Genomic DNA, 144,179 nt, shown 5'->3' on the forward strand with positions numbered 1-144,179 from the left:
AGTGGTAGAATGGTGCTTAGCAAATCATTTGGATGTGGTACATGAAGGGGAAAAAGGAAAAAAAAGTAGGTTTTGAAGTGGGCATGCCTGACATAAATAGAAATGGGAAAGTGATATGGAGAAACAATTGGAGAGGAAATATTACGAGACAACAAGAAAATAGAAAATGTATCTGCTACTTTTCAAATTTCAATCACAATCACTCACTGCAGATGGCTTTGCCCTTACATAAACATATAGCCCGTTACCTTTTCAAGAACTTACATTTGACTTCTCTTCTACAACTTTCAGAAGAATTGAAGAAGAAAGAGAATAGATTTTTATAAAGCTAAAAAGGAAAGCACATATTCTATGACTTAAGTAAGGCAGAATCTTGTCTATCCTGTGTTAAATATCATCAGAGATTCAATGTTCAAAGCAGCTTTTGTTGGGGGGGGTGGGGCAGAACAGACTATCTTTTTCTTAAAATCAAACTGGAACTTTCCAATAGATGCAAAGGAAGCATTGTTATTTAACTGCTTTATCTATGTTAGCCCATTCCTCCCCAACTGAAGTGCAAAATCCTGCAATGCTGCTTGGCAAAGGGCTATACTGTATTGAATTTTGCACTTGGTATTATTGTTGTTAAATCTGTCTGGCAGAGTGCATTGCTGTTAGCATAATCACATCAATATATGTGGTTGGTGAAAATGAAAATGATTAACTTTCTAATGATTAAAACCTGGTCTGGATTCACCTCAGATCTGTAGAAATGAGATTACAATCAATGCCCAGTAGTTCTCTTCCTGAGGAAGAACACCACTATGCATCTAAACACTTTTCTCTGGAAGTAACCTAATATTTCACCATTGTCCTGTGTACTATAGTTGTCTATATACTTTTACATAAATGACCTTATTTGACAATTGCAACTACTTGCATAGTAAGAAAGAAAGGATACTCTTGTTTTCATTATGTTGGGAAAACTGAACAGCCACAAGATTCCTTGTTTGTTTAATTTTGTAAAACTAGTAATGGTCCTAAAACCAGAATCCCATACTCCAGTGTTCTTTATGGTCTACCGTGTGGTCTCCATATGTTGGGGAGTAATCAAGAAGAGGCTGGCTGTTTGTTTATGTCATTAGAATTCCTCAGTAGTGATTGGGCCAATTTGATTTATGTCTCACTTTAATTCATGTGCCCAAGGGCTACTGTTACAATTAATCACAAGGAGAAAGAACGTGGTACTTTAACTTTGGTAAAATACATTATAGGCAGTTTGTAATTTGGGGGACCTAGATCACTTTTCATGTCTCAAATGCCTTCACTTTCCGTTTTAATCACTTCTGTCATAGCTTTACTTTCCTCATGACTCCTGTGTCACTAGCCTTGTATACATTTAATCTATTTTTTCTAATAAATTAATTTAGATCTGTCACAGTGGGGGTCTCCTTTCATTTTTTTCCCACAGAAAATTTAATTTCTAACTTCAATGTCACACGTCTCTCACCAACATATTTTTGTGATTACCTATAACTTCTTTTATCACCCACTAACATGCATTGATGGCATCAAAATTAAATTCCACAGGATGGGTACAGCCAACATTAGACAAGGTCAAGGAACTTAGACTTTGTGGATTTGTTGCATATGTCACATTTAGCCTCTACACTTGTTTTATTTCCAGTATTCATGAGCCTTGAGCTAGCCATAGAGGAAAACAATGGAGATTTATTGCCATGTTTATATTTTCCAAAAATATGAAGTCATACCTACTAATCCCATCTGCCTTTTGAGATGTGACATGAATGTTGTGAGCTCTGAGCTTCCTTTTGCATCATAGCATCAGCAAGACTGGTATGATGTATAGGTTTCTAGCAAATCAGGAATGCTCAGTGAAGCGGCTTGGGCAGAAACATGAAGTCCAAAAACCTCTACATGATGGTATTAGTATGTTAGATAATAAAAAAATAAATGCATTGACTTTGAAATGTAGGTAATGTATCTATTTCTCACTTCAACTCCTTAGAACTTAAGGTAAAATTTAAGGAATGTCTTTAATTTCTCATCCTCTTAAAAAACAGGAGATATTGTTTTGATACTCTCAACAAATACACCAGTGTAAAGTGGGGGAGGCAGGCATCATTGATCTATTCAGTCAAAAATTGGTGAGTTTTGTATATGAATAAGCAACATGAAAACAACAGTCAATACGGGCAGGACAAGTGTTTGGGAATGTCTAGAGAGAGTAAATGTAATGATTTTACAATTTTTAATGATAAAGATATGGATATTTTACCAGGAATGATGTCTCACTTATACAAATACCTTAATCCTGTGTTGAATCTACATTTATGACTTCCCAACCTTTCCTTATATGTAAAGGCAACAAAAGGAAAGGCTTATCAATCAAAATTGCAAGAGTTTAGAGCACACCAGTTTGAAATCACTGTTTCTGAAGTTTGGGCCTCCGCAGAGTATTTGCAGAAGCTGGATAACAGTTGTCTCAACAGCTACCAATATGTAATGACTTGAAATGAGGCAAGTTTAAGTTTCTGGCAGAGTAGATGCTTCTCTCCCATTCACTAAGATAGTTTGACTGATGAGAAATTGCTGTAAAATATCTAAAGCAAAAGCCATAGCCAAATCAAAACTACCTTGTGGCAAGTGATAATCTTCACCTTGACATGTGCAAATGGTTATATTCTGTCCAGTGATATGTTTGGGGTATTTAATTAGAATGAAAGAATGGCACATGCCTAATACATCATCTCTCTTGATCAAGAAAACATCTTCCCTGTCTCCTTCCTCACCCCTAGGATGAGTTTATCTCTTTTTTTTTTCATTTTTTTCTCCTTTCCCTCTCTCCCTTCTTTCCTGTCTCCCTTCCTCCCTTCCTTTAATAAATGAGAATAGGCTAGGTTTTGCTGCAGTAACAAATGAACCCTGAAATCCCAGTAGTATAAGGAACCACATATTTATTACTTCCTCATGTCACACACCAACATGAGCTGGGTGGCTTACCTGAGTTGTACTCAAAGTGGTGATTTAGGGATCCAAGTTCCCTCCATCATGTGGCTAAAACTTTTAAACTAAAGCACATGATTTCTAGGACTGCCATGGTGGATGGAAGAGAGAATATAGATGAATTGCACAGATATTTTTATGGCCGGGCCTGATAATGTCACTCGACCCTTACTGAGTTGTTAAGGAGGATGGGAAATATGGTCTTATCAAGAAGAAATTGAAATAAAATTTGATGAACACATAGCATTTTCTCTGACATAGTATCGGTTTACCCATGATTTGTTATACTTATCAGTATTTTTTAACCCTATCACACTAGATAATAGTATATATTCCGTCTTTTTACCAGTCTTGTGGGTATTAGTAAGAAAAGCTTCGGACTTTGTATATGTATATATGACTAGATATATGAAAGAGTAAATAATGAATATAAACATTCCAAATTCATTCTCACTCTAATTGTATATCTTAGTTTCTTGATTCAAACTCTTGCTTCTAGTTTTACTTATTACTAATACAGGAATTAATTATCAGTATTATGTAATTCTTTAGGAACAGAAAAATATTTTAGAAACTATGGCCATATGTGTTAGGAAGAAAAGATAATAATTCTTCTTGAGTTATGTTATATAAATATCCCATAAAGAAGGGAAAACCCTTGTCCATGCTCTATCTACTTCCTAGTAATCACCTATATACCCACCTATACATGTTCTTTACAAAGATTAAATTGTGCATACTCAGCTCCCGTTCACCATGACTATAGCCTGGTATATATGTTATAATGAGAAAATCTACAAGCTTATGAGGTTAAGTAAATAGGAGGAAAGCGACCAATTCTATAGTTTCCACATGGAGGGTTCTTGTGGGAGGGGGAGATGAGGAATAGATAAAGAGTGGTATAACCAGGAGATGGTTTTGGAGTTGTAAGCAAAAGGCAATGTAAGGAATTTGTATGCTTAATCTAGCTAACTTTTCTCCCTAATCTGGTAGACATCTAAATAAATTAAATGTTGTACATTTCACAAGCACTCAACATTTCTACCTAGAAGGCATTGCCCCATGGACTGTATTCATGCCAACTCTATCTTTGAGATATATTCTGAACATTTTGCCATCGTTCATCATAAGGGTCACATTAGGCTATCATCATCATCTCTCACTTACACTATTTCAGGAATTACAACTACTCCCTCTTTTCATGCTCACTGTCCCCTACATTCTTTTCTCTCTTTAGCTCCCAGAGAGCCCCTTTCAAAATTTAAATGATGACATGACACCCTTCCACTTACAAGTCTCTGATGACTTTTTTCTCATTGAGGATAAAAAAATTAAAGCTGTAGCCTTGGCTTAAAAATTTCTATGATTCAACAGCTTGTAATCTATCTGAAGTTACTCTATCTTTCCTTCTTCACAGATCCCTGTACATAAGCTACACTGACCTCTTTGAGACCTTCCTCAAGCATGTCAACCATGGGCTTACCTCAGGGCCTCTGTAGTGTCTCTTCACTTCACTTGTAATGTTCTTCCCTCAGATACTTACATGAGTCACATTCTCACTTCATTGCATTATGATCTCTGCTTAAATTACAGCTTGTCAAAGAGGCCATCCATGACCTCCAGCATGCTTCATCATATTATCCTGCTTTATTTTGCTTCTTCTTTTGAAATTACCACTACTTGTTATATTGACTATATTTTATTCTGATTTTCTTTCTTGTGTAGAATATGAGCTATAAAAGAATAGGAATTTCTGGTGATTTTTAACCATTATATTCTTATGACCCCAGAAAGACAGAGTGTGTAGAAGACATTCACTAAATATCTGTTAAGAATAAAAATATAGGGAGTGGGTGAAATACGTGAAGGGGATTAAGAAATAGAAGCCCCTAGTTATAAAATAAGTTATACAATAAATAAGCCAGGGGATGTAATATACAACATAAGAAAGATGGTCAGTAATATTGTAAAAATTTCTATGAGGACACAAGGTTAGTAAACTTACTGTGGTGATCATTTCATATATTTCAGTGTATGCAAATATTCACTCACTATGCAATATACCTAAAACTAACATAATATTGTACATCAACTGTATTTCAATTAAAATTTTTTTAAAGAATAAACTCTGAAAAATAATATATATGTGTGTGTGTGTGTGTGTGTGTGTGTGTATCAATTCAGTCGCTCAGTCGTGTCCGACTGTTTGCGACCCCATGAATAGCAGCACGCCAGGCCTCCCTGTCCATCACCAACTCCCGGAGTCCACCCAAACCCATGTCCATCGAGTAGGTGATGCTATCCAACCATCTCATCCTCTGTCATCCCCTTCTCCTCCCGCCCCCAATCCTACCCAGCATTAGGGTCTTTTCCAATGAGTCAACTCTTTGCATGAGGTGGCCAAAGTATTGGAGTTTCAGCTTCAACATCAGTCCTTCCAATGAAGACCCAGGATTGATCTCTTTTAGATGGATTGACTGGATCTCCTTGCAGTCCAAGGGACTCTTAAGAGTCCTCTTCAACACCATAGTTCAAAAGCATCAATTCTGCGGTGCTCAGCTTTCTTCACCGCCCAACTCTCACATCCATACATGACCACTGGAAAAACCATAGCCTTGACTAGATGGACTTTTGTTGGCAGAGTAATGTCTCTGCTTTTAAATATGCTGTCTAGTTTGGCCATAACCTTCCTTCCAAGGAGTAAGCATCTTTTAATTTCATGGCTGCAATCACCATCAGCAGTGATTTTGGAGCCCCAAAAAATAAAGTCTGAAACTGTTTCCACTGTTTCCTCATCTATTTCCCATGAAGTGATGGGACCAGATGCTATGATCTTAGTTTTCTGAACGTTATGATTTAAGCCGACTTTTTCACTCTCCTCTTTCACTTTCATCAAGAGGCTGTTTAGTTCTTCACTTTCTGCCATAAGGGTGGTGTCATCCGCATATCTGAGGTTGTTGATATTTCTCCCAGCAATCTTGATTCCAGCTTGTGTTTCTTCCAGCCCAGCATTTCTCATGATGTACTCTGCATATAAGTTAAATAAGCAGGGTGACAATATACAGCCTTGACGTACTCCTTTGCCTATTTGGAACCAGTCTGTTGTTGCATGTCCAGTTCTAACTGTTGCTTCCTGACCTGCATACAAGCTTCTCAAGAGACAGGTCAGATGACAGGTATTCCCATCTCTTTCGGAATTTTCCACAGTTTATTGTGATCCACACAGTCAAAGGCTTTGGCATAGTCAATAAAGCAGAAATAGATGTTTTTCTGGAACTCTCTTGCTTTTTCGCTGATCCAGCGGATATTGGCAATTTGATCTCTGGTTCCTCTGCCTTTTCTAAAACCAGCTTGAACATCTGGAAGTTCACGGTTCACGTATTGCTGAAGCCTGGCTTGGAGAATTTTGAGCATTACTTTACTAGCATGTGAGATGAGGGCAATTGTGTAGTAGTTTGAGCATTCTTTGGCATTGCCTTTCTTTGGGATTGGAATGAAAACTGACCTTTTCCAGTCCTGTGGCCACTGTTGAGTTTTCCAAATTTTCGGGCATATTGAGTGCAGCACTTTCACAGCATCACCTTTGAGGATTTGAAATAGCTCAACTGGAATTCCATCACCTCCACTAGCTTTGTTTGTAGTGATGCTTTCTAAGGCCCACTTGACTTCACATTCCAGGATGTCTGGCTCTAGGTGATTGATCACACCATCATGATTATCTGGGTCGTGAAGATCTTTTTTGTACAGTTCTTCTGTGTATTCTTGCCACCTCTTCTTAATATCTTCTGCTTCTGTTAGATCCATACCATTTCTGTCCTTTATCGAGCCTATCTTTGCATGAAATGTTCCTTCGGTATCTCTAATTTTCTTGAAGAGATCTCTAGTTTTTCCCAATCTGTTGTTTTCCTCTATTTCTTTGCATTGATCGCTGAGGAAGGCTTTCTTATCTCTCCTTGCTATTCTTTGGAACTCTGCATTCAGATAGGAATATCTTTCCTTTTCTCCTCTGCTTTTCGCTTCTCTTCTCTTCCCAGCTATCTGTAAGGCCTCCTCAGACAGCCATTTTGCTTTTTTGCATTTCTTTTCCATGGGGATTTTCTTGATCCCTGTCTGCTGTACAATGTCACGAACCTCTGTCCATAGTTCGTCAGGCAGTCTGTCTATCAGATCTAGTCCCTTAATTCTATTTGTCACTTCTACTGTATACTCATAAGGGATTTGATCTAGGTCATACCTGAATAGACTAGTGGTTTTCCTTACTTTCTTCAATTTAAGTCTGAATTTGGCAATAAGCAGTTCACGATCTGAGCCACAGTCTGCTCCCAGTCTTGTTTTTGCTGACTGTATAGAGCTTCTCCATCTTTGGCTGCAAAGAATATAATCAATCTGATTTCAGTGTTGACCATCTGGTGATGTCCACGTGTAGAGTCTTCTCTTGTGTTGTTGGAAGAGGGTGTTTGCTATCACCAGTGCATTCTCTTGGCAAAACTCTATTAGCCTTTGCCCTGCTTCATTCTGTACTCCTAGGCCAAATTTGCCTGTTACGCCAGGTGTTTCTTGACTTCCTACTTTTGCATTCCAGTCCCCTATAATGAAAAGGACATCTTTTTTGGGTGTTAGTTCTAGAAAGTCTTGTATATGTGTATGTGTGTTTATATATATACATATATATATATATATGTATATATATATGTAAAAAGAAAAAGCTTATTTTCCTGAAGTTTGGGTTTTCTAGTGCTACATAAACAACACCATAACTTGGCATGTTAAAACCACAGTTATTTCATTATAGCACAAAATTCTGTGTCAGAAATTCAAACAGGGCCAGGGGTGTTTAGTTAACAGATGGCCTGATCTACTGAGATAGCCTGACTTGGTCAGTTGTCTTGACAGAGGTGGCTAGGATGCTGGACTCAGTGGTTTCTGTCAGGGGGAATACATTGACATGGCCTATCCTGTATTCAGACCCCTTACATGGTGGCTCTGGGATCCAAATGCAAGTGCTCCAGCAAACAGGAAGGAAGCTGCATGGCCTCAGAAGTCATACAGCATCACTTCCACCATGCTATATTGGTTGAAGTTTCACAATTTAAATTCAGTGGAAGAGTACATATATGCCACCTTTCAGTGAACAGGGTGTCAAATAATCTGGTGCCATGTTTTATTATATATTGAGAGATATTTGACATATAACATTTTATTAGTTTTGGGTGTACCACATAATGATTCAGTATTTGGATATACTGGGGAATCATCACCACAATCCATCACCATACATAGTTATATTTTTTTTACTTGTGATGACAACTTTTAAGATATACTCTTTTTACAAATTTCACAACAGAGTATTATTAATTATAGTCACCAATGCTGCACATTACATCCCCATTACTTATTTATTTTATAACTGAAAATGGTACCTTTTGACCATTTCATCCATTTTTGCCCACCAACACCCCTCACCTTTGGCAACCACCAATCTGTTCTGTTCTTTGTATTTATGACTTATTTTTCTCTTTTTTTTTCATTTTAGATTCCACATATAGGTGAGATCATATAGCATTTGTCTTTATCTGTCTGACTTATTTCACTTAGTTTATATAATGGCATTAAGTTCCATCCACGTGGTCACAAATAGCAAGGTGTCAATTTTTAATGGCTGAATTATATGTAGAGAGAGACCACATTTTCTTTATCCATTCATCCACTGATGGACATGTAGGTTGCCTAAATGTCTTTACTGTTGTAAAATAAGCCTCCCCTGGTGGCTCAGAGGGTAAAGAATCCACCTGCAAAGCCAGATACCTGAGTTCAATCCCTGGGTTGGGAGGATCCCTAGAGAAGAAAAAGCCAACCCACTCCAGTATTCTTTCCTGGAGAATCCCATAGACAGAGAGGCCTGGAGGGCTACAGTCCATGGGGTCGCAAAAAGTCGGACACAACTGAAGCAACTTAGCATGCACACATGCATGGTAGTTGTATCTTTTACTTTTTTGAGGAAACTCCATACTGTTTTCCATAGTGACTGCAGCAATTTACATTCCCACTAACAGTGCATAAGATTTCCCCTTTTTTCCACAACCTTGCTATCACTTTTTGTCTTTTTTTTTTTGATAAAAAGTCATTCTAACAAGTGTGCAACAACATCTCTTTGTAGTTTGATTTGAATTTCCCTGATGATTAGTAATGTTGAGCCCTTTTTCATGTACCAGCTGTCCATCTGTATGTCTTCTTTGGCAAAATGTCTATTCAGTTCCTCTGCCCAATTTTTAAATTGGATTGTTTGGAATTTTTTTCTTTTTTAGTTGTATGAGTTCCTCATATATTTTGTATATTAGCCCATTACTGGTATATGGTTAGCAAATATTTTCTTTCATTCAGTAGGCTGCCTTTTCATTCTGTTGATGATTACCCTTTCTGTACAGAATCTTTTTTGTTTCATGTAGTCTCATTTATTTTTGCTTTTGTTGCTTTTGCTTTTGGTGTCATATCTATAAAAAGTCATTGCCAAGGCTAACATCAGGTAGATTACTGAATACGCTTTCTTCTAGGAGTTTTACGGTTTCAGGCCTTATGTCCAATTCTATAATCCATTTTGAATTGTTATAATATTTTGTGTATGGTGTAACAGTGGTCCAGTATCATTCTTTTGCATGTGGCTGTCCAGTTTTTCCAACACTAGTTTTTGTAGAGACTGTCCTTTCCCCATTGTATATTCTTGGCCCCTTTATAAAAAAGTAATTGACCATATATATGTGAGTTTATTTCTGGGACCTCTGTTATGTTCCATTGATCTATATGTCTATTTTGATGCCAATACCATACTGTTTTGATTACTATAGCTTTGAAATATAGTTTAAAAGCATGGAATATGATGCCTCCAAGTCTGTTCTTCTTTCTCAATATTGCTTTGCCTTTGGGAGTCTTTTGTAGTTTCAAAAAATTTTTATGGTTGTTTGTCCTATTTCTGTGAAAAATTCCACTGGAATTTTGATAGAGTTTATATTGAATTGTGGCCATGTTTTAAAATCCTCACAGATGGCTTTTATAAGATGGTTTGGATTATAAACTGTTTTTGTCCCTGGTGCCTCAAGAGACTGAGCTTTCCTAAGTGAATAAAATGAGTGATCAGAAATGTAGAAAAAATTATTGACCCTTGAGCTCGGATGTGTTGCCTTGCTCCTGTACTTTACATTTTCTGTGTGCCAAGCTGTCTTATATCCCTAAAGGGTAAACATCTGTCTCATAATCTTATTGAGAAAACTTACAAGAGCCAGGTCAGGTGTGTGGAGTGAGATTTGAAATGGTTGTTTGACAGGAAACCTTACTTTGGTTTTTAAACCTAAAGCATATGTTCCCATGCAGATTACCAGAGAAGTGCTGCATTAGCGATTTCAGGGCTATTACCTTGCTGTTAATAAAGTAGTTCATTTTTAAAACATAGCTATTATATTCGTCATCGCCATCATTATCATCACCACTGAAGACAAATCCGGCCTCTATTCCCCAACATTGAATTAAATCTCTGAGATAGAATTTTGAGTAAATTAGAGAAGAATAGCTTTATTGTTTTGTCAGACAAAGAGGTCACAGCAAGCTAATGCCCTCAAAACTGTGTGTCCCAACCTGGAGGGAGTAGTGAGGAGTTTTGTAGTAGTAGTTTAAAGAGGGTGTGATAGATCGTAGACATTTTTCTGTGTGGTGAGATAAGTGGGAGCCAGCATCATCAACTTTCTGGTTCCAACTGGTCTGGAGTCTGTGTCCTTAGGGGAAGAGTATAGTTAACTTCTCCCAAATGGCAGAGGTTTCAGTATCTACAAAATAGCTCAAAGATATTATGTGTATCCCTTGAGGAGGAACCAGGACTCAGCCCCAAGGCTCTACTATTGTTTTTTTTAACTGTTGCTCTCTTGTCTTCACATCCCTTCCTTCCCTAGTTAGCAAATATTTGAAACTGCATGATGCAATTCTGGAAATGTCATGGAGACTTAAGGAAGCCTATTTCCTATAATCAAGAAATGGAGGACACAGAAAAGCTTTTGTGCCAGAGTCCCACAGGGTACTGCTTGGTATCACCATTTGGTAACCTTCAGGAAGTCTTAGAGGGGAAGCCAGTATTAAGATTTGCCTATCAAAGTGCCATGAAACTTTAACAAAATGTTAGAGTACTACAAAACCCATATAATATACTATTACTTTACTCTGTATATGATAATTATTCATTAAACATTATTTAATATGAAGCCATCAAGATGTTTCCTGTTATAATATAGCTTTAGCAAATAATTATATTATGATTTACATACTCTAAATAGAAACTGAGTTTAAATACTATGATATTGTTATAATTTAAACACGGTAAATATTGAGCTTAATTTATGAAAAATCATGATGGCTTTTTTGAAATAATGTGTGATTAAAAATTATTAAAATGTGAAAACACTATTTGAATTAGATGTGTCTTCCAGTTCTAGCTTTGCTACTGAATTGGTATCCTTTGACTCATTTTACTTCTCTACAAAATATACCTTCTTTAAGTTAAAATAATCATCTCTAGTGTCAAACTCCCCAGGGCGCTCTGCCATAGATATATGGCAGCTCAATAAATACTTCACAATGTGAATTATGTTACGTTTTTTGGAACAAAATCACTAATGATGAAATTCTATTGTTGGTGTTATCTTCAGGAGGATGGTTAATATTTAATGCTTGGTATTTTTTTTTCCATATAAAAGTAAACTTATTATTCTCTATTCTTGAAAAGGAGAATAACTGAACTTAATGCTGGTACTTTGCAAATTTCAAAATACTAAATTTTTTCCAGGTCACATCATAAAAGTTAACAAGGTTTGTTGCAGAAACCAGTACTCGAGAAACTAAGCACCACACTCGGAGAGTTGGCGAACTCAGGTTTATTATGTCAGCGGGCCCAGAGGAGTCAACACTCCAAACTCTGAGCCCCGAACAAAGGGATTACAGATTTCTTACACACAGACAGGCATGATTAAGTGGGTTTGCAGGGACTGGGCGATTGCAAAGAGCAAGACAAGGGTGAGTGAGGTAAGCTCCAGTTCCTAGTATTGTGAGTCCCCACTTTCTGAGACTATGTGACCTACATGATCCAGACTTTGCAAGGAGCAAGCTGAGTTACAGAGGCAGAAGGAGCAGGAGGCTATGTAAAATTTTAACTTTTCCTCTTCAGTTGATAGGTATTTCACATGGTGTCTTTTGATTTAAATAGTTTTCATTCAACCTTTACTATCTGATTATTTGGTTAGTTCTTACTGGGAATCAATGAGCATGAATTATATTCAATATTATTGAACACTTGTATATATAGCATATCCAAGCCTCAATAGGCTGGAAGCATAAGTCAGACTTTCATTAAGTACACAAATTTATTTATTTAAGACTAATTCATGTAGAAATTTACCCCTTCTCCCCTGTAATGGGTTAAATTTTGTCCCTCAGAAAGATATGTTCAAGTTTTAATCCTCAGTATTTGTGAACATGACCTTATTCGGAAATAAAGTCTTTGCAGATGTGATTGTGTTAATATGCAATTGTACTCAATTAGGGTGACTAATGACTGGTGTTCTTACCAGAAGAGGGAAATTTAGACACAGAGAAAATGCCCTGTGGTGACAGAGGCAGACATTGGAGGGATGAGGCTGCAAGTCAACAAACACCAAGAATAGCTGGCAGTCACCAGAAACTGGAAGAGGGCAAGGAAAGACTCTTCCTGTGGGCTTCCAAGGCAGCACAACCCGGTCAAGCCTTGACTCCAACCATGTAGCCTCCAGAACTGTGAGAAGATTAGTTTCTATTGTCTGAGATGCCTAGTGTGTGGTAATTTGTTATGATAGCCCTAGCAAGCTAATATATCCCCCACCTCTGCATTATCCTCTAGTTAACTGTAGTCCACCATATTCCTGCCTCTCCTGCTGTCTTGCATTAGATGATCACTATCCGGGTACAGTCATCCTTTCTAGATGTCCACTGCTGCTAATACAATGTCAGATCATCAACAGCCTATATTGTTAATATTTACAGTTTGCTGCATGTAAGATGAGGATCCTGTCCCTACATCGTTCTAGAAATCCAATTCCTTCTCAGCTCCTTGTCTCTGGGAGATAAATAACTCGAACAAGATTATGTAGCACTTCATGAGAATAAGCACCAATTCACATACAGTGAACTTTAAATCCATGCAGAGCCAATAACCGTTTCTCAAAAGGAAACATGGCTTTCTGCCTACACAATATTGGAAAAACCACAGCATTTCAAATCTGTTTCCAAAGAGGGCGTTGAGTTTGCCTATGTGAAATTAAAAGATCCTTTCAGATGTTTATAGTTTTTTTTATTTTTTCCAAACAATAAAACAATCAACTCAGAACTCCTTGAAGCTTTGAAATGGCAGCTTTTCATCTTTTTAATCTTTTCTTCTTAAAGAAAACACTACTACTACAACCTTATAGCAGCATTTCTTATCCTGGTCAGATAGAGATATTTTTCCAGTTTGTTGTGATCTAACATAATGTTTAGGCTACACACTTAGGTCTAAAATGTGTGCCTTTTAATGCAACAGAAGCTATAGATATTACTTAACTGCCAAAGATAAAGAATTGAGTGATTTCAGTGTCTATTTGCATGAGATCTTGTGCATTTACCGGTGTAAGCTACTCATGGCCCCTTTGTCCCACCTAGACCCACTGATGGTGGGCCCAGATATTTGAAGATAATGTGCATTCGGATCTACTGGAACCCATGAGTTAGTATCCTTCTGGATTGCTGTCTGTTTGTACCAACACCTCTTATGAGACACCTTTATACGCTATTATTTTAAAACTCTTTGTCTTGAATAACCTCTACAAAGTACAGTATAAGAGGAAATTGCAGTAACCACAGATGCACAAGAGGACACATACATGACTTGCTGCTGCTAAGTCACCTGTCGTGTCCGACTCTGAGACCCCATAGACAGCAGCCCACCAGGCTCCCCCGTCCCTGGGATTCTCCAGGCAAGAACACTGGAGTGGGTTGCCATTTCCTTCTCCAATGCATGAAAGTGAAAAGTGAAAGTGAAGTCACTCAGTCATGTCCGACTCTTAGCTACCCCATGGACTGCAGCCTACCAGGCTCCTCCATCTATGAGATTTTCCAGGCAAGAGTACTGGAGTGGGGTGCCATTGCCTTCTCCGATACATGACTTAGATTCATTGTTATTCAGTCCTCTGATAGTATAAGTTCAGAACTAGTATTTGAGATTTCTCTAATTAATTACTCTTCATAAAATTAGAGATTTCTAGAAGCTGTAGATAAAGATTTAAAAGGCTTTCTGGAGTCAAGATACATATTACAGCATGAGTCATGTTGCTGGCCAAAATCTTGGCCTTCTCTGCCCACCAAAGCCGAATAAGAAATACGGGGACAGAGTTTGGAAGAAATAGAAATTCCTCCAAAGTCTCAGCCAGCAGAAAGGGTAACATAGTAGGCTCATACCTCAAGAACTGTGCCCACCCCCATGAGGAGTCTAGGGGCTTATATAAGATGAGGGCTCACAGTCAGGAGTTGGTGATGAGGAATAAAGGTCTTAGGGTCTTGATTTCTTCCCGTTGCATTGTTTCAAAGACTGTCATAAACTGATGTCAGTAACCCAGTAATTGAGTAGGGTAAATACCAGACACAGGATGTGTTTAGCATATAGTCAAAGGAAAAATAGGTATGAAGTGTAGCTCCTGCAGATTTAGGGGACAGAAAAGCAAACTTAGTTACAGAAATACAGAGTTGGGACCAGTTAACAGTTAAAAAAAAAACACAAAAACTAGAATTATTCAGGCCTGCTCACTGTTCTCTTTATCTTCTTCATTCTCAGGAAAAGGAAAGAGAAAAACTCATTCCTCTTTTTTTCCTTTTCACTGCAACAGTCACACAGTTCCAAACAAAAATTTGAAAAGAATGTCCTTCACAGTGTTCCTGTAGTGTAGCATGAGTGACTCGGAGCATGAGACTGCTAGAATAGCAGTTGTGAAGGCAATGGCAACCCACTCCAGTACTCTTGCCTGGAAAATCCCATGGACGGAGGAGCCTGGCGGGCTGCAGTCCATGGGGTCACTGAGTCGGACACGACTGAGCGACTCCACTTTCACTTTTCACTTTCATGCCCTGGAGAAGGAAATGGCAACCCACTCCAGTACTCTTGCCTGGAGAATCCCAGGGACGGGGGAGCCTGGTGGGCTGCCGTCTATGCGGTCGCACAGAGTCAGACACGATTAAAATGACTTAGCAGCAGCAGCAGCAGCAGCAGCAGCATCTATTTATAAGCTTCCCTGGTAGCTCAGTTGGTAAAGAATTCACCTGCAATGCAGGAGATTCTGGTTCAATCCCTGGGTTGGGAAGATCTGCTGGAGAAGGGGTAGGCTACCCACTCCAGTATTCTTGGGCTTCCCTGGTGGCTCAGACGGTAAAGAATCATCTGCAGTGTGGAAGACCTGGGTTCTATCCCTGGGTTGGGAAGATCCCCTCAGGAGGCAAAGGCTATCCACTCCAGTATTCTAGCCTGGAGAATTCCATGGACAGAGGAGTTTAGTAGATTACAGTCCATGCGGTTGCAAAGAGTCGGACGTGACTGTCCCTTTTCATTTATTTACATGTCAATGTAAATAATATCAGTAATATCTTCCTGAATATTTGCATATTGGTAAATAAAACAATTAGATGCTTTCTTGTTTATTTCAATATTTGTTTTCTGGAGTTTACAAAAATGTCACCAATGTCCATTTTGCAGAATCACCTATCCCTGTATCAGATGGGTTTACAAATTTATGAGTTCTAAATGCATTAGTTGATTATAATATTAATTTAGTAGTTTGTAACAACTGTTATTTAAAAACAAAATAGAATAGGGTATAACAGAATAGGAAACATTAGCATGCCTTTCAGAGAAAAAGAATAATTATTGCTTCAGGAGAATTCTAACTCAATTTTATGCATATGAGTGTATCTTTGTGTGTTCTAGTATGCATTATATAAAGTAAATTGTATTTCTTACAGAAGGTCATAGAAATATTTGAAAATAACTGCAGGTCCACAGTAGTATCTTGAGAAATCCCAAAGGATATTATTAGAATTGCTTGTTTATAAAAAAAATATATCATGCACTCATTGGACTCTACCCATTGATTTCCCTTTTAATTAAGAACAATTTTCCAAATTATATCCTCAGACTTATTTTAAATTCATTACTACATTATATAATAATGTAAAGCAGCATAGCTTAATTTTTACTTGCCCTACTTCTACTATAGTAGGCTAACTTCTGTATGTGTGTATGTGTTAAATTTAGTAAGATTTTCTATCTAAAGTATTTGTTTAGTTTTTTAATATTTTAAGCACTCAATTGTTAATAAAAATAAGTTTCATACATAATTTTGGATAGTAAAAAAACTTCTGAGTCTAAAGCCAGTGCTTCGAGAATGCTACAACCTTTCAAAAGATTGAGGGAAAACCGATGGGTCTTTCTCTTAGGTTTATAACTCATAGGCACTTAAGAAACCCCTCATATATATGCTTCCAGAAATCCTGAAAGTATAAGGATCATGGTTCTATTCCAAGAAGAGACACTTAGATTTAAACTAATGCAATATCCTTTTAAAGTTTATTTTATACACTTCATTAAATACAATAAGAGTCAGATGTTATGATTTCAGTTACAAGTTCTTCGTTCTTCCATGCCTTTCCTAAATTTAAAAGCATTCAATAGCTTTCCATTTCTTTTTGTGTATCATCGTCACTCTTTGGAATACTTTTCCTTTCATACATTCATTTATTTATTATTTCATCCATCAGTCCACCCAACCATCCAAACAGTTGATAATTTATTGATTACCTTCTATGTAATAGGGACTATCTAGACACTGGAGATTGTGCAGAGTACACAATAGACAAGAAAATCCTTACCCTAATGGAGGTCACATGTTTCATGAGTCAGGGAAGAGAAAAAATAATCAGGTAAGCAAAATGTGCAGTATGTCAGAAGCTGTAAGTTTTATGGAGAAACAGAAAATAGGCAAAGGTGATGGAGAATTTTGGACAGTGAGGATGGGTGATAGCAATTTTAAATAGGCAGGTCACAAATGGCCTCAGTGAGAAAGAGAGCAAATACCAGAAGGAGGTGAGGAAGCAAGCCATAATATAAATGGAAAAGTCTTCCAGGCAAAGAAAAGGGCAAGTGCAAAAGTCCTGAGATGAGTATGTGCTGAAAATGTTTTAACAGCCAGAATTGGGATTGGGTGAACAAGAATGATAGTAGATGGTTAGGTTAAAGGGAAATGGAGACAACAAGGGCTAAATATGTGACTCTTACAGGCTGTTGTATGGGTATACATTAAACATTTTGAATAGAGAAGTATCCTTGCCTTATTTTTAAATTAATTATTTGGATAATGACATTCCTCTGATTGATGTTTTGAAAATAGTCTGTAGTGAGGCTAAAAGTTGAAACAGGGAGACTCCACAATACCTTCAAAATTTTTTGAACTGATACACAGAAAATTCAGGATACACACACACACATGTGAATGTATACAGATAGCCGTATATGTATATGTATCTATGCTCATATATATGTATAAATAAAAATGAGTATTTACTCTTTCTATACATTAGGCAGTTCAGTATTTTCTCTTATATTATGATTTTGCTTTACTGTTGTTGTTTACAAGGCACTGAATTAATTAGTTTATGACTCACTACTGGGTCACAACTCCAAAACATAAAGGAAGGTATGAAATAATTCAGGAGTGATGGTGCTTGAATCAGGGAAGCCACTTTGGAAGTGGGGAGATGTACTTGGATTCTGGATATATATTAAAGGTGAGGTGTGAGAGAGGAAGTGACGATAAATGAATGACATTAATTCTTGTAGCCTGAGGAACTGGAATGTTGGTATTATTGTGTAAGTGCTGGAAAAGGTACTTGGAAGAGCAGAGCTGGTGGAAATAAGTAGGAGAGAATAAGAGCCATATTTCGGACATAATTGACTTTGTGATTTATGTTCGGGGGGACCATGAACAGGCCATTGGCTCTAATAGGACTTCCAAAGAAAGATCCTGTTAGCTGTTATCTACAGATCTCAAATGAATAAGGGCTTCTTCAAAGAAACTCTCCTTACCCTCCCCAAGGAAGCCAGGTACTGGTATCATAGGCCCCTTGAGAACTGTAAGTTTACATTTGTTTTTGTGATTATTTGATCACTGCTTTCCTAACTTCCTGAAGATGGGACGTTCCATTAGGTCCAGTGTGTTTACTTACCACTGTATTCTTAGCATTTAGCACAGTGCTTAGGATATATATTAGGAAATATTATATATATATATATATATATATATATATATATATAAAATATATCCTTAGGCTTCCCCAGTGACTCAGCGGTAAAGAATCTGCCTGCAATGCAGGGGAAGTGGGTTCAACCCCTGGGTCAGGAAGATCCCCAGGAGGAGGAAATAGCAACCCACTCCAGTATTCTTGCCTGAGAAATCCCATGGACAGCAGAGCTTGTTGTTGGAAAACAGTTAGGTACAACTTAGCAACTAAACAAAGACAATATATGTCCTATTGCACACATCCAGCTAAGCACACATAAAATGAGGTAAACAGGCTGAAATGAGGTATTGGAAAAATTAGCCTCAAGCCCATATGGCAAAACATTTGTGTCTTTTTCTGGTGGTTTAGTTCATTAAAAGGCAAAACTCATAAGATTTGAGGGTGGGATATTTTATGAGGCATGACTATTGCTGGAACAATGTGATTGAGGGAAGGGAGTAGTAGGAAATAAGCTCAAAGAAGTAAGACTACAGTCCAAGTGTGATGAGAAACCATTAGAAGAATTAAGACCAAAAATCATGTAAACAAACAAATGAATATAATAAAACAGAATCAGACTCACAGATACAGAGAACAAAGTACTGGTTACCAGTGGGGAGAGGGAAGGGAGAAGGAGCAATATAGGGGTAGGGGATTAAGAGGTACGAACTATTATGTATAAAAGAAATAAGATACAAGGATGTCTTGTACAGCACAGGGAATATAGCCAATATTTTATAATAACTTTAAATGGAGTATAATCTACAAAAATATTGAGTCAGTGTGTTGTACACTTGAAACTAATATAATAGTGTAAATCAACTATAATTAAAAAATAATGATAGAAAAGAATCAAAGTGATGTGATCTGATAAATATTTTTAAAAGATCCCTCTTGTTATTACCTAAAACATGTCTGTAGTGGAATATGAGGGGAAGCCCAGAGAACAGCTCTGAAGCTGATGCAGTGGTCTGGTAATAAAACCTACCAATTTAGAAAAGGATGATCTAAGTTATGAGAATTCACAGTATGAGGTATATTTTGAAGGTAAAGTTTGTAGGATTTGCTGATAGGTTGATTTGCCATATGAGAGAAGGCAGTAGATATGAGATGTCATAGAAAAAAATAGCTATCACCTAGGTATTAGGCCTAAGCAATGGGTAAATGATGGAGACATTAACTGAGATGGGTGAAGAGCATATTGATAGGCAAGGGAGAGCAATCAAGAACTTGAGACAGCATTTAAATATCTCACTGGACAAATGGAATAGGAGTTCAATGACAAGTCTAGATTTCATGGGACATGGTGAAGCTGTGAGATCACCATATTTGAAAGTATAGGACTGGATGTGTTGTCCATGAATTTACAGAGGACAATTTCCCAGTGTCTGAAAGGCTTAACTTATTGTCACACATCAAATTTGTTCAGCTTTGGATCATGCATAGATAAACAATTTGCATACAGATCCAAATGTATGTATGCAATGCAAAGAAATATTTGTTGATTGTTGCATTAGCTCTCATACTTAATTTTTGTTAAGTACAGGGTTGTCTTTCCCTCCAGTTTCTTATGGGCTTCCCAGGTGGCTCAGTGGTAATCTGCCTGCCATTGCGGGAGATGCAGAGATGCAGGTTTGATCCCTGGGTCTGGGAGATCCCCTGGAGTAGGAAATGGCAACCCACTCCAGTATTCTTGTCTGGAAAATTGCATGGATGGAGAAGCCTGGCAGGCTACAGTTCATATGGTCTGCAAAATCAGACACAACTACACACACAAATGTAGTTTCTTATAGCAACTTTTTAAACAATTCATAATGTATTTACCAAATATTTATGTGTATACCGTATATGTCCAACGTATTATAAGTTCTATAGAGGCAAGATCTAAATGAGAATTCCTCATATTCATAGCATTTCACAGCTAGCAAGTGATTCTCACAAACATTATTTCATTAATCCTCACATCTCTAGTGGGTAATATTTCCACTTTACCATTTATTTTCGGTAATATTTTGCTACATAATAAGCCACCTCAAAATTTAGTTGCTTAAAACAATTACAACATTTACTTTTCTCATGAATCTGCAAATTTGGGCAAAGTTTGACGTGAATATCTGATCTCTTCCACATGATATCATAGAAAGCAGATCAATGCTGAGAGCTGGAATCATGTAAGACATTCCTTCCTTACTCATGTCTGATGCTTGGCACTGGCTGTTAATTGGGAGTTTTACTGACCTTGTGCTTAAAACTCCTATACATGACCTTTCCAGGTGGCTGCCTGTCTTCCTTATAGCATGTGGCTGGGTTCCAAGGATGAGTATAGCAAAAGAGACAACAAGGCAGAAGCTTAATCACCTTTTATGACCTAACCTTGGAAGTCACCTGGCATACTTCCACCATGTTAAATTCATCAAAGCAATCACCAAGGCCCACCCAATTCCAAGGAAAGGGAAAGAGACCATACTCCTTGACTTGACTGGGTATTGCCAAGGTTCAGGTAGAGCATGTGGAATCCAAAATATTGCAAAAATGCAATCTGCCACACACATAAAGAAAAGACAGGACTTTGCTGGTGGTCCAATGGTTGAGAATCTGCCTGCCAATGCAGGGGACACAGATTTGATCTGGGAAGATTCCACGTGAGGTGGGGTAATTAATCCTGAGCGCCACAACTACTGAGCCTGCGTGCGGCAACAAAGACCCAGCATAGCCAAAAATAACAAATAAATAAACATGTTCTTTTAAAAAAAGAAAAGGGTCAGTGTGGTTAAGAGGAAGATTTGGGCAAGAACACAGGCATATTTTGCAAAATGAATCAATTTGCAGAAGAAACTGATGATTGTTCTTTTTGACTTCCTTCTGAAATAAAAATGTATGACCAACAGTTATTTTGTGACTACATTTATGTCAAATTTATTTCTTCTTTGTATAGACCATTTTGAAGAAACCACTATCATTTGCGACTTTAATTTTTGGAGTTTTAATTTGACCAGAAATTTTCACTGAGAAACTAGTATGCTTCCTGTATTGCCTGTTAGGATGGTCTTTTACTTGACAGTATGGACTTCTGAAAACATTTCTGCTATAACTAGAGCTCAAAAAAAGAGTTTACTCCTGCTCCTCTTCAATTATCTAATCAAGCATGGCTCTGCATTTGATAATTTTTGGCAAATTCTGGGTCTCTAGACACAATTATAATTTTAGAACTGTTTGTGACATTAATTACTAAGTAGTCGTTTCCAGTCCTTTAATAAATAAATGACATCCAGAAGTTTCTTTAGGCTACATAGAAAAATAGTGGCAAAGCTACAATTGGAAGCAGATGCTAAGACATAAATTTGAAAACAAAGGATTACATTGAGAGGCGATACCTCTAGTAGGGAAACGGGGAAGTGATAGAGGCAAAGGACAAAAACCTAATATACTGTGTGTTAATGAATAGGTTTCTTCTATGAATAACTGGGTCTCAATCTCTTTAGGGATTTTAGGAGACTGGGAAGAATATTTGCCTCAGAGTTATTCCATCTTGGGCTTCCCTAGTGGCTCAGTTGGTAAAGAATCTGCCTGCAATGCAGGAGACCCAGGTTCAATCCCTGGATCTGGAAGATCCCCTGGAGATTGGAATGGCAACCCACTCCAGTATCCTTACCTAGAGAATTCCATGGACAGAGGAGTCTGGTGGGCAAATTCCTCTGTTGTCCATGGGGTGGCAAACAGTCGGACATGACTGAGTGACTGACACCTTCCCTTTCACGTTATTTCATCTTGGGAAGGAAGGAAGTTGGAGAATCATCCACCACCTCTCATTTGTCATTGCTGCAGACTGCTTTGAGGGCATTACCTTCCCAGTGTACATGGCCTGCTCTGAGGATGGGCCTAGCAGACTCCAAAGGCCAGAGAATGCCCTCAGGCACAAAGCCCCCTATGCTTGCTCTCAGAGGCTGTGGGCACAGACAGGAGCTGTGTGTCAAGAGGATACATGAGGCATCAACAACCTCTGCTACACTTCTAATTAATTTGCATTGTTTCTTTGCTCTCTTTGTCATACAAGTATTTGCCTAATGTTCCCAATAAAATGAACTGTATCAAGACCATTCTATACATGTCAGTCATGTATAGACTGTGTTGGCATTGTAATCCAGAAGGAAATGATCTTTCAGCAGGATCACACAGGGGTAGAGTCAAATTGGAATTGAGGTGTCAGGGGATATAAGAGAATCACTTTGAGAGATAAGAGAGTGGACTTCTTATTCTTTGACCCATCATATATCGTTTTCAGTATATTTATGATGTGGAAGCTTATAGAAAACTTCAGTGCTTGTTCCATGTAGTATATGGGTGTATGTCTGTTTTCCATGAACAAAAAGTGGTGTCTGCTTATGGTAGAGCAGCTTTTAAAACCTCATGTGAGCCCCCATCTTTGAGACGCAACTTGATGGTAACAGGTAGGATGAGGAAAATTAACCTTACTACCAGATTCAACCTAGGAAACTGATCTTGAGCAGCATGGGGTATTGGAACTTTACAGATAGTGAATAGAAAAATCTTAACACCTAAGTTTTAGCGCTAATATCATTGTTGTTGTTGTTTAGTTGCTAAGTCACGCCCAACTTTTTGCAACCCCATGGACTGTAGCCCGCCTGGCTCCTCTGTCTATGGGATTTCCCAGAGAAGAATACTGGAGCAGGTTGCCATTTCCTTCTCCAGGGGATCTTCCCCACCCAGGGATTAAACCCATGTCTCCTGCATTGGCAGGCAGATTCTTTACCAGTGAACCACCAGGGAAGCCCTCTAATATCATTAGATCTTCAGTATCAAGATAACATTCCTTCTTCTCCTAAAATACTCCAAGTCTTAGGACATGCCAGAAGAGAATGCTTAAATTTAGAGCATTCTAGTAGTCAAAATTTCAAAGAGATCCCTTAAAAAAGTCTTTGGAAAGAATGGGAAAGTGTAGTGATTCTGTAGTGATTCAAATTACCCTTGATTGTGTAGAAAATGTTTCTTAGAAAAATTTGCAGATTCTACGACAGGAATCTAAAAATATCAACTCAACTTCCAGTCTCCTAGGGAAAAAAAAAATGCTTTCTCTGCATCCCTAAAATACATTTATTTCAAACTGAGTTTTCTAAAATATCTGTGTTAAGAGAAAACCAACTAATAGCCGTGTTGATTCATGAAAGTTCTCTCTTGCAATCAATGGATACTTCTATATAAAAGTGATGACACTGCATAAAACGGACATCTAAAATATGTTTCAGCATTATCTGTTAAAGGAAGCTACATGATGTGCTTATTTTTAATATAATAGGGATATGACATCTTTGGGAGCTTCTAGGATGCCATGATCTATTCATATTAAAGTGTGGACTTTCAGTTAATCATACGATGCTATTCATTTCCTAGTTGGACAGTTCATAAAATAAATGTCTTTAGGTGGTAATCTGAAACCCTTGACATGATATATATTTGAATGTCTTTTATTTCTCTGGTGCAAATACTTTCTGATGTAGAGTAACTGAAAGGTTAGCAGGGTCCATGAAATTCTTTTACTTGGGATAATATTCTGAATAACACTCTGAAATTTCTATAGGTCTTTTAAACAGTCACCCAGAAGTAACTGGCTCATCTAAAGAGAAGTATTCTAACCTCTCTAACCTTAGTTTTTGAATAAGAAAATGCCAAGAAGTCTATCTTCTTTATTTGTTGAAATACATAAATAGTATGGATTAGGGAGAAGGGAGATTTGCAATGGTTTCCTTTTCATTGCTTGATGATCTACACCAGAGGGGTTCCACACAGACTTGAAAATAACTTTTGAAGATGTTTCTAATAGAATAAAATAATGAGCAACATTTCTAGCTCTCTAGTCTCTTAGTCTGTCAAAGCTTAAGCATCTCAGAGGTTCACAAAATCTTGCTTCATTTATAAAACGTCATAGTTTCCCTTTCGGAGAAGGCAATGGCATTCCACTCCAGTACTCTTGCCTGGAAAATCCCATGGACGGAGGAGCCTGGTAGGCTTCAGTCCATGGGCTCGCAAAGAGTCAGACACGACTGAGCAACTTCACTTTCACTTTTCACTTTCATGCATTGGAGAAGGAAATGGCAACCCACTCCAGTGTTCTTGCCTGGAGAACCCCAGGGACCTAGGAGCCCGGTAGGCTGCCGTCTCTGGGGTCACACAGACTTGGACACGACTGAAGCGACTTAGCAGCAGCAGCAGTTTCCCTTTTGTATGTTAATATGTATGTTTTTCTACAGTTACTTGTACAAACGGTATATACACTGATATAGTTTGTTTTTCAATGATACTATAAATAGTAAAATAAAATTTGCTTGTTTTATATAACAATATTTCACAGATATATTTAAACATATTTGCATGTAATTTTAACCCATGATTATTGTAAAAGTGGAATTTCACATGGAAATATACATAAAGAAAAATATAAATATGCATAAGTCGTGTCCGACTCTTGCGACCCCATGGACTATAGCCTACCAGGCTCTTCTCTATGGGATTTTCCAAGAAAGAATACTGGAGTGGGTTGCCATTCCTTCTCCAGGGCATTTTCACAACTCAGGGATGGATCATGGGTCTCCTGTATTGCATGTGGTCTCCTGCATTGCAGGTGGATTCTTTACCAACTGAGTCACCAAGGAAGCCCTTATAATGCACTGCTTAACTAATTTTTACAAAATGAACAAGTATATCTATCACCCAGAACAAGAAACAGGCATTACAGGAATACCAGAAACTTCCCTGTTGCCTGACCCCAATGACTGCATCCCTCTAAAGACAGTGTTATCTTCTATCACCATAAATAGGTTTTACCAGTTTTTAATCTTTATATAAATAGACATATAGAGTATGTACCTTTAGTGTTTACTTCGCTCAAATTATGCCTGTGGAATCCATGCATGTTATTGCATGGCGCAGTAGCCCATTAGTTTCATTGCTGTAACATTCATTTTATGAATATAGCCATGTATTTTTATCAGTTTTACTGTTGATGGATATGAGGATTGTTTCTTACTTTGGCTGTTATATAAAATGCTGCAATTACTGTTCCTGTCTTTGATACAGTTATGGTTTTGTTGTTGTTGGGAATACTCCTAAAGGTGAGATTTATGTGTCATGCAGTATTCATAATTTTTGCTTTTAGTATATTCTGCGAACAGTTTTTCAGAGAAGTTGTGATTTTCAGTTCCATAAAGTGTGTAAGAATTCTAATCACACCACGTTTTCAGCAATAGTGTTTTCAGTTTTGTTTTGGTTTTGATTGTTGCCATTACAGTGGGTGTGTAGTTGTTTTGCTTTGTGGTTTAAATTTTAATATCTTGGTGCCTTTACAATGTTTAACATCTTTTCATATTTCATTGGTTATTTGGATAGCCTCTTTGGTAAAACAGCTATTCAAGGTTTCATTCGTTTTGTTAGGACTGGGTTTTGCTCTTTTTGATTTGTATGAGTGCTCTATATATTCCAGGTACCTGTAGGTTTTTTACACACACACACATACACACACACACACATACACACACACACATTTCCACTCCGTGATGTTCATTTTCAGTCTCTTACTGAGGCCCTCTGACAAATAGAAGTTCTCATTTTAATGAAGTCAATGTGCCAATCTTTTTCCTTTAATCTTAGTACTTTTATGTCCTATTTTAAAAAAATGTCCATCCCAAGGTCATGAAGCTATTCTCTTATGTTACCTTTTCCACTTTTATTGTTTTTCATTTAACAATTTTCACATTTGAGTCTAAAATCGAGTCTCTAATTGACTCCACACTATTTATTGAGAATTTTCATTCCCTATGAATTGCAGCGCCATCTTTGTCATAAATCAAGTGACCATATATGTGACTTTGTACTTTCAGTTCTGTTCTATTGGAGTATTTGTCCTCACACCAAAGCACACAGTTTGAGTTACAATAATTAACTCCATAATATCATTATTGTAAGATTTATTACTGGGAAGTTCTTCAATTTTGTTCTTTAGATTATCTTGGCTATTTTGCCCCTTTACATATCCACATGCATTTTAGAATGTACACACACACACACACACACACACACACACACTTGATGGGATTAATTGGGGTTTCACTGACAACAGATCAACTTTGGGGGAATTTACATCTTTACAACATCCATCCTACCAATCCATGAGCAGGGTATAGTTCTCCATTTATTTAGGTTTTCTTTAATTCCTCTCGTTTATATAATTTGTATTTAGAGTTCTTGCAAATATGTTTATTGATAGAATTATTTTTTAAAATATCATTTAAAATAGTTTCTAGAAACACAATTTTTGGACATTAATGACATCCAGAAACCTTTTTATATCCACTTAATTGTAATATTTTATCTGATGCTTGAGTTTTTTATGTATATATCATCTTAAAACAGTAACAACTTCATTCTCCTTGCCAAACTTTGTAACTTTGTTTTCTTGTTACACTGACTAGTATATTAAAGTAGTGTTTGCTATTATTTATAGATACATTTTAGCAGTTTAAGGAAGATTCTTTCTATTCTTAGTTTGCTAGGAGGTTTTTTTGTATTTTTACAACATTTTTTGTGAATGTAAATTTACCCTTTGTGTTTTTAATGTGATGAATCATGATAATTTGGGTTTCATATGTTAAAATGAACATTTGCTTGTCCGAATAAAATGAAGTTAATTGTGATACATATATTGTTATTTTAATATAGTACTGGGTTTGTTTTATTTTGATAATGATTATGTAGGGTACAAATCATACCCTTTTTTTTCAAAGTAGCTGCATAATAGTCCATTTTTTTTTTTAGTTTATTTTCTATTCTTTAACTTTACAACATTGTATTTGTTTTGCCATACATTGACATGAATCCACCATGGGTGTACATGTGTTCCCCTTCCAGAACCCCCCTTCCACCTCCCTCCCCATCCCATCCCTCCAGGTCATCCTGGTGCACCAGCCCTGAGCACCCTGTATCATGCATTGAACCTGGACTGGCGATTCGTTTCACATATGATAATTTACATGCTTCCATGCCATTCTCCCATATGATCCCAACTTTGTTTGATATGATATAATTGCTTCAATGGTTTCCCAATTAAAAGACATTTAGGGGGTTTTCAGTGAATGTCTTCTTAGAAATAAGGCTTTAATAAAGAACCTTATATATATCCTCATATACTAGTGATTTTATTTCTGTCAGATAGATTCATAAAGAGACACTGTCGGGCAACAGATTATGTACAACTTAATAGCTAATTTTACATTATTTTCTTAAAATTTATCAATACTTCACCAATGTGGTATATGAATTGCTTTTTCTTCTTACCCTACTTCCAAAATTGACTTGGTATTCTGTTCATTTGTTTTATCCTCTGTCTGAAGGGTGGGGAATACTCCTTTTGCCTTTTTCTGACTATGAGAGGGTAGATAACATTTCATAGTTTCATTGCATATTTGCATATTTTTTTGTGGATTTTCTGTTCAGGTTACATATTCATTTTTTCCCTTACTGGATTGTTTGCTTTTTATAATCAATTTGTACAATTTTTGTAAAGTAGAGATATTAAACCTCTGTTCGGATGTTTTAAATATTTTTATCTCAGTTTATTGTCTTCTTGCCTTATTATAAAGTCTTTGGCTTTATGGAAAATTTTATTTCTTATGTATTTAAAAGTGACAACTTTCTCCTTAAAGTCACCTCAGATTAGTGTTTGCTTTAAGAATGCCCCCATAACTTAAACTGTTACAGATTCCTCATTTCTTTGCTTTTATTTTGTATATTTGGATCTTTAGTCTATCTGGAGCTTATTTTTATATAGTTTAAATTACAAGAGCCTAACTTTATGGAAACACATTTTTCTATATTCCATTTTTAATGACTGAACTGAAATGTCATAGTGAATTTCCTTTGCCTGGATATGTTTTGGGATTCTATTCTGTTCCATCATTTTGTCTGTCTCTGTACCAATTCCTTACTGTTCTGATTAGAGTAGTAAAATAATATAAAAAGTAGCATGCCACAATCTTTGTGATTAAAAACATTCTTAATAATTGTTATACTTTTTTTCTTTTCTGATATAGGAACTGTGCTGTGTATTTCCCATCTGGTGAACTTATTAGAAAGAGAACAGATATGTCTGAAAAGAATAGGCATTTGGGAAACCTAAGACGTCTGCCTGTACAGAGCAGTAAAGAGAGATTTTCAATAGGCATAACATCTCAGGCTGATGCCAACTGAGAAATACCTAGTAGAGACTTCATCCTGAGCATTGCTCTGTGTTTAATTTAAGGAAATTCTGGAGCTAAGCCTAACAACTATATTTTTGTCAACCTAAATTACCCACTGTCATGCAAAAGGCCAATTTGGCAATGGAATACAGGACAGCAAATATGTTTTTAATCTAAGGCATTATAATGGGAATGGAAGAAGGTTACAGATAAAATTGTCTTGATGAAGGCACCCAATTGGATGTTCATAAGTTCTTTCATCATGATGTTTTTCATATTTAATTGCTCATTGGAATCACCTGCAAGACTTTTACACTCCTGATGGGCAGGTAAGAGTCTAGAACAATTAATCATCATCTTAATGAAAATCAGGGGTGGAAACCAGGCCTTGCAGCTGCTGCTGCTAAGTCGCTTCAGTCGTGTCCGACTCTGTGCGACCCCATAGACGGCAGCCCACCAGGCTCTTCCATCCATGGGATTTGCCATTGCCTTCTCTGAACCAGGCCTTAGTGGTTTGTAAAAATTCCAGATGATTCCACTGTCTAGCGATGGTAGAGAGCCAGTGCTTTAGAAGAAGCTAAGAATCTACTCTGGAAAATAAAGGCAGAAGAAAACAAGAAAAGAAAATCTTTAGCTGATGCTAGGCCCCTTGCCAAGCTCTTCTTGTAAAGTTAATTTGTCTATGGTAGGTGATGGGCAGAATTTGGGGTGACTGAGCTTCTGCAGGAAGACGTGCACGATGAATTATATGTGTGTTGGGGTGGGGTAGAGGGAGGAGTAAGGATACTAACCAAATGAAAGTCACTTCTGAAATTTTTAGAAAATAAAGTCATATGAGCTGTTTATAGTCCAATCTAATTCTAGCTTCAGTGGTGGGAGGAAGGGATGGAGGAGGCAGTCGGAGTGAATATTACACACTGAAAGAAGGGTGGGTAGCTTTGGTGAAATCGCCTAAGAAATATGATTATGCTCAGCCTATATTTCCTATTTCTGGTCAGTGCATTTGAGTCAGGATACCACTGTAGGGTACACACGTGTGAGTGACCCAGATAGCAAAAGCCAAAGACCCTTCTCCTCAGTGTACTCATCTTATAAGTGGCGATACTAAATCATTCATGACCTCATGTGCTGCTTTTGGCAAGCGGCTCCCTAATTGCTCCTGTTTTTGCAGCGATTCTGCGCAGCGTGGAAAAGCGAGTCTCCAACTTGCCTGTGGATTTATTGACCACCGGGTCCCTCCTCAGTTTTCACCTTCCAGGCCTCGCCCACTCTATTTGGGGGGTAGGAGCTGGGAACACCTGTTCCCTCCTCTCCAAGCATGGGCTGGGCCATTTGACGGCTTCCCCTTTCCACCAAGGCAGGTGTCGATGTTTCTGTATTTTCCAGCGCACCATCCCTCCCCGCCCCCGACGCATCCCTGTTTCCGTGGCTGAGGGCCTGGGGAGGAGAGAAATCCGCCCTCACACACACCAGATCCCCAGCTCGCTACCTGCTTTGGAGAGCATCAGGCGGACTGCGCGGACCCACCTGCCTCCAAAGTTTGGGGCGTGGGGGAGCCGGGGCACGTGGCGTGTGGCTATGGCTCAGCCTGGGGGTCCGAAGCAGCCCCGGGAACCTGCCGCGGGAGACGGATTCACCGACGTCATCAGGAGCCGCGCTGGTAGGACCTTGGAGCTTTTGCTTTTTGGGGGGGGGGTGGTGGGGGGGGAGTGCAGTGCGGGGGTATTGAGAGCGTTCCGGCTCCTCTCCGTAGAGGCTGTGCCCTGGAAGTTAGTGCAGGGTTTCGGAAAGTTGCTGTGGCGCAGAGCTGAGGAGCAGCCGGGGACTGTCACTGCGCCCCCGCGCGCGTGGGGAGGGCGGGGAACCACGCGGGGCGCGTCCAGGGGAGGAGGGGGAAGGGGTGTCGTTCTCCGGGGAAAGCAGACACTCAAGTTTTTCTGTCAGGTCAAGTTGATACTGGTGTAGTGGTGGGCGATTTTTTTTTTTTTTTTAAGAAAGCCGCCGACAATCGGTTTTATGATAGGAAGGAACTTGTTTTAAAAATATAAAGGAATGAGCAGGCCGATTTAAAAGAAATACTGTCCTACGTTGTGTTTCAGAAGGGAGGGTTGGGGAGGTGTGAGAAGGCATGCCTGGTCAGGGTGTGGCCAAGGGCAGAGTTAAGAAACCTGAGAAGTTTCACCAGTGCTGAAGGAAAATGTCAGAGGGGGTGACAGGAAGGTTTGCATGCCTGGAGCGTAACTAGAGGAGTTGAAAGCCAGTGAAGCAGCAGGAATGAAAAGTCTAAGGGTTGTTTTTTTTTTTTTTTTTTTTTTTTTGCGACGTTGCCACAGTGAACTTTCTCCCATGTGTAAATTTCATTTGTAAGGAATCGTCTAGTATTTGGTGGTCTGGCCTACATGTGCAAACACTTGTAAACCAGGATAGGTCATTAAAGCTGTAAATGGAAGCAGCTGTTAAGCTTTACCAAAGGATGAAGTTTCAGCTGCCTGAATCTGCCCACTCCTTGGAAATGCACCAAATCGTGGACGGCAACGTAAGGGGACCCTTCCAGGTTTCTTGACATAGATTTCTGGATGCTGAAGAGGATGAAAGTAGAAAGTCACTGTGCAAGTCTATTTCTCACATGAGGTTAAAGAAAATATCACCGTTGAAAACAAAAAAATGAGTAAGAGACACAGGAATTTGGTAAAACTACACATCAGCCGAATTCAGAAGATGGTAGAACAGGATTTCTCTTCACTAGTAGTATAAATTGGTAGTGATACCTATAAGTCAAGAAAGAATGGTCTCTGACACTGTCTCTGACAGTACCTGGGACAAATAGTTCTCAATTTAAAAATTACACTTAGCTTCTTCTGGTCTCATTAATAACCTAACATCCTTCTCTGATTTTAAAGGGAAGAATAGTAAACTGTCTTAAATGGAATGACCTCATTCAACATGTAGGATAATAGAATGACTTTAGGTACTCACCCTAAAATAACAATTTGAAAAAAAAAAATACATTGAATACTTTCATACGTTGCTTTAAAATGGCTATTGTTTATGCAGTTTATTAGACAGTAACTTGTAGCAATAATTATCTGAAATATGCAGAATGATATCTACTATAAATCTGTTAGAGTATTATTTTTGGAAAAGTGTGTTAAGAATTAATTCTATGAAGAATTATCAGTGCATGAGAGAAGCAGAAAAAGACCTCCAAGTTAATTCTCAAAACTAGGTTTGTGTGAGCTTGTATACATGGAGGTGGACAGTTTAAATCCATCTCTAAAGGAACTTCAGCCTTTCTATAACTTTGGATTCCATATCAGATGCTACTTTGAGTCACTTTTTCTTAAATCCAGTTATTTACATTTTTTTTCTTTTACATTTGTGAAATTAAGCTTTTAGAACTAGGAGACCTTCAAGTGGAGTGAGGGAGAGGTCCAACAAGTTGTCTAATTTTCATTGCCAACCTTTCTCTTTTTGATAGGTCTGTCTCAGGGTTTAGAGACCATCCCATAAAATAGAATTTGTGCTTTGAATATTTTGGTTTCTGTACCTTTAGGAAACCAGTGGTTTTGTTTTGTATTATTTTTTAGGTATTGATTTTTTTTAAAAAACGCTGAAGCATAAGGGGCAGTTGCTATTAATAAATGCTTTCTGTAGCCAATTGCTATGCACAGCAAAACATGTGGTGGTTAACAGTGATGCCAAAGAAAAGCAAACCGAAGAAGTTGTTACACTGGCAATACCTATGTCTCTCTGCTGTCTCTTTTCCCCCAATTTCTTTCGTATATGTTTGTTTCTAGACCTAGTTAAATGGCAAGGGAAATTTTACAGTGCCTCAAAGGATGTAAAAATAAGCTTTACATAAGATGTTTATATTTTTAGTGGCACTATTGGAGATTGTTTCTCACACAGTTAATAAGTAGAACTTTTAAAAATTGAAGACATTTATATTTATAATACATGTTTGTACTTTGATCTTATACAATGGTCTTGGTTCATGATTTGAGAAGTCACAACAGTGTGGAACTTTATCTCTTATTTTTTCCTATCACAACTGCATATTCTTAACTCATTTCCACCAAGAACTTTGATGTGGTTATGGTTTACATATGTTACCTCGGTAATCATGAGAAATCCCATGCCTTGGGTGAAAACTGTTAAAAAATGAATGGCTAACCCAAACCAGGACTGCCCCTCTGTATAAAATGCAGGTATCCTAAAGGTAAAATGTCACCATTTGTAAGTATTTCAATACAATCTATTTACAGCTGTTTTTTTTTTTTATTTGTTTGTTTGGATACTTAAATACAGGCACTTGATCTCCTATTGATTGGGTATGCTTTCCTGTAATTAGAAATAGCTCAGTGTAACATAAACAGCTCCGTGCTGTTAATCTTTTTAAGCCAGATGTGAATTTAACTAACTCTGATTTCTTTTAGGGTGTTTTTTGTGTATGTGTGGTTTGTTTCATTTGGCGTCTCCTGGCAGATCTTTAGATGTTTTACTGGCATAGAATAATACATGAATAATTGAGTAAAGTCTACCTATGGATTTGTGTCACAAAAGATTTTGTTAACCTCTTGAATGCTGAAATAAATTCAGGCATTTTCTTCAGAATAAAATTAGCAGAGCAGGTTTTGTCTAAAAATATAAATATTATTTTTGGTTTGATCTTGCAGTCCACTATAACAAGATCTTTCTGGTGATAGTTTTACATTGATAGACTCCTTCTTTATTCCAAATACAGAAGATTGTTACACCAAAATTTTGGTAATTTGTTTTTGCTTATTTATGGTGATTATAAAGAGCCTATTGTGAAGAATAATACATAAAAGTTAGGCCAAATGACTATTTTAAAACACACGTGGCATATTTCTTTAGTATTTTAGCAATCCTTATTAAAAACAAGAATGCAATGTAAGTGAACTTACTTTTTTTCAGTTTGAGCTAATGCTCTTAAATTATACCCTTTGCCACTGACAATTAGATATTCTTAGAACAAACCAAGAATCAAATTAGATGGAGATATTAGGGATTTTACAAGGGAGAAGGTAAGAAATCAGAAGACATTTTGAATAACCACTCTTTCAGAACTGCCAATTATTTCAATTGGAAATGTTTTCTTACAATGCCATTTAATATCTAAAGAATCACTTTGGTAATGAAGCCTGTACTTATCCATTCCAAGAAAATTATATGCTCATGTCATATTGAAGGAGTGGGGTAATTCATTGTGCCTGTTTATACAAGAACCACTTTGGTGCTTAGAAAAAAAAGAAAACAAAATCTTGAGTGCTAAGATTTTGCTTTCCTTTAATTTATAAGGATTCCTGTCCACAGAGACCTTGGTAAGGAAATTGTAGGGAATGCTTTTCATAGATAACAGCTACTAAAGTATGTTGTACTATAGTGTAAGTTTTATTCTGTTTTAGGTAATTGAGTATGACAGCAACCCTGGTGCAGAAATAGATCGACCCAAAGACTACAAGACTGGAAAAACTTCCCTTTCTGGATTATTGATAGAGCCATGCAAATTTATGGGAGATAGAATATGTTTTCATGCAACTTTTTTAACATTATACCAATGTTTTCAAATGTGTCCTAAATTTTCTCTGCTATGATAGTGAATTCAATTCTGTTCTTTCCTCCAAGGAGGAAAATTGGAAATTTTCATATTGAGTTAGTAAGTACATTTGGCTTGAGACCGAAAACAACTTCTAAGTTTCCACTTAAAGTTTTTCATAAAGTTGATAGCTCCTTCCGATTTAATAAATTTAGCCAATTTATCTTGACATTCAGTAATTCTGAGCTCTCTGTTTCTCTCTGTAGAAATTCTGTTCTATATTATAGCAAAATTAAAAATAACATTAATTAACTGTAGTTTTGTGAACGTGCAGTTAGCTAATGAGGAAATATCCAGTGATGTAGTGGAGGTGGTTTGCACTGGCTCATGAGATCGGATTGTGTGAATCCCTTCTTATCTGCACTTTGTGACATCGTTGCTGGTCTCTTAATTTCTATGAGAAATGAGCAAATGCTAGTAATCAGGACTTTCTCTTTTTTCCTCTTGTGGGAGCTAGTTTTTAAATATTCATGAGTACAACACTAGAAATATGAATGATGAGAGAAATTTCAACTGGCAAAAAAGTGACTATGTTGAGGTTGTGTATCAGGTATGCATTCCGTTGAATTTAACAGCCTACCCAGCTAACCATGGTCTTAGCAGTTGAAGGTCATCGTACGGCATGGACTTAGATTTGATAGCTATGAATCTGTCTCTAGTTTAGAGACATTAAGTCACCCTTTCATTTCTGTTATCCAGTGAAACCTGACCTGTCTGATCCCAGGAAACTGGCATGCTATTTTGAGAATGGGTATAATTTTACTCTGACAGATGATAGCAACTGCAGGCATGCCCAAAGACAAGCATAGTATGTACATTGTGATGGCATATGGTTATATTTGAGTCTAAGAAGGCTGGCTGGAATGACTACTTTTGAACACCTTCTGTACTTGTTCTGTCATTGTAGTAACTGAAAACTGGTCCATTTGAAAAACAATTTTTACTCTAAAATGCCCCCATCTGCTGTGTCCTCCTCCACACTACCGTACTCCCATTGCCCTTTCTTATAACATCATTTGAGGTAGTACTGGCGATGAGCTATCAATTCTGAATTTGTAATATTGAGGGTTGGAGAGTTCTATTACCATCATGTGTCTGTACTGAGGAATTGTCTTTCACATGTCAAACCATCACAAAATAGGAGTGGAAAATGGGAAAGGAAACATATTTTGTGGTTCGAATGTGTATGTCAAATACATTTTACATAAATGTATTTGGCATATATATGTAAAATTGTGTAATTTTACACAAATGTATTTAAAGAAGTTCTGACTCAAAAACAAATTGTAACAAGGATTACATCCATGGTACAAGTTGGCCAAAGATTAAAGGGTAACTGAATTTTAATCAAGATGTGAAAAGATAAGTGGTAGGTTTCATCTGGTGGGGAAGCCCCTGAGTATCTGTGGTTATATGTTCTAAGTTAAAGAATATTGGTCAGGCTCTTTAGAAAACTCGTAAGCAGGAATTAACACTCATGCATGAGATTTAGAAGTTGGAGTAATTCTACTCCTGACAATAATTTTCTATATTGAGCAATGTAACTACTTGGGAAAGTTTAAAAAAAAAAAATGAATGCCTAGTTGTTTGGGGTGTATGGGTCTCCGTCCTCAGTCTCCCCCTGAAGTTCTTTTGAGCCCCCAGCTTTGAGGAGCTCTGGCTTTTTTTTTTTTTTCCCAACTTGATTTTGGCTTTTAATCATTGCAGGAGTCTTTTTAGATGGTTTGTAGTGACTGTTGAAGTTAGTTTCCTCTTTTTCCCATTATGAAAGTAGAGAAAAGATCAGTGGTGGTCCTCCATTTCCAAGCTTTCAGTGATTGACACTTACAAAAGTTGTGTATATCCCTTCTCTAGATGCTCTGAAAATGCCATGCAATATCTATTGTATCTATTGTGATAGAAATCAGAGAGGACTCATGAGTTAGAAGAAAAGTGGAAAATAACCTAAAAATCAGGAATAGCTGCCTGAATTTACCAGTTAATACCCGGTAAATAATTTTCAGTTGCATTCTTTCTAACTTTGCCCAAATTGTTTGGATTTTGGAGTAGGGGAGATAGAAAGGGTTTTTTCTTTTTTTTTTTAATGTAGTGGTCACAAACTGGCACACAGAGAAGGAGATGTGTTCTGTTTGAGATGTAGTGTCAAAAATGGAAGAAGGATTCCTTAGAGCATGCACTTCTTGAGAACTCCAATGCTCCTTATTATATTGGAGCAATATATAATGTTACTCCTTATTATATTTCTTAACTCCTATTTCTTGCTCAATCCTAAGAGGTACTTTTTTGTTTCACCAGTTTCAGAGCTTAAAACAAAACATGCACACTCAACCTTATTACTATGATGTAGAAGATTTGAGGAGAAAATAAAGCTCTATTATAAAGAGGACTTGATAAAAATTAAGATTTTGATATATGTAGCAAGTTTTAATGCAAAGAAAAAAATTTTTTTTTTGCATTGTACCTGTAGTTATCACTACATCAAAAAATAGGAGTAACTATTTCGCCTCTTTACCTATTTCTTTTTATTTTTTCTCCTTAACCTTCTCATTTCCTTCTTAAACTTCATTGTCACTTCTCTTGGAACTGAAGTTAATGCTATCAATACTGGACTACAATTAAATTGATACAAATAGACTTCTTTGGAATGGCTTTTTTCCTTTGCCACTATCTTGCAGCATTAGGTCTATGGGGAAATCTGTTCCAAGTTTCATTATGCCAACTTTGAATTCAATTTTCAGTTAAATATTGTACAAATTTTTACTCCCTGCATGTTATTTTTACAACATAACTGCTATGTTTAAAATTGTTGGCTCATTTAAAATTAGGTTTGTGAATTATAAAGGACTATCTGATATGGTTATTAGAAACATCCAGGGCAGACAACAATCATACTTCTTTAGTGAAGTGGTTCTCTAACTCGAGTGTGTATCAAAAGTCACTGAAGGGGTTAGAACACAGATCAAGGTGCTTTACCTTCAGAGTTTCTGATTCAGTAGTTGTAGAATAGGGTTTGACAATTTGCACTCTCCCAGGTCTCCAAGTGCTGCTGATCTGTTGCTCTAAGGACAACACTTTGAGAAACACTCTCTATTGGAAAAGTTAGGAAGGAATTAGTGAACCATCACTGGTTGGTAAAAAAACAAACGAACAAAAGAAAACCTGAAGGAGTAGATATTTCTTAGTTCCAGGAAACAAAGGACAATACAACACGGTTCAAAGCTATTGAAGGTGGACTTCTACTACCCTAAGTCCCAGTAATGAATATGAATGTGAGTGGTCCCTTAACCCTTTCTGGCTTAAAAATCCTTTCTGGCTTTATCTGTAGATTGAAATAAGAAGGCCAAAGCAATTGCCATGACCAAGGACGTAAATATTTAATAGACATGAGTACTTGTTAAAAAATTAATCATAAATTCTACATATTCTTTATGTCTTTTACTTTTAAATTACTGTTAAATCTGATACAACTAATTTTATATGTTGTGTGGGCATCATTGATGTCACCAATAAATGTGTGATATACAGATGGCCCAAATTCTTGGTTAAGACTTTTGCCCACACCAAGTGCTCTCCCTTGCTCTTTTACTTTGCCAGGAGTGCAGCAGAGCCTCCCATCCATCCCCAAATTCCCCAGGCATACTCTTAACCATTAAAGGTAGATAGCTTTAGAATGTGTCTTCCAGACGGTAATGATGACTCTATATGTGAGACAGCAAAAGAGACACAGATGTAAAGAACAGACTTTTGGACTCTGTGGCAGAAGATGAGGGTGGGATGATTTGAGAGAATAGTATTGAAACATGTATATTATCATCTGTGAAATAGATCACCAGTCCAGGTTCGATGCATGAGACGGTGCTCAGGGCTGGTGCACTGGGATGACCTTGAGGGATGCGATGGGGAGGGAGGTGGGAGGGGGGTTCAGGATGGGGAACACATGTACACCCATGGCTGATTCATGTCAATGTATGGCAGAAACCACTACAATACTGTCAAGTAATTAGCCTCCAATTAAAATAAATAAATTAATTTAAAAAAATGAATGTCTTTCAATAAAATCCAAAAGTCTTCCAAAGAAATATCGCCCGCCAAAAGTATTTTAGTTAGTATTTTACTATGTATCACAACGTCAGTTTTTTCCCTTAAATTCTTTATTAAATTATCCTCTCCTTTCAAATTTTAACAGTTTACCGGCTTGTACTTGATGGAATTCCATGTCCTATTAATAGTATTTGATGATCCAATGAGTTTGGGACACATAGGGTAAACAAAGTAAGTTTCTTAATGTCTGGTTTCTGAGAAATTTTATTGTGCCTAAGTGTATGACAAAACTTGAAGAGAAGATTGGAGTTTTCTGAACATATTTTGTCATGGACTTTTTAAGAAGCATTGTGTGGATTGTTGCTTCATGTAGCTCAATTTGGGAAATAGAAAGTGTAGCTGTGAATGAATTAGAATATATGAACCCACTGATCCGTTGGCTTATTCGGCTGACTTGTCTGATTTGAAATACCCTTTCCTTCCACATGGCTCTTGGTTTTCTCTAAAGGCTCTGAGGTCTCAGTCCTTGAGTAGGGGAGAAAAAAAGTCTTCCAGTTATAAGGATTGTTCTAATTGTTTTTTAATAGCATATCATTTTTGTAATGATAATTGACAATGTTCTGTAAAAAAAAAAAAATCAACAGAATATAAAATAAAAATCACAGAAATAACCCTCATCAAAACTATTAACATTTGTGACTTGCGTGTGCATGTATGTACATATTTACACATATATACACACTCATGGACTTCCCTGGTGGCTCAGAGGTTAAAGCGTCTGCCTCCACTGTGGGAGACCTGGGTTCGATCCCTGGGTCGGGAAGATCCCCTGGAGAAGGAAATCGCAACCCACTCCAGTATTCTTGCCTGGAGAATCCCATGGACGGAGGAGCCTGGTGGGCTACAGTCCATGGTGTCACAAAGAGTCGGACACGACTGAGCGACTTCCCTTTCCTTTCCTTACACACTCATATGTTTGCAGCCACAATGTATGATTAATATTATAGAGTGGATTTTATCTAAATGCAGTAAGTTGTCTTTATAGATGACATATAATTAGGTGGTAGTACAGATGTCAGTATAAACATACTGTGCTGCTAGTTTATAATTCTGTAATATTTACAGTTATTTTGTATGTCAATGTAATACAAACCTATTACCACATTGCATTTTCTTTGACAACACTCATTCTAATCAGTTATGAGTGGCATATTAGAATCACAAAGGTGGGATTAAAAAAAAAAGTGGGATATATGTATACCTATGGCTGATTCATGTTGAGGTCTGACAGAAAACAACAAAATTCTATAAAGCAATTATCCTTCAATTAAAAAAAAAAAAAGAGCTACGCATATCCCCAGAGTCTTTGAAACTACTGTGCAATATATTGTGGGGAGAGTTGGAGGTGAGATCTCACATCCACTCATGAAAAGATGTTTTTCACAAAATATGTCTTAAAATTCTGTTTCTACCCTGAATTGGTTAATAATTATGTGAATCATTTAAATCTTGTTAAATGTTTCTATTTCTAAATGGCAGGGACTGAATTGATTCCTGGCCAGTCAGAGATCCATACAGAGGGAGATAATTAAATAGATCTAAAAGACTGAGCACAATGAAACTTAGTGAATAAGAATGAATATATATACCAGCCCTGGCATGTGGCTCAGAGAGACATCAAATGAAGTTAGAAGAGTCGAAACTGCAGAACTTTGAACAAAGGTGTTTAACTGGAACAAGCATTGACTGAAGCCGTAGATGCAGTCGTGCGTGTAGAGAACTGATGGAGAGAAGCGCTCCATGGAGACGTGGTCTTATAGTTTGTCAGGTGATTTGAGCTGCAGAGTATTTTGATCATTACACATATTTTAATAAGTTAACAATCTGAATTTGACAACTGACCTGCAAAAGTTAAAACAATTATATAGCTAATTGATATCTTAATAGAATGGATTTAGTAAAATTATTCTTTTGCGACATGAGCAATTTATTTTAAAATTAAAAGCAGACTTGGCTATATTTGCCTGGGCCTAAGTCATATATGCCATAAAATACATTAAATTACCAGTTAACATATATTAATCACCTTAAATTCTCTAAGTGCATTTTCTCTAAAATTTATGCATGGTGAGTTACTGAGGTCATGTAACTAGTATAGGTTTGGAAACAGGCTGGTTTTGAATAGCAAATGGAAATCTCTTATGAAGAAAGTTTCCAAAATGAACCCCATGAGAAATTATATTATTAATTATAGCTAGTCAAATGTGAGAAATGCTTACTGTTTCATTTCATAGAAATACATGTTTCATAATTGAATAGCTATTATATTCTCTAATATATTAAATCAATTGCAGTTTGGTTCAGAATAATGGTCATATTACAGATATTTCTGAAAGATTTGCATTGGAATTCTGGATACAGAACTCACTTTAATTTACTCACTGAATTAAAACAATGTCTATATCTTTAAAAATACTGAAGGACATTTGAACAAATCAGGTTAAAAAGCTATTAAAAATGTGTATCTTGGATGTACTTTAATTCGATATAGAAATATAAGGCAGGATATAGTAACACACAGCGAAAATCATGCTTTTGTGTTTTCTTCCTATCCCTAAGAACAAAAGCTTAAATGGAACTGGCACTCAGTAACAACTATTTTTCAGACAAAATAATGCAATATCTCCAATTCCCTCTTACCATTTCCCCATTTTGTTCATCCCTTCTAATACTAAGCCAATGTTTACATTAAAACCAATGAGGAAATTGTGTTCAAGATGTCCATGAAACTTGTTAAAAAAAAAAAAAAGGAACAGAAATTGTCATTTTTAATTAAACCAGATTAGTTTGTGAAAACGTAATTACAGATAGCTATAATTTTCCCTGTGTTTATGTCATATGTAACTATTAATAACACGTAAGAGTCCTCTGAAATATTCCCCTAAATGGCAATAATCTACTTAATAAATTTTATTCTTGGAAACATATTAAGATTGTTTGATTTCTTTTTCTCTCAAGGCTATGTTCTTTTTTAAAAGAATAAAGATTTTCATTCATTTTCATTTGAACCTGTAGGGTGAACAATAAGTTGTGGGCTTACATCACGTGCTCATACTCCTACATGCTTATATTTAAAAGTGAGTGTTGATATGTGGAGGAAGCTGATTAAACCACAGTGATGTAAATGAACTAGGGAACTTCAGTCTCCCTCCTTATTCTCACCAAATAGCCACAAAGAAATGTTTCCTCCCTTAGTTCTCTAGAAGGAAAAAATGCATATCATCTCTTGTCTTTTGCTATGGAATCTTATTCCCACATTCCTTCTTTCCTGTGTTTGTTCTAATTTTATTCTACTGTTCAACTAAGTAACTTGTTTAAAATCAAACATCAGAACCATGCCATTCTCAATTCTAAATGAGTTTACGGTGTACATAAAAGTGAAACATAATCTTTGGGGGCCTGGGTGCGGTGGATCTGGGCAAAGGGAATGGAAAGAGATAGAATAAGGAGTCATGTGAGGCTTCTTGAAAAGGGAATGAGCAGTGCCAGAATGGTAAAGGCACAGCCTACAGCATCAAGTAATAGTGAAAAAGTATACAGATCAAGTTCAAAAGTTCTATTTTTTTTTAATTTTAAAAGGAATTCAGGAAAAGATGAAATATTATGTTTCAAGGTAGTTGAAAAGACTCACGTTTTTGAAAGCAAGTCAGGCGTCCAGATTAGTATTTCTGAAAGTGAGATTTCTGTTGTGTGGAGAAAGAAACTGTTGGCCATTTTAATTGTTTCAGTTTAAATATTGTTTTTATCTCCTTAATAAGGTTTGTGATATATAACTATACTTAAGCACATATGTAAATTCCTATTATATATGTATATATATATAAATTTTTTGACAGATTACTCGTCTTTTTCTACAAAGAGTACATATTTAAAGAACACAAACTACTTTTCATTTCTTTAAAATTCTTTCATGCAGTATGATTTAAAGAAAGGTCAATTATCAAAACTTTTGGTTACTCTACACAGTGGGGCCAGAAAAGTATGAAAAAAATAGTATCATTTTTTTATATTCTCATCCTGAGGGAAAATGCTAACTATGAAGAGATTTAGGAATTACCATCTGTTTGTGCCAAGTAAACTCTCTGTGGTCGATGCGGCAATGTTGCCCAGGTTCCCTTTCAGAGCATAGGCTTTCCCCAACCTGACGGAAGTGCTATTGCAGACTTCCTTCAGTCATGAGCCCTTGTGGAGGTTGCCTCAGCTGCAGAAGTACCTTGAGTCAGGTCACTTTCTTATGCTGACCTCATTCAGAGACTGATGTATGAGGGAATATAAAGGCCCTTTCATTTCGTACAAAGTTCAGACTACGTTCAGTAGGAGGAATTCTAGCTACAGAATTTCCTTTAGGGTTGGCAGGAGTTGCTCTCTGGCTTGATAGTGTAGTTGATCTCTCTCTCCTCTGGATTCTCTGCTCTTTCACTCTATAGGTGTTTAACCCATTTATAATGGGCACACTGTCATAAACACCTGAAATTCTCTTTCAGACTTGGATTCCCAGTGAACCCAACCTGCAATAACATAACAATAATAATAATAAAATTAGCCATGTATTCCAAAATTTATTAGTTTTAGGTCTGAGACAAAGCATATTTTGTCTCTTTGTATGCTTTGCTATCTAATGCATCGTTACTATAACACAGATAAAACGGTAGACTTGGATGGTTTAATACTATACTGCACACAATCATTACCATTTATTGTCCTCATTGACCTAGGATTGACCCTTGCCTTCAAAAAGTATTTTCTTAATGAAATGTTTCCCAGATTGGGAGATTTCTTGTCATCAAGAGGCCCTGTATACAAGATCCCATCACTCTCTATAGGGGCTTATTAAACTACCTCCTTTTCAATTCTTTCCCATCCTACCTCTCAAAGAATTTATTTGTTTTCTTATGCACCACTATCTTTAATTTTTTTAAACAGTAGAAGATCTGCATTTTAATTAGATATAATCTACTTTTAAAGTCAGTTGAAAATTTTTCTCAGATGAAACATCTGTAATATCCAAAGGTGTCTGGCCTAGGGCAGAAAAAGTGGGAGTGCACATCTGTATTATTGCCATCATCAGAAAATGAAGTCCTATTAAAAACATGTTCATAATGTGCTCTACTCTCTAGGAAGCAAAAGTTTATACCCTGGAAAACTACTAGCATTTCTTATAGGCAATAAAAGTTTCATGACAGCCTAGACCTGCGATATTAAGCATATGCTCAGACAACTTAAAAATGTTATTACTGATTAATCTATAGTTATAAATAACTTTCATTGGCCCTGCTCACCTAAATAAATATGGTAATTTACGGTTTGTGTTGTTCCATACAAATATAGCCCTCTGCCTTTTATCTAAAAGTGAAGTTACTCTTGTATGCCATGTAGTTTCACAGTAATAAATATTTAGACAGGCTGAAGGAAGTTCCCAGAAGTAGAAATATCACTGTAAGAAATAGCCTCATCTTTAAATGTTAATCCTAATTGCTAAATATAGTATGATGTAAAACATTAGCATATTTCTTAAATCATAGGAAGTGACATTAAAAGGTACATAATCCAACTCTTTAACAAATGATATTTTTTTCATTATTTAGACATAAATTGTCAAAGTTAAAAGAAAATAATGCTGCTGGAAAATGAATTTGACATGAGAAACAATAAACAACTATAACTAGAGCAAGAAAAAGAATCAAGAAAATATAAAGAATTGCCATATTTTGCTTCATTAAAGATATTTAAGATAAATTATATCTTGATTACAGATAACTTTTTAAGATTTATTGACCATGCGAGGTACAAAAGTATAGATGCAAAAAGGTATTCTGAAGTTGTTTTTCATAATAATAAATTAGAAAACAGGTGAATGAATGTCATATTTCATTTTTTGTTGTCCATGCAATTAAATATAATGCAATCATAAGAGCAATTGATGTATCTTCTAAATTCATTGGCAGAGTTAGTGATTGATCAACATGTGTAATAGTTCTCTGTGTGTAGAGTGTAACGTCAAGTATGGATGTGGAAAGAAGAGAGTGGAAATGTGAATAGTCTGTAGGTAATGAGGTTATAAGTGCTGCATTAATATTTTCTCATCTAGTCTGTGTATAGTTTCAGTGTTCAGAGAAATAGATTATTTTTCTACTATTAAGAAATTTTATGCTTCACATGTAACCTTTCTTCTAAAATCATGTGTTTTGTAATGGAGGTAAAGTCACCTTTAGAACTGGCCTTGAATTCTAATGAGGTAAAGACAGTACCCATACATTCTCCAGCAGGTCACAAAGGATTCTCAGTTTTGTTTCCATGTGGAAATTTTTTCCCAGTGTTCCTTCAGAAATTTGTGTTTTTCAGTATCAAATTATGAGAAAACATCAGTCAGGAGATTTAGAACACATGGAAAATGTGTTATAATCCACCTAAGGGAATTAAAGCTGAAAAATGGATATTAAAAATGTTATAGAGGTGAAAGATGTGTAACCAAGTGGAAATCAAACCAGAAGAGGAAACACATACTCTCTGAGGCAGAAGATATGGTTGACATTTCCAGTAACCAAGCACTGATGGAAGCATGGTATAGATCTAAATGCTGTAAGGGTGGGTGGGTATGTGTGGGTGTGGGTGTGGGTGTGGGTGTGGGTGTGTGTGTCTGCTGCTAGCAAAACATTCTTATAAATAAAACATCAGTAGTTTATATGGATAGTATACTTCATAGAAATGCTATGAGTTATCTTCCAAGAAATAATGTGTTTGAGAAAAAATAAGTTTTCAAATTGAAGATTCCAACACATGATTCTGTGTACTGATGATGAAGTTAACCTCGCCAGGAAGTCTGAATATTAGTTCTTAAAATACTACTCAGTACTGTTCACTGGAATTTTCCAATAGTTTAATATTCACTCAGTTCAGTCACTCAGTCATGTCTGCCTCTTTGCGACCCCATGAATCGCAGCACACCAGGCCTCCCTGTCCATCACCAACTCCCAGAGTCTACCCAAACCCATGTCCATCGAGTCGGTGATGCCATCCAACCATCTCATCCTCTGTTGTCTCCTTCTTCTCCTGCCCCCAATCCTTCCCATCATTAGGGTCTTTTCCAATGAGTCAACTCTTCGCATGAGGTGGCCAAAGTATTGGAGTTTCAGCTTCAACATCAGCCCTTCCAATGAACACTCAGGACTGATCTCCTTTAGGATGGATTGATTGGATCTCCTTGCAGTCCAAGGGACTCTCAAGAGTCTTCTCCAACACCACAGTTCAAAAGCATCAATTCTTCGGTGCTCAACTTTCTTCACTGTCCAATTCTCACATCTATACATGACCACTGGAAAAACCATAGCCTTGACTATACGGACCTTTGTTGGCAAAGTAATGTCTCTGCTTTTAAATATGCTATCTAGGTTGGTCATAACCTTCCTTCCAAGAGTAAGCATCTTTTAATTTCATGGCTTCAATCACCATCAGCAGTGATTTTGGAGCCCCAAAACATAAAGTCTGACACTGTTCCCACTGTTTCCCCATCTATTTCCCATGAAGTGATGAAACCAGATGCCATGATCTTAGTTTTCTAAACGTTGAGCTTTAAGCCAACTTTTTCACTATCTTCTTTCACTTTCATCAAGAGGCTCTTTAGTTCTTCTTCACTTTCTGCCATAAGGGTGGTGTCATCCGCATATCTGAGGTTGTTGATATTTCTCCCGGCAATCTTGATTCCAGCTTGTGCTTCTTCAAGCCCAGCATTTCTCATGATGTACTCTGCATATAAGTTAAATAAGCAGGGTGACAATATACAGCCATGACATACTCCTTTTCCTATTTGGAACCAGTCTGTTGTTCCATGTCCAGTTCTAACTGTTGCTTCCTGACCTGCATACAGGTTTCTCAAGAGACAGGTCAGATGGTCTGGTATTACCATCTCTTTCAGAATGTTCCACAGTTTATTGTGATCCACACAGTCAAAGGCTTTGGCATAGTCAATAAAACAGAAATAGATGTTTTTCTGGAACTCTCTTGCTTTTTTGCTGATCCAGCGGATATTGGCAATCTGATCCCTGGTTCCTCTGCCTTTTCTAAAACCAGCTTGAACTTCTGGAAGTTCACGGTTCACATATTGCTGAAGCCTGGCTTGGAGAATTTTAAGCATTTCTTTACTAGCATGTGAGATGAGTGCAATTGTGTGGTAGTTTGAGCATTCTTTGGCATTGCCTTTCTTTGGGATTGGAATGAAAACTGACCTTTTCCAGTCCTGTGGCCACTGCTGAGTTTTCCAGATTTGCTGGCATATCGAGTGCAGCACTTTCACAGCATCATCTTTCAGGATTTGAAATAGCTCAACTGGAATTCCATCACCTCCACTAGCTTTGTTTGTAGTGATGCTTTCTAAGGCCCACTTGACTTCACATTCCAGGATGTCTGACTCTAGGTGAGTGATCACACCATCGTGATTATCTGGGTCTTGAAGATCTTTTTTGTACAGTTCTTCTGTGTATTCTTGCCACCTCTTCTTAATATCTTCTGCTTCTGTTAAGTCCATACCATTTCTGTCCTTTATCGAGCCCATCTTTGCATGAAATGTTCCCTTGGTATCTCTAATTTTCTTGAAGAGATCTCTAGTCTTTCCCATTCTGTTGTTTTCCTCTATTTCTTTGCATTGATCGCTGAGGAAGGCTTTCTTATCTCTCCTTGCTATTCTTTCACTACTAGTAATATTACTACTAGTAATATTCACTCCTGAATGTATTTCTTTGTAAAGTTAATATTTTTATTGATAATGCTTTATAGAGGAATCAGAGATCAAATTGCCAACATCCATTGAATCATGGAAAAAGCAAGAGATTTCCAGAAAAAGCATCTACTTCTGCTTCACTGACTATGTTAAAGCCTTTGACTGTGTGGATCACAACAAACTGTGAAAAATTTTTAAAGAGATGGGAATACCAGATCACCTATCTGCCTCCTGAGAAACCTGTATGCAGGTCAAGAAGCAACAGAGCTGGACATGGAAAATTGGCCTGGATCCAACTGGGAAAGGAGTACAACAGTGCTGTATGCTGTCACTCTGCTTCTCTAACTTATATGCAGAGTACATCATGAGAAACGATGGGCTGGAGGAAGCACAAACTGGAATCAAGATTGCCAGGAGAAATATCAATAACTTCAGATATGCAGATGATACCATTCTTATGGCAGAAAACGAAGAGGAACTAAAGAGCCTCTTGATGAAGGTAAAAGAGGAGAGTGAAAATGTTGACTTAAAAAACACAACATTCAAAAATCTAAGATTGTGGCATTTGGTCCCATCACTTCGTGGCAAATAGATGGAAAAACGATGGAAACAGTGGCAGAATTTATTTTCTTGTGCTCCAAAATCACTGCAGATGGTGACTGCAGCCATGAAAGTAAAAGATGCTTGCTCCTTGGAAGAAAAGTTTTGACCAACCTAGACAGCATATTAAAAAGCAGAGACATTGCTCTCCTGAAAAAGGTCCATCTAGTCAAAGCTATAGTGTTTCCAGTAGTCATATGTGGATGTGAGAGTTGGACTGTAAAGAAAGCTGAGCGCCGAAGTACTGATGCTTTTGAACTGTGGTGTTGGAGAAGACTCTTGAGAGTCCCTTGGACTGCAAGGAGATCAAACTAATCAATCTTAAAGGAAATCAGTCCTGAATATTAATTGGAAGGACTAATGCTGAAGCTGAAGTTCCAATACTTTGCCCACCTGATGCGAAGAACTGACTCATTAGAAAATACCCTGTTGCTAGGAAAGATTGAAGGCAAGAGGAGAAGGGGACAACATAGGATGAGATGGTTGGATGGCATCACCGACTCAGTGGACATGAATTGAGCAAGCTCCGGGAGATGATGTAGGACAGGGAGGCCTGTCGTGCTACAGTCCATGGCGTCGTGAGGAGTCAGATACAACTGAGACACTGAACAACAGCATATATCCCTACTGAGTAAAAAGAAAGCATTAGAAATAACTTTTAGGAATAATTTAGCATTTTAAGAGTTGATGAACATTCCAGGGAACTCTTGAGTTCCTGTTCTCAGATCCCAAATATTAAAACATTTTGGAAATTTTTAAACTCTCAGCTAACTCTCAGCAGAAATGATTTGGTAGATAGAGTAAGGTGGTAATTGCCAAACCCTGTGATATCTTTTCACACACACACCCTCTAGGCTATAACACCTGCATTTAGTTAATACTGTTCAGTCTTTGGTATGTAAAATTGTTACATCAAACACGAAATCATTAATTTTAAAAGATTGAGCTTGATGCACAAGTTCTGATATTCAGTTTTCTCAGGTTTTTAAACTTCTTGAGTTAGATATCTTTTTGGAGTTTGCTGTATTAGGGTAGAGTAGTGATTGTCTATAAGGTGTTTTGATTCAATAACCTCTATGTGCTGTACACTAATGCCTGCTGTTAGGTTTTATTAACATAACATAAGAGGTTAAAATTAGTACTACAGGTTTAGGTTGAGTTCTGGAGAGAGCAGATAATGAGTTGCAATTTTCAGGAGCAAAGAAGATGTTTCCACAACTACCTAAAATTGTTCAGTAAAGCTGGCAAAAGGCTAGCCTTTGGACTTTGTGACTCTCTAGCAGTAAAATGGAAAAATTTCTAACTTAGAGTGTAGACTTAGCCTTAAAAATAGTTGGAAAATAAAGTTTGCATGTCTACCATCTTTGATTTCCTTGTAAGATTCAAAAACTTTGTATGAGAAATGTGTTTTGACAGTTTATAAAGGATGTCAAAACAGCATATGTATAGCTGCAAATGTCAACTCCTAGTTCTGTTCTATTTCAGTCTGTGGCCCATGTTGTCAAGAGAAAGATAATGTAATTAATCACAAAGTAAAATTTAAGGTTTATAATGAGGACAAAATTGTCCCATCTCCACCTTAAAATACCCTGAAATTTTCCCTTTCTTCCTCCTCTCTTGCTAGCGTATGTTTTAGGTTTCAATGTTGTGTATGTGTTTTGGGAATCCACACAGTGTTGCAGTTAACTTGGACTCACTTTCCCTCATTCATTTAATTTCATCCTTTCACAGGGAGTAAAAACCTTCATTTAATTGCATCTCTTATCCTGCTGCTAGTATATTTCCATTTAGGGTTCTCAGTATATTTATGGTGATCACAAGTACTGTATCTGCCTGTTAACAAAAATGGGGTGATTTTAAGGTACATCATATAGATGGCTGCTAACTTTGAACATGAACCTACTTCTCTTTAGGAAATGAATTGCATTAAACATTCATTTAAATATTATTCATGTTCATAGCAACCTTATATGTAATAGCTAAACCATGGCAGCAACCCAATTGACCACTGAATGAATGGATAAGCAAAATTTAGTAAGTACATATAATAGAATATTATTCAGCCTTAAAAAGGAAATTCTGACTCATGCTATTAGCGTGGATGAACCTTGAGGACATCATCCAAAGTGAGATAAGCCCATCACAAAAATATATGTACTATATTGTTCCAATTGTATGATGTACCTAGAGTGATCAAATCATGGAGACAGGAAGTAGAATGGTGAATTTCCAGGGACTGAGGGGAAGGAGGGGATGGAGAGTTACTTAATGGGTATAGAATTTCACTTTTGCAAGATGAAAAGAATTATGGACATGGATGGTGATGATGGTTTTGCAGTATGAATGTACTTAATACAGCTGAATTGTACACTTAAAAATGTTAGTAAATTTAATATGTATTTTAATGCAATAGTCAAAGAATTGTGAATATATCACAATAAAACATTTTTTCACCTGTCTAAAACTTTGGCTTTTAAGTACAAAAATGATTGAACTCAAGATGGTTTTTCAAGTAACTATTTTCTCTTGCTAACCGTCAGTACTAAAAGTTGGAAAAACCTGTAATTATTAATCCGGTGATGAAGCAATTTTAAAGTTTTTTGTAGCACCATAAAGATTCAGTTGAATGCTTTTAGAATAAGAAATATCTATTCTGTATGTCAGACCAAGTGTGCACTTCTCATTTTTGTGATAATGTGAATGTTTGGGAAATCACAGTAGTACTTCTCTCCTCTGATTTGGAGCTGTGTTGTGGGGTAGCTTCATTTGATTTGTTAAACTCAGATTTACCCTTCGAGGCAGCACAGCAGCTTTTGCAGGTACAGAAATGGTCTTTGTGTTTAAATGTGCTGCCTGGAACACACTTCCATCTGTTTTCTGTAGTTTACACAAAGCATTAGTTCATTTCCAGGGGTTCAAAAATTCTAATTCTAAAGGTTAAATTCACACACACAGAAGCCCAGTGGGATTAGAATTCCTATTTTAGAAAACGCGTGTCCTTTTGCTCTGTGAACATGACTTGCTATCTCTGCATTATCTGGCTGCAGAGCCATTACACTGGCACTTCTTTTCTCTATAAACTTGTTCCCGTCTTCATCCTGATGTGATAGTACAGAAAGATGAGCAAGTCCCAGGACTAAGAATGAAGACATCTGGAGCTTATGATAAGGGAACCACTTGAACCTAGGAGTTCTGTGTATGTTTTTTTTTTTTTTTTTAACCAAGGTCCCTTTACACTTTCTAGACTTGCTGAAATCTTCACTATTAAAAATGACTTGTTATTTGGGAAACTGTCTGTGAGCCTGCTTTATAGCTACAGATAGGGTAATTACACTTCCCAAATGTTCAGGGATAAATTCAATTTTAAATGTTCATTCCTACTGTCAGACCATGCATCTAGATGTGGGGTTTGGAAAATAGGTTTTCTGTAGCTGAATAGTTCTATTTAAACTTTATTTTGATAAATTCAGATCTTTCATGTATCTGAAATCCTGCCACTTGTGATTCCGTACAACTAAATATCAGTATAAATAAGAGTTTCATTTAAATTTTTGTATGCTTGTTACTTTAAAGAGAAAACTTTAGAGGAGGAGCTTTCTATCTTTCTATGTCCTCTTAGGAGGAAATTTCCTGAGATGTCTTTGTCAGAGAATAGTGGCTTAAGAAGTACTCAATAAATGCAGTTTACTATAGACAATTATTTTGATGCCACCTCAGCTAAGTCTAAGTAAATTTTTGTCTGCAGAGTAAAGCTCCATGGGCAAATGGTGGCTCATTGCTTCTCACATTGATCATGTTGATAGCATGGTCATGTATATGCTGGGAAAAGAGCAAATAGTTTTGAATCTCTTGAGAAAAAATGCAAATGGAATTTCCTTAAACTTATAAAAGCAAAATTAAACATATGAACTCATAAGAATTGAGAAATGAGAATTTTATACTCAGTTGTTTGGAGAAAATGTGTACATATCTATGTTACCAAGTCTAAGCTCAGTCTGTTTGCCTCAGGACAGGCCAATGAATCTGAGACAAGGTCTTGAGGCAAGTAATACAGCTTTATTTGGAAAGCCAACAGACTGAGAAGATGGCAGACTAAGGTCTCAAAACAACCATCTTATCAGGGTCTGGATGCCAGGTTCTTTTATAAAACAGAGTTTGGGGTAGGTAAGGAAAGTAAGTAAAAATGCCATTAATCTTGCAAGTATCTTCTAGAATGGCCAGCCTTGGAAGGGGAAGTGTTAATTTCTTCCTTCCTGTAGCCATCTACAGGTGGACAGGGTCCTAAACAAAAGCACTTTGGTTTAACATTCAGGCAAAAGGGCAAGATTTGCCAAGGAAGGCCATTATGTATAAACTGTATCCTTTTAGTGAACAAAAGCAATGGGAAGCAAAGGCTAAAAGTAAAGGAATAGATCCAGCATGGAGTCAGTTCTTCCCTGTAACATCTAGACTTCAAAAATAGTCAAGTAAAAATGTAAAACAGTTAAAATAGCCCAGATATTCTCACTAGAGAAAATAGTTGGTATAATTTATATGCATTTGATATCAATTTTGTCACCAAGTAAGAAGTGAAGGAAAAGGATTGAGGTAAAAATACTGCCTTGGTCATAGGCCATTAAGAGTTATTTTGTTTTAGGGAGGATTGACTACAAAATTCTGAATTATATTGTAGCAGTTCTATGGAATCATAAAGTTAGAAATGTTAAATTTATCTTAATCTTCAGATAGTATTTTAGGAGGACTACTTTTTTTAAAAAGTTGATGCTTGTTCTTTTATTTTGTAAGGTAGCATAGAAGTTAGATAGTGGCCATAACTTTAAAAAGGAAAAGAAAGGGTTTGGATTTATGATTCTCTCTCTATGGTTGTAACTTTTATTCCTAGTGTCCTGAAATGTCATGATTTTCTGCCTTGGAGTGGCACTTTCTATTCACATACTGGACCCTTTAAGCCTCTTTCATTCTACAAACTTAAGCTCTTGGTAAACTTGAGTTAATTTCTTATATTAATTCTTAGTATCTTCCCTATCCTGTGTTTTCCCCTTTCATTCTGAAATTGCATTATTGGGTATTTATGCCTGCATATAGTTAGAAATTTTTTTCTCTACTTTTTTCCATGTCTTTTTATGAGCAGCATCCTCATAATAACCTCCAAACATTTATAGTGACTTTGTTTTTATTTTTGCTATCATATATATCATATCCAAAAAGTATTTTAGATTTCTCAACATTGTTTTTTATGGTCTCATGTTCTTTTTCTGTTATGCAACATCTTCTATCTCTCTACTTGTATTATAAGTTTAAAGCATTCTTCAAGTTTTACATTGTCTTCTTTGCTACAAGTGTGTTTTTTACTGTCTTTGTTTTTAAGATTTGATTATTCTTTCACATTGGGGTTCTCAAACACCTGGTTTTCTTTGGCTGCCAATTTAGGCTTAAGACACAGAGACTAAAATGTTAGTTCACATCTTACACATGGGCAGGTTTTGTCAGCAGGTGTGCTTTACTGTAGAGTGATTGAGCATAGACCCAGTTGTTTCCTCAGGAGGTCTCTGAATGTTTGTATGCTAAGGTCTTTTCTGTTGGGACGTCTGTTTGCCCAAAAGGAAATCTTCTGGTTTTCTGCTTGAGGGGTAGCTGTGGTGGATATAAATCTGGTTATGAGTTCTTGCCATCAAGCAAGAAAGGAGACTGGTAGTTTCAACGATTTGGGGGCGGGGAGTGGGGGGGGCAGGGAGTAGCAGTTTGCCCTGTGACCTCAATTCTCTTAGAGACCAAGGAAGAGTTGTTGATTTTTGTTTGTTTAGCCTTTTTCCTTGTTTATATAGTATGGCATCTTCCAAGCTTCTTACATACTGGATGGAAAACCAGAAGTTGGTTAACTTTTTAAGCACTACTTTTCTCTCTCATTTTATTTATGTCATTGAGGTGTCATTGGTTTGTAACATAAGTTGCCTGTGTACAGTATTAGGTTTTGGTGGGTTGTATTAGGTTGCATGGCCAATGTCCACTTTCCTGTGTTAGTATATAGAAATATAACTTGAACATTTGACCAGGAGGTATCAAGGTGACACCTCCCAAAACAAGGGAAACATCTATACACAGAAAGATTTTAGATATCTGTATTTCATCATTAAAATAAGTCACAAATAACAGGAAGTTCTTTACCTTCCTTAAAAAAAGAAAGAGTTGTAAGTGAATTATGCATCACTGTTTTCCTACTGCAGAATCAGTGACTATATATTTATCATTACCAGTGAGATTTACACTACCTTTTTATGTTTTTAAGCTATTAATTACTGTTCTCTTACTTCCACTCAAAGTTCTCCCTTCAGAATTTCCTGTAACTCAGGTTTGGTGGTAATGAACTCCCTCAGCATTTGTTTTGCTTCTTCTTTGCTGAAGAACATCATCACTGGGTATACAATTCTTTGTTGACAACTGTTGTCTTTCAGTATTTTAAATATGTCATCTCATTGTCTCCTGGCCTGCAAAGTTTCTGTTCAGAAATCCACTGATAGATTTATGTGGATTCCCTTGTATGTAACATCTCTCTTTTCTCCAAAGAATTCTTAGGATTCTTTGATTTTGAACATTTTGTATGTCTTGGTTTAGCCTGATTCAGATTCCACATATTTGGGATCTTTTGAACCACATTGATTTGGATGTTCATTTCTTTCCCCTGGTTTAGGGAATTTTCAGCCATTGTTGCTTTAATATACTTCTGATTCCTTTCTGTTTGCCTTCTGAAATTTCCAAAATATGAATATGATTTCTTTTCATTGTGTTTCAAATTTCCCATAGGCTTTCTTCACTTTATTTACTCCTCTGACTAGGTAATTTCTAATGTCCTATTCTATCAGGTCACTGATTCTTTCTTCTATGTGGTTGAGTCTGCTTTTGAAATTCTCTATTGAATTCTTCAGTTCATTTATTGTAACTTTCAATTCTATTAATAGGGTTTCTGGTTGTTTTGTGTTGTTGCTTTTGTTTTGTTTTTGATGGTTGCTATTTCCTTTCATTTAGTTGCCTGTATTTTGTCCTAGTTCACTAAACTGCCTTAACAGGATTGTTTTGAGGTTTTGTCTGAGAGTTCACAGTTCTCCATTTCTTTAGGTTCAATTGCTGGCACTTTATTACTTCCATTTGGTGTCGTATTTACCTTATGTTTCATGATCTCTTGATTCCTTACATTGGTATTTGTGCGTTTGAATAATCAGGCTCCTCTTCCAGACTTTGCAGGTTTGTTTTGGCTGAGATAGATTTTCACCAGTCAGCTAAGTCAACTCAGTTCTGAGGGTGTCTGCTGGTAATGTTCTTGGGCAGGTGGGGCCTGCTAGTATGTTCTATTTTGAGGCAAGGAAAAGTGTTCAAGCCCTGAGAATGGGGAAGGGGGTGTGTGTCACTGGCTGAGAACACTTGTATAGGACTACTTGCTCAGTACCTACCCAGCTGAGGCTGTAGGATGAGCTCCATGGTTGCTTGGATTCTCTGGTAAGGCGTTACTAGATGCTTTGGACAGAATAGTATATTCAGTAGTAGTTGGGACTATGAATTAGCTTCCTTCTCCAGGCAGGGCAGCAGTGCCTGTACAGCTTGTTTTTTGGGGACCTGAATAGGGCCAGAGTGAACTGAATTCACTGTTTAAGTGAGGTCACCAGTTTTGCTTCACAAATGGGGGAAACCACAGGTTGTGCTTTCTTTCCAATTGCTACTGTATATAGGACTGTTGTATGTGCTATGCAGCTTCTGTATACTCTGGGTAAGTGAGCTGAAGGAAATATTCAGTGTTTAGTGGGACTACAAATCAGATTTCCTGCCCAGGTGCAGTGAGAGAAGCAGCTCTAAAGCCAGTAAAGCTCTTTGTTGTCTTAACTCAAGCTGAACAGCACCCCAAGTTCCCTGGATAAACAGGGCCACTGGACTTGTTCTATAAACTATACACTCTGCTTACCCACTTCTTGGCTCAAGTGCTGCTGGGCTGCACATCTTCCAGGACTTCTCTCCAGTTCTTCTGGTTAGATGGGGCTGGAAGACACTATCATCCAGCACAGTGGGTGGAGCTGTGTCTCAGCTCCCTTGCCCCTGCGTGGTTGAGGAGGGGCAACTCCAGGCTACTCTGTTTCCCAGACAAGGATTTCCAGTTAGGAAAGCCTGGGAAGTCCCCTCAGACTTGACATTGATTTAATCCCCCTGTCTGTGTGCAGCACTCAAATGCTCCATGCCTGGTGGTGACTTTTCTGTGGAGGTGACCAGCTCTGCCTGCCTGCCTCTTGGGTCCAGTGCTACTGGGCCACACTGCTTCCAGGAGTTCTTGCCAGTCCTTTGGTCAGGTGAAATGAGAAGACACTTTCCACAGCAGGTGGGGCTATGATTCAGATCTTTCTGTGGGCAAATCAGACTCTAAGTCTGGCAGAGGTCCTTATTTGAAGATCTTAATTAGGTCAGTCTGCACCCTGTGAAGGCCCTGGTCAGAGTGTGCCACTGACTTGATTCTGCAGATGAACAAAGCCATTGGTTGGGTTTACTGCCTGAGAATTACACATAGGGACTTGAGATTCCTGTGCTGATTGTTGCAAGCCCCTCCCCTCTTTTCCATCATGGATTCCCAGTGCTCGAGTCCTGCCAATTCCCCTGCACTTCTCAAGGTACAAGATCATAGTTGAGCTCTTCTGCAAAGTGACCCACAATGCTGGGGGAAGCTGATTGTCTCCCCTGGATTTCCCTTTCCCACTAGAGGAACCAGAGGCTCAGGGGAGACCTCTCCATGTGGTGCTGCACTGGCCTGGGGGAGGGGCAATACAGTCAACCAGTAACTGCTTCACTTACTATCCAATGCAGTCTGTTTGGGTGTCTGAGGTACAGCCTCACCTCTCCCACCCCACTCTCAGCTCTTGTGAGGGGAACCAAAATCAGAAACCACTTATATTGCCATCTTTGTGACATCACTATTTCAGGTAGCTCTTTAAATGTACTTTGTCCCTCTTGCATATCAAATAGACCCACCGTTTGATACACCACTTGATAACCTTCATTCCTTTCTTACAAATAGCTTTCACATTGTCATAACCTCATAATAATTGGTTAGGTATTTTTCACAGCATTTTACCAATATTATCTTATGTAATGCTCATAAATTATATGATGAAAATAATGTTTTATTATGAATTTGCAAGTAAATAATTGGGACACAGAGCAAATGAATCATTTACCTAAGGTCTCACAGCTATAAGTCACAGAGCCAGGATTCAGAACATTCTCAATAAAAGCCTGTGTTCTTAACTAAAGAACATTTTTCTCCCTCTCCCTCTCCAAGCAGATTAGTTGACAGGTGAGCATGTTTCAGCTGAACCATTGATGGGCAAGAAATCTAATCCCAGAGATGTGAGTTAAAGAATAAGTCATTAAGACTTTTGGAATAAATAACTCAAGGTTCCTAGACTTCATCAGAGGATAAAAGGAACTTTCTCATGACAAAGACTACAAGTTTCTGTGGTTTGAGCTACTCCACTGTTTCTCCTGATGTTTCTCTCTTTCCCAGCTTCCATGTTATATGATATGTGGGTGGCTAAATTGTGGTGCCTTCCCTGGTGGCTCAGTGGTAAATAATCCACCTGCCAAAGCAGGAGACACAGGTTTGATCCCTGGGTCAGGATGATTCCCTGGAGAAGTAGAGGGCGACCCACTCCAGTATTCTTGCCTGGAGAATTCCATGGGCAGAGGAGCCTGGCAGGCTACAGTCCATGGGGTCACAAGGAATCGAACACAACTTAGAGACTAAACACCACACCAAATATTGTGGTGGGAAGAAGTAGAAACTAGAATGGAAATTTGAAATGGTCCATGGAAGAGAATATTTTGTTGTAGCTGTGTATTTAATTGTTTTGAACTATGCAAATTTTGGAAAGGTCTTTCTGCTGTGTTTTTGTAGCTCTTTGTGCCTGATTGATGAGAGGCCTACAAAAATATCCAAGATTCTGGCAAGCTAAATCTGTGTCTTGTTTGAATTTTTTTTAGATCATAAAATGGCACTGACTTTTCAAGTACTGGTACTGGTAGCTTAAGTGAAAAATATTAGCCTCTTAAAATCAAATTCTGGAATATGTGGATGATCATTAGATAATTATTGCTCAGAACCAGATAAAGTTTCTGATAAAATTTAGAAGAAATTCATAATAAAACTAGGGCTGAGGTGCTTGCATGATCAGGCCATCCTGTTAAAGAATAATTGTTTACTCTCTGTTTATATGTTGATCATGGTTTGAGTCATCAAGATGGAGAGCTAATTCAGCTCTTTTTTTTTCTTAAATATGGCTTCATAAGTGATTTAGCATAGTTACCCAAGTATCATATAGCTTAAAATTACATTTAATTATCTCAAGCATTCCATGTATAATGCTGTAATACACTTTGTAGAACCAAAATGCGCACAATTAACTCATACACAACAGTTTCTAATGTTTCCCTTGCTGGCCAATGCCACTCTGTATGTCTATCATTGTCAAGTAACACTGGTAGATAACAAAACAAAAAGGTAGACTATATTGACTATGGTTGTGCTATTGTGTAGATAAGAAAAACATCGTATATGAGTTTTTCTAAAACATATGAATCATAAATAGAATAGATTACCTTAGTCATACTGAAATAAAAATAAATGTAAATACAGCATAGTGATTTGTTCAACTGCAATTAATTTTTCAAAACCTAAAAGATCAAGATATAACAAACTAATATTCATATACATTGCTGTTATTGTTGTTCAGTTGCTAAGTTGTGCGATTGGACTCTTTGAGACCCCATGGACTACAGCAAGCCAGGCTCCTCTGTCCTCCACTATCTCCTGGAGTTAGCTCAGATTCATGTCCACTGAATCGGTGATGCTATCTAACCATCTAATTCCCTGCTGCGCTCTTCTCCTTTTGCCTTCAATCTCTCCCAGCATCAGGGTCTTTTCCAATGAGTTGGGTCTTTGCATCAAGTGGCCAAATATTGGAGCTTTGGCTTCAGCATCAGTGTTTCCAATGAATATTTAGGTTTGATTTCTTTTAGGATTGACTGGTTCGATCTCCTTGCAGTCCAAGGGACTCTCAAGAGCCTTCTCCAATGCCACAGTTCAAAAGCATGAATTCTTTGGTGCTCAGCCTTCTTTATGGTCCAAGTCTCACATCCGTACATGACTACTGGAAAAACCATTGCTTTGACTATATGGACCTTTGTTGCCAAAGTGATATCTCTGCTTTTTAATATGCTGTGTAGGTTTGTCATAGCTTTTCTTTCAAAGAGCAAGCATATTTTAATTTCATTGCTGCAGTCACCATCTGCAGTGATTTTGGAGCCCAAGAAAACAAAATCTGTCACTGATTCCACTTTTTCCCCATTTGCCATGAAGTGGTGGGACTGGATGCCATCTTAGTTTTTTGAATGTTGAGTATCAAGCCAGCTTTTCTACTCTCCTCTTTCACCCTCGTGAAGAGACTTGTTAGTTCCTCTTCACTTTTTGCCATGAGAGTGATATCATCTGCATATCTGAAGTTATTGATATTTCTCCTGGCAATCTTGTTCCCAGCTTGTGATTCATTCAGCCTGGCCTTTCACATGATGTACTCTGCATATAAGTTAAAAAAGCAGAGTGACAATATACAGTTTTGTTGTACTCCTTTCCCAATTTTGAATCAGTCCATTGTTCCATGCCTGGTTCTCTTGTTTCTTGACTCGGATGCAGGTTTCTCAGGAGACAGGTAAGGTGGTCTGTTATTCCATCTCTTTAAGAATTTTCCAGTTTATTGTGATCCACACAGTCAAGACTTTAATGTAGTCAATGAAACAGAAGTTTTTCTGGAACTCCATTACTTTCTCCATGAACCAAGGAATGTTGGCAAATTGATCTCATGTACATTACATGTTTTGTTTTTTTCCTCCATTCACTCTATTAGGTTTTCTATTTTTCTTTTTTCCCAATTGTATCAGTGATCACTATTTTTTTATTTTTAAATGCATTATATTTGACTTACAGTGATATTAGTTTCAGGTGATCAGCATAGTGACTCTGTACTTTTATAGATAATATCCCGTTAAAATTTGTTACAATATAATGGCTAAAATTTCCTGTGCTATACAGTATATCCTGTTTTATTTTTTATTTTTTAAGATGTATTTTAATTGAAGGATAATTGCTTTACAGAACTTTGTCGGTTTCTGCCAAACATCAATACAAATCAGCCATAGGTATATGTATGTCCCCTCCCTCTTGAACCTCCCTCTCATCTGCCTCTCCCATCCCACTCTAGGTTGTCACAGAGCCCCTGTTTGAGTTCCCTGAGTCATACAGCAAATTCCCATTGGCTATCTATTTTACATATGGTATTGTAAATTTCCATGTTACCCTCTATACATCTCCCCCTCCCCCTCCCCCCACCATGTCAATATATCTTATTTTATACATAGAAGCTTGAACTTCTTAATCACATTCTCCTGTCTTGCCCTTTTACCCTTCCCTCTGCTGCTTGTGACCCCTATTGTGTTCTCTATATTTGTGAATCTGTTTCTATTTTATTATATTTATTCATTTTTAGATTCCATATAAAAGTGATATACAGTACTTTACATTGATTTATTTTGCTAATCATAATATTCTCTAGGTCTATCCATGTTGCTGCAAATGACAGACTTTGATTGTTTTTTTTATGGCTGAGTAATATTCCACTGTACATAAATACCACATCTTCTTAATCCATACATCTGTTGATGGATATTCGGATTGCTCCTATATCTTGGGTATTGTAAACAATGCTGCTATGAACACTGGGATTTTCATCATATATATATGTGTGTGTGTGTGTGTGTGTGTATGCATACCCATGAATGTAATTTCTGGATCATATGATAGTTCTATTATTTTTTTAAATAAACCTCCATAATGTTTTCTACAGTGGTTGCACCAATTTACATTTCCACCAGCAGTATATGAGGGTTCCCTTTTCTCTGTATCCTATTCAACATTTGTTACTTGTAGATATTTTGGAGATAGCCATTATGACAGTTGTGAGGTGATAGGTCGTTTTGGTTTTGATTTGCATTTCTCTAATGATCAGTACTATTGAGCATATTTTCATGTGCTGGTGAACCATCTGTATGTCTTTTTTGGAGAAATGTCTATTCAGGTTTTCTGCCCATTATTTGATTGAGTTGTTTGGGATTGAATTGTTTGTCAGTTATGTGTTTTGTATATTAACCCCTTGTTGTTTGTATCATTTGCAAATATTTTCTCCCATTCCATAGGTTTTTTTTTTTAATGGGTGGTTTCTTTTACTGTGCAAAAGCTTATAAATTTAATTAGTTTTTATTTATTTTTGCTTTTATTTCTCTTGCTTAAGGAGACATATCCATAAAAAGTACTGCCACAGTTTATGTCAGAGAATGTTCTGCCTGTGTGTTCTCCTAGGAGTTTTATGGTTTTAGGTCTTAAATTTTGGTCTTCCATCCATTTTGAATTTTTTAATATATGATATGTTCTCACTGTTTTTCATGTAGCTGTCCAGTTTTCCCAGCACAGCTTATTGAAGGGAGTGTCTTTTCTCCATTGTATATTTTTGTCTCCCTTGTTGCAAATCAATTAATCATTAAATATGTAGGTTTTCCTGGTCTCTCTATTCTGTTCCATTGTTATATGCCTGTTTTTGTGCCAGTACCATGCTGTTCTGATTGGGAGGATGGTACCTCCAGCTTTGTTCTTTTATTTCAAGATTTCTTTGGCAATACAGGGTATTTTGTAGTTATATATGAATTTTAAGATGATGCTTATTCTGTGAAAAATGTCATGGGTATTTTGGTAGGGATTGCATTAAATCTGTAGGTAGTTTGGGTAGTGGGACCATTTCAACAATATGAATTCTTCTAATCCAAGAGCATGTGATATCTTTTCATTTATTTGCATCATCCTCAGTTGTCTTCATCAGTGTTTTATAGTTTTCAGTGTGTAGGTCTTTCACTTCCTTGACTAAGTTTACTCCTGGTATTTCATTGTTTTTGATGTGATTTTAAATGTTTTTTTTTTTTAGTTTCTCTTTTTGATAGTTCATTATCAGCATATAAAAAAACCACCGAATTGTGTATATTAATCCTGTGTCTTGCAGCTTTCCTGAATTCATTTATTTATTTTGGTGTAGACTTAAGGGCTTTCTATATAGTATCAAGTCATTTGCAAATACCGACAGATTTACTTCTTCGCTTTTGATATGGATGCCTTGTATTTCTTGTTTGATTATTGTGGCTAGGACTTCCAATACTAAGTTAAATAAAAGTAGGAAGAGTGGACATCTTTGTTCCTAAATTTAGAGAAAAAGCTTTTGGTTTTTCACCTTTGAGTGTGATGGTAGCCATGAGTTTGTCATAAATGGCCTTTATTATGTTGAGATACGTTCCCTCTCTACCCACTTTAATGAGAGTTCCTTGTGGTTTGATGCCTTTCTTTAGTAGTATGCTTGTGTTCGTTTCTTTTTATCTTTGGTATATCTGTTGGAAGTCTTTGATTTGTGGTTACCACAGGATTCATATATGTTGACATACAACCATATCTACTTGTTTTAAACTGGTAGTAACTTAAAATCATTTGAGTTCAAACACATTCTAAAAAATCTGTTTTACTCCCCCTTATGTTTTGTGCTTTTGATGTCATATTTTACATCTTCGTGTCTATTTCTTAACTGTTTATTGTAGTTAGAGTTGCTTTTACAGTTCTTTGCTGTTTATCTTTGAACTGGCTTATGAAGTTGTTGATCGTCAGTTCTTTTATATATCTATCATCTATATCCTTCTATATCTACATCATTCTATATCTGTCTATATTTTCATCTTCAGTCCTTTTATGCATTTGCCTTTCCTAGTGGGATTTTCCCCTATCCTGTAGCATCTTAGTTCTTTTCCACTTAGAGTAGACCCTTTAGCATTTCTTTTCGAGTAGGTTTAGTGTTGATGAACTCTTTTAATTTTGCTTGTCTGCAACATTTTTCTATCTGTCCTTTGATTCTAAATCATAACCTTGCTGGGTAGTGTATCTTGGTTGCAGGTTTTCCCCCTTTCAGCACTTTGATATCATGCCACTCTCTTCTGGCTTGCCAAGTTTCTTCAGAGAATTCACCTAATAGCCTTATTGGGATTCCCTTGTATATGATTCTTTGTTTTTCTCTTGCTGCCTTTAGAATTCTCTTAATCTTTCACTTCTGCCATTTTAATTTTGTGTCCTGGTGTGAAGATGTTTGGTTCATCATTTTTGGGGTCCTCTGTTCTCCTTGTTCCTGGGTATCTTTCCTTTTTTTTCTGGTTTTGGATGTTATCAGCTGTAATTTCCAGAAAGATATTTTGTGATACCCTTCTATCTCTCTTATCCTTCTTGGTATGATTGATGGCATCATACAGATGTCTTAAACTCTTTTTGAATGTTTAATTTTTTTTCTTTTGCTGTTCCAATTGAGAGATTTCCATTATTCTGTTACAGATCACTCACACATTTTCTATGTCACTCTATTACTCATTCCTTTCGGTGTATTTTTAATTTCAGCTATCAAATTCATTTCTCATTGGGTCTTTTAAATATTTTCTAGTTTCTTGTTGAATTTTCCGTTTTGTACATCTATTCTTTTCCCTAATTCAGTTAAGATTGCTGTTACTAATGCTTTGAATTCCTTATCTGATAATGTGTTTATTTTTGTTGATAATATTTTGAGTATCTTATCTTGTTCTTTCAGTTGAGAGCAGTTCCTCTGCCTCTTCATTTTGCTTAACTTTCACTGCCTCAATAAAATTTGGTGACAGTTACCTGTTGTGGTCTTGAAGGGGAGGGGTGTTCTTAACATGGGTGTGTTCCTATACACACTGCATGTTCCCAGTGCCTTTGGTGGGAGAGCTGAATTTGACATGGGCATGTGTCACTTCTTTCTTCAGCATGTGCACGCAGCTATCACCTTGATAGTGGGTGGAACTGGAGATTGAGAGACTAGAGCTGGAACTGGGTGTGAAGCAGGACTGTGTCTCTATTCAGCGCCCATTACCACCCTGTGAGAGTTAGGGTCTGATTCCAAGTTGCTGAAGCAGGGAAGCCTTGAGTTTCAGGCGCTACTTGGCTCTGTTCTCTTTAAGTATGCTTTCCCCTCTCCTCATACCTGGAAACTTACCTCAGAAATGGGGGGTGCTAAAGCAAATGGGGTCTGTTCTGAGTCTCAGGTCATTTCGGCCGCAGACAGAGGTCTGAGTGGTCTCAATGTGATGCCTGTCCAGGTGCCCACAATTGTTTGCTACACTCAGATGCTGCCTTGTGCATGTCCCATTGGTCCCTCACAGTAGATCACTGTCCTCAGCCTCTGCCACTCCCAGCCTGTGGTGGAGTCACACTGCAAGGCCTACAGGGCCTGCATAGACTCTCAGAATGTATAGGGTTGAGCTCTGGTGTCATGGCTGCTGTTAGAGATCTTGGCTGCTTGAAGAAGCACCAATAATGACTGCTACTGCCCCACCCAGGTTCCCCCTGGGACCAGTTACTTCTTCAACCCATGATTAAGTCTTCTCCCCAGTCATGACTGCCTCAGATCCTGTGCTGTGCTGTGCTGTCAAGTGTGTGGGGCTGGCGTGTTTGCTTGGCTCGGGTTGTGCACTCAGGCCTTCATGAGAAACCCAGCAGCTGCTAAGGTAGATCTCTCTCTGCCCTTCTGTGAGGGCAAGCCAGCCCAAACACAATCCTCATGAGCAGAGTCCAGGCTTCTCACAGCCCTCCTACTAATCCATAGTGGACTAGTCTTCCTAGTCCTCCTACTAGTCCAAGCAGCCAAGGGGGCTCATCTTCCCCTCGTAGGATCCCTGAACTGGCATGCCCACTCTGTGGCTCTGATCACTCACTTTCCAGGAAGTGTGTCTGTTCATGCATTCTCCCTTTTCCTATGAGTCCCATCCCAGGAGCATAGGTCCTGAACCTAATCACTTTTCTTTTCCTTCCCAATTCTTTGTGCATCTTTGTGTGCCTTAGGTGTTTAGGGGTCCTTCTTCCGGTTCCAGTTAGTTTTCAGTGAGAATTGTTCCACATATGTATGTATTTTGATGTGTTTGTGATGTGGTATGGGTAGAGTGGGAGCAGAGCTCCACACCTTCTTTCTCCACCATGTTGATCCAGTCTAGGATTTTTCTTTTGCCATTTTGCTTATTTAATTAAAACTTTCTTCTTCCAGGCATTTTGTATCTTGTCTTTGCTTTTATATCATGATTAAAATCCTTGACTTCTTTGGCATTCTTGTTATGTCCTTATTTTAAGGAACTAGCATTAACTTGGAGGTCAGGCATGGACCTGAAGCTCCAATATATTCCCCTAAAGTTGGGAATTTATGCAAATTTGAACCAGAGGAGTCTCACAAGTAATTTTCTCTACCAATGAGATAAATGAAGGACTCATAGAGGACATTGTGTTACTTCCTTGATGTTGAGTAAAGCTCAAGTCTATTTTAATGCAATAAATAGAGTTTGCAAAACCACAATATTTGATCTTAGAGGCAACTACTCTATCATCTTGATGCCTTTCCTGTCTCTATTTGCAGCTGCTAGCATTATTCCTCCCACTTAAAGATCTACTTAAAATCTTTACTTCTTGCTCTTTGGCTCTCTTTCTTTCTCTATCTCTCTCACATACACACACACACACACACACACACACACACACACACACAAATGGTGAGAACATTTGTATACAAAAGACTTTAATTTCTTCATCTTTCCAGTATCTCAATCCCATATATTTGTCTTTGATATTTTTGCAAGTATGTTCAGATTTATGCACAACCTGCACGTGATAGTTTCTGTACATTTGATTTCTGAGTCAGGACACCACATGTGAGCTGGCTCATGCAAGTGGGGATTGTCCTTGACTGTAAGGAGAAATTTTTTGGAGAGGTCATTTTGGTCCCCAGGAAAAATGAACTCAACTCTCAGTTCTCCAATACAATGTTTGAAATGACTTTTTAAAAATCAGTGTTTAATAAGGAAAGCTGTAAGCTTGGTTAAGGAGAACCAAAACCATACCAAACTAACTAAATCAACAACATCCTGTTTTAAATCTTTTTGTTGTTGTACCTTAATATTTACAGGTGTATTCATGAGAATTTTGCTTGAGCTGTTTCTCACTCTTCCTTCTCATAGCATACCTACTTTTTTTCAGCATAAGAATTTTTTCTGCTAAGTGTCATAGCAGGTAAATAGCACTCTAGCAGTTCCCATGTTTGCATGTTACACGTCCGGCAGTGCACAAAGATTGGTTTCAGACTTAGTCCTATTTAAAATTTCATGGAGAAGAGTATCTGATTGGTGCACCTTTGTCAGGTATCCAGGTATGGTCTGATAATCTCTAGCCAAGGCAATAGGTACCCATCTGTGTGGATTGGAGAAAAATAGCATGTACTTACAGCCTGGCAGAACCCCCAATAGTAGATACTATTTATCTGTGAAAAGTGAAAGTGTTGGTCGCTCAGTTGTGTCCAAATCTTTGCAACCGCATGGACTGTGGCTGGCCAGGCGCCTCTTTCCATGAAATTCTCCAGGCAAGAATACTGGAATGGGTAGCCATTCCCTTCTCCAGGGGATCTTCCTGACCCAGGGATCAAATCCAGGTCTCCTGCGTTGCAGGCAGATTCTTTACCATCTGAGCCACAAATAGTAAATTTTAAACATATAGATAAAATATTGACATGGTTATTATGCTAATTAACAATCTGTTCTTAGTGGATGAAATTCTTATCTAGAGCAGTTTCTCTTCCAGATTTTTTCTATGCCTCTTATATTTTCCATGTGAACTGTTGTGTTTTTCATTAATGCTTTTGCTTCTTTCATTGGCCATTGTAGTTCTATTACTTTCCACAGGAGGCATCCCAATTGATATGCAGAAGACTCTGTTTAAAATGGCTTGCAAAATGAGACATTATCTTACCCAATAAGATGAGCCAACACAAAGTCTAAGATTTGTCAAATCAGAATCATCTGAGTCAAGTGTCTTATGCAGTGTCAGCATTACTAATAATTTCAAAGATGCTGGCAAAAGGGAGGATTAGACAAATACAGTGGAAGTCTGTGACTCCTCATGTCTTTCCTTTCTGCATTCAGTGAAAGAGGAAGTGTCAAGTGAGGGTCCTGCTTTCTCTGACAAGCACGGAGTGGTTAAACTATGAAATATCTCCACTTTTAGACCCTGGTTTAAGTAATATTTTTAAATAAGTCATGCCTCATAATTCCATAGATTATGGGTAAATGATAAGGATTATGTATAATCCTTATCCATGGATATCCTGCATGGTAGCATTATAGATGTTAGGGCTCTTTATCATAGCAAATAGCATTTGATCCTTTTTTTTTTTTTCTTGTAGTATGTTTTCTCATATCCTTTCCTTTTTTGAAAATAATTTTTATTGATTTATTTTTGGGTGCTCTGGGTCTTTGATGCTATGTGGTCTTTTTTCTAGTTGTAGCAATTAGGGGCTACTCTCTAGTTTTGGGGTGCAGGCTTCTCATTGTGGTGGCTTCTCTTCTTGGGAAGCATGGGCTCTAAGGTGTGCAGGCTTCAGTGGTTGCGGCACGCGAGTTGAGTAGTTGCAGCTCCCAGGCTCAAGAGCACAGGCTCAGTAGTTGTGGCACACAGGCTTATTTGCCCTGCAGCATGTGGGAACTTCCCGACCCAGGGATTGAACTCATGTCTCCTGCATTGGCAGGTGGATACTTAACGACTGAGCCAACAGGGAAGCCACCCATTAGACTTTTTAAAGTAGGCCTAATTATTAGCATATTTACGAGGAAAACAAACTGTGTCACCTGCCTTCTTTATCTAGAAGCATTCCCTTAGTACAAGGAGGGAATGGGTAATAGACTGGCTTTTTTAGATGACTCTGCTAACTGGGCCTGCAAAATCATGTGGCATGTTATTAATTGGTTTATTCAAGGGCTCAGAGATACCATAAAGAGCTGATATTTCTCATTCTTTGTAGTCTTTCCTTTCTCTATTCCTCCTTCCTCCTTTCTTCTTTCTGAAATGCTTTTAGTACCTTTTTTTGTTTGTTTGTTTTGGTATCTAGGCTTGTTTCCCATATTTACAAAATGGTTGCCACAAATCCAAGCATCATGTCTGCACACAAGGGTGTGGAGGCCAGAATGTAAAGGAGACCATCCTCAGAAGTTCCCCACCAGACAGTCTTGGGTTTCTTTTATTGTAAGTTTATCACAGGCCTAAGTATATCACGTTTCCCTAAACTAACAATGGAGAGGGGGAGTGTAATTGTCACCAAGTCCATGCTCACTCTGCTCACTGCATGACAGACCAATGAGTCTACAGAGGAGGTGTTTAGGCAAGGAATATGATGTTATTCAGAAAACCACCTGGCAGAGAAGATTGCAGACTAATGTCTCAAAACAACCATCTAATTGGAGTCTGGATACCAGGTTCTTTTATAGAATAGAGAGCAGGGAAGGTGAGGGAGTAAAGTAAAAAAAAAAAAAAAAGCCATTAATCTTACAAATATCTTCTGGAGTGGTCCGCCTGTGTGGGGTGGTGGGAATATATTACTTTCTTCCTTCCTGTAGTCATCCACTGGTGTTTAATCCTGAACAAAGTCATTTTTGTTTTTAACATTTAGGCAGAGGGGCAGAGTTCCCCAAGTCAGGCCATTATATATGATTATAATAACAAAAGCAATGGACAGCAAAGGTTAAAGTCATAGAAACAGATCCAACATGGAGTCAAAATTTCCTCTTCCCTGTTACATAATTATCTTAATCAGAATGGACCAAAATATTCACCCCTGATGTGAAGGAGAGGCCTAGATTCTTCTCGAGAAGAAGTTGATGATACCTAAACAAATTCTGGTTCTCATTAAGAAACAGTGGTGAGGGATGAACGTAGTTTCTGAGTAGTTGGCCAAGAATGTCTCTCATAGTCTTTTAAAGTTCTATTACCTGCAGATATGTCAGTTGAATCTAGCTCTGAAGCTATATCTACAATGGCTAAAAAGCACATTTTCTAAGTGGTTGCTAAGAGTTTGAAGTTTGGCCTCTAAATAGTAGAGTGACTTTTTAATGTTACTGACATTTTTATTTCTGTCATCTCTCCTACAAGAGGTTATTTAACACAGAAATGCATTTCTCATAAATAATACTTTAAAAATCAAAATATGATAGTTTGTGAAATAACTTTCATATGACTGCCCTCGGTGGTAGTTGTGGAGAAATAATTGTATCCTAATTCAGTGACTCTAATATTGGAATGCAAAAAATTAGGACAAATAATGGGTTAAGTAGTATTTTCTGGGCCTAGGGATCTGCATTTTTAACAAGCACCCCTGGAGATGCTGGAGTATACATGTTCTTTAGACCAGTTTTGAAAAACACTATTAATATTCTTGGGATGAAGAAATCAATCTTCCAGGTCTGAGTGCTGCTTAGAATATTGATTCTTCTTACCCAAGAGCCTTTGCTTCTGAAGTGGTTTTTCTTCCATTACAAATATTATCTTTGAACATTTCAGTCCCTAAGTCATTCCTCATCAACAGGATCATTGTAGGAGTACATTTAAAATGAAATAGGCAGTGCATATGGGGTTCTACAGAAATAGTCACAAGGATGTTATAGTTATCTCCCCAGACTTTTAAACGCGTATCTGGGGTCTCCCTCCTCCCTTATTATGCAGCTCGCTTTTAAAAAACGTCATTGAAGTATAGTTGATTTACAGCAGAGTTAATTTCTTCTATACAGCAAACTGACTCGTATACACACACACACACACACACACATACTCATACATACAGACATATATATATATTCAGTTATACATACGTACATTATCAGATCAGTCGCTCAGTTGCGTCCAACTCTTTGCAACCACATGGACTGTAGCATACTAGGCTTCCCTGTCCGACATACATTATAGATATATATATATGTCCAACATATATATATATATATATGTCCTATGTTCGACGTATATATATATATGTCCTATGTTCGACATATATATGTATGTCCTATGTTCGACATATATATGTATGTCCTATGTTTGATATATATATATATATATACACATACATGTATATATATTCTCTTCTATATCCTTTTCCGTTACGATTTGTCTGAAGATACTGAATATAGTTTCCTGTGCTATATAGTAAGACCTTGCTATTTATCCATCATATATATAATAGTTTGCATCTGCTATTCTCAAACTCCCAGTCCCTCCCCTGCAGGTCATTTCTTGACTGAGGAAGAATATGGTAAGGAAATAGTTGTTAGACATCCATCAAACTGTGTGTTAGCTATACTTCTCGGTTCTTGTTAGATCATAACTAGGATCAAATGCAGCCACCCTTCATGTAGAAAGAGTATGTGACTGACAATAACTTGATTTTGCAGAGGCATCAAAATACTCTTGTCCATCTTCCTCATTTCTGAGCTCAAATCTTTAAAAAAAAAAGTCAACTCCCCTATGATCAATTTAGTAGATGCACACTCCCAGTACATGTTCTGTGATGTTCGTTCTTCTCTTTCCCTACTGTCTTCCTGACACACTATATCTCTTAGCATACCTAATGAATATGTCATTACTTTGACTTCCTTACATTAGAGCTCCTAGGAGGTAATATATTTGTGTGTGATCACTGTGCCTAAAACATTGCCCTGGAAAACATTTAAATGATTATGACCATACCTGCATCCCTAACATGCATCACTAATGAAAGGCCTAATACGTTCCTAACACCAAGCCATACGTTACCTAGAAGAATCTAAAAAAAAGAATCTCTATACATACCAAGGAGTTACATATCCACTAATTAAATTATACCTGAAATTTATAGTACATATTTATATAGGTGTATATATTATAAACATAGTATGTGCAATATCAGTGTACATATATATTATAATATGCACACATACTATATGTTGTTACATATTGTATGTATCAGTTCAGTTTAGTCACTCAGTCATTTCTGACTCTCTGCGACTCCAAGCACTGCAGCACGCCAGGCTTCCCTGTCCATCACCAGCCCCCGAAACTTGCTCAAACTCATGTCCATCGAGTCGGTGATGCCATCCAACCATCTCATCCTCTGTCGTCCCCTTCTCCTCCTGCCTTCAATTTTTCCCAGCATCAGGTTTCTTTTCAAATGAGTCAGTTGTTCGCATCAGGTGGCCAAAGTATTGGAGTTTCAGCTTGAGCATCAGTCCTTCCAATGTATATTCAGGACTGATTTCCTTTAGGATGGACTGGTTGGATCTCCTTGCAGTCCAAGGGACTCTCAAGAGTCTTCTCCAACACCACAATTCAAATGCATCAATTCTTCAGCACTCAGCTTTCTTTATAGTCCAGCTCTCACATCCATACATGACTACTGGAAAAACCATAGCTTTGACTAGACGGATCTTTGTTAAATATATATGTAACTTTTGATATGTATGTAGACATATACACTTTTTTTTTTCTATTGAAGTATATTTTACAATGTGTTAGTTTCTGGTGTATAGCAAAATGGTTCAGTTATATATATATAAAATATAATGTGTATATATATGTATATATATGCATGTGTGTGTATGCTTTGTGTGTATGTAGTTTTTTTTTTTTTTTCAATCTTCCTTCTACCTTGGTCTTTGCCTCCAATTGGCCTACAGACATGTTTTGCTGTTTTTCAACACAAATTGTGTCATTTGCCAACATTTAAAAACTGTGTTTTCATAAAACTTAAATTTCTGGCTCTTTTTGAAAAGTTGAAACAGTTGGCACTGTTGGTCCTTCCTTCTCACTGTTAGACTTGAATGGAACTATTTCCCTGCAGCTCTCTTCAAACTGGGAAAACATGGGTTTGTCCTTGACAATTTCTACCACTTCCTGTATTCTCTCCATTCTAAAGTAGAGTGTCCATCATCCCCCATTGCCTTGGAGCTATTCTGTGTATTATGCCAAGGTGTTCCAATCTTTTTGTAACTGGCACCTGTAGATTCCAACTTCTGGACTGTGAGAAAACAGATGCAGTGAGTTGCACTTGACCTATGTTGCCTAAATAGTGCATTCTATTAATATTAACAACATGAACTTTGAATGTACATTTGGTTTAGCTATAAGTTCCAGCTCTGCCACTTACTAGCACTGTGATCCATAGCAGCTTTAAAAGCTACATACAAAAATTGAGTTTGCAGCAGAAGTTAACTTTATTAGTTGGTGTTCTCCATAGAGTGGGGTTAAATATAGAGAGAAAGGAAAGGAGGGGAGTGGAGGAGGGAGAGGAAGAAGGCATGGAAGGGGGAAGGGAAAGAATGTAAGGAGTTGGTTTATCAGCTATGGCTACTGACAACTCCCAAGAAATGCAATTGGCAGGTGAGAGACCCAGGAGAACTAGTGGCACATTCCAGTTTGAAAGCTGACAGGCTCCAGATACCTCCTGGCAAAAAAAGAAATACACACACACACACACACACACACACACACACACACACATATATACGTATACGCATATATATATATATTTCGTTTCTCAGTTTAATTCTGAAGACCAGAAAAGAGGAATGTCTAGTTCATGTAGTCAGGCAGGAGGAGTTTCCTCTTACTTAGCCTTTTGTGCTAATGAGGTCTTTCTTCAACTAATTGGATGAGCCCCACCCGCACTGAGGAGGACAATCTTTTTTATTCCCTTTGCTGATTCATTGTTAATCTCATCCACAAAAATCCTTATGCACAACCAGAGTAGTTTGGCTAAATGTCTAGGTACTCTTGGCCCAGTCAAGTTTATAGATAAAATTAGCTGTCATATTAATAGTTTTTGAAAGAATAAATGAGATGATGCGTGGAAAGCACTTTAGTACAATGCCTAACAAATAGTATAATTTAAATGAATATTACTTAATTGCCGGAGTCCAGCTCCAGCAGGTCCAGGGGTTCCCTCAGGATGGACGTTGTCGGCGATACGAATGAGAAGACACAGCGAGTCTCAGCGTTTCCAAGTGTCTCCCCACTTTATTATTTTTAAGACAGCTTTTGTATTTTTTGTGGTACATAGAAACAAATGTAAAGTATAGAGTCATACCAATTCAGCTTAGTGGGCATACCACTTTAGCTTAATGGGCCTACCAAGTTAGCTCAATGGGCCAGCAGCTTTGACCCTCATCGAAGCCATTTGCATGTCTTTAGTTCCAAAAAAGCCTCATTTTGTTTACATCATCTTCTGGCCTGGTGGCCTGCTAACACCTTGTGACTCTCTATTGATAAAGGTTGATCAATCAGAATACTTTTGTATAGGGCACATCAGGAAAGAATTCATCAACAGGAAGTTTCAAGGTAAAACCTGTTTTTGGTAATTTACTCTCCACCTTGAGCTTAACAGAAAAGAATGTAGTTCCATAAAGTCAAAGAACAGCAAGCTGAAGGTCAGCTCTAAGTAAGAATCATCAGTTAAATCTACAATTGTCTTATTATTTGTATTAAAGCTAAACTTTTATTTATATAAATTTTTAACTATTATGCTTTCATTATATAGGCTAAATACGTTAAGAGTAAAAACATAGTGAGTAAATATAGACTAAGTAACAGTTTCATCAAGCAATATTTCTTATATTTCCTAACAAGCCTTTTTTCCTGCGAAGGGTTTTGTGCCCATTGGGGCTCTCTGTGCGGAGGCTCTCAATGCTGTTTTATTATTAAGGAATAGTCATGCACATTAGCTCCAAAGGCACAGGTACATTTATTAAACAAACCAATATGTTAGCAAAAGGAATTTAGATCAGCATACTCTATATCCCAGATAATTTTATTTAGGGTGCTACCATTCAGGGGCCTTGTTGATATGAGGTTTCAGAATGATCTTATTTAGTAGGGAATCAGGAAAGGTCTTTTGCCTAAGTCATAGAAAATAAGAAGAGGTTTATTATAGCAAGCATCAGAAAGAGAGAGATCTCATTTTTAAGGTGAGCGCTGAGGCAGCCTCTCGAGAATCCCTGAGGCCTGAGTTGCTCTGCTCGTCAGTCCTTCTCCTCATGACTCTGTCATGAGTGGGGATCTCGTGAGTTGGCTCCTGGCTCTTAATGATTACTAATATCATGATTTTCCCTAGTGTTTTAACTTTTGTCTGTCTGGATATAGTTTCTGATTTCCTTATCCTTGAACACTGGGCTGGAAGAAACACAAGCTGGAATCAAGATTGCCAAGAGAAATATCACTAACCTCAGATATGCAGATGACACCACCCTTATGGCAGAAAGTGAAGAAGAACTAAAGAGCCTCTTGATGAAAGTGAAAGAGGAGAGTGAAAAAGTTGGCTTAAAGCTCAACGTTCAGAAAACTAAGATCATGGCATCTGGTCCCATCACGTCATGGGAAATAGATGGGGAAACAGTGGAAACAGTGTCAGACTTTATTTTTGGGGGCTCCAAAATCACTTCTGATGGTGATTGAAGCCATGAAATTAAAAGACACTTACTCCTTGGAAGGAAGGTTATGGCCAAGCTAGATAGCATATTTAAAAGCAGAGACATTACTTTGCCAACGAAAGTCCGTCTAGTCAAGGCTATGGTTTTTCCAGTGGTCATGTATGGATGTGAGAGTTGGACGGTGAAGAAAGCTGAGCGCTGAAGAATTGATGCTTTTGAACTGTGGTGTTGGAGAAGATTCTTGAGAGTCCCTTGGACTGCAAGGAGATCCAACCAGTCCATCCTAAAGGAGATCAGTCCTGGGTGTTCATTGGAAGGACTGATGTTGAAGCTGAAACTCCAATACTTTGGCCACCTCATGCGAAGAGTTGACTCATTGGAAAAGACCCTAATGCTGGGTAGGATTGGGGGCAGGAGGAGAAGGGGACGACAGAGGATGAGATGGTTGGATGGCGTCACTGACTCGATGGACATGGGTTTGGGTAGACTCCAGGAGTTGGTGATGGACAGAGAGGCCTGGCATGCTGCAATTCATGGGGTCACAAAGAGTTGGACATGACCGAGCGACTGAACTGACTGAACTGAACTGAACACTGCAATGGTTTGGGGCACTAACCCCCGGCACAGTTGAAAATTCACAGGTAACTTTACAGTCAGCCTTCCATATCTAGGTTTCCACATCCATGGATTGTATAGGACTGTCATATATATGTATCAAAAATGCATAAAAGTGGACCCATGCAGTTCAAACCTGTGTTGTTCAAGGATCAACTGATACTTTGCTTGAAATCTCATCAAAGGAGAAGACAGACCTTTAGGTATGGGTGTGGATGAGAAAGGAAATGGAAGAAAACAAGCCTGTGCTGAGCCCCTTCTTACTATATTCAGAGTAATATTTCTCTATTTGATTTCATTCAAAATCTTTCAGAAGTGAACATCATTCATCACATTCATTTCACAAGTAAATATGCTCAATCTCAGGTAACCAAGCAAATTCAAACACCAAACTGGTGAATAAAGTGGTTTTCCAACATAGGTCGTTCTGATGCTAAAACCTGTACTTGTTCCCATCTAGGGAAATGCCTCTTGATTCTTTGCCACACGTACTCTGGAATCTGAGTATATGTATAATAATGTCTCAGAATCACTAAGGAGTTATCAAAGCTGAGATTCCCAGTTTGTACTTGCACAGATTTTTTTTACTAAGTATGTCATATGCACATTCTAAGAGGGAAGTTATTTAGTTGAATTTTCTCTGAGATAACTCTAAGTTTATTTGAAGAGCCAGGAGGGCAGCTTTATTTCCAGAACTCAATACTCTTCCTCCAATCACAGGCAGACAGAACTAACAGAAAATAAACAGAACTATTTTCTATAGAACTACTGTAGAAAAGACTGAAACATAGGATGAGAACAAAGAAAGGTTCCCAGGGATATCCACAGCTTCATATTAAATGCTTCTCATAAACATTGCCTTAAATTTTTAATGAAAGCCAAATAGAAATGCTTCATTTGTTGCAAGAGAGGTAGTTTATGTATTCATCAGTGTATTTTAGTCAATAATACAGAACAGTACAGAACAATAGCAATGACCAAAAAAAAAGTATTTAAGGGGAAATATGAACTGTTTAACATGATTTGTAAATTTTTACCCATATCTTGATGGTGGTAAGAATCTAGACCAATGTAAAATTTTAGTTTTCCTTAATGCTTATTAAATTTCTTGTTTTTCAATCATTGTTTTAGGGACAATATAGGATACTACTTAGTGGAATGCAAAGTTACATACATATGGGGACTCTAATAGTACTAAAATTAGGATAATTAGACATGAGATCTAAAATTGCAAATTTTCTAGTTGTTGCAGAAATATGATGTTAAATCATAGGAAGTACACTAAAAAAGTGATGAGCTATTCCTAGATAACCTAGGACATAGGTTGTGACTTCTCTGCAACTCATTTCATTTTATTCCTTTTAAAATTGGAGACAGTATATTTCATAGCATTTGTGAGAGTTGAGTATTAAATAAGTTAATAATTAAAGTTGATACAAAATAAGGAATTTTGGCCCACAGTTATCGCACATAGTCTTATACAATTAAGAAAGGTTAAATAGCTTGTACAAGTTCATACGGTTAAGAAGCAAGAAGCAGGAATCAAACCTGAGCAGTCTGATTCAAGAATATGTACTTATGAGCTGTGTCTTGCACTTCTGGCTATGACTGATCAGTAAATGGATGAAAAACTACACAGTACATAAAGGTTGTTGAAGGTTGTTATCAAAAATCTTTTAAATATATTTTTTCTTAGAATAAAAAACTTTTACCAAAGCAATAGAAAAATACATTGTAGTTTCCCTTTGATTCACTTATCTGTATTCATATCAGAAAAGACAGGTCAGTTTCCCTTGATTTGTTCTTACAGAATCCATTGCTCCTTTCTCTAAATTCACACAAAGTATTTATTCCAAATATTGCTCCATGTTGGACTAAGTGGTCCTTCCACATTTCTTTCTACTGTAAAAGCTGAAAAACTTTTTTGACTTTAGAATTAATGCTTAATGAAATATTCATTATTTCATATAGATTACCAATAATGAGTTTACAGTAATGTTTGGTAGTTCTTCTATGCCTTGAGATTGGATTAATGAAGACCTAGACATCTGGTCTTAGTGAAAGAAGATGAGCGTTCTTTCTTTGATTACTTGTTATCTACCTTCACTTAATTCTGTATGTTCTGGGCTCTAGAATTTGATGATTGCTCTCTCTAGGTGATAATAGGTAAGCCACATTAGGATTGACAACTCATCAGCTCTGCTGTTAAATAGAATTTATTAATAACTCTTTTGGACATTTGAGCTAGGACTTTCATATTCATCTCCTTGATACATTCTCTTTTGTCATGCCACTCTAGGGTGCCCAATCACTGTATGGTTATATTTTTTGGTGCTTATTTCTATAGTGTATTTACCCTATTCTTATTCCCATTTATTTTAGGTCATTTTCTCTACCACCTTTTGGCTGTCTCTTAGAATTTTAGCTAATAAGTAATCTAAGAATAGCTATATTGTTTTCTACAGATGATTCTTTTTCCTCTATGGGATCTTGCTTCAATATGCCACTAGAAATGAACTCAGCATTTTACATTGTTCTGGAGGTAGGAAATTTTTTTCCAGAGTCCTTATTCATACTTCTACACTGCCTATCCATGCTTGCAAACTGATATTTTATCTGACTTTCTACTGAATGTGCTTTCCTAATATTTAATAGCATATACCTACTTCTAGCATTTCATTTCTTTTTAACACAGCTTTACAAGCTTCCTACAGCTTTCATGCTGTCTACCAGCTTTTGTTGTTTGAATCAGAATTAATTTGAATCTAGACATTCTCTTTGTTGCTTCCCTTAGCTTCTAAGTTGGAATTCTAGCAAAATCAGCAAGAACTCATCATATACTCTCATTTTGGCCAAATGAGGTTTCTGTTGTATGTAAATAAACATAAAATCCCTAACTTTTGCCGGTACCGAGATTAAGGTGTACTGAGGTCTAGGTAGCGCTATTCAATGCCCTGTAATAATTACAGTCATATATTACATACATCTGTTTCTTACCATAAACGTTCATGATGAAATACTGTGAAACCAATTCTGTGTTTTATGTGCACCCTCCCCTTCCCCACCATGTTGTAATGATCCAAGGCTAAACTTCAAATTACTCAGAGTAGCCATACTGAAAACATATTCTGTGGAATATTAATTCTGAAAATATTTCTTCAGAAACAATATTTACAAACTGGTGGAAAACTCCTAGTTGAGGCCACTTCAGCACTGGTTGTCTTTTCTGCTGATGGATGATGGAGACTTTTCTGAGTTTATTTGAAATACTACGAGTAACCAAAATACACTGAATTAGTGCAACATGCTTTTGAACTGTGGTATTGGGGAAGACTCTTGAGAGTCCCTTGGACTGCAAGGAGATCAAACCAGTCAATCCTAAAGGAAGTCAGTCCTGGGTGTTCATTGGAAGGACTAATGCTGAAGCTGAAACTCCAATACTTTGGCCACCTGATGCAAAGAACTGACTTAATTGAAAAGACCCTGATGCTGGGAAAGATTGAAGGTGGGAGGAGAAGGGGACAACAGAGGATGAGATGGTTGGATGGCATCACCGACTCGATGGACATGAGTTTGAGCAAGCTCCAGGAGTTGAGTTGTTAATGGACGGGGAAGCTTGGTGTGCTGTAATCCATGGGGTCGCAACGAGTCAGACATACCGAGCAACTGAACTGAACTGATACTGTTGATACCAGTTCTAGAACTACAGTATAAATCCTGAGTCTAAAAGCTTCTCAGATCATGTGAAAGTCGCCAGTAGGTAATGTTCCTTTGCCTCAAGGAAGCTACTTGGTTTCTCCTGAGGTTCTCTATCTACAGCCATATAAATTGGGAAAAATTTTATCACGTGTGTTCATGTACATGCATGTACATGCATGTCTTGCTACTCTAAAACCCTCCCTACATGGAGCACATATTAAATCAGTTGAAGAAACAGTCTGTTTATAAATATCTGGCTATCCAGAGTTGCATTTAGGATTTCTCTCTTTGCTTTGCATATGTGATCAGTTGCTCAGCTGTGTCCCACCCTTTGGGACCCTATAGACTGTAGCCCACCAGGTTCCTCTGTGCGTGGAATTTTCCAGGCAATAAAACTGGAGTGGGTTTCCATTTCCTTCTCCAGTTGATCTTCCTGACCCGGGGAGCGAACCCGCGTCTCTTCCCTCTCCTGCATTAGCAGACCAGTTCTTTACTACCGCACTACCTCAGAAGCCCCTCTTTGATTTATTCATTTCAATAATTTGCTAGGAAGTCCTGGTTGGCATTTTCTGTTATTCGCAAAACGTATTCTTGAAGATTTTCTATTTTAAATTAATCTTTTTTTTTTTTTACTCAGATTCAGCTTTTTTTTAAGATGTTAAATAACTTTTAAAGAGATGCACATGGGTGTACATGTTTTCCCCTTCCAGAACCCCCCTTCCACCTCCCTCTCCATCCATTCATGTCAATGTATGGCAAAACAAATACAATATTGTAAAGTTAAAAAATAGAAAATAAACTAATTAAAAAAATAAAGAAAAAATTAAAGAAAAAAAAAGAGATGCACAAAAACTGATGGCATTTATAGCTATTTCAGAAAAAAAAAAGCTGACATTTTGAATAGTTGATTTTTTTCTTCTGACTGAAGCAGATTCTTTTGAAATTTTGTAAAATATATTGTTTGTAATTCAAGTATTTAAAAAATTGACCCCTCCATTTTTTGGCTTTTGACAGAACATAACCTAACACAATTTTTGAAGTCTGTAAAGACACCTCTAAAATCTTACTTATGAAGGGTATGAAGTTTGTGTTTCATACTCTTATGTGATATATTTTCAAATGTAAAAATATTATGTGAATGTATTTTCTCAAATATTATTCAATAGTAGCATTGTAATCCTTACTTTTGTAATATTTCCAGCTGTTATCATTTTAATGAAATTCATATTGGCTTCCCTTAATACTAAAATTAAAGTCTGGTATGCATTTTTAATTGAATTTGGCTGGTGTCATAATTAATGTTTATCTGAGCATCCACAGGTTTATACAACCATGATCTCTCATCTGTTGGAGAATTATGATCATTTATCTTAAAATACTTTTGAGAGTTGAGCAGTAAGCGCTTGAACCTGAAATGATTTTCTCAAGTTTGTGCAGTCTGTCAGTTATGGAACAAGGTCTCACACCCTGGGTCTCTTACTCCCTGCTCTAGTCAACCAGTCCACTGTACTATTTAACATTGTTGAAATTAAAGGCTTACTATTTGTTAGGTTAAAATTTATGGAATAAAAAGGCATTTTTTATTTTTAAGTCAGATGAGTTAGCAACTTGACATCTTATATGAATGGGTTAGTTTTCAGTTTTCATTTTGTTCCTGAAATCATTTTATAGAGAAAGGAGAATTGGTGGTGAACACTAGACCCTTTTGAGTATTCTGATGAATTGTGCTTGCTTTTCATTCTTTCTTGTGAAATCATAATGATAATATTGTACAGTTTGCCCTGAGATAAATGTTCCTCAACTGCAAGGGGAATGAGATCATTGTAATGATCCTAGTTTCCTAACAAGAAAAAGTATTTAGTGCATGCAGGAGGAAAAAAGTGTTAAAACATTGGATTATGTTGGATTGTGTTGATTATGTTTTGATTGAGTCTTTGAGTTTAAATGCTTTTTCTTTGTAGTTGATTTTATTAACTAGTTTCATCAGCTAAAAATGAAGGAAAACTCGAAATTCAAAGAGTTGCAACTCCCTTATTCACTGTGAATTTTGAAATGTATTAATATTAATTGGTTCTTCATTGGTGGTTTTTTTAATGCCTAAGCAAATATATATTATGTAGTATCTCAGGATATAATTATTTTACAAATTTAAATTATTTATATGCAATTGCTTGTCTTAACCATGTGATGTTCTAAAGAACCTGTTAATATATTATGCATAGTACATTAAGCATTAATACAATGTATGTGTCCTTCATAAATGAATTAATCATTAATTAGATTACTTACTGTGGGCTTCCCTGTGGCTCAGATGGTAAAGAATCCACCTGCATGCGAGACACCTGGGTTTGATCCCAGAGTTGGGAAAATCCCCTGGAGAAGGAAACAGGTACCCACTCCAATATTCTGGACTGGAGAATTACATGGACAGAGGAGCAAAGATGCTTGCTCCTTGGAAGAAAAGCTATCACCAACCTAGACAGCATCTTAGAAAGCAGAGATATTACTTTGCCAACAAAGGTCCATCTAATCAAAGCTATGGCTTTTCCAGTAGTCATGTATGGATGTGAGCGTTGGATCATAAAGAAGGCTGGACACCGAAGAATTGATGCTTTTGAACTGTGGTGCTGGAGAAGACTCTTGAGAGTCCCTTGGACTGCAAGGAGATCCAACCAGTCCATCCTAAAGGAAATCAGTCCTGAATGAATATTGGAAGAACTGATGCTGAAGCTGAGGCTCCAATACTTTGGCCACCTGATGCAAAGAACTGACTTGTTTGAAAACACCCTGATGCTAGGAAAGATTGAAGGCAGGAGGAGAAGGAGACGACAGAAGATAAGATGGTTGGATGGCATCACCAACTCGATGGACATGAGTTTGAGGAAGCTCCGAGAGTTTGTGATGGACAAGAAAGCTTGGCATACTGCAGTCCATGGGGTCACAGATTCAGACGCGACTGAGCAACTGAACTGAGATTGCTTGCTACTTGTCAAGAATGATGTAAAATGCTCTTTTAAAGTTATAGGTCATTTAATACTCAAGATAGTATATATCCTTTTCTCAAAGAAATTGAGTCACATAGTGGCAGTTGACATTCCCAAGGGCATACCATTTGTAAGGGCCTTTGACTATCAACTCAGTCTGTGTCCAGAGCTTGCACACCTAATTATTGCAATATACTGTCATCATTTTTCTTGGTATTGGATATTTTACACAGGTAAAACTGTGGTGATTATATCATTTCTTATTAAATATTCCTAGTTAACATTTAAGTTCATGAATATATTCTTCTCATTTTCTTTATTCTTTTAATAAGACACTTCACACACAAAAAATTATAGTGTGCCTGACATCAGAGTCCATGGCAATAAATACATGTTCTAAACTAGATTAAATGATTATAGAATTAACAACCAATATTGTTTTTTTTTCCTTCTTGAGTAGCTCTTTTAAAAATAATAATCTCCATGGATTACTCAACTGGAGAAGCTTGGTGGAGTTACCTGTCCTACCTAGATGACAATTTATGGTGAGGGGGTAAATGGTGGAGAGGATTAGGAGAAGCAGGGCAAACTGTATCAAACCCATGGGCCAGCTTGTCATAATTTGGGATTCTAATGCTTCTTATTTACACCACAAGTAAATAAGTGCTAAAAGATAGTTTCAGATATGAGGCATATGTTTTGTAATGAATCCTTAAAATCTGTGAGTGATGCTGCACCAAAAAAAAAAAGAGGCTTTTGCTGTGAGACAAATGTACATTTTGTGTCAAGCCTTTGGTTCATAAGTGTTTGAATCAGAAATGAATATTTTTGAGGGAATTTCACTAATATGATAGCAATCTCTTCAGGCTAACAGAAATAGTTGATCCTATAACAACCATTAGGATCTATTGAGCTGGCCAAAAGTTCATTTGGACTTTTCCATACATTTTAGAGAACAACTGTAGTGAAATTTTTCTCCAACACAATTAAAAACAAACAAAAACAACCCTGGTGAGCTTAATGTGCCTGCAATGCACGAGACCCAGGAGTTATGAGTTTGATCCCTGGGTCAGGAAGATCGCCTGGAGAAGGGAATGGCTACTCACTTTAGTATACTTGACTGGAAAATTCATGGACAGAGGAGGCTGGCAGGCTGCAGTCCATGGGGCCACAAAGAGTGTGACATGACTGAGCACAATAACTATAATAATGTCTTGCAACCCCATGGACTGTAGCCTACCAGGCTCCTCTGTCCATGGAATTCTTCAGGCAAGAATACTAGAGTGGGTAGCCATTCCCTTCCCCAGGGGATCTTCCCAACTCAGGGATTGTACCTTGGTCTCCTGCATTGTAGGGGGATTCTTTACTGTCTGAGCCCCCAGGGAAGCCCAAATCATGTCATAGATACAATTTGCTTTAACAAAACTTAAAATTTGAAGAGAAGTTGACAAAACATAATCATTGTGTTGTATTATAATGCTGCAGTGAATATTTTGTAAAGAACAAATAACTTAATAAATTGAACAAAAATGTTTTATACATAATCCTTTTTTATCACTTTCAGTGATTTTTTTTCTCTCTAAGGAACAACAAATTGATGTATATATTTGGGAGTAGTTAATGCAGCTTTCTTTAACCAACATTGGTACTAATTTTTTTTAAATAATACTTTGAAAAAATATCAAAGGCCTTTGTTAATTTTTATTTTTTTGTTTAGTTTACGGTTTAGTTATTATGGAAGTTCTTTATATATTTTGGGTATTAATGCTTTATCAGATACATGGTTTGACAATATTTTCTCCTATTCTTTAGATTGTCTTTTCATTCTGTTTCCTTTGCTGTGCAGGAGCTTTTTAGTTTGATGTGGTCCCACTTTTCTCTTCATGTTTTGCTGCCTTTGTTTTTATTGTTATATCCAAGAAATGATTGTAAAGACAAATGTAAAGTTATTTTTTCCTGTGCTTTCTTCCAGGTTTTTTTACAGTTTCAGACATTTCACACTTTAATCCATTTTAGTTGATTTTTGTGTGTGGTGTAAGATATAGATCTGATTTTATTTTATATTCATGTGGACATCCAGTTTTCCCTGGGCCATTAGTTGAAGAGGCTGTCCTTCCCCCATTCTGTATTCTTCATTCTTGTAGTTCAATTGACAGTATATGTATGCATTTATTTCTGGGCTCTGTATTCTGTTCCATTGATGTATATATCTGTCCTTATGCTAGTATCATACTGTTTGGATTACTGTAGCTTTTTAATATATTTTGAAGTCAGAAAGTGAAATGCTTTTATTCTTTCTCAAGATTGAGTGGCTGTTTATGGTGTTTTGTGATTCCATATGAATTTTAGGATTGTGTTTCTATTTGTGTAAAAATGCCATTTGTCTTTTGATGGAGATAGCATTGAATTCACTGTTGGGCATGCAAATGTCCAGCAGGTATATGAAAAGATGTTCAATGTAGTTTATCACCTGGGAAATGTGAATAAAAGTGATAATGAAGTATCACCTAATACCTGTTAGGATGGATATTATCCATAATGAAATAAAATAAAGGTAATATGTGTGGATGAGGATATGTAGAAATTGAAGTGCTTCTACACTATTTGTGGGAATGTAAAATGGTATAGCCACTAGGTACAACAGTATGGAACTTCCTCAAAAGAATTAAAAATGACAGTTTATGATCCACCAATCCCACTTTTGTGTCTGTAGCCAAAAGAATTGAAATCAGAATCTGAAAGGAATATCTGCACTCCCATGTCAACTGTAGCATCATTATTCACAACTGCCAAGACATGGAAACATCCTAAGTGTCTATTGACAGATGAATAGATTTTTTTTAAATGTGGTATTACATACAATTAAATATTATTCTGCCATTTAAAAAAGGAAATTCTGACATTCGTGACAATATGGATGAACCTTGTAGACATTATGCTAAGAGAAATCAACCAGCTGTAGAAGGATAAATGGGTTTCCCAGGTGATGCAAGTGCTAGAGGATCCACTTGTCAGTGCAGGAGATATAAAAGACGTGGGTTCAATCCCTTGATTGGGAAGATTCCCTGCAGGAGGGCATGGCAACTGATTCTAGTATTCTAGCCTGGAGAATCCCATGGACAGAGGAGCCTGGTGGGCTGTAGTCCGTAGGGCCACAAAGAGTTGGACACGACTATAGCAACTTAGCATGCATGCACAGAAGGATAAATTCTGAATGATTCACTATCTAAAGTAGTGAAACACAAAGAGGCAAAGAATAAAATGGTGTTTGCCAGAGGGTGAGGATGGGGGTATTGGGGCATTGCTGTTCAACAATTATAAAGTTGCAGGTATGCAAGATGAACAAGTTCAAGAGATGTATTATACAGTATAATGCCTGTAGCTGAAAAGTCAGTATTGTACACTGAAAAAATGGTTAGAAATAGATCTCATGTTAAATGTTCTTAACCACAAAAATAAAACAAAGCAGGAAGCTTTTAGAGGTGATGGATATATTTATCACTTTGACTTTGGTGATGGTTTCCATACATATGCAAATCTCCTAACTCATCAAATTATATACATTAATCATGTCCAGGTTTTTTGTATATCAATTATACCTCAATAAAGCTGTTTAAAAAGCTGAAATTATTTGCATGTTTTGTTTATTAATGATGTATATTTCATCTTAAAAATGATGTATGTAGAAGAAAATATGTTGGGATATATATTTGTGATTTCTGCCTTTAGCCCATTCTCCTTCAAATATAATGCAAGCTCATTTTCTAGAGATAAAAAGTATTTCTATAACAGTAAATTACTAATTACATCTGTAGATTTGATCATGTGGACCATATTAGACAATTTGAATTGACATTTTTATTAGGGTAGCATCTCAGAATAACTCCATGTATTCCAATCTTATAAATGTATTTTCCTATGACTATCAACTGCTTAAGTTGTGGAATTTCTTTATATAAGTACTAGCTTCAGGGTTCAAACAGTATTGCTTTGGACATAATTAATTTTAATAACTTGGTATAAAGACTATGAGTTTGTCGACTGTCTTGTGCTCTTCAGTTGTGTATTAATTATTTAATAGTAAAAGGAAGTCTGAAGAAGGGGAAAAGCATACAATATGCTAAATTTCTAAGTAAATGTTTGTCTAACTTAATTAGTAGCCTGACTGTAAGTTAGTCATATTGGCTGTAAGTTTTTGAAGTCATAATCTGAGGCCTTAATATTCCTTTGCCAAAGATCATCAAAATCATCAAGTGATTTAGACAGTAGGTTGCCAATTTGTTAAAGGTCAAGAAGTTGGAAGAACTGGGTGGGCTTTAGAGATTGTGTTTATTGGGAACTAAATTTTCCCTCTAATACCACAAACACTGAGAATGATAGACTCAGGTTGGCAGGGTTTCAGCCACCAGCTGCCTCTTAATGACTTTCCCAGCTGTGATAGTTGTAGGATCAAGTTTTAGGCTGTATCCTTAATTTTGGGTTGTTCATTTATTTATGTAAAGGTAAATATTTTATCTAAGGCTTTTTTTTTCTTTAGTGTATGGGCAATAAATTAGAGTGAATTTCAAAACTAGTTCATAAAAATTCCTTTCAAGTCTACTCACTTCTTTTAAAAATCTGAGTATTTTCTAAATGTCTTATATTGAAATGGAGTGCTTTTAATGATAAAATTTCCCCTTTTCTATTGAAAGTCTGTTTGACAGAGAAAGAACAGAAAAGGGCTAGTACTGCTCATGGAGTCAAATTGACTCTTGAATCTGGTTGTAGTAGGGATGGATAATAGGAGAAAGCATGCTAGCCAGGTCCCCAGACATCCCACTTTTCATCCACACCAGTGCAAACATGGCCCTACAGAGAGGTCATGGGCAAATTCTCAGAAAACACCAGTAGTGAGAAGCAATGGGTGGAAGCTCCTTGAGCCAAGAATATACCTCCAGAGTTATTTCATCTCGTGGTATGTTTTCAGACCTATTCCATAAACTCATCAACAGAGATATAAACTTCATAATAGCCTTAGTCTGTATTCAGTTCAGTCACTCAGTCGTGTCTGACTCTTTGTGACCCCATGGATGGCAGCAAGCCAGTATTCCCTGTCCATCACAAACTCCTGGAACTTGCTCAAACTCATGTCCATTGAGTCAGTGATGCCATCCAACCATCTCATCCACTGTCATCCCCATCTCCTCCTGCCTTCAATCTTTCCCAGCATCAGGGTTTTTTCCAATGAGTTAGTTCTTCACATCAGGTGGCCAAAGTATTGGAGCTTCAGGATCAGTCCTTCCAATGAATATTCAGGACTGATTTCCTGTAAGATTGACTGGTTGGATCTCCTTGCAGTCCAAGGGACTCTCAAGAGCCTTCTCCAACATCCCAGTTCAAAAGCATCAATGCTTCAGTTCTCAGCTCTCTTTACAGTCCAACTGTCACATCCATATATGACTACTGGAAAAAACATAGCTTTGACTAGATGGACCTTTGTTGGCCAAGTAATGTCTTTGCTTTCTAAGATGCTGTCTAGGTTGGTGATAGCTTTTCTTCCAAGGAGCAAGCGTCCTTTAATTTCATGGCTGTGGTCACCATCTACAGTGATTTTGGAGTCCAAGAAAATAAAGTCTGTCACTGTTTCCATTGTTTCCCTGTCTATTTGCCATGAAGTGATAGGACCAGATGCCATGATCTTAGTTTTTTGAATGCTGAATTTTAAGCCAGCTTTTTCACTCTCCTCTTTCACTTTCAACAAAAGGCTCTTCAGTTCTTCTTCACTTTCTGTTATAAGGGTGGTGTCCTCTGCATATCTGAGGTTATTGATATTTCTCCAGGCAATCTTGATTCCAGCTTGTGCTTCATCCAGCCTGGCATTTTGCATGATGTATTCTGTGTATAAGTTAAATAAGCAGGGTGACAATATACAGCCTTGACGTACTCCTTTCCTGATTTGGAACCAGTCTGTTCCATTTCCAGTTCTAATTTTTGCTTCTTGACCTGCATAAAGATTTCTCAAGAGGCAGGTGAGGTGGTCTGGTATTCCCATCTCTTGAAGAATTTTCCACAGTTTGTGTGATCCACACAGTCAAAGGTTTTGGCATAGTCAGTAAAACAGAAGTAGATATTTTTCTGGAACTCTCTCGCTTTTTCGATGACCCAACAGATGCTGGCAATTTGATCTCTGGTTCCTCTTCCTTTTCTAAATCCAGCTTGAACATCTGGAAGTTCACGGTTCACATACTGTTGAAGCCTGTCTTGGAGAATTTTGAGCATTAATTTGCTAGCGTGTGAGATGAGTGTGGTTGTGAGGTAGTTTGAACATTCTTTGGCATTGCCTTTCTTTGGGATTGGAATGACAACTGACCTTTTCCAGTGCTGTGGCCACTGCTGAGTTTTCCTAATTTGCTGGCATATTGAGTGCACCACTTTCACAACATCATCTTTCAGGATTTGAAATAGCTCAACTGGAATTCCATCACCTCCACTAGCTTTGTTTGTAGTGATGCTTCCTAAGGCCCACTTGATTTTGTATTCCAGGATGTCTGGCTCTAGGTGAGTGATCACACCATCATAGTTATCTGGGTTATGAAGATCTTTTTTGTACAGTTATTCTGTGTATTCTTGCCACCTCTTCTTAATATCTTCTGCTTCTGTTAGGTCCATACCATTTCTGTCCTTTATTGTGCCCCTCTTTGCATGAAATATTCCCTTGGTATCCCTAACTTTCTTGAAGAGAACTCTAGTCTTTCTCATTCTATTGTTTTCCTCTCTTTCTTTGTTTTGCATTGATAGCTGAGGAAGGCTTTCTTATCTCTCCTTGCTATCTTTGGAACTCTGCATTCAGATGGATATATCTTTCCTTTTCTCCTTTGCCTTTTGCTTCCCTTCTTTCCTCAGCTTTTGTAAGCCCTCCTCATATAGCCATTTTGCCTTAGTCAGTCTGTATTACCAAATGTAAATTATAAAATAAAGTGTGGAGACAATAGGGGGAATATCAGCCCATTTTGGAAAACAAGATATGTCATGTCCAAGAATTATAATAAAAAAACAGAAAACAGTATAAATAAATAAAAATAACAACAATAGAGACTGTATTATACTAGACAAACACATTTAAGGGATCAAGTAGAAAAAGAATATGAAATAAGTATGAATAATTTGTTTGAGATTAAAGATGGTAACACAAAATAGAAAAAAAACACATTATTAAAAGATGAACAAATTAGAGATACTTGTATGGAAATACATGGTAGTCAAAATAAGAACTCACTAGATCAATGAGTTGAAGAACCAGATGAAAGTTACTGGAGGACTGGTTATCTGGAAGACAAAGAGAACTTTCCATGTACTTACCTCAAATGGAGAGGCAGCAATTTGACATATGTAGGGTGATATCTCATTGTGGTTTTGATTTGTACCTCCCTGAATATTGGTGGCACTGAGCATTTGTCCATATAGCTGTTGACCTTTTGTATAACTTCTTTAGGGAAATGCATAAGTCCTTAAACCAGTGTTTAATCAGAGGCTAGTTTTTTTTTTTAACTGTTGTAGGAATTCCATAAATATTTTAGAGATTCTCTTTTTAAGATATATGGCTTTTCAAGTATCTTCTTTCATATGTTGACTTTTCATTTTGTTTCCTTTATTGTGCAAAAATGTTTAGTTTGATGTAGTCCATTGTCTATTTTTGCCTTGTTGCCTGTGCTTTTAGTGTCATATCCATGAAACCATTGTCAAGACCAATGTGATAAAGCTTTTCCCTCAAGTTTCCTGATACGTTTTAAAGTCTCAGGTATAAAATTTAAGTCTTTAACATGTTTTCAGTTGATTTCTGTGTCTGGTGTAAAATCTCAATTGAATTGCATTATTTTACTTGTGAATATCCAGTGTTCCCAGGGCTGTTTGTTGAAGAGATAATCTTTTTCCCATCGTGTGTTCAAGAACCCTTATCAAAGACTAGTTGAACACATATGTGCAGATTTATTCCTTTAGTCTATTTTCCATCGGTCTATATGTCTTCTTTATGCTAGTACCATATTGCTTTTATTGCATAACTTTGTAATATGTTTTGAAACCAGGCAACACTTATATGAGGCTCATTATATAATGTTTACAAAATACATTAATTTGACAGGACATTTGTCTTACTCATGTGTTCCTTCTTTCAAAGACTTTCAGTCTGGATACTAGATTCTAATTATCCAAAATAAGTAGAAGCACATGTGAGTACTTATGGTGTCGTGTTTGTAGATAACCTAGCACATCCTCCTGTATACTGCAGTTTGTGCACGCGTGCGTGTTAAGTCGCTTCAGTAGTGTCCGACTCTTTGTGACCCCATGGACCATCTGCCAGGCTCCTCTGTTCATGGTATTCTTCAGGCAAGAATATTGGAGTGGGTTGCCATTCGCTCCTCATACTGTACTTTAAATCATCTCTAAACGGCTTATACCTTAAATGAATACACAGAGCTAAAAATGTTGTTAATCTTTAATTACCCTGTATCTTGAAAAAGTATACCTATTCTACCCTTTAGATTCAGGGGAAAAGGTAGTTATTGGAAGGGGAAGATATAACTGAAACATTTTTTCCTTTTAGAAAGTATTTGATAAGAAAAAATAAACAAATGTGGCATGATCTGCAGGTTAGTGATTGAAGTGATGCGTGAAGAATTCAAGAAATCCAAGTGATGTTATCAACACTGTCATCATTGTGTGAATTACAGGAATTGGTAGATCCCTAAATGACTTGCATCCCTCTGATCAGAGCACTTCCATTGTCTACCTAATTCTTGTCTGTCTGTGCTTCCAGGATGCAAGCTCTATTTAACATGAAGCATAGTGAGACAAATATTAGGGAAAATGTCTTGTGTAAATACAAAATATGTACAAGTGTTAAATTGCTGTTACTCTGTTTTTGGTATGGTTTGTCTTAGAATATTCAGAGTCAGTGGTGTTAATTGTAAAGTAAATGTTACTTGCTTTGCAGATGGTAGCTTTACTCATTCACGCTTTTAAAAATTTATATTGGTTACTCCGAATCTATTCTGTACTAATGATTTCTAAGGATTATACAGGTTAGAGATTAATATCAGAGCTGTAAAGGTAAGATAGCCTGGCTTTATATGCCAGCTTGGCATATAACTTCTTTCTGCTATGTGATCTTAAGCAAGTGGCTCAGCAGTAAAGAACCTGCCTGCCAATGCGGGGGATGTAAGAGACATGGGTTTAATCCCTGGGTCGCAAAGATCCCCTGAAGGAAATGGCAACCCACTCCAGTGTTCTTGGCTGGAGAATCCCATAGACAGAGGAGCCTGGCAGGCTACAGTCCATAGGATCATAAAGAATCAGACCTGACTGAAGTGACTTACCATGCATGCACACTTAAACAATCCTCTGCAATCTTTAGTTTTCTTCATGTATTTATCAGCTATTACAGCAATAATGCTATTGAATCATAACCAATCATCTCAGTGGTTGACAGTAACAAACATTGTTACTTCATTCATTGGTTTGTGTGTAGTGTAGACTATATCTAAGTTGAACTTGGTTGGACTTGACGCCAGACTGAGAGCGTGCTCATCTCTGTTCCCCAGGACACCTCTTTCTAAAAACAGGAGCTATTTGGGCAGTGCTCGTCAGAAAGCAAATGGTGCGAATCCTCACTGGGGGTCATCTTGTTTATTCTGCCTACCACAGTAGTGATGAGATTATAGTTTCCCAGATTTGGCAGTGTCAAAACAGGAAGTAGGGTACAGGGTGTATGCTTATTTTTCTTTCAAAGAGTTGTATGTGCTTCTATAAAATTTGAAGAGGTACAAAATGATCCTTTTCTAACCTAGAAAATATATAAGCATGATAAGTGTGTTCTAATTGAAGAAAGAAAACCAGAGGGCTTGCTTAAGGGTATAAAGTAGAAAGGGTACCATAAAAATGATTGTCAGCAAAGATCTTGGTGTTTAGAGCACTGGGAATGAAGTAACCAGAGACAGACTTTGTTCTGGGTAGGGTTTGTTTAATTTTTTTCAACAGTGTTTAGGTAGACAACTCTGAAACAGAACTTTAAGCCAAGTTATGATCTCCTTGTCTATCGCCTCTATCACTAAACAATACCCCACTCCCTCCTGTCTCTGTTGCTCTTCAAAGACCTACTCTGAATGCTTATTGCACTTCTGAAAATAGGAAGCTATACCCTAGACCATTCACTATTAGAAAATTTGGGAAAGTTATTGACTAGAACTTAAGTAATTGGCCCTCTATGCCAATATTATTTTTTTTGCTGTGTTCCAATAAAATTTTATTTATAAGAACTGATATCAGGTGAGATTGTCCAACAGCTATAGTTTGTAGACCTTTGCTTTAGAGAAACATACTGACATATATCATACTGTTCATGGGGTTCTCAAGGCAATATGATATATGTCAGTATGTTTCTCTAAAGCAAAGGTCTACAAGATGATGCTGTGAAAGTGCTGCACTCAATATGTCAGCAAATTTGGAAAACTCAGCAGTGGCCACAGGACTGGAAAAGGTCAGTTTTCATTCCAATCACAAAGAAAGGCAATGCCAAAGAATGCTCAAACTACCGCACAATTGCACTCATCTCACACACTAGGAAAGTAATGCTTAAAATTCTCCAAGCCAGGCTTCAGCAATACGTGAACCATGAACTTCCAGATGTTCAAGCTGGATTTAGAAAAGGCAGAGGAACCAGAGATCAAATTGCCAACATCCTCTGGATCATCAAAAAAGCAAGAGAGTTCCAGAAAAACATCTATTTCTGCTTTATCGACTATGCCAAAGCCTTTGACTGTGTGGATCACAAGAAACTGTGGAAAATTCTTCAGGAGATGGGAATACCAGACCACCTGACCTGCCTCTTGAGAAACCTGTATGCAGGTCAGGAACCAACAGTGAGAACTGGACATGGAACAAAAGACTGGTTCCAAATAGGCAAAGGAGTACGTCAAGGCTGTATATTGTCACCCTGCTTATTTAAATTATATGCAGAGTACACCATGAGAAACGCTAGGCTGGAGGAAGCACAAGCTGGAATCAAGATTGCCAGGAGAAATAACAATAACCTCAGATATGCAGATGACATCACCCTTATGACAGAAAGTGAAGAAGAACTAAAGAGCCTCTTGATGAAAGTAAAAGAGGAGAGTGAAAAAGTTGGCATAAAGCTCAACATTTAGAAAACTAAGATCATGGTATCTGGTCCCATCACTTCACGGGAAATAGATGGGGAAACAGTGGAAACAGTGGCTGACTTTATTTTTGGGGGCCCCAAAATCACTGCTGATGGTGATTGCAGCCATGAGATTAAAAGACACTTCCTCCTCGGAAGGAAAGTTATGACCAACCTAGACAGCATATTGAAAAGCAGAGACATTACTTTGCCAACAAAGGTCCATCTAGCCAAGGCTATGGTTTTTCCAGTAGTCATGTATGGATGTGAGAGCTGGACTATAAAGAAAGCTGAGTGCCGAAGAATTGATGCTTTTGAACTGTGGTGTTGGAGAAGACTCTTGAGAGTCCCTTGGACTGCAAGGAGATCCAACCAGTCCATCCTAAAGTAAATCAGTCCTGAATATTCATTGGAAGGACTGATGTTGAAGCTGAAACTCCAATACTTTGGCCACCTGATGCAAAGAGCTGACTTGTTTGAAAAGACCCTGATGCTGGGAAAGATTGAGGGCAGGAGGAGAAGGGGACGACAGAGGATGAAATGGTTGTATGGCATCACCGACTCAATGGACATGGGTTTGGGTGGACTCAGGGAGTTAGTGATGGACAGGGAGGCCTGGCGTGCTGCTGTTCATGGGGTCGCAAAGAGCCGGACATGACTGAGCAACTGAACTGTACTGACACATATGCCATTTTCAGATGTACAACATAATGATTTGACATTTGTATATATTGTGAAGTAATCATTACAGTAAGTCTAGGTAATATCCATCAACATGCTTACATTTGTGTGTGTGTGATAAAAACAGCTTCCCAAGTGGTGCTAGTGGTAAAGAATATGCGTGCCAATGCAGGAGATGCAAGTGATGCACGTTCAATCCCTGGGTTGGGAAGATCCCCTGGAGTGGGACGTGGCAACCCATTCCAGTATTCTTGCCTGGGAAATTAGATGAACAGAGGAGCCTGGCAGGTTACTGTACATGGGACCTCAAAGAGTGAGATGTGACTGAGTACTACTCTGTTAGCAACTTTCAAATATACAATATGATATTAACTGTGGTCACCGTGCTGTACATTGCATCCCATGGCTTACTTACTTTTTAACTAGAAGTTTGTACGTATTGACCAACCTATCCATTTTAGCCACACCCCATCTACCACCGTCTGCCTCTGGCAACCAGCAATCTATACTCTATATGAGCTTGCTAGGATGTGTTTTTTTGTAGATTCACATATAAGGGAGGTCATAGAGTATTTTTCTTTCTGTGACTTACTTCACTTTTCATCAATCCTCAAGTTCTATCCATGTTGTTGCAAATGACAAGATGTCCTCCTTTTTATGGCTAAATAATACTCCATTTTGTGTATATACCATGTTTTCTTTATCCATTCACTAGTGGACACTTAAGTTGTTTCCATGTCTTAGCTATTGTAAATAATGCTGCTAGAAACATGGGTGTGAAGATGTGTTTTCAGGTTAGTGTTTTAATTTTGAGGGGGTAAATGCCTGGAAGTGGGATCGCTGGATCATATGGTAGCTGTATGTATTTTTTTAATTTTTTTGAGTAACTTCCATACTGTTTTCCATAGTGGCTGCACCAATTTAAATATCTACAGTGCACAAGGGTTCCCTTTACTTGGTGCGAACCCTTTACTCACCAACACTTGTTATTTTTTGTAGTTTTGATAATAGCCTTTCTAATAGATATGAGGTGATACCTCATTGTAGTTTTGATTTGCAATTCCTTGATTATGATATTGAGCACCTTTTCATGTACCTATTTGGCATCTGTATGTCTTCTTTGGAAAAATTACTTCCAATCCTCTACACATTTTCATTCAAATTGTTTTCTCACTGTAGAGCTGTATGAGTTCTTTATTTTGAATATTAACCCCTTATCAGAAGTTATAACCATATTAAAACATTTTATATGGCTGAACCATATAAAATGTCATATAGTCAAAACAGTTATTAAATATCGCCAATTTTATAATATTCAGCTATGCATTTCCACATGACTTTGAGAGTCTTGAAGTTGTTATTCCTCTATCAATGGGTACAGTTCTGAGTCACTGAATTACCATAGAGAGTCCCAGACCTGTTTCATTGAAGTCAGAAATATTTTCCCTGTATTTAGAAGTTATGATAAAGACTGATGGCCTGTTGGAATAGTTTTGTGTGAATTTAATTGTTAGGGAAAAATAGGACATACTGGAAGTGTGTATGGCATATTTAGATATGTGTATATGTAAGAAGGCACAAGTTTTATACATGAATGTAGATGTATGTGTGTGCATTTAAATTTATCTTGAATCAAATGGTTTTTCTAAAGTGTTTCCAGTGAGTGTTCATAATAGTCATCCTGGAGCAAAGATACGTTTAGAAAAAATGTATGACAGAATATTTAATAATGTGTTCTCCTCTTGAAAAGAAGCCTATAGATGTAAATGAAGAAAATTTAGTTTCTTCATTATAAAGTGAGTTTTATAGAATGAGTTTATAATCAATAGCAGAAATGCTTCCTTGAAGGATTTAGTGTTGACTGCCGCAAAAGATTAAAGCAGATTATGTTAAATCATTAAAAATAAAATCAGGAAGACCTAGTTACTTTTAATATTTTCAGATTTATGCCCATAGATAATGGCATGGGTGATTAAACAAGTTTGATGCAATCTATTGATTAGAAATAGGTAAAAAATCATTTGTAAAAGGTTATAGATAAATAAGCAAACCAGCATGAACTTTAAACTTTTTGAAGCAAGTCAACTTAAAAAACTCCGGGTCCTAGAGTGTTCGTTTTTGGCCTTTCAGGATTAAAAGGTTGTCCCTAAGTTACATTAAGAAAATCTGGATACTTAAACACATCCTTCAGTATGTTATTTCAGCTGTATTTGGGTTCTCTTTTCCTTTTTGTAATAGTAGTATGTATCTTTTTTGTAATAACATTAAAATTTATAGTTGGCAAAAGAGTTGGATGACTCTGATAGTACAGTTCCAACATTCTGTGCATGAATATGTAAAATGTTTCTATAATTTTTATTTTATCAAAACTTAGGATCTAGAACTTGAAAATAGAATGTTAATATATAAACACTACTTAATTTTCATGGATTACTTAGGCCTCTAACCTAATTGATATATTTTTCTTGATTTTAAGCTATTCACATATTATTTTCATTTTTCTTTTAACTATTTCTATTCTAAGCCTTCTTAATGTGTAACTGTTTTTATCTTCTTAGATTAAGTGTTACAAAGTTTAAGTAAGTCATGTTGCTGTAAGGAATGTGAATGAAAATTTTGAATTTCTTAGGATTTTATTGCCATGTCTTACTCTTGGTAAGGTCATATTTATCATGTGCATTTTCCTCCTCTATTTTTAAATCCTTAAAAATAATTTAATCCTTAAAAGATTTTTATTTAAATTTAAAAATCCTTTATTTTATTTTATTTTATTTTTTTATAAATTTATTTATTTTAGTTGGGGGCTAATTACTTTACAATATTGTAATAGTTTTTGCCATACATTGACATGAATCAGCCGTGGGTTTACATGTGTTCCCCTTCCTGGATCCCCCACCCACCTCCCTCCCCATCCCTTTAAAATCCTTTAAATTTAAGGATTTTTATTTTAAAATCCTTTAAAAAAATAAAATAAATCCTTAAAAATTTAATCCTCTATTTTAAATCCTTAGTATGCACACTTATCTCAAAAGAGAAATTGCCTGAGTGTCTAATACATGATGAATTCTATAGCTGATTATCTAGCCCTTGAACATTATTTTGCAGTTAATTCATGTTGTCCAGTATCTTATAACAGGAAGATTTTAGGTACTTAAAGGTATGGGCCAGATCTTGTCTCTCTTCTTAAATGTCCTAACTATACTAACTGATCTCTGTGCTACCCATGTTTACTTGAGTGATACCATTTAGTCTTCACCATCAGTTTGTACAGATGAGGAAACTGGGTTAGTAGCAGAGATAGTATTAAAATTAAGATTTGTTTGCTTTTGATTCATACCTCCATAGACCCAGTGATGGTGAATTGTCCTACCTACTTTCACCAACTTTCCCAGGCACTGAGGCTTGCCAGAATATGTTAACATATTACAGTCGAGTTTTGGAAGTAAAATTAGGGTAATCCCATCATCCATCATACTTATAGCTTTGCATCCTTAAGTAATGATGTGGGTAAACAAATTTGGGGCTTCCCTGATAGCTCAGCTAGTAAAGAATGTGCCTACAATGCAAGAGACCCCAGTTTGATTCCTGGGTTGGGAAGATCCCCTGGAGAAGGGATAGGCTATGTGCTCCAGTATTCTTGGGCTTCCCTGGTACCTCAGTTAATAAAGAATCCGCCTGTAATGTGGGAGACCTAGGTTCAATCCCTGGGTTGGGAAGATCCCCTGGAGGAGGGTATAGCAACCCACTCTAGTATTCTTGCCTGGGGAATCCCCAAGAATGGAGGAGCCTGGTGGGCTGCAGTCCATGGGGTCACAAAGAGTCGGACATGACTGAGATACTAAGCACAGCACAGCACAAACAAGCTTGAGGTGTTCAACCAATGCATAATAGTTAGAAAGAAACATTTTCCATAGTCATGGCCAAATAGACAAACAAGCATGAATCATAATACCTTTGACTGTAACTACACTCAGGTGTGGCTCTGAGATTAGAAACCCCAACTGGTTTTTGAAGTAAAGATGCTAAGGCACATCCTGCAATAAATCATTTCTAGGTGTCTAGATAGACAGTAGAACCATTTCCAGAATGGAGAATAAGACATGTTGGGAAAGGAATCCAGATAGATCTTTATAAAGGAGTAGAAGGGGAACATCCTTTCAGACAGGTAAAGCATGATGATGGGGAATTTAGGAATCGGCTAGTAGTGACTGATATCGAAACATCAGACTCAGTCATGGTAGTCAAATCGCTGTTTAAGGAGATGTTCTGAGGCAAGGCCACAGGTTTATATAAACTAGAGTATCAGGCAACTTGCAAAACTACAGAGGAATGAATGAGTCAAATGTTCTGTTACACGAGTCAAAATTCCAGGCAAAGACTTTGTTTCCTGCACCTCTGTTGCCCATTCCCCCACCATATACTGGATCATGTCTGATTTTCTAATGTATTATGTCTCTAACATGATTTTGATGTATGCATGCTGATGAGACATACGTTAATATTTACAAAGGTTCTCAGAGAAATCATTATTTTTCCTTACTTTTTAGATAAAGAGATGCTGTTGCTGCTAAGTCACTTGAGTCATGTCCAACTCTGTGCGACCCTATAGATGGCAGCCCACCAGGCTCCACTGTCCCTAGGATTCTCCAGGCAAGAATACTGGAGTGGGTTGCCGTTTCCTTCTCCAGTGCATGAAAGGGAAAAGTGAAAGTGAAGTTGCTCAGTCGTGTCTGACTCTTAGTGACCTCATATAGCCTACCAGGCTCCTCCATCCATGGGATTTTCCAGGCAAGAGTACCGGAGTGGGGTGCCATTGCCTTCTCCAGATAAAGAGATGGGCACTCACATATTATCCAATGTCTCAAAGTTAGTCAGTCTCAAAAGTGAGATTATAACTTACATTTTTCTGTTTCTCTAACACTATAGCCATTCTACTTTTAAAAAACATTTTATGTCTGACATAATTTAATGTGAAGTGTCTTTGCACATGTCATTTATAAACAAATCGGCATTGCATGTAGATGATGCTGTATCTCGCATGAGTTTTATGTTGAGAAACCTTCCTTTAGTTTCAAGGGACGTTTTATGGCTTTATCCTCATACTCTGGTAAAGTACCTTATATGAGACCACATGTTTCTTACTGTGTGAAATTAAAATCAGCACACATGCTATTCTCTTAAAGTCTTTCAGTGACATGGAGGTGAACATTATGAGTAATATGCACTTTATTGCAAGTTTTCTATTCAGGATTGTATACAGTAACTTTGGACACAGATGATTTACTTATTAACATAAATTATTTTGACCTTATAAAATTAAAATGCACTGCTATCTATGTGGAAAGTGATGCTTAAAGATGTGTCCTTTCAGATTGCAGGCAACACATTCTTTTTGATTCTGACTCTATCGCTTTAGTTTCTAAAGAATACGTTACTATAGTTTTAGGGCCTATGCTTAGAGAATATTAAGAAACCATTGCCTTCTTATAGGGGCTTCACTGGTGGCTCAGTGGTAAAGAATCTACCTGCCAATGCAGGAGACGCAGTTTTGATCCCTGGGTCAGGAAGATCCCCTGGGGGAGGACATGGCAACCCACTCCAGTATTCTTGGCTGGAAAATCCCAGGGAAAGAGGAGCCTGGCAGGCTACAGTCCATGTGGTTGTAAAGAGTCAGACACAGCTGAGCACACACACCTTATTATAGTTGAAATTTTTTTCAGTACCTTATTTTAAAACAAGAAATATGTCTAAAATTATCACTATATATAATTAATTATAATAGTGATTCAGACAATACTTTGCAAGCTGTGTGAGCAGCAATATAGTATGATCTTAAAGTTAAGCTCAAAATAATCTATGCAGCAATGACATATATTCTTGTAAGGTTACAGTGAATTGGGGTGTGGGATTTGGTATGCAATGTCAAAAGCTGCAATGGTGGGTAACCTAGTAATTTTCTGTGTACTGTAAGGGTGGATTTTAGCTAAACAGGTGATGGATATGTGTGGTTTTCAATTAAAGTGTTCTCTTCCACAATTTTGTAAGGTAAAATGGTATATGTTTTCATAAGGGCATACAATAATTTAAACCGCTGGGTTTTTATAAGAGGTGGGCAATATTTATCTTATCCAGGAGGTAGCCAGAAAAGTTTCTACTGAGCTGTAATTTAAGAAGACAGTGTAGAGTTTCCTATACTCTCTTTACTTCATCATTTCTGCCTTGCTCCTAGCCCATGACTGATAAGTGTAGAGGAATGTATTGTTGTATTTTTTAAAAGCATGGCTAATCCCCAGAGTTTAAAAACTATTGTGAAGTAAGTTAGAGAAAGATATACATCATATGATATCACTTATATATGAAATATTAAAAAATGGTACAAATGAACTTACTTACAAAACAGAAATAGGCACATGTAGAAAACAAACTTATATTTACCAAGGGGGTGATAAGGAGCAGTGGATAAATTGGAAGATTTGAATTGACATATATACAATACGATATATAAAATAGATAACTGATAAGGACTTACTGTATAGCACAGGGAACTCTAGTCAAAACCCTGTAATGACCTATATGGGAATAGAATCTAATGAAGAATGGATATATGTATAACTGATTCACCTTGCTATACAGCAGAAAGTAACACAATATTGTAAATCAACTGTAGTCCAAAAAAAAAGTGATTAAAAAAAACTACTGACCCACAGGACCCTTTCACTCTGGGCCCCACATATTTGTGGTGGAAACCTGCATTTATTAAGTAACAGCTTTTGTATCTGCTTACCAATAATGCAGATGTACAATGCAAAGTATATTAAGCTATGTATGTAGCATTTTAGTTATTAAAATGCTTAAATATGCTTAAATTAACAAATGATATGCTTTAACTTCCTCTTAGTAATACTCATAAAAATTCATGTTGTTAGAAAAGTATATGAGGCCACAATGAGACCAAAATTGAAAACTAAGGTGGTGCAGTGGTAAAGAATCTGTTTGTGATACAAGAGACCCAGGTTCAATCTCTGGGTGGGAAGATGCCCTGGAGAAGGGAATGGCAACCCACTCCAGTATTCTTGCCTGGGAAATCCCATGGACAGACAGTCCATGAGGTCGCAAAGAGTCAGACACGACTGAGTGACTAACACACACACAAGTACACTGGAGTTTCTCCTTTAGATAGTGCAGTGTATGTACATGGTAAATGGAAGCTTGTTGACCATTTTAGTTTTCATTTTTTCCTTAATATTAGGGAATACTGGGGCCAGAGAGCTAATTCAGATGGAAAATATTTCAAATGTAGAATGGGTTCGTTTGTAATTAGTATACAGCTCATCAGTTCAGTCACTCAGTTGTGTCTGACTCTTTGTGACCCCATGGACTGCAGCACGCCAGGCTTCACTGTCCTTCACCAACTTCCGGAGCTTACTCGAACTCATGTCCATTGAGTTGGTGATGCTATCCCAACCATCTAATCCTCTGTCGTCTGCTTCTCCTGCCTTCAGTCTCTCCCAGCATCAGGGTCTTTTCCAATGAGTCAGTTCTTTGCATCCAGTGGCCAAAGTATCAGAGTTTCAGCTTCAGCATCAGTCCTTCCAATGAACACTCAGAACTGATCTCCTTTAGGATGGACTGGTTGGATCTCCTTGCAATCCAAGGGTCTCTCAAGACTCTTCTCCAACACCACAGTTCAAAAGCATCAATTCTTTGACGCTCAGCTTTCTTCACCATCCAACTCTCACATCCATACATGACTACTGGAAAAACCATAGCCTTGACTGGATAGACCTTCTTGGCAGAGTAATGTCTCTGCTTTTCAATATGCTATCTAGGTTGGTCATAACCTTCCTTCCAATGAGTAAGCGTCTTTTAATTTCATGGCTGCAATCATCATCAGCAGTGATTTTGGAGCCCCAAAAAATAAAGTCTGACACTGTTTCCACTGTTTCCCCATCTATTTCCCATGAGGTGATGGGACCAGATGCCTACATACTCCTGTATTAATCTTATATAGTAGTCTTTTCTACAGGTTATTATATGTAATAAGCAACTCCAAAATCTCAGCCTGTAACAACAGATATTTATTCCTCTCTTGATACATGCTTGTTGCTCAACTCATTTCAGTCTGTGGGCTGGAATCAAGTTGGCTTTGTACGTGTCTTATTTCCAGGCTCTAGACTGAAGGGTGAGCTCCAATTTGGACTTTTCTCATTTTGTGTAGAGACTGATAGGAGGAAGACACATGGAAGTTTGTCACAGCTCTAAACATTTCTGTTTTAGATGTTCCAAACATTGTGTTCGCTTACCATCCATTGGCCAAAATAAGTCTTGTTTGCTAAAAAAAAAAAAAAAAAGGCCAATTTGAACTCTACCTACATGGAAGAAGAAAGTAAATAATTAACAAAAATAATGATCTCGTGGTTTCCAGAGTTGGTTGGTTCCTGTTTACTAAGATGGTTCTTAAAGTTTGTGATGCATCGATTTCTTCTTTGACATATCCTCATTTGAATGGTAATACACATAATAATAACGTAAGCATAGAAAAATTGCCAATAAGAAAAGTAAACATTGATAGTAAAAACATTTCACTTATATGTATCTAAACCTCACATGTCACCTCTTTTTCAGGTGTGAGGAGCCAGAAAATAGATAGATAGATAGCCTGGGTTGCCCAATATATATGGCACCAAACTTATTTCTTACATATAATAGATTTTATTCATAAGAAAACAAGTAGACAGCCTCTTATGAGAGCCTGTCTGTTCTTACTTTACATATATATTTGTGATTTATTTCCCCAGCCTAAATCTTATCAGAAGTACACCAGAAACAATAACAATGATGCCAATATGAATTGACAGCTGACAGTCTCAAATGAGGGAGAAGAGTTATGATAGCTCGTGTTATTGGTCCTAGTGTTTCACCCTTTCTTACTTCATACCATTTTCATGTGACTTTATTGTTCGTCCCTAAAGCAAATAATATTTCCTTGCCCCCTTGTCTTTGCACTTGGCCATGTGACTTGTATTTGAAATAGAATGAAGCAGTTTGGAAAGTGTGCCAGTTCCAAATCTAGGCTTTAATATGCCTTAGATGTTCCTATTTGCTCCTTCATGCCTCTTCCATCAACATGAAAAGAATGTGCCTCTGTTAACCCTTTAGTCTAAGGAGGGTTAGAGACACATGAAGCATAGCTGACATTTCTGATCTGGCCAAGATCAAACCATTCACCTCACCCACATATGGTGATTATTTTATGCCACTAAATATTGGTGTACACTTCTATTTTTCCATTTTTTTAAGCAATAGTTAATCTTAAGAATGTGATGTTTGTAAAAACATAGTCTTCTACACTAGGATTTCCCAGTGTTTTACAATAGGATAAGAGCTATTTGATTAGATCAGATGTTTGAGATCTGATGTTTGAGAATTTATAGGTTAAGTAAAATTACATAGCATTATAGACTATTGAGAGACTTCAATAGGTTCTGTTAATGCCCAAGAGTTAGACAGAGCTACCTGCATCTTCTTTCAAACTGATTGGGCAGTAGAAAACTAACATACAGAAAAAACTAGTAACATCTCTCAACACAATTTAAGAAATAAGGCTTATTCTCGGGTCATTTAGCAGAGTAATAAGTAATCCCATTGCCCTTGAAACCTTCATTGTTGGATCCCTGCACAGCAGGCACTATTCATGCTGGAAATAATGCTGTATCATTGAGCAAAATTAAGAAAACTCAAGAAGCTTCAATTCTATGGTAATGTGAGTTTTTACATAAATTTTTTTTTATCATTCCATTAGTGACAAACCTATGGATATAAGTGAAAGCAGGATATGATGACATGTGTTTCACACAAATATGGGGATGAAATGAAAACTAGAATATTTACAAAGAAATATGTGTTTCTGTCACAGATTACCTTTTGCTGGCTACAACCATGAACTCTGTAGCTACATTTGTCAGGCTATTTTACCTACTTTCCACGTGCTACGGCATTTTAGTCTGGACAAATATCTGATATAATTAATAAAACCTAAGTGTATGCCAGAATAATTTTAGATAAAATTATTTAGCAGCTCATATCTTTCAACGAAGCATAGCATTTTCAACAACAGTGTACTTGCCAACAGGGTTAGTGTGTGAAATCAGATTATTGGGGAAAGCAATTAGTAATCAGTTTATTCTAAGACTGAAAGTTCTTTACGCCATTTCTTTAAGTATTTAAAATACATTTTGAGCAAATGCTGAAGGGATAATAATGAATTGCTTCTGTTTCTATCTTTATAAGTATTGCAAAAGTTAAGAACACCAAGATTATCTTATATATGACAACAAAAAAAATTAATTTTATAACAATGGGAATGCATAATACCATATGTGGACAAAAGACATTTCTTCTATGTTAGAAACTTTTTTATTTGCATAGAAGTGCTAGGTGATTATTAAAAATCAATCTCATTCCAATTTGAAAAGAGAAAAATCTTATGTATCTATCCTTTGAGTTATTAGAGAGGTCATGTCCTAGCCATATAGTCTCAATCATTTTTACTTCCTTGTGTTGTTGTAGTTCAGTCGCTCAGTTGTGGTCAGCTCTGTGACCCCATGGACTGCAGCACATCAGCCTTCCCTGTCCTTAACCAACTCCAAAGAGCTTGCTCAAACCTCATGTCCATTGGGTTGGTGATACCATCCAACCATCTCATCCTCTGTCATTCCTTTTCCTCCTGCCTTCAATCTTTCCCAGCAACAGGGTCTTTTCAAATGAGTCTGTTCCTAACATCAGGTGGCCAAAGTATTGGAGCTTCAGCATCAGTTCTTCCAATGAATATTTAGGGTTGATTTCCTTTAGGATTGACTGGTTTGATCTCCTTGCAGTCCAAGGGCCTCTCAAGAGTCTTCTCCAACACCACAGCTCAAAAACATCAATTCTTCAGTGATCAGCTTTCTTTATGGTCCAACTCGCACATCCATACACGACTACTGGAAAAACCATAACTTTGACTAGAGGGACCTTTGTTGGCAAAGTAATGTCTCTGCTTTTTAATATGCTGTCTGGGTTTGTCATAGCTTTTCTTCCAAGGAGCCAGTGTCTTTTAATTTCATGGCTGCAGTCACCATCTGCAGTGATTTTGGAGCCTAAGAAAATAGTCTGTCATGGTTTCCACTGTTTCCCCATCTACCTGCCATGAAGTGATGGGACCAGATGCCATGATCTTAGTTTTCTGAATGTTGAGCTTTAAGCCAGCTTTTTCACTCTCCTCTTTGACCTTCATCAAGAGGCTCTTTAGTTACTCTTCACTTTCTGCCATAATGGTGGTGTCATTTGCATATTTGAGGTTACTGATATTTCTCCTGGCAATCTTCATTCCAGCTTGTGTTTCATCCAGCCTGGCATTTCGCATGATGTACTTTGTGTATAAGTTAAATAAGTGGATCTCAATATACAGCCTTAATGTACTTCTGTCCCAATTTAGAACTGGTCCTTTGTTCCATGTCCAGTTCTAACTAATTGCTTCTTGACCTGCATACAGATTTCTCAGAAGGCAGGTAAGGTGGTCTGATATTCCTATTTCTTTAAGAATTTTCCACAATTTGTTGTGATCTACTGAAAACAATTTTCTAAACATTCCCTAAAATCAGTGTTTTGTTACTTAGGTACTAAATGCCATATTTTAAAGATTCCTAACATTGCATGAATGACCAGCTCGATTTTAAAATGCATATAATTACTTTTCTCTTTGTTAGCTTTGGTTAAACTGTGTTATATTGGTAATTAATATAGTTATCTCCATTCATGTGAGTTTACTCAGATGATGGAAGATGCTGTGGCCAGCCTATGGTATCCATGGATACGAGACAGATCAGGGATTCCAAGCTGAGTAACTTTGGAATTGAAAGTCAACATATCTTATCCAACCCATCATCACTGAAGTGTTGTATAGACATAGCAATGTTAACTTAGCAGATTTAGCCTAAAGCAGAGGCAATAGGGTTCAAAAGCTAATTTAACTGAATAGAATGCTTTCTAAGAAGTTGGTACTTTCTCACTTCTGGAGAGGTAATTTCATAACAATCCAGAGAAAGGAAATTAGATTTGCCATTATACATATATTTGACAGGTGTGCATTGACAACCTGTCCTGTAAAATACAATCTTGAAGTCAAAATTTAGAAGAGTTCTAAAAATTGCAAGATGATGTAAAGAAATTTTCTACTTGAATAGGCAGATACATTTAACTTAATCCTCACAGTAGCCTATGAGATAGCAGAGCATCTCCGATGCTTGTAAAACACCATTGTTGTATTTTCTTTCCTTTTCTTGCCTGCTTTGGGAAATAAATTTCCAAGCCTAAAAAATCTACACAATTATTGCCTAACCTAAAAACTGTATGTATGTGTGTGTGTATGTACATATACATATATGTAGATAAATCACTACTATAACACTTAGGTAAAAATGCTCTAGAAGTACAGTGCATGTCTGAGTCTTGAAGCAGGAAGAATTTGAATTAACTCTCTCAGTGAAGTATCTTCACTCTTTGATATTTTGTACCTAATTTTCATATGGGTATATGGTACTTGGGGGAAAAATAAGTATCTAGGGAAGTTATTTACATTTTCACACACACAACTATCAAGTAAGAATGAGGCTGGAAATTAATGAAAGGCAGGTATAAGCTGAAGATAAGTTGGGAATATTTAAATTCAGTTATACAATAAATAGCCTGTACATAAGACACCTTAAGTTTTCTCACTGTGGCTTAATCACCTCTGAGAACTGTTATGGTATTTTGTCCCATTTATCTAAATTTGTAATGACAAAAGCATGTTCGTTTTTCCCCTATTATGGAGGCTAAAATATTGCTTCATAATCCTGAATATTCATTGGAAGGACTGATGCTGAATCTCCAATGCTTTGGCCACCTGATGGCAAAGAGCTGACTCATTGGAAAAGACCTTGGTGCTTGGAAAGATTGAAGGCAGGAGGAGAAGGGGATGACAGAGGATGAAATGGTTGGATGGCATCACCAACTCATTGGACATGAGTTTGAGCAAGCTCCGGGAGTTTGTGATGGACAGGGCAGCCTGGCATGCTGCAGTCCATGGGGTTGCAAAGAATTGGACACAACTGAGCGACTGCACTGAATGGAATATCATTATGCATAATAACCCAGCATTGGAAACAATCAAAATATCTATTAGTAGTATCATAGATATATAAATAGTACTATATCCACAGAGTGGACTATTATACAACGATGAAAGTAAATGGTCTGCAACTATGTGTACTAACATAGATGAACTTTGCAAACAACATAGACAAAAATAATCTAGCCACAACAGAGGATAGCCTTTGTGATTCAATTTACATAAATTTTAACTCAGACACCTATGATTTTTCATTATGGTAAAATATGTGCATTACAGAATTGATTATTTATTATTTATTACAGAAATTATTACAGTTTAATTATTTTAAGGGTACACTTTAGTGGCATTAAATATCTTAATGTGCAACAAGCACTTTTATCCATTTTCAGAACTGTTTGTCATTTCAAACAGAATCTCAGAACCTATTAAACAATAAATCCTTGTAACCCTTCCGCTCAGCCCCTGGTAACTTCTATATGCTATTCTCTATCTATATGTATTTACCTATTCTAGGTAATTCATATAAATGGAGTCATATATATTTGATGTTTTATATCTGGCTTATTTCACTTAGCATGTTTTCAGAATTTATCCATGTTGTAGAACATATTAGAACTTCATTCTTTTTCACTGAATTGATTTGCAATGTTGTATTAGTTTCAGGCGCAAAGTGATTCCATTATATGTGTGTGTGTATAAATTGTGTGTGTGTGATTCAGTCACGTGTGTGTGTATATATGTGTGTGTGTGTTTGAGTGAAAGTGAAAGTTGCTCAGTTGGGTCTGACTCTTTGTGACCCTTTGAACTCTACAGTCCATGGAATTCTCCAGGCTAGAATACTGGAGTGGGTAGCCATTTCCTTCTCCAGGGGATCTTCCCAACCCAGGGATCGAACCCAGGTCTCCAGCATTGCAGGCAGATTCTTTACCAGGTGAGCCACCAGGGAAGCCCATATGTGTGTGTGTGTGTACACATATGTGTGTGTACACACACACACATATATTCTTTTTCAGTTTCTCTTCCCATGTGTGAAGTGAAAATGTTAGTCGCTCAGTAGCATCTGACTCTTTGTGACCCCATGGACCCCACAGGGTGCCAGGCTCCTCTGCTCATGGGATTCTCCAGGGAAGAATACTGGAGTGGGTTGCCATGCCCTTCTTCAGGGGATCTTGCCGACCCAGGGATCAAACCCAGGTCTTCTGCACTGCAGGCCGATTCTTTGCCATCTATCTTTTTTATATATGATACTGTATATATGTTAATCCTAACATCCTAATTTATCCCTTCCCCCAACCCCCTTTCCCCTATGGTAATCACAAGTTCAATTTCTTTATTTCTTCAGTGCTTTTATTACTGAATAGTGTTTCATTGTAAATATATGTACATGTAATCATTTTCTTTACAAAAGTACAATCTGATAGTATAAACCCTTCAACTTTGTTTCCTTGGAGGAATGAGAGCTTAGAGCCTAGCAGTCCACCATTCTGTTGATGTCAGTCTCCAAGGTGAACATAGTTTTAAATGCCAGCCTCCTGGCTACCATTGCAGAGGAGGATGGTTGTTGAATTTGACATGCCATATACCACTAGGACATCTGTTGTACTGGTAACTTACGGCTTTTCTTGCCCTAAATGATGTTTTCATAGATCTGTCACCTTTGTGTTAAATCATAGAGTTGTACACATTTGTGCCATTTTCTTTATTTACTTCGATAAAACTATGGTGTGTGATTCTTTTGAATTAAGTTATGCTTTTGGTCTGAGGATAGAGTCAACATTAATTATTTTCTTCCCTGCTTGAATATCTAGTTATTCCAGTACACTTGAGTTAACTTAGTATGTGTTTTGAAAATCAGTTGACTATACGTGTGTGGATCTGTTTCTCGACTTGTTATCCTTTTCTATTGACTTATATCCTTATTTTTTGCTAATGCTGTATTGCCTTGATCACAGTCACTTTATAGTAAATCTTAAAAACCAGATAGTACACATTCTCCTGATTTATCCCTTTTTCAAAATTCCTTCAATTTTGCTCTTGCTTTCCTATATATATTTTAGAATGAGCTTGCCCATTAAAAAAATGCCCCTGGATTTTGACTGGAAATGGACTGAATCTATTGATCAACTTGGGGAAAATGGTCATCTTTACTCTATTGTTTTACAGTCATTGAATATGATAGAGACCGGTTTTAAAATAATAGGCCACAGTTACTTTTCTACACTACAAAGATGAATAATCTAGAAAATCCTTGAAATCTATATGCCTCAAATACTCAGTGTTCTCAAGTGATACATTACCCATTATCACTATCAAATGTAAGAATGTCCAAGAAGTGGGAAGACCAAATATTAAGGAAAATACCTTTGATAAATGCCTTTGATAAATTTTCAGTTCCTTTTCTCTCCATACGTTGGTTATTCCTCTTCTCCGTGTAGTAACCACCTACTCATCCTTTAAGGTACAACTCTCTGTCTTCCTCCTCTGTGAAGTTCCTCTTTTCTTTCAGGTTCCTGAGGCAGTCAGTACCCTTATGCCAGGATCTTAATATCTGTGCCTAATATTTTTTTTTTTTTTACCCCTGGAGACCCTACAATTTATCCTGTTCACATGTGTAGCAAGCCAAAAAAGATAGGGAATTTATACTCTGAGCAACCTCAACCAATGCTTCTTAGAAATTTCCTAAAAATTCCAGCGCAGACAGACACTGAGGTATAAACCTTACACCTTCCTTAGGGTTTCACACAGGATTAATTTCCATTCAACTGCTGTGATATTTTGCTTATTACCACACGCTTCCTTCCCTTTTTAGTATCTTTGTCCAGCTCACACTGCCTGTACTGCAAATAAACTACATACACTCAGATTCTTGTTGCAGGTCTACTCAAACTAAGGTACCACTTATTACTCATCTCCTGTCATCACCATGTTCTTTTGAGTCAGCATGAATGAAAAAGTGTGTAATATATAGAGATACATTCATTGTATGAACATTAAGTCTCTTGTTTCCTACTTCCTTATTTCTCCCTCTAAGTCCAACTAACCGTTTTTTGTTTTGTTCCCCATTTATTAGGCTTATCCTTTATTATATATTAAAATTGTCATTTGGTTTGTTTTACATCTTCAAGTCAACATTTTTATTATATAATGGGTTCTGTGTGCCGCTGTGCATAGTCGCTCAGTAGTGTCTGACTCTGCGACACTAAAAAGTCTTAGTTGGTAATCTTATACGCCTTAAACAATTTCCTGTTTGTTGTTTATTAAAGAGCCACACTGCTTTATGGAGACAGAAGTTTATGCTCAAAAAATCCAGGTGAGAAAGAAGCAAGCATTTTAAAAGAACACAGAGTCTAGCAAGAAGGATAGAAAACAGAAAGAGGATATTGACCCTGAAGATTAATTTCAACCTAGATTTAGACTTTTGGGAACTTAGAAATGTAGTTTCAGGTATCTGGATTATACCAGTCCCTGAACCGGAGTTTTGATGTTGCTTTAGTATAAATGGGGTAGCAGCTGGATAAAATACTTTAGTTATCAGGCATCGTCCAGATAGATGTTTCCTCTCAGGGAGAAGTGTTGGGTACTCTTAACACATTTCTGTGAGCTGCAGCCCTGTGTGTGTCTACAGTTTGCAGTAAACTTGACAATTATAAATAAATATAAAGGCAGAAAAATGATGCCGTATAAAGTCTATAGTCTATTTTTTTTCTTTCACTGAGAACAAGGAGAATATGAACATTTCTTAAAATAAGGTTTACCTAGTGTGGTTCACTTGATTCTAATGAAATAATACAAGACCTATGAGAGAGAAAGTATTGAGAGATTCAATGACAGAAGATTGGTGAAATAAGCCCTGAAATGAGGAGGGGGATCATTTTATAGGATTCAAATGTTTAATTCTGAGAAAATCCGTGAGTTTTGGGCAAATCTGTCAATATAGGCCTGGGCTGAAATCTATATACAGCTAATCTGTCCTATACAACACTTTTTTTTTAATTGGACACTAGTAAAGTAATGCTCAAAATTCTCCAAGCCAGGCTTCAGCAATACATGGACCGTGAACTTCCAGATGTTCATGCTGGTTTTAGAAAAGGCAGAGGAACCAGAGATCAAATTGCCAATATCCGCTGGATCGTGGAAAAAGCAAGAGAGTTCCAGAAAAACATCTATTTCTGCTTTATTGACTATGCCAAAGCCTTTGACTGTGTGGATCACAATAAACTGTGGAAAATTCTTCAAGAGATGGGAATACCAGGACATCTGACCTGTCTCTTGAGAAACCTGTATGCAGGTCAGGAAGCAACAGTTAGAACTGGACATGGAACAACAGACTGGTTCCAAATAGGAAAAGGAGTACGTCAAGGCTGTATATTGTCACCCTGCTTATTTAACTTATATGCAGAGTACATCATGAGAAACGCTGGGCTGGAAGAAACACAAGCTGGAATCAAGATTGTCGGGAGAAATATCAATAACCTCAGATATGCAGATGACACCACCCTTATGGCAGAAAGTGAAGAAGAACTAAAGAGCCTCTTGATGAAAGTGAAAGAGGAGAGTGAAAAAGTTGGCTTAAAACTCAAAGTTCAGAAAACTAAGATCATGGCATCTGGTCCCATCACTTCATGGGAAATAGATGGGAAAACAGTGGTAACAGTGTCAGACTTTATTTTTTTGGGCTCCAAAATCACTGCTGATGGTGATTGCAGCCATGAAATTAAAAGACGCTTACTCCTTGGAAGGAAGGTTATGGCCAAGCTAGATAGCATATTTAAAAGCAGAGACATTACTTTGCCAACGAAAGTCCGTCTAGTCAAGGCTATGGTTTTTCCAGTGGTCATGTATGGATGTGAGAGTTGGACAGTGAAGAAAGCTGAGCGCTGCAAAATTGATGCTTTTGAACTGTGGTGTTGGAGAAGACTCTTGAGAGTCCCTTGGACTGCAAGGAGATCCAATCAATCCATCCTAAAGGAGATCAAACCTGGGTGTTCATTGGAAGGACTGATGTTGAAGCTGAAACTCCAATACTTTGGCCACCTCATGCGAAGAGTTGACTCATTGGAAAAGACCCTAACGCTGGGTAGGATTGGGGGCAGGAGGAGAAGGGGACAACAGAGGATGAGATGGTTGGATGGCATCACTGACTCGATGGACATGGGTTTGGGTAGACTCCGGGGTTTGGTGATGGACAGAGAGGCCTGGCGTGCTGTGATTCATGGGATTGCAAAGAGTCAGACACGACTGAGTGACTGAACTGAACTGAATCTTAGAGCTAATAAAATAAATGAGGTAGGTAGCTTTTGTGTCAGATGTAGATAAGATATAAAACTGGGGGTGGTTATATATTTTTTGGTTCTTATATTTTTTAACTGAACGGGCATATGGAAATTTTAAAAATGCATAAATAGGCATTTAATTTTTATAATACTTAATAATTAAATTAAATATTGTTTGTCCAAGCCGTAAAGTTGATATTCCTATAAATGGTTTTCAATTAAATACCATTTCAAAGAAAATTTCAACTTTATGATTGACCATTTCTGTTCAGTCTCAAGATATTCCTCTGTCCCCACCACACACACAAACTACATATGTAGGAGCATATAAAATGCTTTAGATACTGTGTACTGATGTGTTCTTAGTTGGAGCATAGAAATTGATCTATGTTCAAATATGTTTGGCAAAATTGTGTTTAAATTTTATTTTAAATTGTCCTGTATAATTTTCCACTCTCCTAGTAGATTGCATCTGAGGATGTAGAACTGTGACCAGGATGGGCTAAATTCAGCCAGCTCTGTGTTTATAAATAAGGGTTTATTGGAACATAGCAATGCCTATTCATTTATGTATTGTCTGTGGCTGCTTTTGTGTTACAATGATAGGAATAATTGTGATAGAGACCGTATGGCCTGCAAAGCTAAAATGTTTATTGCTATCTGGCCTTTATGTTTAAAAAAAAAGAAATCTGACCCCTGGACTAAGTGAGACCTAGTATACAATGTTTTTCTCATAACTATTTGAGCACAGAACTAATTTCTCACACATCTTAGAGCTCAGTGTCCTATAGAGTATCACATTTAATACATTTTAGTATTTCTTCAATGCTGTTTTCCCACTTATTTTTAAAGAGGTTTGGACATCCATAACCACAAACTGTTATATTATTTTGAACAACTGGAAGGAGTATAATGCTGAGAAATTAAGAAAAGTGTATGAGGACCCAGAAGTACCTAGTGACACAGATGAGTATCAGACATAAGTCTTAATGTCAGCCCTTTATATGTACAGTTAGTTCTTTGGTTCTGCATCTAGGTATTCAGCCACACACCATGAAGCACTGCAGTACTTACTGTTGAAAAAGAAGTCGATGTATAAGTGAAGCCACAGAGTTCAAATCCACGTTGTTCAAGGGTCAGCTGTAACTATTATGTGCCAGATACAGAAGATATCTCAAACAGTCATATTTCCTTCCCTTTTGGTGTTTTTGAAGTGTGTTAGAGGTACATGCAAGGAAATATACTGCATTTGTATGATAAATACAGTGATGCAAGCGTGTGGAGGCTTCTAAAAGAAAATCGAGGGTAGATACCTAGGCAACTTGAGAAGGGATGAGGGAGCATCAGATTGTTACTGGAAGTATTACAGTCTAATAAGTTAGGGTAAAGTGGAGGTTAGCACATGATGGTTGAAATGATTATGATATGAATCCCTTTGGCAGTCTGGTAACACCTAGGAATCCCTTCTAAGAAAAATGCCTTTGTTTATTTATTTATTTATTTATTTTGCTATACAATAGGTTTTTGTTGGTTATCCATTTTAAATATAGCAGTGTCTACATGACCTTCCCAAAGTCCTTAACTATCCCTCCCCCCACCCTGGCAACCATGAGTTCGTTTTCTAAGTCTGTGCGTCTCTTTCTGTTTAGAAAAATGCCTTAAAATCCATAAAATAAATTACAAAGGCTTATAAAAGAATTTATATGCTAATACAATTAGAATATTAAATTTTTGTAATATAATATATACTTATAAATAGATCTAGCCACTCATAGATTCATAACTGTCATAAATTCATAGTATGTATTATGTATGTCAGGGGTCCCCAATCCATCCCCTTACCCTCTGGTCTGTGGAAAATTATCTTCCACGAACCTAGTCCCTGGTGCCAAAAAGACTGGGCACAGCTGAAGTATAGGATGTCTGTACAGATCAAAGGGCTTTCCTGGTGAATCAGTGGTAAAGAACCTGCCTGCCAATGCAGGAGATGGAGGTTTGATCCCTGAGTAAGGAAGATCCCCCAGAAGAGAAAATGGCAACCCACTCCAGTATTCTTGCCTGGGAAATTCCAGGGACAGAGGAGTCTGATGGGCCACAGTCCATGAGGTCAGTTGCAGAAGAGTTGGACACGATTTAGTGATCAAACAACAGATGCAGATCGAATTGCAGGCATTGCTCTTATGAGTTTGTTACCTAGATTTGTAATTGAAGGGAATGGTAGAGGTTAATTTAAATAAATATGTAAATTTTATTCCCATCTAAGTTTACATATTTTATTCTCCTCTAGAAATTTGATGCTGCTTTTCATAGAATTTGTAGAATGGATTTAAGGTAGGCTAAAGGTGAGCAGAGAGAAAACAATCTATAGTAAGTCCTACAGAGTGATGATAAATGGCTAAAGGTTTTTCAACCACTCTAGCATACCATGTTCTTTCCTGTCACCAAGCTTTTTCTTTTACTTGTCTCACAGAATTTAATATTTACATCCTAATGGAAGAGATTTTTTTCTAATTTTTAAACCTTGCTTTGTCAGTATGTTAGTAACCTAGATCCTTTGAACTCAAAGTGTAGTCTGTGGCCTAGTGGCCTTATCAGATACACAAAATCTCAGGCTTTGTCCCGAATCCGCTGAATCAGAATATGAAATGTGACTGCCAGATTTTTTTTTTATTAACAGTAAGAATTTAGGGCATTGATCTAAAGGACGAGGATTCTCAGTTAAAGTCCATTTGCTTCAGTGACAGTTTATCAGTCATGCCTGACTCTTTGCAACCCCATGGACTGTAGCCTGCCAGGCTCCTCTGTTCATGGAATTCTCCAGCCAAGATTACTGGAGTGGGTTGCCATTTCCTTCTCCAGGGGAACTTCCCAACCCAGGGATCCTGCATTGCAGGAGAGTCTTTACCATCTGAGCCACCAGGGAAGCCTACAATTAAGAGACATTTCTAAGTATAAAGACAGGTCAACTTAAAAAGTATCAGCAGATACATGCTTGACTTTATCTAATAATCTATAAACAATACATTAGAATATGTAATGAATCCATACACCTTTTCCAAAGGAATACCCAAGACGGAAGTAACAATAAAGTTATAAATGACAGTCATCAATCAGATGAAATAATTTAGATGAAGCTTTTCTTTCTCGAAGAGATGGGGACTGGGCAAGTGGTCAGGAAGGAAATACAATGTGCTTTTAACTTTGTATGAAAAATAATGTTCAGTTCCACATTGCTGAACATAGTTCTGTTTTTGCCAAATCCTCTACTTCAAGTTATTGTCCAAATGCTTTCATATAAACTTCCAATACATACTTAGTCCCATAACCAAAATGATAACCAATTAATTTGGAAAGTGAAAACTTTATTCTCAAATTTAGAAATAAAGGATGCGTAAATCATATTGACGATCCCGATGTGATCATTAAAGCAATAGCTGATTTTTCACGGTTAGTGTATTACTTTGCACAAATACACTTATCAGAGATGTCCTGTCATTTGAATGGGCATCTTAAAACCATACATCTATCACCTAGCATGAAATGTTATTGCAATTGTGTGTATCCTACCTACATTATGATAATTCATCATAGATCTAGAGTGTGCTGTTTCTCAGGCATATCGTTCACATGAACTTTTAATCATTCAAGAAAATGAGTGGCTGGAGAAGACATACACAATACTTCCTTGTGGAGTTCAATCCATGGTAGTGACAGAATTCTTTTGAAATGTTTTGTTTGATGTCTAAATTAGAGGGTAACTACAGAATTGTGGCTTTTAAAAGTTGCTGAATATTTCTAATAGTATGTTCCATGAAGTATGTGATTGATTTCTAAATTTTAAGGCAAAATGTTGTGAACTAAGTTGTTGACAAAATATTGCCATTTAATGTCATCTACTATATCTAAAAGTCACTGGAGTTGACTCAGACTGTGACTTTGAGGAAAAAAGAATTGGAATGATGAACTCTTGAGAACTAGTGTCTGTTTATATAGGATAACTTCAGTTACCCATTTATGGCAATCATTTCTCAATAATTTTTCAATAAATGGTTTGAATAAAATTTGAGAATAATGTTTAGGAATATTAATTTCAGTGCTTCTCCTGTATGTCCAGGTTGCAATAGAAAATTCTAAGAAATATAGAATATCTTATATTGTTACCATTACTCTAGATTAGAGTTTGTGTTTGATTGGCTCAATAAAGGACTAGTTGAGTTTCTTCTTCATTTATTGAATGCTTACCATGCATCAGGTGATCTACACAGTGTTTGACATGTTAACTCATTTACTGCATACTATAACTCTCAATCCGTTTTACTGATCACCTGGCATTCAAAGATGGTAAGAACTTGTCCAAGGTCATACAACCAAGAAGTATATTATTTAAATACTTTATTTAATTTGAAGTATTAAGGCTAATATCAACTTGATATTCTCATCTCTTTTACTGATTGTTTTTGGGTTTTATTTAAATTTTTATAATTCAAGGATTTATTAGTATCAAAGAATAATGGGCAGTGGTTCAAAGATAAATTAGGATTCAGCCCAACATTGCATTTAGGGCAGAGTGATGCCCTTGTCAAATATGGCCTTCTTTTTTTTTTTTTTTTTGATGGGCTATACTTGGAGTTACATATATATACTTTAAAATTTATTTATTTTAATTGGAGGACAATTACTTTACAATATTGTGATGGTTTTTGCCATACATCAATATGAATTGGCCACAGGCATACGTTTTCCTTCCATCCTGAACCCCTCTCCCACCTCCCTCCCCACCGTATCCCTCCAGGCTGTCACAGAGCACTGGCTTTGGGTGTCCTGAGTCACACATCAAACTTGCTCTGAATATCGATTTTACATGTGGTAATGCATTTATTTCAATACTATTCTCTCAAATCATCCTACCCTTGCCTTCTGCCAATGAGTACAGAAGTCTGTTCTTCATATCTGTGCCTCCTTTGCTGCCCTGCATGTAGGATCACTGGTACCATCTTTCTAGATTCCATATGTATGAATTAATATATAGTATTCGTCTTTCTCTTTCTGACTTACTTCACTCTGTATAATAGGCTCTAGGTTCATCCACCTTATTAGAACTGACTCAGATGTATTCGTTTCTATGACTGAGTAATATTCCATTGTGTATATGTACCACAACTTCATTATCCATTCATCTGCTGCTGGACATCTAGGTTGCTTCCATGTCCCAGCAGTTGTAAGCAATGCTGCAATAGACATTGGGGTACATGTGTCTTTTTTCAGTTATGGTTTCCTCAGGGTATATACCCAGTAGTGGGATTGCTGGCTTGTATGGTAGTTTTATTCCTAGTTTTTTAAGGAGTCTCCATACTGCTTTCCATAGTGATTGTGTCAGACTGCATTCTCACCAGCAGTGTAAGAAGGTTCCCTTTTATCCACACCCTTTCCGACATACATTGTAGAATTTTTGATAATGACTGTTCTGACCAGTGTGAGATAATAGCTCATTGTGGCTTTGATTTGCATTTTTCTTTCCTTTTTTTTTTTTTGTTTGCTTTAATTAATTTTTTTTTTATTTATTTATTTTAGTTGGGGGCTAATTACTTTACAAATATGGCCTTCTTAATCTCCAAGTTGTATAGAATTACCATTTTAAGCTAAAGTTCTCTTGATATTTATTCCCTAAGATTTTGATTGAATTTGAAATTTTCTTTTGTTCAAAAGTATCGAGAAACTATCTGAAAAACCTTCAGATGCTTTTAATTGTTAATATGCCTTTGGTTAAGAAAAATTTCAAAAATTAAGGTAGGAAAACATAAATGTCTTCTTAGGAAAACAAAATACACCAAAGGACAGCTACATTCAGCTCCTCCTGATGAGAAAAATTAAATCATAGGGATAGTGAAAAATCTATACATTTCACTTTCACGTTCTAAAAACAGATACAGGAAAAGCTTGTGGTTGTACTACATTAAAATATTTTCTGTTACAACCTGATTTAAAATTTAAAAACCTATTTTTCAAATCAGCTATTTTAATGTATATGAAGAATTTGAATATATAAGCCACCTGGATTTTTTTTCATGTCATATATAAGGAAAACTATTTTAACTACTTAATTACTTAAATGTTGCATTCTGAATATTCCTTAGTGATCATGAATGAATGTATTATTAAAAAGCAATGTTTTTCTAGTTTTATAATATATTTTGACCTGTTTCTGACTTAGAAAAGGGTACAATTTGATATATTTATAATGGGGCAAAGTAGCTGTCAGTTTCCAATGCATTTAGAAAAAATCACTTGGGAACTAACTTTGGTAAAAAGCTCTCTTAGAGCAATAATCATCTCAGAACAATAGCATAATTGATATTCTGTGTTTAAAAGATATTCCATTTGTGAATACTTAAATGCTTGATAAAGGAGAGGCATATTTTTTTTCAGATAAAGAAATCAAAGAATAAAATGAGATTAATCCAGGATAATACAGTCGGGTCTGCTGAAAATGAAATGTGTATTTCCTGATGGTAAAGGCATACTGACAAATGGGTGCTTATGAAATAGTTATCACAACTCTCAAATAGTTCCTAGAGTAGTATTACTTAATGTCAAAAAGCATTTCTGGTACAAAATGAATGTCTATGTAGAAAACAGTTTTATGTAACAGATATTAGCTCATAGGCTGATGATGGTCAGAAACTTCATTTTGAGTGAGTACTCATTAGTTACCTAACAACTTTATGTTAAGTGTGAAGGAGTCCTTGGACCTAGAAAAGAAAATGGTGGTCTCAAAAGCCCTTGCTGAATCATCTAACTTCGGGGAAAACAAAACCAAACTTTAAATCCTGCCCTGATGCTCTGGGCTGGTTGCATCTACCTGGGACTTATCACCCCCTGCCCAAAACCTCCCCTCGCCACCCCGTTCAACTACAAATGCCATCTCAACTAAAGATTACCCAAAATGTCCCACCTGACTAACGTTTCCCTTAACGCTTCCACAAACCTCCCTTTAAATATGAAGCCTCCCTGATCCCTCTTGTGCTCAGCCTGGTCGTCAGGGTGACTGTCGCCCCTGCTTGCCTGAATAAAGGTAACCTACCTCCGTTGAGGTCGTCTCTCCTTCTTTTCTGCCTTGGCCTGAATTATACCTTACAAAGTGTAACTTATATGCTAGAAAATTAATTCATTTATACAATTCAATGATTTTTAATAAACTTACCAAGTTCCACAACCATCACTACAATTCAGTTTTAGAACACTTTAGGACATCCCTATTTTTACCTCCAGGCTTCACCTCCAGTCCTAGGAATCTACTAATCGACTTTATATCTCTAGGGAGCTGCCATTTTTGACTATGTCATTTAAATAGAATAATGAAAGAAGTGGTCTTTGTGGCTGACTTTTGCCTGTTTTCATGAAGTTTGCAATTTTTATTATGTTTGGCATATACTTTGTTCTTTTTATGCTGAATACTATCTCATTATCTGGAAATACTTCAGTATATATAGTCATTGACCAATGGATGATGCTTACATTATTTCAAGTTCTTGGCTGTTATGAAGAATGCTGTGATTACTGGTATCTGGATGGATATAACTATGGTGGTGAAGAAGCTATCGGCAGAAGCTGAGAGCAATTAGTTGAGATGTGACTAAGTGTAGAGAGGGAGGTATGAAAATGAGAACAGTGTAATGTAAATAGAAGATAAAAATTCATTTGATTAATAATAGTTAGAAAATGTTTTCTCCTGGGAAAGTACAGATCAGTAATTTGTCAATATTTTCAAAAAATATTAATTAGGTATCTATTCTGTGTCAGGTATCAAGCTAAGGAATTATGGTGGGGTAAAGTATGGACAGAAATGTTTAACTAGCAAAAAAATAATATGAATACATAATTTGGAGCCATAAAGTAGTTTTCAAAAGGGAAACATTGCTGACAAGTTAAAAAATTAATGGAAGCAAATAATCCATACCCTTCATGTAGGACAGAAGCTTCTGATAGCTTTTCTACTCTTTCAGAAAATGTAAAATACTATTTAGTATTTGGGTAGCGATGTACTTGAGATCCTCTAGGGAAGTGCTTTTACAGGAATGGTTCGTGTAGATCCTGTAACACGGTTGTCAATTCTGTTATTTACAATAAAGCAGTCCCAAAATGTGCTCTAATGCTTACTTAATCAAGTTATCAGGCAGCTTGTGTTACCTTGTAAATTTTAAACACGACTCTTTCTTCCTAATATGAAAAAAGCCAAACAACTCTCCCAATAATAGAAAGTGATAAGGTACTTTATTGATAATTTGATTTTCAGATGATTCATTAAGCATTTCTGGTTACTTTGTAGCTAAGCAACAAGACCTCTGGAAAGACATCTGATTTACTCAAGAGAGAGAAATATGAATGCTTGCAGTGATAATTACTATATTCTAAAATTAAATAATTCACTTTCTAGAATGGTTTCCCAAAGTGCATCCCATAGAACACTAGGCCCATTAAATGTCCATGAAGAAATAAAAATTGCTTAGTTAAGTAAGTTTGCAGTATGTTTATAGCATATCCCCTCTTGGAAATTAACAATTTATATTAAATCTTCTGAGAAATATTATTGGGATGAGGCCTATTAAAGCGGTTTTGTCTCAGTAATTTCCAAGCTTGGTTTATAACAGAGCTCTATTTTTACGTATGCTAATAAATATCCTATGGAAGTAGGATATTTATCTGTTGAAGACTTACGGTTACCATTTAATTCTGGTCCAGTTAATGAGATATTGGAGGGACATAACGCAGCCTAAATATTATTCCTGTGTCTGTTACTAGACCTATGGACGTGCAGGAAAAGATATGGGAAGAGCCATATCCCTTCTTCGTATCTATGAACAAGCAACATGAGCCAGGGCAGCCTGGTCTCCTGTGTAACTAATTGTGAGCATTTGGGATCTGCTTAATTTCTTACCTTTATATGTACCGATTTGGGGAGAGATTCTTCATCTACCAAGAGAGTAACCTCTTTAGAGCTGGAATTGTGCTCCATGATTTGAAATCCTGACTCCCCAGTCTTAGAGTTGTGAGACTTTGAGCAAGTTACTTGATCATATAATTCTTTGTTTACTCATCTGTAATATGAGTTATCCTAAGAATCCAATGTGATAATGTTTTGCTAAGAACAGTGCCTGGCACATACTGAACAGTGAAGTATTTATAGCTGTCAGCATCATTATGCAGTCTGAGAAAAATGGCCACACATTCTATTTACAATAAGAACAATTAGTTGTGTCACCTGGCATTTTTCGTTGAAGTTGTGTGAGACCTGTCATGCTTTTCACACAAAACAAACGAAACAAGTTAAGTTCAGTTTCATTAACATGGCTTAGATAACCCTTTCCCTATGTAAACTTAATAGATTTTTCTTATCTTTGCTCTAATCACACTCTATACTTTTTTTTTAAATTTCTCTATCTCCCTGCCTAAGTGGTGAGCCCTTGCTGTACTGGGAACATGCCTTAAGCATCTTTGAAACAAGACGTAACAATACCTGGTACATAAAAGATGCTCATTGTATAGCTTTCATAAGTAAAGGAGTGGAAGATAATATGTGCTACTTTGCTGTTTTGTTTGTTTTCAAACTTGTGTTCTTATTAACAGTTCCCCCTTAAAATGAGATTAACTTCACCTCTTTGGGTCATTTTTTAATAAGTAGCAGTATATATTACTCTGAAGTAAGTGTAACTATAATACATGGGAGACCACCTCTAAGCTGGCATCTCGTCAGAGTAAGATAATTTAGGAAGAGATGGTGGCAAAATGCCTAGTGATACAAACTGAGAAGCTAATGAACCATAGTGGATTTTCTGCTGTTTTCTTGAAGTATAAAATTGTAGGTCATGTACTGTACAGCCTATGATGTTAATGTTCATAGTGATTTTCCTGGATACAAGCTATCTATAATTTTTCTTGTATATAATAATAGCAATAAGAATGATATTAACTAAATTATGCTTTATCATAGCGAAGTTGGAATACCTGGTGGGCCACTTGTTGTTATTCTGTCGCTCAGTCACGTCCGACTCTTTGCGACCCCATAGACTGCAGCACTCCAGGCTTCCGTGTCCATCACCAACTCTCAGAGCTTGCTCAAACTCACACCCATCGAGTCAGTGATGCCATCCAACCATCTCATCCTCTGTCATCCTCTTCTCCTCCTACCTTTAATCTTTCCCAGCATGAGGGTCTTTCCTAATGAGGCAGCTCTTCACATCAGGTGGCCAGTGTATTGGAGCTTTGGTGGGCCACTTGAGAACATAACATTAATTTTATAAAGAATATTGATGTGTTGAGTAACAATACTTTTAGGACTAAGTAATTCCTTTTCAGCAAATCTGTTAGTGTCTTTCCAAAGAGACAGGATTTACACTAGAAGACTCAGATAAGAATAATAATAAATAGATAATGAGGACTTATTCCTATATGCCAACAACTTTCAAAGTGCTTTGTGTGTGTGTGTTAGTTACTCAGTTGTGTTCGACTCTTTGTGACCCCAGGGACTGTAGCCCAACAGGCTCCTCTGTCCATGGGATTTTCCAGGCAAGAATACTGGAGTGGGTTGCCATTTCCTTTTCCAAGGGATCTTCCAGACCCAGGGATTGAACCTGGGTCTCCCACACTGGATCCAGATTCTTTACCATCTGAGCTACCAGGGAAGCCCCTGGGAAGTGCTTTATATGTGTTGTTTTAATCAATGCCTAAATATTGTAAAAGGCAAATATTATTACATTTTCTCCAGATTAAGTAATTGAAGTTTAGAGAAGTAACTCCTCCAAAATCATCCAGATAGCAAGCGGCAGAAGTGGAACCCAAACCTATACATAGCTGCCTAAACAAGTACCAGTGATAGACTCTACTGTATTTCAATTGCTATTAACACAGGTAAATTTTTTAAACCATAAGGATATTCAATAGAACAGGGTAAGGAAGGCATAGGGTCTCCACCTGCTTTTGTAACTTGCTATCTTTGTAAACTTACAACAGTATCTTAGGTACTCTGAGCTTCAATTTTCATACCTAAAAATTGGGGCTAATATAACCCATCTAATAAATAACAAATATGGCTGTTGGGAAAGAAGTTAATAATTCTGTTTATGGAAGTTTATAGTATGAAGTTGTGTCAAAGATATTTTTAACTATCTTTTCCTGCTATAACTCTCTGCCCTGCCAAATGAAGAGCATTTCAAGGAGATATAATAGTAGTAGTAGTTTTCCTTAGTGGCTCAATGGTTAAGAATCCGCCTGCCCATGCAGGAGACGTGGATCTGATCCCCGGGTCTGGAAGATCCCCTGGAGAAGGAAACGGCAACCCACTCCAGTATTCCTGCCTGGAAAATCCCAAGGGCAGAGGAGCCTGATGGGCTACAGTCTATGGTGTTGCAAAAGAGTTGGACATGACTTAGAAACTAAACAACAATACTAGTAGTAATAAATGACTAATAGTCACTGAGCAAATAGTATTTTCCTGACAATGTTGTAATCATCTCAGCAGCCCATGAAGGTTGATCTATTTTGACAGATGAAAAAAGTGAGACCCTGAGAGATTACATAACAAACCCTAAGTTATGTAGTTACAAACATGTAGTTAAATAGTGACAGGATAATAACTCAGGTAATGCAGTCCTGAACTTAACCAAGATACCGTCGTGCCTATCTATGTAAGGAAGATTGTGTAGTGGATTGGAGCAATGTTTGGAATTAAGGGACTTTACATATGACATACTATATAGACTCTTCATTTCTTGATCCCAATGGAAGATGAAAGTTTCTTGGACAAGATGAAGTTGTTGTTTTTTTTTTCCTCCTTCACACGTAGCCACTTTAAAACCTATCTATTGAAATTAGTTGTAGAAAGAGATTTATGTATTGAATAAATATAAGTGCTATTCAATATGTAGGGACACAAATAGAAGTGAGAAAAATTGAAATGCCTATCAAATAAACAAGCCTTGTGACTATCATACTGAGACTGTGATCTCTTGTTTATTTCTGCTGTTACAACCGTGAACTATTCATGTTTCTCTTTTTTTCTTTCAGATAACTGAAGTACTATCTTTCTGGTAAACTAAATGAGGGAATTTAGGGTCTTCTCCAGGTGATTTTTCTCTTCTCTCACTTCTAACATCCAGATTGCCAGCAAATTTCATTAATGCTATTAATTAAATGACTCCAAATCTAGCCCATTGGTACCTCTGTGTTGTGGCCCTTTAAATGGGCCAGAACTTGGGGCTACAGAGTCGACTGATAAGAAAGTAAAAGAAGGAAGAAAAGAGGCTGAGCAGCCTGAAGGGGACAGAGAGAGAGAGAGAGATAAAGACACGGGGACCAGTGCTCTGGTGGAACAAAGGCATTTATTTAACATATTGTGGGCATATATATACTCTCTTGCAAGGTAGCCCTTTTTAGCAGAGACAGGGATCAAAATTCTAGCAAGTCATCCAGAAAGCCAGAGGCTAGAATCATTCTCCAGAGAGGGGGTTGTAAAAGTTACTTTACATATCAGAAGGGAAGAGAGTTGTAAATGGCTGCTGTTCAACATATGGAAAAGCTATTTTCCATATGAATGAGATACATGAATTTCTATTATCCCCGAAAGCTGGCTTGCCAGCCCTCTGGCACCTGTATTCAGGTGCTGTTAAGGAACATAGAATTCATACCAGAGTGAAAACAGCACACAGGAAGCCTCCTGTTAAATGTATCCTGACACCTCTGTAATTTATATTCTCTGTATTTCTAACTCAGAAAACAGTAGAAAACTTCCTAAATGGATTCTAGCCTACAGATCATCTCCGTGATGGTTGCTGTCCTTAAAACAGTCTCTTCGATATTTGTTGAATTTATAGGATAAATCCAAATTCCTTATCATGACATGCACAGCTTTTTGTATTCTAGCCACAGATTTTTTTCAAGTTTTCTTAGAACCTCCACAAATCTGGTCATCCTGAATATGTCCTCCTCCTTGTCTGAAAACCTCATATCTTCTACTGTCTCTGAACATCTATTCTTGCTCTTCCTTATGCTTAAAATTCCTTTCTATAGAAAACTCCAGTTCCTCTTTTGAAACCAAAGTCAAATTTGCTATCTCTTAAACATTTTCCAGTGTGGGAAAGAAGGAAAGATAGCTTTCCCTTGTCCTGATCCTTCCCCGGGAAGATCGGCACACCCTCTTCTGAGCTATTCTGGCTTTAGTTTTTTATATAAACATTTTATTTAAGAGTAATTTTATTATTTATTGGGGGTTGGAAGGTTTTTTGTTTTTTATTAAAGTATATTTGATGTACAATATTATATACGTTATAGTTGTACAATATAATGATTTCCAGTTTTAAAAATTTAACTCTATTTATAGTTACTGTAAAATACTGGCCATAGTCGCTGTATTATATAATATATGAAAGTGAAAGTGAAAGTGAAGTCGTGTCCAACTCTTTGTGACCCCATGGACTGTAAGCTACCACGCTCCTCCGTCCATGGGATTTTCCAGGCAAGAGTACTGCAGTGGGTTGCCATTTCCTTCTCCAGAGGATCTTCCAAACCCAGAGATCGAACCCAGGTCTCTGGCATTGTAGGCAGACACTTTACCATCTGAGCCACCAGGGAAGTCATATAATATATCCTTCTAGCTTATTTTATTGTTTTTTTCTGTTTTGTAAATAAGTTCATTTATTTCATATTTTAAAATTAGATTCTACATATGAGTGATATCATATGATATTTGTTTTTTTTTTGTCTGACTTCACTTAGTATGATCATCTCTAGGTCCATCCATGTTGCTGCAAATGGCATTATTTCATTCTTTTTGTGGCTGAGTAATATTCCATTGTATATATGTACCACATCTTCTTTATCCATTCCTCTATTGATGGACATTCAGGTTGTTCCATGTCCTGGCTAATGTAAGTAGTGCTGCAATAGACATTGGGGCACATGTATTTTTTTTGAATTATGGTTTCTTCTGGATATATGCTCAGAAGTAGGATTCCTGGATCATAACATAACATATGATCCAAGAATCCTACTTCTAGCTTACTTTATACTGAATAGTTTGTACCTCTTAATACCATACACCTATATTGCACATCTCCCAACCCCTTCCCCCACTGGTAACCACAAGTTGGTTCTTCATATCTGTGAGTCTGTTTCTTTTTTTTTTTAATTAAGTTCATGAGTTGTAATTTTTAGATTCCACTTATATGTTATCCATACAGTATTTGTCTTTTTCTGTCTGAGAAAGCATAATACCCTCCAAGTCTATCTATGTTGTTCCAAATGACTAATTTTCATTCTTTTTATGACTGAGTAATAGTCCATTGTGTACATATACCATGTCTTCTTAGTCCATTCATCTGTTGATGGACAGTTAAATTGCTTCCATATCTTAGCAATTGTAAATAATGCTACTGTGAACATTGGGGTACATATACCTTTTCAAATTAGTCTCTTATTATTATTTTTTAATATACCCAGGAATGGGATTGCTGAGTCATGTCGTACTTGTAATTTTAGTATTTTGGGAAACCTCCATGTTTTCCATAGTGGCTACACCAATTTACATTCTCACCAACAGTCCATAAGGGTTCCTTTTGCTTTTCATCCTCACTCACATTTGTTATTTGTGTTCTTTTGGTGATAGCCATCCTGACGGGTATGAGGTGGTGATATCTTATTGTGATTTTGATCTACATTCCCCTGATGATTAGCAGTGGCTAATATCTTTTCATGTGCCCATTGGTCATCTACATGTCCTTTTGGGGAAAGGATGATTTTAGATTTATAGAAAACTTTCATACATAGAGCAGAATTGCTATAAACCTCACAGTCATTTGTCCCTGTCAACATCTTACATAAATATGGTATATTTGTCACAAATAATGAACCAAGATTGTTTCATTTTTATGAAATAAAGTTCATACTTTGTTGACACTCATTTTTTCCTGACTGTCCTTTTTATGTTCCATATAAAATATCAAATTATATTTAGTTGTCATGTCTCCTTAGATTCCTCTTGGCTATGGCATTTTCTCAGCTTCCTTATTCTTTTTATTACCTTGACAGTTTTGAGGAGCACTGGTCAGATATTTTGTAGAATATTCCTAAATTGGAATTAGTCAGAAGTTCTTCACAAATTAGACTGGAGTTACGGGTTTGGTTTGGGGGCATGTATATCACAGAGAATGTGCCATTCTTACCACATAATATCAAGGATATATGCTATCAACATAACTTGTTGAGTTGCCCTTGATCACCTTACTGAAGTAGTGCTTGTCAGGTTTTTCCACTGTAAGTTTACTCTTTTACACTTTACATATTGTCCTCTTTGGAAGAAAGTAGCTATGAGTAGCCCATACATAGGAATGAAGAATTATGTTCCAACTCCTTGAAGATGAGGTATCTACACACATTGTTTTGAATTCTTCTGCATGGGATATTTGTCTCCCTTCCCTCATTTATTTATTCAGTTGTGAGTTTTTGGTGCCTTTTTTCAAACATTTATGTTTATAATCCAATGTATATTCTTAATTTTATTTGGTCATTGGAAACTTTTTTTTAATTGGCCTCTCTGTCCATTTGACATGCTCATATCTGGGATGGAGGGAGTTTATTTACATTTTGTTTACACGCATATTTTAGACATTCCCCGTCCCAATTGTACCTAGAATAACGCCATTTCTCCCAGAAGCCCTGGTTCTTTCTGTTGGAGAATGGTAATAGAAATCAGAATCTGGGTACTGGGACCCAGTATTATATTTATGTTTCTATTATATAGCCCATGTCAAGTTATGTTTTATTTTTCTCTCACATTAGAATAAAAGCATACAATTTTCATATTCTATTGTACAAGAATGAATTCTTATACAAGAATATGTAACCTTGCATTTTTTAGTCATCTGATGGATTTATAGTGTTTCTCTGTACAACTTGATTGTAAAGCATTGTGTTGAAGTATTTCATACATGCCTTACTGGGCCCTGAATTAGTCAATTATGTTTTATGATTCTGAGGCCAAATTCTGAATTACCTTTCTGAAATTCTTATGTTTTCATTAAAGTTTACCTGTTCTATATTTACCTCTTCTAATCATGCGTGTTAGTGTTTGAAATGGAAGCTTTGGCACTCTAGCTGGGCACGTTATATACTGTCAGCTGGTTATTGTGTGAATAGGGAATAGGAACTCAGTTCATTTTAATGAAGAATACTCACTTGTTTGGTAATACTCATCATTTACATGATGAGTAAATGCTCATAAAAAAAAAAGAGGATATATTAGTTCAAATAACTGAAAACAGAATTTAGTCAAGTCTTAATTATGGTTGAAGCCCCCTGGTGGCTCAGATGGTAAAGAGTGTTTTTGCAATGCCAGAGACCCAGGTTGGCTTGCTGGGTCTGGAAGATCCCCTGGAGAAGGAAATGGTAACCCACCCCAGTATTCTTGCCTGGAAAAATCCCATGGACAGAGGAGCCTGGCAGGCTACAATCCATGGGGTCACAAAGAGTCGGACACCACTGAGTGACTTCACTTTCACCTTTCACCTTGATTATGGTATTTCAAGTGACATCATTAAAGTGTTTTCTATGTGTTCTTCATCTGTACTCACATTATCTTTGCGTGTACATTGTCATTTCTCTTCCTGCCTCTCATTATATTCTATAACTCTGTAACAGATCATATTCTCTCTTGCATTACAACTGTATTTGTGCTACAGGGTTTAGCTCTTCTAAGTTGGGATCAGTTGGGCAGCTCTGTTGTTTTTGACGGGGTTTCTTTGAGCATCTGAAGGTCAGCTGGCTATCGTTTTAACTAGGGTGGCTGTGATGATTTAGATGACCTAACTGTGCTCCACATGCCTCTCTTCTTCCAACAAAGAAGCCTGGTCGTGTTTTCAAGTTAATGTTAGGGATACAAAAGAAAGCCACCCCCATATCTGAATTTGTTTTAAGCCTCTGCTATTATACAACATCTGATGATATCCAGTTGGTCAAAGCAAGTCTCTCATATTTGAGCATGTTACCTTGCCTGTGACTGGGGGTAAATGCAAAGTTACATAGCAAAAGGTGTAGGCACAGAAAGAGGAAATGGATCATGGCTCTTGGGAGAGTCTACCAGAGCCAGGTGACAGAAAAATGCAATGAAGAATCAGATCCATGATATACTTTCAGGAAGACAGTTGTTCACTAGGGAAATAACCAGATTACTATTACAAAAATATGTGCCATTAAAGTTATGAAGTAAAATTGGAGAGAAAATGAGAGAAATAACGCCTAATTGGAAATTAAGACTTCTGGAGAAAATTACATTTGAACTTATTTATAGTCATACAATTAAAGTTATGTGAATAATATAAAAATGTGTCCACTTTTAGAATAACTGATAAAACCCCAAAACTTGGCTATTTGGCTTGACGTATTTTACCTAATATTAGAAATGAGTGCTAGTGGTTCAGTCTTTAAAAAGTGAATTAAATAAGCTTATTAAACTGCTAGTAGAACTTCTTGAGTAAATAAAATATTCTTAGAAAAATAACTTTTTGATGTACCATTTTATGGTTTGTTTTTACCTATTAGGCAGCATTAATAAATTAAGTGTTCTTGTATTCAGAGGCTCATTATTCTGTAAGAATTCTGACAGATTTCTTATTTGGAAAAACAAGTATGTGTACGTTTTAGAACTATATTTGCTTTTTTTTCACCAAGAACCCTCTATTTTGCAGTTTCATGGAACTATAAAACTTTTTGTGCACATTGTATGAGCATTTATCCTGCCTCCTTTTGGTACTCAGCATCTTAGAAGAAATCAAATAACAAAGAAGTAGGAAGTATATGCACATTCTTTTAAGTGTGAGTGCTTTTAGTTGAAGGAGTTAAAGCAAAAAACACCCATTAGAATGTCCACAAAACAAAATATTTCACTCTTAGCTCTCCCTGTGAACCTTTCCTATTTTCTGGTGTTTGATTTTCTATCCTATTTCTAGATATATATGAGGACTGAAATGTGCTCTTAGTGGAGACAATTTCCCTCATTCTTTCCCCCCAAATACAGTTTATTTCTTAAATTAGGTGAACATGTGGCTAGACAGAGATTTCTGCCTTCAACGTGAAGGTGGAATTTCATGTGTGTCTTCAAAAAATGCATATAAAGAATGACCTTAAGATGAATGAGTGATGTAACCATAGTCTTGTCGGCATAAACCTTCCCTAAATGGAATCATCCTTTGATGGAATACACAGAGGAAGTAGTGTTCCATATATCTCATAGAGTACCATTATGGAGGTATCACAGATGAAATATTTTGGAAAAAGAGTGGCCAAATACCAGAACAGGAAGCATGATGTCTATAGCTTAGGAGATTTTATATTTTTAAATGTTGCTTGAGTTTTGGCAAAATGGTCAAATAAGTCAGGAATGATTACCTAGATTTTAGATTGTGTAATGTGGAAAATAACATAACATAGAAAGTGAACCCTTTCCCCAGTTCCAAAAATCACAGTTCACTTTGAGAAAACTAGTCACAGCAGGCATGCAAAGGTGGTTAAATATTTTTCCTGTAAATTATTTCTTATTTGAGAAATGTTGAATTAGGCGTTTTAAACAGGACAATCTTCTCATATACACAGGTGACTTTAATAGGAATATTTCTCTAAACAGTATCTTAGGTGTTCAAAAGAGCAACTGAGATTTGGAGAAGATTGTACAGGTTACTGCCTTTAAAATGAATAGCAGATGCAGCTTTAAAATTTCTTTCTACTTCATTTTCTTATACATGATTTAAGGAAAACTGAACGTGAACCTAAGCAGGGTAAAGTGTGAAGATAATAAGCATCTTCTATCCTTTCTTTTCATTGCAGAAGATCATTGTTCATTACTTTAGAAATATTTCTGCTATACTCTCCATATATTTGATTTCTGGCTATAAATAGCACAATTTCAAGAAAATCTGAAGGCATAGAAAATGTCCTCCCTACTTTTATGGGAGGAAAGAAATCCCAGCAAGAATATAAGAGAGAGAGATTGAGAAAAAAAAAGAAATTTATGAAATATATGTATATTTTTTGTTTTTATATTGATCAAAACTACTTTGTTTTCTATAGTACAAAAATAAATGCCTATGACTTTGTTTTCTCCTTAAACTACTATGGTATACATTTTATATACAAAGTGATTATGAATTAACTTGTTTTAGAAATGTTGTTAAATAGCTGGAATCTCTTGCCTTTTCTTATCATCATGAGTGATTTTTGCTGCTTCTCATGTTTTTATTTTTAATCATCTTTCATATACTTTTGAAAACCAAGCATTGAGTCATACTCATCTATTTGTAGTGTCCTTTATTCTCTCATGAAGTTAGTATGCCTTCTAACACAAAAATGTATTTTTATATTGTAAGAGGTTGTTACTATTGAATACAGCAAAGCACATTTTGTTTAATGTGAAATATTTCTCTTTGGGAAGACTGTATTAGTGAGAGTAGTTAGTTGTCAGCAACAGACACCATGCTAGCTCACTGAAATGGAAAAGGCATTAACAAAAAGACATTATTACGTATTTCCTATTTAGTTCCTGAGAGGAATTTTTGAAGGTGAGAGGAAAAGGGCAGAGAATCAGGCTTGCAGGTATGAAGTGTAGAACAGTATCCAAATTAAGATTTTGTGCTTCTGATTATTTCACTGGAGAAATTTCTGCATCCAGAGTAGAACCCAGTTTTTTCCACACTTGCTTATGTACAGATGGCTTCTCTGTTTTAGAAACAGATCTATGTCTGTTTATAAAAGCACCACCCTGACCGGAAATTGTCACCTGCTCCCTTATCTCACCCTCTTAAGAAAACTTAGGCATAAATTCTTATGCTCTTAAATTAGGCAATGATATTTTAGATATGACATCAAAAACACAAGTGACACAAGGAAAAAAAAAATAAGTCAGACTTCATCAAATTAAAAACAACTAAATTAAAAACAGACCCTGTGATCCCACTCCTGGGCATATATCCAGAGAAAAACATGACCTGAAAGGATACATGAACCCCAATATTCATTGCAACACTGTTTACAATAGGCAAGATTTGGAAGCAACCTAAATGCCCTTCAGTGGATGAATGGATAAAGAAGATGTGATGCACATATACAATGGAATATTACTCAGCCATTAAAAATAATGAAATAATTCCATTTGCAACAACATAGATGGACCTAGAGATTGCCATGGTGAAAGAAGTCAGAGAAGGAGAAATATCATACGGCATACCTTATATGTGAAATCTGAAAAAATAAATGATACAAATGAACTTACTTACAAAACAGAAATGGACTCACAGACTTAGAGAAAAAATTTACAGTTGCCGGGGGGAAGGATAAGGGGAAGGGATCGTTAAAGAGTGTGGGATGGACATGTACACTACTTCTATATTTGAAATGGATAACCAACAAGGACCTACTATATAGCACAGGGAATTCTGTTCAATGTTATGTGGCAGCCTGGATAGGAAGGGTGTTTGGGAGAGAATGGATACCTGTATATGTATGGCTGAGTCCCTTTGGTGTCTACCTCAAACTATCATGACTTTGTTAATCAGCTATACTCCAGAACAAACCAAAAAGTTTTTTTTTATAAAGAGTCTCTTGCCTCACTGCATCTAAATGAGGATGTTCTAACACATGGCAGTCAATGCTCTAGCTTCAAAGGACACTGCAATTTTGGAGGGATAAAGTGCATGTGTGGAGTACCCAAACTTAGTTGTTCTGCTTAAGAGATAATGGACAGCTACCACTGTGACAAATCACAAAAAGACAAAAAGCAAGCAAACTACAGATAACAGTAGACACAATAGGAATCCAAGAGCAGGGCTTGCAACACGTGGCATTCTAAGAACACATGGTTCCTCACAGAAAATACTGGTAACAGAGACGTGAAGATCTCAAAGTGCATACAGACATGAATAGTATTTTATTTGGTTAAATGGCCAAAGCAGAGCTGAGGCTACTCTTATACTCTCAGACCACTCAGCTGCTTAAAGTGTGGTCCATGAAAATGTAACGTCATGGTCGCCTTGGAGCTTGTCAGAAATGCAGAACTGTAACCTCAAGCAGATTTGCATATCAGAATCTGCATTTTAAAAAGCTTATTAGGTTGATTTTGAGCAGCACTACTCTATGAGATGGGCTTCCCAGGTGGCTCAGTGGTAAAGAATCCACTTGCAACGCAGGAGACGTGGGTTTGATCCCTGGGTTGGAGAAGATCTCCTGGAGGAAGAAATCGCTACCCACTCCAGTGTTCTTGCCTGGAAAATCCCATGGACAGAGGAGCTTGGCAGGCTACAGTCCACAGGCTCACAAAAGAGTTGGACACAACTTAGAGACTAAACAACGCAACTCTATGAGACACTGTTTTAGTAGCAGAATCTTTTCATAAAATCCTACATATAAGTCAAATAAACTATAAACATAGACCATTTCTGCTTAAAGTGGAGGCAGGATTCCTTGGGGTGGCCGAGAGTGTCTCTAACTCCTACAGATCCACAGTACACAGTATGAAAACCACGCATGCTGGTCTTATAGGAGCAGGACGTGTCAGGACATGACCACCACAGGCCCACGAAATCATAGTGCTAAACCTCTGAGGGAGACGCTAACTGGGATAGGAGACATGTACAGCCACTTGCATTTCAGCTTTAAATTTAGGACAGGGTTATATCAATATCCTGAGGGACAAGGTGTGGTACCAAAGGCAATCCAAAGATTGCTAAAGCGTATGTCTGAACATATTTCACTGTTTTGTAGGGAAGGATGAATAGAGGAAACAAAGAAAGCAGTCTGGTGCATATGGAAGTCTCAAAAGCTTTAGAAAACTAATGTCTTAAATATTCAAAAATAAAACTTATAAAAAAAAAAGCTGTATCTTCTATGTATTCTCAAACAATATTTAAACCTGAGTAGCATGGATTAATTTCAAAATGTTACACTGAGGTCCTAGATTTAAAATACAATAATGTAAAATGTAAGTGGAGAGGGAAAGAAACTTCAATAAAATTAAGTAAAAACTGTAAGGAAGCTAACAATAGTGGAATTAAGAACTTCATCAGGATGCTTTTTAACAAAAATAACACTAGAGAAAATTGAATCTGTGGAGAATGGAATTGAGGAACTAATCCTTTTACATGGAGACAAAAAAAGGAATATAAACCTGAAAGTAATGTGGGAAAAAATAATATTTGTACAGTTGTACTTGCCAAAGACAAAACCACAACCAACTGAAGGGAGGAAAATTAAACTGAACTGTAAAAATAGAAGTTTCATAATTTTTTGAAGAATTGTTTTGGTATTTTAAAATTTTCAGTTACTACAAACATCTAACTAAAATAAATTAGTAAATCAACAAAAGATATGTGGTTAAGAATAAAAATCAAGTAGGTTTAGACTTCTCTGTAACAGTAGCACTAGAAAACATTGAATCAGTGTCTAAATTTTAATTAGGAAAGAATCATAAATTAATCACTTTGTTATATGCAAAGGTCACAGACTTACCTGAATATTTAGCGATTCAGGAAATACAGGATCAATCCAGAAAAATCACAGTATGTTGTAGATAATTGCAAGATAAATAAAAATGTGTTCAAGCTATGCTTTAATAGCATAATATCATAAATCAGTCTGAAAGTAAAAAGTTATTCAATAGTAACACTGAGAAAACTAATTAGGAAAATATTAGACCTTTTCTATTAGATCATTTTATACTACAGAAATAAATTTCAAATGGATCGTGGGAAAAAATGTACTATATAAAACTGGGAACATAGCATATAATAAGCATTGAGGAAGATGATCCAAGTAAATGGTTTAAACCATCAAAGAATGACAGACTTTTGAGAAACAAATTCTTAAATACATAAAGCACATAGTGTGTATATTTGTAGTATGTATGCTACCGATGCTGTTTAGTCAGTAAGCTGTGTCCGCCTCTGCATAATCAGTAAGAAAATCAATGGCTAACAAAGCAATCAGAGATCAATTTTCTGTTACAAAACAGTGTTAATAGGTGCACCCTTTATGGAAAACATTGAACAATATGTATCAAATGCCTAGGAATTTAAATCAGAGAAACAAAAGTTAGACACCAGGGTGTTTGTTATTGCTTCATTAACATAAGTGAAAATTAGAAAAGATTGAAATATCTAACAGTGAGGGATGTCTTAATACCATGATTTCCAAGATGTCTTATTATTTCTTAAACTCTTCCTTATAAAAAATAAGTTAGACTTACACTAATTTCACTTGGCTTGACTTTTCTGAATCTAAAGAGGCAAATCTTTTTGGCAGTTCATTTACTGTAAAAATGCTTTGGCGTTTATAAATTATCATCCTAAGCATATCATTTTCATCTTAATTCTTCCCTGTAAGCCAGGCAACACAGGGAATTATTATTTCTGCTATTCCTCAGGTAATAGAATTATTAGGCAAGTTTTTTTTTTCTTTTTTTATTTGCTTGCCCATCCAATTTTACTCTCTACCTTTCTCTACCCTGCTTCCTTAATAACAGGGAAACTAATCTTTAAGTGTCCTATCAACTAGCATCTCTAACTGTGGCTTCTGGATGTGTGACCCAAATGGAAATTACTGGCAAGAGAGGAGAGTATTGGAAGAGAGAGAGGTATTTATTGCCTTGGCTCACTCCCTGCTAACCTACAAGCTAACAGTGGTTGAATTTCCTCTCCGCAACCACAACTGCTGTTGGGCTATCTCTCTTCCAGAGCTCAGCTCTCACTGGGCTCTAGTATTAACATTCTTTTCCATTATCCCTTCAGGCCTACAGGGAATAAGGGCTTTCTAGTACTACTAGTCCCTGCGTGCTTCACAATTCTTACTGGTTAATATCACCCTTCTCTCCTCACTTCATTTATCCCATTGTGTGGTGTGACATCTGAATACTGTCAGGGCCGTGATGGATAAAGATACCCAGGGAGTTAATGGCTTTTTTTCATAGAATTATTTCATAGAAGAATATGTCACAGCCAGGTTAGAGACTGTAACATAGCTATTCTTTCTATTATAGCAAGCTATATTAATATTGAAGGGGAAAATTTTGCTTTAAACAATGAAAGTAGGATATCTTATTGTGAGACAGAAATATAGTTTTCATTACTTAAAATGTATCTGTGGATAGACAAGGTTTATTATGTACAATGACTAGCACAGAGGTTCCTTTTTTTTTTCTTTTTACCAAGTAGATGATTAGACTATTCAAATTCTGTTCTCATGTCACTGATCTTCCTGTCACTAGTCCTTTTATAATGAAATATTATGTCAGTTGAGTGCAGCGGGAAGTCTTTGTGGAGAAGGGCAACATGAGAGAAAAAGAAGCCAGTGACATAGTAGAACTTCAAGATAATACCTATAAAAATGAACTCATTTGTATGAAAGTGCCCAGAACAAAACACAAACCCTTACTGACATCATTCTTCAGAAAGAAAAAATCAGATACCTCATCTGACAAGAGGGAAATCTTTGAGCAAATGTAGCGGAAGTTGTTACATATACTATTACTTATTATTTAAGTTTCTGAATTTAATAATTTAGTGCTGTTATGTTAAGTGAAAATATTTGGGGGTACATATTATTAAATAAATTGGCTTTTAGTAAAGCTGCTAAGTGGTCAAACCCTTTGAGTTGCTAAATCAAATTTTAGTACCATAATCACATATATACTTAATAAGTCAGAATTCAGAGTTGAATGTTTGTTTTACAAAGGAGAAGGGAAAGGGTGTCCACTCCAGTATTCTGGCCTGGAGAATTCCATGGACAGTATAGTCCATGGGGTCGCAAAGAATCAGACATGACTGAGCGACTTTCACTTTACTAAGGAGGAACGACATGAAAGTATTTTGTAGAGGTGGCAAGGGCGACGTCAGGAGAAAGCTGAGCAAAGGAGTAACTCAAATAGTTGTGAGATTTGGAAGATTAAAGATTAGGACTTGAGAGCCACTCTGCTTCATTTGACACGTCACTCCCTTCCAGGATTTTTAGGTTCTAAATCCTTCCTTGCTCTGGTACATAACAGTTATTCAATTAAGAAAAAAAATAGTGAAGTAAATAATGTAAGTTATCCAGCAGATCAAAGCAGAAAGAGAAAATATAATTCATAGACACAAGTACCATATTTTCAGTTTGTCACAAGCAAAGCAAAGGGCATTGCAGTCAGATATGACTTAATTATTAAAGATATTAAGACTTTCTAGTCATAAAGGGCACAGAGAACTTTTCTTCTAAATTTTGTACCAATAGGAGAATTCAACACCTAAATGCCACATAATAAGTCCAGTTGTGTAGAAGAGTGAGGTTTGGTCCACTTAGGAAGTATAAAATTGTATTACAGCTTTTTTGACTAAAGGGTATTTATACATGAATCTGTGGCTCGCAACTGGGTTCACCGAAATTGAATTGAGGTTTGCTGCAGAGTCCTCAGGGGCGGCAGTACAGCTAGAAGAATGAAGTATCCAGTCCCTAGCATGGGAGAGTGTGATTTTTAAATTTTGTAAATAGGTCACTGAGATAGGGGGATAAATGCACAATACTTCAAAAATATAACTATCAACAGGGCTGAGCAACCAATTTGAGTCTGTGTTAAGTTCTTCCCCTCTAGGATATGGTGGATAGGAAACCAGATAGGCTGGTGGGTAAATTAGCATCATTGTGTGAAAATTAAGACTATTCCAGGAATCTGTTTTGGATGAAAGGACTTCTTGCCTGTGCACAGATGAACTGTGGAAGTCCCTAAACGCAAAGACAGGGCTTTGATCAAAAAACATCAGGAGGGAAAAAGGTTCTGGAGAGGAGGAAAAAATGGTTCTTTTTTGGGCAAGAAAATTTGGACCGGATAGAATTAGGAACTGTAGTGAAAAGAAATTACTACTATAAGAGATCAAGACCCAGAATGCAAGTAATTTTCATCTTGTCTGCCAGCAGGAATGTGGTGTGGATTTGGGAACAGAAATTTGTGAGAAATACTCAGTTTCCAGAAACTGTCATGATTTGCTGATGGTGCAATCTCTGGGCATGTAGGATGTGAGTGCAGGCAAATATACACTAGGTCTTCCTATGACTGACTTCTTACCTTTCAAGTTTCAGTTCAAGTGCTTGCATTGTCCCTTCCTCAGTGAAGGCATTTAAAATACCCCTGTCTCTCATTTTAATTTTTTTTTATCATATGATTGATAATTTTATTCTTAGCATTTACTGAAATCACTAAATGCATTAAAATCATTTTGTCTGCTTGTGGCTTGTTTATTGCCTACTTCCTTTCTGTGAGGAAAGGTATCACATCAGTCCTTTGCACTTACATATTTGACACAACTGGATAACAGGCATTTAACAGTATTTCCTGAATGAAGGAACAAATGGACAAATGAACAAATTAATGAATATTATATATTTACCCACTCTGTTTCAAGTGTTACCATGGGGTCCTTTATCATTTTAACCAGTTTTATTATTTTATTTTTCCATGTGAATGTCAAATGAATTCTTGGTAGGTCAGATGTATTATCTTACAAACTGTCATTACTCACAGTAGTGCCTCAAAGTCAGAGGGAACGTTCCCCTAAAGGAGTTCTCTCACCTCTAAAAAGCCTTCATCCTCTTTATTGTTGCTTCGAATGCCCTTTGACTTCTTGGCATGATTTAAATGACCATGAATGACTTCTGCATCATTAATGCAGTGAACCATTCACCTGTTTTCTGCTTTACTATATGACTTACTTTAAATTTCTTTATGATTATTAAGGGATGCTATTTAATTTTGAAATAACTTATAGTAGTGGTTTAAGCAGATCTTGGTTCATTACCTGAGCATTCCTTATAAGACACAGAAAATTACCATTTTAAAGTCAAAACATCAAAGCTACTTACTCTTAAAGCTGTCCTGTAGTTAGAGTGAAAGTCAAATACTAAAGCAAGACTAAAATATGAATCCTTAAGGTTTTAACCACGTTGAAAATCCTATAATGTGTCCCTTTGATCAACTAAAGTTCTCATTGGTTATTAGATCTTGTAAAAGTTGGGGGCAGAGATGAGATTTGAAAAACTAAGCCCTAATTATAATTCTGATTTCTTATCTTAGACATTATACTATACTAGCAATTGAAATAGCGATGGGTTAAATGATAGCAAGACTGAAGATTTTTGTTGGTTATAAAAATGGGTGGTAGTATCACTGATAGAACCTATCTATATATTAGGCAGAACTCTTAATTAACATGGGTAGAAAATACATAATTGCTAATAGTTTTGAAGCATTTCCTATGACCAGGATCTCTTCTAAGGAACTGACACACATGACATATAAAATCTTTGTAAGAGTTCCTTGAAGATGGTGTCAATGTTACCTTAACAAAGGAGGAAACTGAGGTACAGGACAAAGAAGAACCATGCCCAGAATCACAGCTACTAAGTGGCAGATTTGTGATTCAAACCCAGGTAATCTATGAACAATATATATTGTCTTTAACCCTGAAATATACATTTAGATTGAGCTTATTTGAATATTTTAACATTATTGATATGTTTTCAGTCACCAAAGGTTTAAATAAATATGACAAATTTAGAACTTGTCAGAAATCACTGGTAATTATTTGATTCCATGCACCTGCCAAGATTGACAGTGGAGAACTTCATTAAGCCTGTTCAGTGTTAACCACAGCAGATTATAAGAGTTGAGTATATGCATATTTATTCAAAGAAAACACTAAAGCATTTTTGTCACTGCTTGCTGACTGTGTCCTCTGCTATATGTGGCTATCTTAAAACTATACATCCATGGTTTTTGATCTATGCATTTAAACACTTTGTAATTCACAGTATTAACAAATTTAAGGAAAACAGTATCATCTCAATAGATGCAGAAGCATAACAAAATTCAGTATTTATTCAGGGTAAAAGTTTTTAGTAAACTAGGATGAGAAGGCACATATTTCCACCTGAATGAGTATGGCACAACTGCAAGCTTTCTTACTAAGATGGGAAATAAAAAGAAGATGATTATTACCACTACCTATATTCATCGTGATACTGGCAATCTTAATCAGTGCAATATGGCTGAAAAAATTTAAAAATTGGAAGGAGAATAACTGAATTGTCTCTATTTGTGGATTCTATCATTGTATCCCTATAAAGATAAAATTATCTTCATAAAGACAATTTGGGTTAAGAAAGATTAGCAAGGTTTCTACACTTAAAAAGAATAAAAATAGTAAAAGTAGTGATTCGAGCAAAATACTTAAAAGAGTAAGCACTTCATAAATCCTCTCCACTGGTAAAAACAATGAACATGGGAAAAATTATCAGAATCAATTTTTTTTCAAACTCTGAAAATTAAGAAAAGCTTTCAGCAAGCCAGGGAGTGTTTGTTCAAGAACAAAATGACTGAATCTTGTTGAGAACAGTGTCCCTTCACTCTTTTTTTTCCTGAGGTAACTCTTAAAACCAGCAGTCCAGGGACAGAATAAGGTTGGAGCTCCTTCAAAGCTCCAATCCAGAGAACTGTCATTATTTTTCCTGTCTGGTGGGTCTATGGAAGACCTCACTCATCGTGCTGTCTTCATTTAATCTGATTCAAAACTCATGCAGTGTGAACAGCTTTTTCTGGGACTGATACTTGAGAACAGTAAGAGGCAATTACTTAACATTCTAATTGACTGTAGAAAAGGGTAAAAGTTGAGGAAAACAGTTGATTAATCAAAAAGTTTTAAAGTAAAACTCTGGAAAGATGAGGTTCATGAATGCTTGGAAAAGTTCCAATATCTTACTGGGAATCAAGAAGGCAATTCAAGTGCATAGAGCTTTGTGCATGCCCTAAACTGTATAAAGCACAGGAAAGACCTGGGAATAACCTAGTCTTCAGTGGTGGTGGTTTAGTTGCTAAAGTGCGTCTGACTCTTTGCGACTCCAAGGACTGTAGCCCACCAGGCTCCTCTGTCCATGGGATTCTCCAGGCAAGAATACTGAAGTGGGCTGCCATTTCCTTCTCCAGGGGATCTTCCCTTCCCAGGGATTGAACCGGAGTCTCCTGCATTCCAGGTGGACTCTTTACCAATTGAGCCACCAGGGAAAACCCTGGTCTCCAATAGCTGGCTTAATTTGAGATTCCGTCAATGCAAGAAGTGAAGATAAGACAAAGTTGTACACTGCCTTGCTGAGTTGTGGAAGTGTCACCAACATGCACAGAGCTCCACAGGAAAGATTGGAAGATTTATTGGTTCCAGGCATTTAAGGAAATCTCTGTTCAGCCATTAGCTGGTCAGTGCTTCCCAGTTGACACTAGTGGTAAAGAACCCACCTGCCAATGCAGAAGACATAAGAGACACAGGCTCCATCCCTGGGTCTGGAAGATCCCCTGGAGGAGGGCATGACAATCCATTCCAGTATTCTTGACTGCAGAATCCAATGGACAGAGGAGCCTGGTGGGCTACAGTCCATAGGGTCACACAGAGTCAGACACAACTGAAGAGACTTAGCACACAAGAAGCTAACTGAGCAGGGACTTCAGTAGCCACATGTAACAAAGAATATCAGCTTTCCAGAATTAGTTCAGAACAGTCTCTAAACAAGCAAACAAAATAACAGAACTAAAAATAGTTTGCAGAAGGAGTAGAATCTGATTTCCAGAGTTTGCACATTAAATTATTTTAAACATCTGGTTAAAAAAAAAAATACTAGGTATGCTAAAAACGAAGAATGTATGGTCCCTGCTCTAGGAAGGATAAAGAAAGCCAATTACGACTGTCTCTGAAGAAGCTGAGTTGTTGGACCTACTACAAAAAAAGTTAAAATCAGCTGTTTCTACTATGTTCAAAGAGCTGAAGAAAGCCATGTCTAAAGAATCAAAGTATGAGAACAGTGTCTTACCAAAAGAAACCACGACAAATGAGAGAGAAATCACATGAAAAAGAATGAAATCAAAATTCTGGAGTAGAAAACTAATGATGTAAAGATATTAAATATAGCGTTTAACATGTAAGGAGGTTGGAGTTCACTATGCTGTTCTAACATCCAGTGGAAAAAAAAATCTGAAAAGGCTAAAAAATCAACAACTTTCCTAGGATCCTTAAAAGAGATGAGAATACAGGAAAAATCACAACTTTTAAGATTGAAGAAATACACAGGCAAATACAGGGACTCAGTTTACCAGAGTAGAGACTCATGAATAGAAAATACCACAGGAAAAAAAAATAATAATAAAATAAATAAATAAAAAGAAAATACCACAGGAACCAGTGCGGGAAAGGAATACCTGAACTACAGTTGTTGAATTGCTGGAGGCTCAGTCTGGACAACTCAGAGTTAAACCCAATCATAGGAGGTCCATCAGGTTCCCATAGTAAATGTCACAAAAATTTTCCTTCCTGCTTTTGGCACAGAGTTGAAAATGTAACCATTTTGACATATGCCAGAGACACATAGTTATTTTTTACTAAGGCCTGCCCTCAGGGAAAATTGTTTAACCAAAGACTAACTGACCTAAGGGAAGGGAAATACTCAATTGAGTCAGCACTAGACTTCAACATGGGAGACTGGAAAGACTCAACTCCAGCCCCTAGAATCATCATATCTCACCTAAGGCAGGCTACATATTATATGCTTTCCACTGTATGATGTTCTGATGTTCTGGAAAGGACAAAAGTATGAGACTAGTAAAAAAGTTCAGTAGTTAGCAAGGGGTGGGGTGGGAAATGATTGGAAACATCAGAGGATTTTCAGGGCAGTAAATATATATATATATTTTTATGATACTGTAATAGTGGCTGTGTATCATTATACATTAGTTCAAAACTGTAGAATGCACAAAAGCAGGAGAGAACATAAAGGTAAACCATGGATTTAGAGTGATAAGTGAAAGTGAAGTCGCTCAGTCGTGTCCGACTCTTTGTGACCCCGTGAACTGTAGCCTTCCAGGCTCCTCCGTCCATGGGACTCTCCAGGCAAGAGTACTGAAATGAGTTGCCATTTCCTTCTCCAGGGTGATAATGATGTGCCAATGTAGGTTGATCATTTGTAACAAGTGTACCACTCTGGTGGGGGATGTTGATAGTGGGAGTATCTATGCATGTGTCTGGGCATGAGAGAAATAACTGTTCTTTCCACTCAATTTTCCTATGAACCTAAAATTACTCTTGAAAAATATCTTTAAAATATTAACTATAGAGGCTCAACAAGTTATTTAAGTGGGCAGGAGAGATTATCAGCCAATTTGAAGATAGATCAGTCGAGATTATCCAGTCTGAACAACAGAGAGAAGAAAGAATGAAAAAATAAACTGAGCATTAGCAACCTGTGACACACCCTCAAGTGTATTAACATATACATAATGGATATTCCAGAAGAAGAAACAGCAAAAAGGACAAAAAAGCCTACTTGAAGAGATAATGGTTGACTTTTTTGTTTCAAATTTGATGAAAACATTAATCTACATACCCCAAAAGCTCACAAACCTCCAAGTAAGATAAACACAAAGAGATTCATTTGTGGACACATTTTGAAAGCAACTAGAGAGAAGATATCCTTTACAAAAATACAAAGGGGCCCTAGTACGATTATCAGCTGTTTAATCATCGGAAATCATGGATATCAGAAGGCAGTGGTATAACATATTCAAAATGGTGATGAAAGAAAGTCAATGAAGAATTAAATATCCAACAAAACTATCCTTCAGAAAAAGATGGAGAAATTAATACATTCCCAAATAAACACCCAGATTTCATGACTGATAGATCAGCTGTACAAAATATAGGGAATCCTCCAGAATGAAAGAAACCTAGACCATTGCTTGAATCTTCATGAAAAAAGAGCAAGCACTGGTCAATACACCTAAATGAATAGGTAAACATAAACAGTATAAGGATTTTTCAAAACATCCTACACAAAATACTATAAAATTGAAGCCAGAAGCATATGTAAAAGAACTTATATACCAGGATTAAGTGGAATGCAAAGTTTGTTTAACATGAGAACCAAGTATGTAATTCATTTTGTTATTAATAGAACAAAGGATCAAAAATACATGATTATCTCAACAGATTCCAAAAATGCATGTGACAAAATCAAATATCCTTTCATAATTTAAAAAAACACTCAACAAACAGAAATAAAAATATATTGCTTTTCTATAGGTGCTGGAATAAATTATCATAATATTAGTGACTTATACAACATATTTTTTCTTACTTTTATAGTTCTATAGTATGGAAGTCCAAAATGGGCCTCACTGGATTAAAATTAAGGCATCAGTTGGGCTTCATTCCTTTCTGGAGGCTCTAGGGGAGAATCCCCTTTCTGGATGTAAGGTTGAAAAAGGATCCCATGATCATGGGAAAAGTATTAATACATCATATATTTGATAAGATTGTAGGCTCTAGAATAGACAAAGAGCTCTTACAATTCAATAATACAAAGACAATGAACCCAATTAAAAATGAGAAAATGCTTCAAATAAATATTTCTCAAAAGAGAATATAAAAAT

Source organism: Giraffa tippelskirchi, chromosome X (genome assembly GCF_054371585.1).
Source record: "Giraffa tippelskirchi isolate mGirTip1 chromosome X, T2T-mGirTip1v1.2.pri, whole genome shotgun sequence".
NCBI classification, from domain to species: domain Eukaryota; kingdom Metazoa; phylum Chordata; class Mammalia; order Artiodactyla; family Giraffidae; genus Giraffa; species Giraffa tippelskirchi.